The 140,194-nt window shown below is 62.2% G+C and overlaps 1 protein-coding gene and 1 long non-coding RNA gene across 8 annotated transcripts; both read right to left on the bottom strand.

The window, feature by feature from the left end:
• Nucleotides 1-19,598: 19,598 nt before the first annotated feature.
• Nucleotides 19,599-102,696, bottom strand: FBRSL1 (fibrosin like 1). 7 transcript variants are annotated; one of them, XM_057305961.1, is made up of 19 exons: nucleotides 102,302-102,696; nucleotides 85,394-85,594; nucleotides 71,351-71,455; nucleotides 69,271-69,306; nucleotides 51,179-51,208; nucleotides 33,732-33,777; nucleotides 30,929-31,247; nucleotides 30,620-30,840; nucleotides 29,718-29,878; nucleotides 28,565-28,615; nucleotides 28,277-28,372; nucleotides 27,692-27,760; nucleotides 27,523-27,552; nucleotides 27,256-27,327; nucleotides 25,947-26,079; nucleotides 23,611-23,688; nucleotides 23,295-23,378; nucleotides 22,879-23,077; nucleotides 19,599-21,874 (listed from the first exon to the last, which is right to left on the bottom strand). In XM_057305961.1, exons 1-19 carry the CDS (start codon nucleotides 102,578-102,580, stop codon nucleotides 20,905-20,907), a joined length of 3,180 nt encoding a protein of 1,059 aa, XP_057161944.1. In that variant the 5' UTR covers nucleotides 102,581-102,696; the 3' UTR covers nucleotides 19,599-20,904. The 7 variants fall into 7 exon arrangements, with proteins under 7 accessions (XP_057161944.1, XP_057161942.1, XP_057161943.1 ...); XM_057305959.1 differs by lacking the exon at nucleotides 29,718-29,878 and adding an exon at nucleotides 29,428-29,642; XM_057305960.1 differs by lacking the exon at nucleotides 29,718-29,878 and adding an exon at nucleotides 29,428-29,642 and having other exon boundaries at nucleotides 25,947-26,076.
• A 29,788-nt stretch (nucleotides 102,697-132,484) lies between these two features.
• LOC130542454 (uncharacterized) lies at nucleotides 132,485-136,374 on the bottom strand. Its single transcript, XR_008957016.1, has 3 exons — nucleotides 135,726-136,374; nucleotides 135,078-135,188; nucleotides 132,485-132,727 (listed from the first exon to the last, which is right to left on the bottom strand). It is a non-coding gene; the product is annotated as an uncharacterized LOC130542454 (long non-coding RNA).
• Nucleotides 136,375-140,194: the final 3,820 nt, after the last annotated feature.

Here is a 140,194-nt window from a genome sequence, read left to right as displayed (position 1 = left end):
AAAACCAGGGATGTACTGTATGGTGACTAACATAAGAAAAAATTATTATAAAAAATTATGAAAAAATAAAAAAATAAAGTAACACAATGTTATTTGTCAATTATATCTCAATAAAAACAAGAACCAAAAAAGAAAAAAAAAAGGAAAACATTCTTGGAATGCATAAAATAGGACATATTCAAATTAGGGAAAATATTTAAAAACCCCTAAAGGAACAAATTACTGTGTACACTATTTCACATCATAGACCAATCTGGTGGGTTAAAAGTCACACAAGTCCTATAGATTTATAATAGTTTATAGGAATTTAAAACTACAGAAATTGAGCGAATACTCCCAGACACAAGCACTATCATAAACCAGATCATCAGGGAATCTGAACCTCCGACACGCTGGTCGACTTGTCTGACGTGTTCCTTGAGCTTCTCACGGATACGGAGAGCCAACCCGTGACCACGTTCACACGGGAAGGCAGACGTTATCAGCTCACTAGGTAACCACGGAGATACCTCAGCAGCCCCGAGAGCCACAACCTTCTAGCTCAAGACATCCAGGCCTTTCATAGACAGACAGACAGACACACACACACAGACCAGCATTTCCTACACTGGTGACACCCCTATTTCTGGTGACAACCTGGAGAATTAACTAACGTCCACATAGAGTTGACGGAAATCCTTACATTCAGGGAAGGGACAACCCACCCAAGTAAGGGCCACGCATCTCACACTACAGTAAAATTTCGGGGCAGGACGTGGTCTTCTGAAGGCAGGAAAATGCCACGCGGCCCCCGGACAACACAGCTTGCATACCGAGCCCTTCCACAAAGGAGGCACGTCGGACACAGAGAGGACTGGCAGGACACAGCACCAACCACGAATGAGAATCATATAAAACACATCCGTGAAGTAACTAGGACGAGCGGGGACCATAGGAGGACAGAGACTCACGACGCAGCCTTGACGTAGCGGGAAAACGCCGTCAGAGCCCGTGATACGCTGGCACCAGCCAGTGAGGACTCAGAACACACACAAGAGTGTCCTCACTCACAAGGGTGTGCACCATGGTCACCGGGGACTGAAAACACTGCAGGGCCCAAGTTTCACCAGAGTGGGTTTCGGACCGAGACGTTCCCGTGTTGTGAGAACAGATCCCGCTGCCTGAAAGGCTCACTGGGCTCTGAGGCTCTACAAACAGCAGACCCGCTAACAGAAAGCAAACCAGTGACCCGTCACCTCCAGGGGCTATTCTGGAACGGGCCAAGCAGACCCCTGACAGACTGAGGGCACTAGCTCAGAGCAGAGTCCTCCCAGGGAGAGGGCGCGTTTCTGAGCGGGACCCGGAGATGGGAGGGGGGCCTCTGCACGAGCTGAGGGGATCCCAGCTGGGCCACTAGTGGGGCAGTGGCAACTCGCCAGCAGCGCGTGACGGGGACCGGGGCACGGAACACAACACACGCTGTCCAGACGGGTGCGCCTCCGCGACACCATCCACGGTGCGTGTCAGGCTGCTGCCCAGCACCGGTGACGGTCTGACCCCGACAGCCTCAGACCAGGAGGAACAGCCCAATATGCTGACCTAAGAGCCATAAAGTGGCGAGGAGAGATCTGGCAGGGACATCGGAACGGGTCCGTCTCCTCTCAGACTCGCGGGCGAGAGCTGGTGACTCGGCTCTTTGGTACCGAACGTGGCGGGGAGGTGACCGCACAACGGGACATAAAGCACGGGGTAAGGCTTCACGGCAGAAAAGGGCGCGGGCTGACAGCCCCAGCTCCATCACACAGGTCCCTGCAGGTCAGGAGGAGGGCTGGGGGCTCGCACGGGCGCCTCACCCACGGGGCGGGCGGGACGCGCAGCAGGAGGACGTGGTGGGACAACGGGAACGCGGGTCTGCCCACCAAACACCTCCACTCTCCAGTATCACGCGACAACAGGCAGCGGTGGAGCTCAGAGCTCACTAACGAGCGCCCCAGACAAGGTCGCAGCCGACGCTCTCCCCAGTGACACACAGGGGTGTAAGGGACCCCTGCCTATGCGAGCGTATAAACCACATGCAGGGACCACTGCGGACATGTGGTCAGGAACAGGCTTGCCCTGACCGTGCCACAGACGGTTCTACACACTCCGCCACCAGCGCACTAGAAATCGGGGTTTGCTACGGTACCCCACCCACCGTCGAATCAGATCAGGGCACCCACTTCCCAGGAAAGCACACACAAGAACGGGCAAGGGAACAAGCCAGAACGCGCGTCTTCCCTTCCCTACGACCCGGCTGCCTCTGGTTGAACTGAAAGGCACGGGGGCTCTCGAGCCGAATTCTAGGTTGCTTAGTAACCGTCTAGACAGCAAAGATGGGCTTACCCCACCTGGGGGGCGGCAAGGTCTCTAACCCACAGACACAGGAAGGACGGACAAACTTCCACTGAAGGATTACCTCAGGCCCCCCCAGAGGGAAGAATTAGCAGAACAGCGGCCCAGAACTCAAATCACACGCACACACAGGGTTACACTCGACTTAGACGTGTCTGTCACTGCAGACAATGCGGGCTGGCCACGTGGCAGACACAGGACACACACAGAGTCCCCTGCACCTTGGGCTCAGGTCTGGAAGGATCGAAAGCCGCCATCCTTCCGCAGATCACCAGCTCCTCCACGCACAGCCTCTCCCAAGGAGCGGCGCCTGTGTCCGACGTCCCTGCCCGGCAGCGCGTGGGGCCAGGCTGCGCTCCATCGACCCCCTCCGCCACGGCTGAACCCCCTGTGAGGACGGGCCACGCCCACTTGCCGCAGAAGAGACCCTGTCCACCAGCCCACGTCTCTAGAAACGTGGGCGCTACTGGGCCTGTGGGGTGTGTACACCCTCCAGAGACCCGGGCCCCTCTCCCTGGGACGTCCCTGTAGCCTGGGAGAGGGAGCCACGAAATCCGGGCTGATGCCTGTGAAATGGGCCTGACCGTGGAATCCAGCCCCTGGACGGGAGGCACCACTCAGCCAGCAACGGCGCCGTCCGGACGGAAACGGGAACAAGCCACGCAGCCTGCTCAGCCAGGCCTAGACCCAGGGCTGCTGGTCAGAGCCCCGGCCGGTCCCCCACTGCGCTAGAGGGGTGAAGCCTGCGGCTGGGACAATGGGAAGCCGACGGGTGAACGAGCACGGATAAGCCCGTGCGGGGCCAGGATACGTGGAAGGACGTGTAGGTCCGTCTGCAAGAGCCTGACGTGGTCCTCAGTTTTCATGCCCCGCTCAGCAGGCTCTGACGGCTCCTGGCAGGCAGACGGCACGTGCCCCAGCCGAGGCTCGGCCCTGGTGTGGACCCTTCAGGACAGACAGCAGACTGGGGGCACAGACAGCGGCCACCTCAGGGGCTGGACGAGGTGGCCTCGAGCCACAGATGCAGACCGCCGTGCGTACAAGACCCGTGACCGGGTCAATGCACCATCCCCATGTCCTGTGTGTTCTCGACGACGCCCAAGCCAAGTGCCAGGGGATTCCGGCACCATCCATGAAGTTCCCACCCAGGACGGAATCTGCAAACGGATCTCCTGGCCCCCCCTCTGACGGAGGGTTCTCGGTGTGCCTTGGTTCGCGTGGACACTGCATCTGGCCTAACCCGAGCCTTCCCTGTCACTGAGCAAACCAGGCTGCCACCACTAGGGAAGCTGGTGCCACGGACGGGACCTCGCTGAACAGAGAGGGATTGGGGTTCACACGCCAAAGATCACACTGTGCGGGGGCGGGGGAAGGACGTGGAGGGCCTGGAGCATCATCTCCCCTAGAACCACAGCAGCAGGCCTGGGGGGAACAGTGGAGTATCAGGCAGCAGAGTACATCCCTCGCAGGGAAAACCACCTTGGCCACGTGGACCACAGTACCGTCCAGACTTGGTACATCTGACTGGTCAGCCAGTAGGGCCTGCTGCCCCGTATGCCACACGGGGATCCCCACTGAGGCACCCGGGTCTGTGACCTATGGAAGCTGCAGGACACAGTCGAGGCCCCGACTCCCACTGGGGACCCACGTGCCCCGCTGCTGAGGACAGCAGCCCCATCGCACCCGGGACAGGACTGAGGGGCTGGAATGTGCACTGGGAAGTCCCACCGGGGTAGACGCGTCATTGCCACCCCCGGGGGACGGGAAACTACTCCGTGTGCGCTGGGAACCCCGTGTCCTGCTGCCGTCGGACCCGCTGAAACACACTATACCTGGCATGGAACACACACCATCGAAGGAGGGGAGAGGGTGGGGCCCTGGTCCTCCATATCCCACCAGTCCCCCTCCTCACGCCTGACAGGGCTGCCTCCCGGGGCCAGCATGGTTGGGACGTACGCCCTGGACAAACTCCTGAGGATGCAGCCACGTTTACATCTGAAGTGCGGGGCTCGAGGGTCATTCTTGTAGAAGGGGAGGCCTCCCCATCAAGTTCCTGCTCCTACCGTCTTCCCGAGACTCTGCTGCTCCTGCGGGGTCCGGTCACGGGCCGGGCACCTGGGCTGTACCTTCCCACCGTGGCCCCAGCGTATGCCCAGCAAGGAAATCAGTCCAACTGCTGGGTATGCGGGCAGCCGCCCTCTCTAGCTGGCCAGGATGGTAATGGTGGGTATCGCCCCTCCAGGGAGAGATTGGCAGGCACTGAGCAAGGACAGGCGAGGACCAGCACTCTGTCCACCTGACGTTACCAACAGCGTGTCCGTAACACTGGCAAGGGTAGTGTGTTCCTGTCAAACCGTAAAGGCAGCCCATCAAACCGCTCCCTGGAAGGTTCTAGAAAGACCTCCATCAGAGGCATGGCTGGCTATGCTCAGAATTGGAAAGGATCTATGGGGCTTACTCTGTGTTAAGGACGTTTGCACACCCAGCCACCCCTACGTTGGGAACAGAAAAGTCACTCGAACGAAACCCAGTTGTACCAGCAACGTGGGATGGACACCACGGGGACGGCAGCCATCCTGTCACATGAGGAGAGAGTCACTGGTTGGCAGGCACTGGTCCCACCACCCGGGTATTTAGTGGGCAGACCCGATGGGCCTCCGTGGTTTTGTGGCACAAAGCTTTGGGGCTGGCTCCCAGCTGGGTGGTTGGGCCGCTGTACCCGGGGTTCCCCTGGGCCCAGAGGAGAACCTGTCCCGTGGAAACAGCAGATGACAAGCTCCCTCTCCTGAAGGCCAGATGGACACACTCTGTGTTTGACGGACGGTCGTCTGGCTGCTGTCATCGTTCGCTCCATCGGTTTGCAGACCTGGCCGCCCTGACTGGATCCGCTCAGTGAGCCTTGAGGGTCGGCCAAAAAGTCTGCCCTACTGAACACCAAGTGTCTTCAATGAGAACAGCTGTCCTCCAGAATATGATGGCCTTGGCCACCTGCTGCCTCCCATGGTGACACCTGTGTCATTGTCCCAGCACAGTGCTGTGTGTTCGTGCCTGACGAGCCTGCTACAGCACCACGTTTCTCGGGTCTCACGAGGACACGGGGAGCGCCCTGAGTGATCCGACCTCCAGCCTCGGGGATTTCATCAGTCAGCGGTTGGGATCATGGGCCTCTTGCTGGAGAACGTTGCTGGTCATGTGGGGAACCGCTGTCTTAATCTGTGCTTTCTCTTGAATGCCCCTGTGTCATTGCTGTGACCTCTGCCTCCAGCACAGTGGGACAGCTGCCACAGGAGCCATCTCCGGGCTAGCAAAACCCCTTCCTGACCCCTCAGGGCACACGCAGAACTGAGGTTCACGTGAGGCTGTAAGAGCCGGGCAGGAGGGGCAGGGTGCTGGAGATGGTGGACGACAGGCCATGACCACCACTTGCCGTGACCTGGACCCAGGGAATCAGAGGCTCCGACCCCTCCCCTGCCCTTGGAATGTGGGTTTCCCTCGCCTTCCCTGCCCCCAGAGGCTGCTCCAAGGACGTGGCCTAGAGACAGTGACGTGGTGTTGAGACCATCTGGATGGTCCCCGTGACGGAGCCCAGTTACGGCCTCGGTATAGACCTGTAAGAGGCGGCAGGTGGTGTGGAGATCTACTCCTCTTGCTGCTGCCAAGACAAGACACGGACGTGAGTTCCCGTGCTGCTCCAAACGGCCGCCTACCAATCTGGAGTGGCCGTTCCTTTCTTTGGTCTCTCCCTGTCCTCAGAGCAGCGGCCAGGTTCACACTCCATCTGGGAAGGTCCCAAGGAGCTTGCAGACCAATGGCCACTGATTAGATCATGAACCCTCGATCCATGGACACTATGTCCAGACTTTGACAGGAAAGGGACACCTTAGACTCCACCGAAAATCTACCAGAACTGAGACATGAATTCACTAAGTTCGCAAGATACAAATTCAATATAGAGAAACCTGCTGTTTTCCTATACGCCATTAATGAAGCAGCAGAAAATGAAATTAAGAAAACAATACCATTTACAGTTGCACAAAAATAAACCAATAAAACATCTCGGAATAAATTTTACCAAAGAGGCAAAAGACCTGTACTCTGAAAACCATAAAACGCTGAAGAAAGAAATTCAAGGCAGCACAAGTGGAAAGACCTTCCACGCTCATGAGCTGGAAGAGCAAATATCGTGGAAATGTCTCTGTCCCAAGGCCATCTACACATTCAATGCAATCCCTGCCAAAATACCAACAACAGTTCTCCCAGAGCTAGACGATCAAGCCTAAAATTTGTATGGAACCAAGAAACACCTTGAAGAGGCAAAACCATCTTGAGAAAGAAAACCAAAGCTGGGGACATCAGAATTCCAGACTTCCAGCTCTATTGCAAAGCTGTGATCATCAAGACAGCATGGTACTGGCACAAATACGACACACAGATCAACGGAACAGAACAGAGAACCCAGAAATGGACCCACGACTATATTGTCAATCTCGGATGAAGCAGGAATGAACACCCAATGGGAAAAAGCCTCTTCAACAAATGGTGTTGGGAAAACTGCACAGCAACATGCAAAGAATGAGACTGAACCACTTCCTTATACCATATAAAGAATAATTCGTAATGGATTAAAAACCTAAATGTGAGAAGGAAACCGTGAAAATCCCAGTGTGGAACACAGGCAGTGAACTCCACCATATTGGCTGCAGCAGCTTCTCTCTAGGCTCGTGTCCGAGGCAAGCGAAACAAAGTAGAAAATGAACTCCTGGGACTCCCTCAAAATAAAAAGCTTCTAAACGGCAAAGGAAACAATCACCCAAACTAAAAGGCAACCTACAGAATGGGAGAAGATATTTGCAGACGACGCATCCAAGCCACAGAGCTATCACCTCACGCCAGTCAGAACGGCTAAAACTAACACGTCGGGAAACAACAGCTGTTGGAGAGAATGTGCGGTAAAGGGATCCCTTGCGCACTGTCGTGGGAATGACGCTGGCGCAGCCGCTCTCAAGAGTAGGGAGGGTCCTCAATCGTTAGACATGAACTACCCTACAATCCAGTGAGTGCGCTACGGGGTATTTGCCCCCAAAATATGCAAACGCTAATTCACAGGGACACATGCACCCCTACGTTTACAGCCGCGACGTCCACAAGAGCCAGATTATGGAAAGAGCTCAAACGCCCATCGACTGATGGGTGGAGAAGCAGCTGTGGCTCATATCTACAACGGAGTATCCCGCGGCCATAAAGAGGAATACGATCTCGCCACTCGCCAGGACGCCGATGGAGGGAGAGCGTATAACGCAGAGAGAAGTCAGTCGGTGAGAGAAAGACAAGTGCCGTGTAAGTTCACTCATACGTGGAAGTTAACAAACACCACAAACGAGCAAAGGGAGAGAGAGAGAAACCAAGAGACAGACTCTACAGAGAACACGCTGCTGGTCCCCAGTGGGGAGGGGGCGGGGGCGGGGAAACCGGCCACGAGGATTAACGCGCACACCTGTATCACGATGGAAAGAAATTAAACGGACAGTTCGCGTCCCGTCCGCGTGAGCGGGTGGGGAAATAGAGCCTTTCAGAGATTCGCCAGTAGGAGGAAGAACCGTTTCTACTTTTTGCGTAGTAATTTCACAGTAGAGTCTATTAAAATGAAAAAAACAGGTTTGTGGGGGTTTTTTGTTGTTGTTGTTTTGTTTTTCTTCATATTCGGTTTTGGGGGATTTCTTCCCCAGAAATAGAAGTCCTGCTTCGAGAGGATGTCGGTGTTTATTGTTGCCTTACTTGAGTGCCTGGGACCTGAGAACCTCTTTCTAGATACGGTTTAGCTACACTGTGAGGTACTATGCACTTGTCAACATACAAATGTGATGGTTTTTATTGACTTCAAGGGATGGCCACATGGGAGATAAAGAGAAACCCCAAAATCCACATGTACGACCTTGTACACGCAAGCCTCGAAACGAAGCCATTTTACCGCAAAGCAGGAGCGGTAGGCGATGGGGGAGGGGAGGACAGGATCACTTTATTAGTCTTGATAGCCTTGCACTTGTTATAGTTTGTAACAGTTGTGTATCGAAATCAAGAGAGAAAAAAAGCTAAAAAAGATGAAGGGGACCCGTGGTTCCGTGTCACAGCACACGTAGGAAGCCGGCATGGAACGCAGGTTCTGCTTGGTGGTGTATGGCGACCTTCAATCTCACAGCACAAAGGGAGTTCCCTCTTAAGAAACCCTCCCTCCATCATACCGGGAGCGACCCGCGTAGCCTGGGACTTGAAACTTAATAGGCAGGACTTTCTAGACAGATATACGTCCCCCAAGTGTGCCGAGTTCTCTCCAACCTCATTTACGCCCACCTTACACCCTGTGCCAAACACAGATTCTCTGAAAGACAGGAAACCCTGACAGCTCCTTGTGGGACCGGTGGAAGGTATCGCTGGAGGAACCATGGCAACCACTGTTCTCTACTCCAAACTGATCGAATCACACTGGGTTTTAAATACTGAGAAACCAGACAGCCTCAGTCGGACACACAGGCCGTGCAGGTTGGTCGGCAGTGGGCACAGACGGGCACAGTCAGCAGAATACAGAATTGTGTTACAGAATTTCCCACGGAAGTAAACAGCGCAACGGAAATGTGCCAGGAAGCATTGGAGAAGGCACTAGAAAGAACAACAGACTCAAAACACGACATGAAAGGCATGTCTCTGAGTCCAGACTGACAGCTGTTGCAGGACGCTGGGCTAACACCGGGAGTACTCTTAGAACCAGTCCTGGTTGTGCGGACGCCAGACAGCCCAGCCAGGAGGGAAGGAGACAGCACACAGCCTCGTGTCCTGATTCCTCGGGAAGCTGTGAAATTAGACTACTGGTGCTTCCAGGAGGAAGGAGGACATTGGCTCACCGCACTTCCGTGGTTCCCCGATATGACAAGAGAGAGTGGAGGGAGCCTACGGGCCGCAGGAGCCTCCTTATGACAGAAGGGAAACCGGTTCCCAAGGCGATGTTGGTGGAACGGAACGGATCCCCTACAACTTAGACCTTTGGAGCCGTCTGCAGTACGAGTACCTGGGAACACCCTCGGCCGGGTCCACACAATTCGGGACCTGGGCCCGGGAGCACAAGCACGGAGCCAAGGCTCCGCCTGACCCACTCGAGTCCAAACAGAACAAAGGGCACACTGTGACGGGCCGTCGACGTCCAGAGCACCGCGCGTCCGACGAGGGGAGGAAATGATATTCCCTGAGGTTACAGAGGACGAAGGAGCTACGAGAAGAGCCTACCTCACTGTGGACTCGCAGAAACCATCCTCATAAAGGAAGTCGCGCGCTGGAAACACAGAGACAGTAAGGGAGCACGTGACGTCGAGACTTCGCAGGAACCACACAGGGAACAGACGCGCGCCCCGAACCAGAGTCCGGATTCCGGCGTCGCGGCGAGCGGAGGCCTGCCTGCCGGAGCTGTGCGCGCTGGTGCCCCGGCGCCTTCCGTCCGCGACCTCTCCTCGCAAACACGGCCTCGAGGAAGCCACACGTGGTGTAAGAGGCCGACCTGCGGATCGACTGGATATGGCACCACGTTCGGGTTTCGTTGCTGGGCTCATAGCCTCGCAGCAGGGATCTAGTTCCGTGCGCGGTCATGACGTGCGGTTGAACGAATGTGCATCAAGGGGAAACCGCTGGCGAAGTCGGATTGTTTGTGGTCTAGGCGATGTAGGAGCGCGGGGCGGACGGATACTTCTGTGCACCTGCGTGTGCGGGACACTGGGTCCCGGGGTGAATTCGTGCGGGCCTGGGAGCCATGGGGGGGATGGCCGTGTGTGGGTTTGACGGATTTCACATCCACTCCTTCGTGGCCAAGAGGCAGATTGCTCTTAACAGCGACCTTGTTTGATACAAGAGTGCGGGCGGTGGCCTAGGGCAGCTTCCTCTGCTCTCTTCTCCCCCAGAAGAGCTCAGCAGCTCGGCGGCCGCGGGGCCCCACTGGGGGCTCATCAGTGCAGACACAGGGGCACGGGGACCATGAATACCCAGAGCTGGGGGACTAGCCCAGACTGCCCGGTCTGCGCAAGGCTACAGCTTGCCGAGCCAGGACTCCTGCTGTGGAGGAGCCCCTTCACGGGCGGGGTGAAAGGCAGGCAAAGACCCCAGGGAAGGACATGCGGCCCTTCAGCACCAGCGCCCTCCTTCTCTGGAAACGAGCTCTGGCAACACTGAACCCTGACTCTGACTCTGGCAGCTAGAGGTCAGACCGCCGCTGGCGAGGGTGCCTCTGACTCCAACAGAAGTACACCCACTACATTTGAGGTTTGCTGCTCTCACCCCCCTCACCTGGACACTAGTGTGATGAGTCTGGCACGAGCCTGAGTGTGCTATTTACTGGTAAATTAAAAACCAGTCATTGGCGGGAGATACTCGCTCAGTGAGCCAACATGAAAGACACGGACGGCAAAGACAACCAGTGTGAGCGTTGCTGGCCCCCAAACCCGACACGCCGGGGGGGGGGGGCACGAGTGTGTGGGTGCAGCTTTGGGCTTGGACTTGGGCAGACGCAGGTCCCCACACGTCTGCTCTGCGCCCCGACCTCCCCTGTTCCAGGCCCCGGCTCCCCTGACCTGGGAGCTCACACGTGCACAGGACTCACCCCTTCCCTGCCCTGGCAGCCAGGGCGCACGTCCAGCCACCTATGCCTTGTGTCCCCACGGAGGGAGCCCACCCCTGAAATCCTCTGGACGCAGCCCCGCAAATGGGGCGAGTGCGGCCCCAGGTGTGCTCACTGTTGTGAAGGCCCGGGTTCTGCAGCGCACAAGGCTCCCAGGTGCGGCTCCTTGAGGACACCGCGGTCAGCGCGCCGAGTCCGTCCTCGCGAGGCTTCCAGACCCCTCCGCTCTGCCTCCAGGGGGAACACCGGCGGTTGTGTGGGTCTGCGCGTGGAAACAGGCAGATGCCATGTACCCCACGGCCCTCCCGTGAAGCGGCCTCTCCAGACCCTCGCCCGGATCCTTGGCTCCACGCACCTGGGCGGCCGCAGCATGCTCAGTAAACACGCGTCCGCCCACGCAGGGTAGCTGGGGTCGTCGGAGCCTGCCGAGCGGGGTCGGTCTGCAACCCCTGCATGGCCTCCAGGCCGGAGGGAGCCCACCCCCCAAATCTTTCTTAGAGGCCCCTTTCCAGGGGCCAAGCTCCGTCCCCATTTGCACCGGCTGCCTGAGGAGGGGCCCGCCTTCTCCCGAACTCAAGGCCCTGAGGGGTCTCGCACCCAAGGACCACGCGGCCAGTGGACCCAGGCCCACCTGGCAGCGCAGTCCGGCTCCTGCAGCTCGGGCGCAAAGGGAAACGCGCCCCCACGCGCGCAGGTGCCGGCCTGCAAGTCGGTGGAGCGCGTGGGCCCCGCCAGCTGAGCCCGGGGACGCCGCCACACACACACCCCCCACACTGGCCACGCCGCGCCCTGGGCTCCCCTGACCCGGGCAGCTCGTCAATGTGCGACACCCACCTGTCCGCCCGCGGAGACCCTGGAAACCGGTGCAGATTCAGGACAGCGGGAGCACCCCAACAGCCTCCGGAACACAGAAGGCACCCCAAGCCCTGCGTCAGGGGACGGCTTGCCACGGTGCCGTCAGCCCCCCTGCAACTGGCCGCCTGCCTGGAGGGGTCCCGGGCTGACCCGGCATCGAGGCTCCAGGTGTCTGTGGCTGGAAAACACCCCGCCAGCCACCCCGGCCCCTGCGACCGAGGCCGACCCCGCTCCTCCAGCTTTACCTCTGGGGGCGAGATAGGCGCAGGTGTGCAGCCTCGGGCTGGGAATTAGGCAACGGATTGGACGCCAGGGGCCCGCCCCCTCCCAGCCGCTCTGCGCGCTCGCCCTCTTCTGGGTCCCTGGCTCCCCGCCCCTGCGCGGTTCACGCATGCGCGCTAGGCAGGCCTTCACCTGCGCGGTGGGAGCCGGGTCCACATCAGAACCAGAACCCTCCCCCGACCACGTTTGTGAGGCGACTTGAGTCCGCACCGCGACTGGCTGCCTGCTGTGGGGCCCGGGGCTATACGCACAGTCCCCGGTTTCGGGCCCGGCCTCCCCTCCCCTCCCCGCAGCCTGAGCAGGCGCCCCGGACCCTCGCACGGGGCCCCGGCTGAGCGTGCGCCGCGCCCCCTTTCTCACCCCACCCGTGTCCGCCGGCCCCCTCGTGGCCTGTGGGGCTCAGGTTGTTCCCGAAAACGAACACCCCCGAATTCTGGGGCAGCCGCTTGAAGCTGGCGCCAGGCACTGCCTTTTGCATCCGGAGGCCCGGTGGCCCGCGGTCTGGAGTAACCAGGGCTCTGTGAGGTCTGTGTGGGGTCGGCGGGGGTCTCCCTCCCATCCCCCGTCCCCTCCTCAGCCCCCTCCCCAGGCTCTGGGCTGCCTGTGGGTCCTCCGCGGCCCATCGTCACTCCGCCTCTTTTCAACAGTCTCTCCTGGCGCTGGGGCTCTCGCTCCCCCCATGTGCACCCCAGGGTGGAGACCCTTCCCTCCCGAAGTTCTTTCGGGGGTCGCACGTGAACCGGCTCTCCGGCAGCCGTCTCTGAACTGGGGGCCTGAGGGTCCGCGGCTGCCCGGCTGCAGGGCTGCCTGTGGTCTGTGCCCCGACAGGCCGCTGGGTCCGCTGCTCGAGGTCCTGGCTCTCCCCCACCTGCCCTGTTTGGGTTCCCCGCCTGCGCCCGTGCCTGGCTGCCCCGGGGTCACTCGCCTCTGCAGGCCAGCTTCCTCCCGGCCTCTCAGTCTCAGGCTGGTCCGCACCCGCCTGCACGGAGCTCAGGGTGGAGGGAGTCCTCCCCCCACAGTCCCTCTGAGGAGGTAGCCTTCACATGCTGAGGGTCACTCAGCATTCCCGCAGGCGGCCCCAGGCCAGGCGTCCGTGCTCCCTGCTCCCCACACCAGTGTGGGCCCCGACCTGGCAGGGCGATCCCAGTCCTGCTGCCCTGGGCGGAACGGACCCGATGTGCGGGTTAAGAAGGACACCAGGAACCCCTAAAACCCCCTCCTGTCGCCCAGCCTCGTCGGCCGACCCTGCCCTGTGCCAGGTCCCCGGATCCCCTGACCTGTACCTGCACTTGTGCAGTCCACACCCTGGGAGCCGGTCCCCGGCTGCAGGGGGCACTGCAGTCCGCGGAGACGGGGCCTTTCCTCAACCACCAACAAGGCCTTCAGGGGGAACGGTGCCCACCCCAAGGCCTGACCACAAGCACACCCAGTATAGAACTCTGAAGCTCCCACAGCCAGATCCCCTCCTGACCCCAGAATCCATCAGTTTCTGGGCACACGAGCCCCACAACACAGCCAAGCATGCCACCCAGAGTCGGCAAAAGTCTGGGACAGCGGTCCCAAATGTTAGCAACGCTGCCCCTGGTGCCCGGCCCTGTCCTCAGGCCCAACCACCCACACCAGCTGCAGGGACTTGGGGCACTGATGAGGTGACAGCCTGCCCCTTCCAGCAGCACCAACAAACACAGACGAGCCTCGTCAGAGGGGTGAGGCCCCAGGTCCCAGGAAGATGGCAGAACATGGCGATGGAGACTGTGGGGCACCAGGCCCTGCCCATCCCCATGTCTGGGCCCCGGGGGAGGAGGAGCGCAGCCCCCATTCCTGCAAGCCAGGAGGAGGTACTCGGTCCCCAGGCCTGGCAATCCAGGGACAAAGGACATGGTCCCCACACCTGGACCCTGAGAAGGAGGAACGTGTCCCCCCCCACGAGAGCGGGTGCCAAGTGAGAGGGTGCTCTGTGAGCCGAGGCCACGTGCACGGGCGCCACTTGGACCAAGGCCACATGGACCAAGGCCGCATATGTGGATGCCACGTGGGTGAGGCTGTGTGAACTGAGGCCACGTGAGCAGCTGCCACATGGTCCATTTCTCTGGAGGACCCTGACTGACAGAGCAGTCCACAGGAACACCACGTAGCAGGACACACCAGGGCCGCCCAGGCTTCATGGGGCGGCCTGAACCACAGATATCTACTCCTCATGGTCTGAAGTCCTTCCCCTGGGTGTGTAGACGCTGTCTTCCCGCTGGTCCCCACGAGTTGTCCCCTGTGCATGTCCGTGTCCTGCTCTCCCCTTCTTAGAAGGACACCCGTCCTATTGGGTTAGATTCATCCTAGTGGCCTCATTTTACCTCCGGCACCTGCTTGGAGACCCTATGTCCATACAGAGCAACGTCCTGGGTCTGGGGGTTGGGGCTTCAACTTGTGGATTGAGCCTGGTTGTTCTAGAAACACCCGAGACAGGCATGAAGAGCCGCTGGACCCAGGCCCACAGGGAAGCAGAGGGGCCGCTCACGGGGGAGCCCGGCATGTGGCTCTCATCCATCCCCTTGAAGGCCAGCTCGAGGCCGCCTCCTCTGCCCCCACAGCCCACGCCGACCTTTTGACCGGCCTGGTTGCCCTACTTGGTTACAGACTGAGAGCCCCTCGGAGCAGGGGACCTGCCAGGATCCACCTCCATTTGGGCCCTGCGAGGGGGAACAGGTGACGCTGGATGGGAAGTGTGAGTGTGAGCGTGAGTGAGGGGCTTCGCTGGAATGTGAGGTCTGGCTCCCAGCCCCTTGAACGGGAGGCTTGGCGGTCCACCTGACCTAGGTGTGTGGCACTGACAAGTGGCTGAACCCCTCTCCTGTGTGTCACACGCCGGCGTGGCTCTGTTCCACTGTATGTCACTGAGGCCCCGGCTGGCAGGGGGTCCCACGGGGACAGCGCCGTGGTTCCAACAGGGACGTGGGGAAGGCTGCCCGATGCCGGCCTCGGACACGTCTGCTCAGAATGGCCTCGGTCGGTGCTGCCCCCATTTCTGTGTCTGGAACAATTCCCACAGCAGCCCTGGTGTCACGGGACAGGGGGCCTCCCCCTCCACTGGGGATAATCAGTGTGTGCTGATGTGGCCCCGAGTGCCCAGGGACCCCCAAGACCCCAGCAAGGCGGGCGCGTGCCTCCGTGCCTTCTGGGGGAGTGATCTATCCTTTCCCTGGACTTCTTCCCCGGCTAAACCGTATTATATTCTGTAGTCACAGCAAGCAATTAAAACACTGTGATAAGTAGAACGTGAGAAGCACCCCCTCGTGGGGGCAGCTCAGGGGCATTAAGTGACTCACACCGCGTGGGGCTGTCACCATCTTCCGGAGCGTCCTTCACCTTCCCAAACGGACGCCGCGTCCCCATCAAGCTCCTGACACCGTGGACCCAGAGAGGCCAACGGCCATGGTCCCGAGTGCAGGCCCCCAGCCCGGGCCCGTCTCCTGTCCTCCCGTGACGAAGTCACACTGGCGTGAGGGTCAAGCCACTGCCCGCCGCACACAATATTCCCATCAGAGGTCGCACGCGGCACGTTCTGTGCTAATCAGCTCCTGCTGAAGCCAGGTGGACCCTAAAACTCACAGAATTCTCCCAGACGTGAGGTCAAGATGGAGGGGTTGTTGGGGGAGGGGCAGGAAGGGGGTGCTCCGCTGCGACCCGGGGCCCCTGGTTTGGGGAGATGTCCTGCACGGGGACCTGGTGCTCGGGGCCCACGGCTGTCCCTTCCCCTCCGAGAGCGTGGGACAAGTGGCGTGGGGTCGGGTGCAGGCGCTTCTAGGAATCTATTGCCCGTGGTCTCTTCCCCCAGAGTAAACCAGGGGGAAATAACAAGAGCGCAGACGCAGCCACCCCACCGCGCGGCCCCTCCTGGGGGTGCCGTCAGCTCAGGGCAGCCGCACCCGGGAAAGAGTTTACGGCTTTAATACCGTGGTGCCGGCGGGGTGCGGGCGGGCCACGCATGTATTACTCTCGCTGGGAAAGATGGGCGTTTGCAGTCGGGGAGGGACCAGAGCTCCCGCTGAACCTCCTGGATGGCGGCTGGCCCTGCGGGACCCCGTCGGGAGCCCCTCAGCAGGAGAGGCGGGGGAGGGGGGCTGCTGGACATGCGCGTCGCCAGAGCAGGAGGGATGCTTGGTGGGGCGCTGGGCACACCCCTCTGGCTCCTCCCTGGGGCGCGGAGAGCGAGAAGGAAACCCCAGACGTGCGGTTCCTGCAACACGGAATGACGTGGAACAGCCTGTGAGAGTCTGGCCGACGACAGAGCGTGCCAGCGAGGGTCACAAGGGTGTCGGCGACAACACACCTGGAAACGCGTTACAAGACGGTGCCTCGCAGCGTGCTCCCTGAGGTGACGTGGTTGCGTTTTCCAGAAAGATCTAAATTGCCCGCATCGTCTCTAGAACTGGGGAGCAATGCAGCCAAGACGCTGGTTGCCTGTGGAACCCAGAGCCCGTGCCCAGTCCTGTGCTTGCCCTGTGCTGGGGCTCGCGGGCTTCCTGGGCTCCCGCCAGAGCGCCCCGCAGCCCCCCTACCCCGGGAGGCTGGAGCCCCCACGTGTCGAGGCCAGACCGGAGCAGAACAGCCCAGAAGCGCTGGCCCCCAATTCCGGGGGCAAACACACAAAATCTTCAGAAAGATCAGCAAAGTCGGGTATGGTGTTGAGTAACCACGTGGACACCGGAGAACGGAGTCCCCTTCGAGATTCGCGGACGTGGAGTGAAGTTTGCTTGCTTACAGTGGGCACAACTTTTAAAATCGTTTCTCCAGTAAGTGTCTGAATCAAGGCAGGAGATGCAGGGCACTGTGACCAAAGCGGGCAACGACACGACACGCGGACGAGTGGGCCACCGCGGCCAGCACCAGAGCGCCTGTGGACCTGCGCTAGCCACGCCAGCGGGACAAAGGTGCACATCAGACACCTGTGTCCGATTTCACAGTTTAAAAGGAAGCGGAAATTAAAGAAGACCCAGCACCTGGAAATCAAAGTCCCCATCCTGCAGACTGTGGGACCTTAGACGAGCCCCCAGCACAGGCAGGAACAAGGGCAGGGTCACCGCCCGGGGCCAGTCCCGTGGTCCCTGCACCAGCACAAGTGAGCACCGTGAAAGAGGGACAGCCAGACTGTCCGAACATGACGTCCTTCCGGGAAGTAAGGAAACCACCTGAAAACAGTGGAGCAGGAAGGGGTTAAGCAACCCGTGTCAGGGTGGGTGAGGTTGTGCTGCCGTGATGAGAAGCCCCATCCCGGGGCTCCTAACCTCCAAGGCTACTTCCGGCCACACTGCACGCCCCGCGCGGCTCGGCCAACAGCGTGCGGTGTTCTCCGCAAGAGCCAGACCGACAGAGCGGCGGCCCGTGGGAACAGTTCTGGCTGCTGGAGGGTCGCAGGGGGGGGGGTGTCCACACTGGCGGCTAAATGCACCCCAGCTGGGAAGCAACACAGCGAATTGAGCAGAGCGAGTCCCACCCCCGACCACAAAGGGCCAGGAGAGCCGTCCTTCTGTGCCCGCGGAAGGCCGAGGTGCTGCAGGAGCGCGGTAGCCAGCGCTCACGTCGGCCGGGCTGTGCTGCGCGATCGCCCACCCGTGCGAACACACACGTTAGTACAAGCGTGAAACGCCCAGGACTATGGCTCGCAAGAAGCTGCAAGCCTCGCGTGCGGAGTTCAGACTTTCACGGGACCACGGGAAGGGCTCCCACAGGAGCGAGCGTGCCGCGTGGGGTCCGGAATCAGTGCTGTAAAGAAGTCAGTTCTTCCCCGGATCAGCCTGTGACTCCAGGGCTCTCCCAACGCAAAGCTCCCAGAGGAAGAGGGACAAAAACCCGGCGCACTAACCCCGGAGTTCACATGCAGAGAGCAGCGGGGCTCACGGCACATCCCGGGCGCGGGGAGGGCTCGCTGCCCTGCGGCACGGGCGCCATCCTGGGCCTTCCCTCCGCAGCGCTGCCCGTGTGGGTTCTTCCTGCTGGTTTACAAGCTCAGTTCACCGGAGTTTTTCCTCTAGTAGCTTCCAAAGAGAGGACGTGGGGAAGAAACGCATGTCTGAGCACGTCCGTTCTTGACGGGCACCGGGCTGGCTGTTTGTCACATCACTTCCCCTAAATGCCCCCCCAACCCCACCTCGGGTTCCGTCTGTTTTCCTGAAAGTCCTGGGAGTCAGATGACGGCATCCAGGAAAGGCCGTCCGTATTTTACTTTTCCCCAATTCCTCAACTCATTGTCTTTTTGTCTCACCTTCTAGGAGACTTTACACATTTTGTAAACTTTTGTCTTTCAGCCCTTTTATAGAAAATCTTTATTTCATAACCATTTATTCTGATTTTACAGACGTTTCCTAGGGAGTGATGTTCCAGTGCAGACGCTGGGTCCCTGGACTCTGCTGCTATACCACAGAGGACCGTCCCTTACAGGCCACTCTTGTAGACCAGGGCCCTTAGTGGGGAGGGCCTGGCGGCGTGCTCCCGGGCGCCCGATTTTCACTATGGATTTTGCTCCATCGTGAGTCATCCTCCTCAAGGATAACATTCCACCAGAGAACGTGAGTTCTTGAGAATGGTGCCCCTCAGGGATGGGACAGCCCGCCCCAGCGCGGGTACCAACACTGTCTCCCATGGGTGACTTTCCGCCTGGGGCCTCGCCTGACCTACTCCCCTCCATCCTGAGGTTCCATGCAGACTGTTTCCTTTCCTTCTAGCTCAAATATTTTATTCCTTTCCATGATATCCCTGGACTCGCAGGTGGTCAGTCCAGGGGAGAGCCTGACTGGCTCCATGGGCCCACGACACCTACGCGTAGGTCCCCAGAGCCCTGGGGACTGGTGGGCCGTCCGGGCCTGCCCTGGCAGCTGTGCGGGGTTTAGCGTGGGCACAGTGGGCTCCGTGTGGGGTACCCCAACCTTCCATGGGGGGCCCTTCTCAGGCTCAGGGCAGTTCTGGGTCTGGCTACTCACCCTACAAGGCAAATCCATTCGGGGCCCCCATTTCCACACCATGGACGGGGTAGGGTAACAGCCCCTTGCCCTTCTCCGGAGAGTAGAGGTGGCCAGTTCTGCCTCTGCCCCCTCCCTCTCTGAGCCCTCATTTCTCCACAAAAGGCTCACCTGGCCTTGTGTGGGGCCCGGGCAGTGGGGGTGGGGGGCAGGCCAGCCCTGCGCGCACATGAGCCTCTAGCCAGAAGACAAGGCCGAGCAGGCAGACGGGGTGGGGGTGGGCCCAGGTGGAGGCGGCCAGCAAAGGGCGGGAGGTTATCCCAGCAGCGGAACAGCCCTGGGGGTGCCGGCCCAGGCGGGGCTGGAGACGTGAGGACGAGACCCGTGAAGACGCTGAGCTTCTGGGCAAGGGTGACCGGCGGCCCAGCTCCACCCTGGAGGGGGCCGCGGACCCCCACCTTCCATAACGCCACACAGAACACCCGACCACCTTGTGATCCAAAATCAAGGCTGTATTTATCTTCATTGATTGACACGAGAACTCAGTGTTCAGAACAACCAGAGCCCACAGTGGGAACACGGCTTGGAAATACAGAACAGAGCAGACGGCTGCAGACGGTCGAACCAACAAGGCTCAAAAGTGCAGTGGACACAGGCGTGGACATCAGGGAACAGAGAAGGACGCCGAGGACAGGACAAGGGGACGTTCGGGTGGTTATGAGAGCAAAACCGAAACCAAAAGGAGATCATGCCAGAGCCCCCGCAGGTGGAAGGCATTGCTGACGGCCTGCCAAGGACGAGAAAGTGGCCACAAGCCGCTATTTCTGTTTGCAGTGGACCCTTAGACTGTTCACTCCTAAAAACCTACTTGTCTGGTCTGGGTTCTGAGAACACTGCACGAAGAGCACTAGGGTCCACAGCCGGCCAGGCCCGGGGAGGGCGGCCCTGCTGGCTGCGGGGCTGGGGGCGTCCTGCCCGGGCCGCGGCCACACCCACCTCGGAGTGCTTGCATAGTTGAGGGTCCGCGGCAGTTAAGCTTCTGAGCCCGTCCAACTGACAGCGAGTGGGTTTTTGTGACCATGTTAAACAAAGAAGCAGAGAGGTTTCTAGAAACTTTTTATAAAGTCTACCTAGGTTAAGAATTTAATAACGTCATATGTTTATATTAACAGACTATTTACATATTTCATTTGTTTTTTTTTTTAAAAACAAACCAAAAAAGAAATCCTCTTATGCTTCTGCATAAGGCAAAAAAAGTTTTGTACATGATTATTAATTATTATTTTAATATATATCTGTAACTTCGGTTCCAAGTACCAAGGGAGGGCCAGGCCGGCCCTGAGGGGGGGCCTCACAGTGCGCTGGACAAAATGACCGTTTTTTTCTCCATAAATAAGACAAAAGATCCTGGGGCTCTAGAAAGGGATCTGAGGCCTTTACATTGCAAATCTGAACTGAAGATAAAAAAGCAAAAGTTCCTTTTTTGTTTGTTTTTAAAGATCTAAAGAGCACAAAATTGAAAAAAATACAAATCTATTAAAAACGCTTCTCACCTGTGGGAAAAGATGTACAAACTTGAATTCTCCTCCAGTAGCCTAATTTCAAGCTGGGAAAACAAAAGATCACCCCCAGCAAAGCTGTGGATGGAACTCCCCGACTGTGCAGACTTCGGGCGGTAAGCAAGTGTCACCCCAGGACTGACGGCGCTGTGCTTAGGTTCTAGAAACGTCCACGTACAAAAGTTTACAGCAGTGCATTTGTGGAAAGGTCTCTGTACACGCGGTCCCGCGGGCACTACCGCGCCTCCACCTCCTGGGGTTTGCGGGATGGAGAGTAGTCGCGCGCCTCGGGCCCATGGCCCCCGAGCGGCGTAGTCCTGCTCCGCGGCGGCGGCCCGGGGGGCGTGGGGGGCCCACCCGCGGCCACCAGCGGGGGCGGCGCGCCGAGCGCGGCAGCGGCGGGCGGGGTCCGCGCCAGGAGCCCGTTGTGCAGCGCGCCGGCGGCGGGCCCGAGGCGCGGGTAGTGCAGGGCGCCCAGCGCGGGCAGGAGCGCGGCGCCGTCCAGGTGCGCGGCGGCGGCCGGGGTCAGGTGCGCGGCGGCGCCCAGGTGCGCGGCCCGGGCGCGCTCCAGCTCCTCGCGGCGCGCCTCCCGCAGGCGCTCTGGGCTGTAGTCGTGCGGCTCGCGGTCGCGGTAGGGGCGCTCCGGGGGCTCGAAGAGGGCGGCGGGGCCCGGGGCGGGGGCGGCGGTCGGCAGGGCGCGCCGGGGCAGCTCCAGGCCGCGGTAGGCGTCGCGCAGGGGCTCCCACGGGAAGCCCAGGCGCTCGCGGGCCGCCGGGCTGGGCCCGAGCTGCAGGGGCGCAGGGGGCGCGCGCGGACGCTCGGGCGCTGGGTGCAGGCCGGCCCCTGGGGGCTCGGGCGCGTCGCTGTCTTCCCTGCGCTCCTCCTTGACCTTGATGTCGCCCTGGGGCCGCTCGGCCGGCGCCTCGGGCGGCTTTCCCGGCTCTCGGCCCAGGAGGCCCGCCAGGCGCAGGCTGTCGCCCAGGGCCGCCTTGCTGTAGGGAGACGGCGGGCGCGCGGCCATCTTGGCGCCGTCCTCCTTGGCCGGGGAGCGGCTCTCCTTGACGCGGGGCTCGGCCTCGCGCTCAGCAGGGACCCCGGGCCGGCACGGCTCGCTCTGGCCGCGGAGCAGGAGGCTGCTGACTGGGTGGCCCACGGGGGCTGCAGGTGAGGCCCGGCTCAGCAGGCGCGTCTTCTCCAGGAGGTCCCTGGGAGCGACAAGACAGACACCTTCACTCAGCTAGGGACAGGAGGGGCTTCGTCTAACACGGTGCCCGGAAGCATGCTGTTTGCTACCAAGTTCCCAGCTCTAGGACCTCAAGGTCCTTGGTGTGTGTGCGGGGGTCTCTTTAGCACCCCGTCAACACAGGGTGACAAGCCCACACCCTCCCAAGACCCCACGGTGCCCGTGTCTTCCCTCCCCTGGATGAACGTGGAAACCAGCTCTGCAGCAGGACCCCAGAGCTCTCCCCACAGACCCAAGCCGCTCAGCCCCTGAGGCAGCACAGAGCCTCAGGGAGGAACTTGGGCCCCAAGTTCACTCTGGGGATGGGACCCTGGAGTCCTGCCTTGGCCATGGCTGACCATAGCTCCCATTCATGGGGCTCCACTGCCCTGTGCCTCTGAGCCCTTTGCCCTGAGTCCGGGGGCAGGGAGGAGGGCACGGCCCCCACGGCCTTGGCTGGGGATCCCCAACAGGAGGGATGAGGCTGGGAGCCCTCCTGCTCCTGTCCACTCCACCAGCCAGCCACAACTCAGCCGCCTCAGATCCCAGACTCCGCTGCTGACTCGAATAGTCCCCCCACCCCACCCCACCCCTGCCAGCCTAGTCCTGCGGCCCAGGGCAGCCCACTCAGCCCCATCCTCCCAGCCAGGGGACTCTCCCACAGGTCCCCTCCCAGACCTGGCCCCCACCTAGAAGATGCCGGTGGCCCCACTGCCCTGCCCTGCCCTTGCGCGGTCCCCGCAGAGGCCCTGCTGGGGCCAATGAGCCCACCTTCCCTGCCACTGCTTCCAGGAGTGGACCCACCCTCTCCGTGGGTCCTGCCCAAATCCCGCCCACCAGGAGTTCTCCATGGGGGCCTCTACTAGCCTTTCCCAGCCCTGAGGGTACAGCAAGTGGGATCTCCACACAGAGCGTGGGTGCTTGGCCCACACCCGGAGTTCTGCAAAGCTGGCTGGAGGCCACAAGAGCAGAGCGGGCGCCACTCACCGCTCCTCCCTGCCCTTGTCCGGCTCTCGGTCGTGGTTGGTCAGGGCTGAGACCCGATCGGGGTCCACAGGCTTAGGCCATGGGGGTGGTGTGGGAAAGGAGGGTGGCGCCCGGTGCAGTCGGTTCCAGGCCTCGTGGGAGCTGGGCAGGCCATGCAGTGCGGAGCTCTCCTTGGGGGCAAAGATGCCGCTGCCCTGAGCTGGAGAAGGGCGGGAATGTGAGGCCAGGACAGCGTCCCTGCCCCCACTGAGGGTGCCCTGTAGAACTGCAGGGCTGCTGGGGAGAAGCACACCATTCCTGCATCCCAGGGAGGTGGCCAGAGGGTAACAGTCAGCCAGGGGTCAGGGTGCAGCCCAAACCCACACCGGGAGCCCATGCGTGCGTGTGAGCAGGAAGCAAGCTTGGTGGTCACTCACTCAGTGCGTGGCTCCCCAGGCCTCCAAAGGCGCTGCTGCCCAGGCTCCCCAGGCCCCCGAAGGTGCCTGGCCTGCTGAAAGGGTCTGTGGGGACAACCAGGGCTCAGGCTCTGTGGCTCATGCCAGGGCTCCCACCTGCCTCCATGTGACCACCAGGCCCTCTCCTGGGACACCAGAGCATGGCAGGTGCCCCTGTACAGTCTGAGGGGTGTCCTATTTCCTGGGGTCCCCTCCCCACCCACCCGCATCCTCCCCCAGCCCTGAGGGCTGCAGAGAGCTGGCCAGCCAGCCTCCAGTGACCGGAGAGCACACGTACCTGTCAGGTGACCCGTGGTCAGAAAGCTGCTGGGATGGGCTGAGGGTCCGAACGGGTTGGTGGTGGGATAAGCAGCACCTGTGGGGGCAGGTTGGCGGGGGCCTGACAGACCTGGGGCTCCTACTCGTGGGTCATTCCCGGGGCGGAGACACCCGTTTCCTCTGGTGACCTGTCTCTACCTCCCACTGGAAGCTCACGAGGGGGAAGGGAGGGAGGAGATGGCAGTGGGGCCCCCAGAGGAGAGGGCGCCAACACAGCCCTCAAGGTGGCCCTGGAGACACTGAGCCCGGGACTTCCAACTAGAAGCTAAGAAGGGGTCCTGGCCACGGAACAGTGTCCTGGTGGACGAGGCTGCTGAAGATGGCACCTGCTCCCACAGCATCCCCCAGCTCCAGCCACTGGGGGTCGCCACACTGTCAGCTCCGCCACTCGCCCGCGGTCCTGCCCTGCCCCTGCCGGAGCCCAGGCCTGACACCACCTTCAGGGCAGCCCAGTGGGGCACAGGCCCCGAGAAGGGGCTGCTGGCCCGGGGGCTGGCCCCGCTGCGACACACGGCCTCCGTCTGGAGGGCGGATTTCTGGCAAAGACCGGTGCCGTGGCCGGCCCCCGGCTCTCCAGCGTCCCCCAGCTTGGAGGACACCCGCACTGGAGGGTTTGCGGTTTTGCCGGGCTGCCGCGGGGAGACACGCAGTTTCTCACCTCCAGGAGCTGCCCCCCAGAAAGCTAGCCGCGCTCCCGAGTGACTCAAAGGTCAAAGACGTCAAGCCGGAAATTAGGAAATAAGCAAGCTCCCTGTGGCGCTCCTGAGGACGCGCACCCGTGCGTGGGTGACGTGCCGCTTTACGAGCACATGCGGCGAGAAACAGCCAACAAGCCGACAGGCAGGCTTCCAGCTCAAGGAGCCGGGAAAGGCAGCAGCAGGACACGGGGGGCGGGGGGCAGACACACCCATGCCAGATGGGGGCAGAGCCCCCCCGCGGGACGAGACACCCCACAGGCAGGGCCGGCCACCGGCGTCGTGACCGGGGGCCCTGGGGGGCATGCTCTGGGCGTGTGGATGGCACAGCAGGGCTGGGCTGTGTGTGGACAGGAGTCCAGGCTCCACACAGCAGAGGAAGCCAAGGCCCACCGCCTGGCCCCAGGACGAACGCACATCCTAGAGCCTCCACGGACTGCAGCCCAGATGGGAGGACCTCTGCTTTCCGAGGGACGCCCCTCTGTCCAGAGGCCAGGAACGTGTGGGAGCCAGGGGCTGGAGAAGCCCCCATGCTCGAGGCCAGTCTGGGTGACCCTGTCCACACCCGGCACCCCAGCCTGCTGACGGGGCCCACCCACAACGACCACACGTCCAGGCGGAGGTGGCCGCCAGCATGCACGAGGACAGAGCAGGGGCGTCGGGGAGAGCGAGCGGGTGACGCCCGCAGGGCCTCTACAGCTGGGAAGGGGCGTAGCAGACCCTTCTGAGGTGGGCTGTGAACAGCCAGCAGTGGGAGCGCTCACACCGCGGGCCCGGCCGGCCTCGGAAGCGTGTGAGGCTGGGAACTCGGGGCCCAGGTTCTCACTCTTCTTGGACAGCAGCGCCTCGTGAACCTCGCTCACTTGTGCAAACACCGGTTCACGCGGAGCACCTGCTCTCCTCCTGAGAGTCTGAGGTGTGGGTGTGTGAGGGCAGAGGAGCTACGTGACCAACGCCCAGTCGGAATCCTGGCTGCTGGGTCTGCGGGCGCCATGGCGCTTGGCCGCGACACTCGACGCGTGTTGCCTTGGTTCCTTGCCAAGGAAATGGGGTGCGTCCTGAGCCTCCACAGGCCAGCCCTCAGCAGTCCTGCACCTAGCGTCCCGCAGATCTCACCCCACGCGCCTTTCCCCTTTGCCCATTCTGCCGCGTCCCTTCCCTGGGATGCATCTTGGCTGGGGGGTGACCTATGCTGAGTCCTGGAAGGGCTCCCCGTGATCCTTGAACCTGGGGGGGACCGGGGGCCCCAGCACAAGACTGTGCCAGGGCTGCTGGTGCAGGGCAGGCACAGGGATTCTCGGGGAGCCGTGCCAGAACCGTTCCTGGGAGGGGGCAGGCCGGGCGTGGGGGAGGACTCCTGCCCCTCCCCAACTCAGGTAGGGGCGGGGGAGACAGCAGAAGCAGAAGCTCCAGGGAGGAGGGGGAGCCCGGGGAGGGTACCACACACGGTGGCACGGAGGCGGCAGGACGCCAGGGGGTGACCCAGGGGCAGCGTGGAGGGAACAAACATGCGGACGCGTCTGGAGTTGTCCTGCTGGAGCGCCAGCCCAGGGAACGGGCGGGGCCTCCCCTTCCTTATGTTCCGGATGGGGTGCCTTACCCGAGCCAGAGAAGAGGGGCCGGGCCAGGTCCTGCGGGTAGTGGAATCCGGCAAACACGCCCGGGGCAGGGGGTCTACTGGACAAGTCCAGCTTGGCGCCCACCTCCAGCTTGTGGGGGTCCAGCTGCATCTGCTGACAGGGACAGAGCACATGCGGGGCCCGCCCGTCTCGCCAGGCACTTCGCCTGCGGCCCAGCCAGCCAGCAGCCGCTCACCCTGACCCAGGAGAGCCAGGGGCTGTCAGGACAACGTGTGATCGATGGGGGGCAGGGGGGGTCGTGCCTTCTGTGTGGCCTCTGAGAGCTGTGCGTTTACACCAAAGCACCTCACTTTGGACGTTACATTTTCATCGGTAATACTTCACCGTGGTAAGAGTTTGTAAAACGGAGTTGAAAAAGTAGATTCACATACTTGTTTTAAATATGCTTGACAGTTTCCGGTATCTGAACTTGGCATAACTATTATGAAATTTATTAAATAAAAGAAGCCCGTGGCTCCGCTGTGACCGCCACACGAGGCTAAGGGGCCGGGCGAGCGCTCGCCGGTGCTGCCCGCGGTGGCCATGCAGACCTGCTGGGGTGTGGCCCGCCTCTGCCGTCCTGTCCCGGCCGTCGGGGTGCCCGGGCCTACGTGGGGGCAGCCCCCAGGGCTATGCCCCAACATTTGCAGAGTGAAACACCCAGCGTTTTGTCCTAAGACCCTGTGGACTTCTCGTGGCACGTGTTGGCGTGATGATTTCTGACAGCCGTGCATGGAGGTGGTGTGTGACCAGAGTGGCAGCAAAGGGGTCAGGACCCTTCTGGGACGGGGGGCTGGTGGGGCCCCTGGCTGCCCCTGTTCTGGTCTGAGTGAGGGCCTCTCTCGCTTCTGCCTGCCCTTCCCTGGCGTCCCCAGAGCGCCCGTGGCTGCCTCTTCCTCGTGTCGTCTGGGTAACGGCCAAGGTGCCCATCTGGCACCACCCTGCCCCCCCCAGGCACACAGCAGCTCCTGGGGCACTTTCAGTGTCCCCCGTTCACTGCTGAGCACCCAGGCATACACAGCAGGTGCTCAATAAATGCTAGGGTGAAAGGACGGGGACAGAATCGGTCAGGTGGATGGCTCGAATGATGTTGGTGGGACCAGCACAGGGTCCCCTGCCTGGGGGCATCCTGGGTGACCACCCCCATCTGGCCTCCTCCCCAGCCCTGCCCCGCGTGCCCACACGAGGGGCACACAGTGACCATCTGAGGACCTCAGACGGCCCCCAAGGGGTGCATGAAGGCACCGTCTGACACACCGGCCCGGCCGGCGGGACAAGCGAGCGGCTCACCTTTATCTTCTGCTGATGGCGGTATATCTGCCAGGCGATCTGCACGTGTGCGGCACACCACTTCCCAGGGTTCTGTGACGGGGTGGGCCACGCACTCAGCCGCACAGCCGGGCCTCGTCCTTCTGCCCCTCCCTTCAGCACCCCCAGGTTCCTGTCGTCGTGGGCACCCCTGGGGCCATCCCAGAGGCACCCAGAGTCCTCCCCAGCCACAACCCTCCCTCCCAAGGACACACGCGCACACGCGCAGACGTGAGCCCGCACACTCACCCTGACTGCGGTCCGGTACGGGTCGGACACCTGTCAGCAACGGAGAAGGAAGCGTTAGGTCTGGGGGCTGGGGGTGGCCATGCCCTGCCGCTGCCACCATTATCCACAAGGGGGGTTGGGCCGGCTGGGGTGACCCCAGGAGGGAAGGATGGGCGGTGCGGCCACCTACCCCAGGGGCTTTCTGGAGGAGGGTGTGAACAGCACTGGCCCGGCCTGTTACCTCGATTGGGTTTGAAGTCTGAAGGGAGAGAACAGGATGTGACAGAGCTGCAGAGCCCGGGCCCAGGCAGAGAACCCCGGGGGGCCCTGCACACTGCCACCCGGGGGAGGCCTGGCTCCCCACATCCTCAGTCCAAGGGATTCTGCAAAGGTGGGAAGGGGCTCTTGATGAGGACGTGCCTGGGTTAGGGGGCTGAGGCAGCCCTGCTCCGGGGAAGGCCCTCTCCGGGGCCTCCTGAGACATGGACGGCCCCTGCTGGCCACCCCACACAGACCTCCCCTCTGCCCTGATGCTTCCCACGCCAACCTCAAGCACTCCCAGCCGAGGAATGAGGGTGCACAAAGCCTGACTCTCGCTGTCCCCAGTGCCCCACCCTGCCGCTGCCTGGGCTGGGGTCCTGCTGAGGCCCCTCTGGCCGTGGGGCTGCACAGCCACGTCCCACCCGGTATGGCTGGCTCACAGCAACACACAAAACTGCACGCCAGGGGCTCCCGTGTGCCCTGAACCCCGTCCCACCCCAGGAGCAGCTGGTACCTTGGGCTGAAAAGCACCCTGTAGGGACCCAAAGGGGCCTGGGTGTGGGAGCAGGGTGGGCAGTCCGGGGATGGCAGAAGAGAAGGACGGGAAAAACTGCAAGAGAAAGAGGGGGAGTGTTCCAGGGCCCTGGCTGGGAGCATGGACATCCTGGGTGGGGATGCTGGGCCCGGGTCCCTACGCTATGTGGAAGGGAATCTGACAAGGCCTCTGGGCAGGTGCAGCCCCACCCTTTACCCGCGACCTCTAGCCCACCGGCCAGCCGGGTGACCACAGAGAGACACTCACGTTGGAATGTCGGAAGTAGGGGCTGTCCAGCTTGGGTGCGTACTTATCAAACTGGAAGGGAAGAAAGCGGAGAGTGAGGCCTCCCCGAGCCTGCCCACGCCCTCCACTGGGCCCAGCACCGACACCCCCGTTGGACCAAGTGAGGCCCAGATGGCTGTCCTGCTTCCTCCGGCTGGTGGTCTGCAGCCAGCCGTCCCCTGGGCTCCCTGAGGACACTGGCCAATGCCCTGACTGGCTCCTTGGGGCCCAGCTCTCAGACTGGGTGGCCCCCCCATTCTAATGGTCCCACCGCGGGAGGTGCAAAGTGGCCCATCTGTGCCCTCTGATTGTACTGGCTGAGACCCAGGAGGAGATGCTGCTGCCACGATGGGGGCATGGAGTCCAGGACTGGCAGTCAAGCAGTGACATGCACCCAGGCCCCCAGCGACCTGGCCCTTCACAGAGCAAAGCCGGGGGGCAATGAACTCTGCCCCGCACAGCAGCTGGCTCAAGAAAAGAGGGTCCAGGACCTGGGGCCCATGGGAGGGAGGCCTGGTCCCTCCCGCCCCCCTCAGTCCTGTCTCAGTCTCCGGACCTGCTGTCCTGCTGCGGACTGAGACGACTGAGACGCTGAAAACCCTGTGTGGGTACAACTAGCCCCAAGGCCGTGTCGCCCATGTGTGGACGTAGGGCACCCACCCAAGCCCAGGACAGAGAACCTCACGACAGGACCCAGAGAAGGACCAGAGGGAGGGGCCAGATGGACAGACGGACAGAAAGGGGCGGTGTCTGCCGGTGTGCGTGCGGAGAGCGTCTGCGTGTGCCTGCTGCGTGTCCGGCCGCCCGGGCCGCCCCCCGCCCGCCCGCACGGGGGGCCTACGCACCGGCGGGGGTGCGGCGGGCGGCAGGAGCGGCGTCGGGGGCAGCCCCGCGGGGAAGGGGGCAAATGTGTGTTGGTGCTGGTGTGTGTGCTGGTGTGTGTGTTGGTGCTGGTGGAACTCCGCCCGCAGCAGAGCCCCCGGGCCCAGGGGGGCGCCGGGCCGCTCAGCGCTCTGGACCAGAAAACGCGCGTTCAGCTCTTGCCTGAGCAGCTCGTGATCTACAAGAGAAAAAGAGAGAGAGACGGAGAGGCACGTCGGCCGCGGGCTCCCGGCGGGGCGAGGCGGATAGTCACCTGGCACTGGTTTCGGCAGGCCAAGCCGTGGTGGCCGCTCGCTAGGTGCGGGCCCCAGGGTGGAGGTAAGAGAGGTGCCTGTGACCAAGTACCAATCACAATCCCCGAATGAGGCTGGCAATACATGATTGGCTGGCTGAATGAGATCAACAGGCTGGTATCTAAAGGCAAGAGAGAACACCGTGAGCCCCCGGTGCCCCCGGAGCCGGCCGCAGGGGAGCCCTGCCCCCCAGCCCAGCGTCCTGGTCCCATCCCAGGGCGCCGAGCTGCCCGGACCTGCGTTGGGCTGCTCAGGACTTTACAAAGAACTTGGAGACAAGACCCCGGGAGAAATCTTCGACGCCCTGATACTTGGCCTTGAAGGGGGCACCTGCCAGAACCAAGCAGGGAGGGAGAAGCCAGGCTGCCGCCGTTCACCGGGAAACCCTGTTCTCCAGGACTGAGCTCTGCACACCCCCACGAAGGGCCCGAGGCCCTCGTCCCAGACACACTGGGGATGAGGGACTGCAAGGGTCACAGCAGGCCCCAGAAGCCTTTGCTGGCACAGCAGCGGAGCCGCCCCAGGTCCCCCTTCCCTGCCGGGCCTGGCAAGGGCTCAGGATGGAGCAGGGGCCGCGTCTGTTTCTGTGTGCACACAGGGGGCACTCGTGCGCCTGCATGCACGTGCACAACCCAGGCCGAGGCAGGAAGCTTCCTCTGCACCAGGCAGTGGGACCCCCTTGGGAAAGGCAGCCTGCGGGGCCAGGGCCCTGCCATCAGCCCCTGGGGTCGGGAGCAGGTGGGGCGGGCTTTGCCTCAGGAGCCCGCACCCCTTCGCTGGGGAGACCAAGTCCCTCCCACCGACCCAGACGGAGGATCCCAGAGTGGAGGGGGACAGTGGCCCGGCCCCAGCCAGCACCTACCGGCAGGGTGTCCTGGGACGACCAGGCTGTTGGCCGGCAGCGCCGGGGGCGGGGGCAGTGTCGGGGGGGCGGCGAACATGGCCGCCGCGTGGTGCTGGTGCTGGGCCTGCGAGCGGAGCGCCAAGTGTGAGGTAGACAGGTGGGGGCCCGGCCCGAGAGGCGACAGGGACGCGTGCTTCGCGAGCCCGAGGCTGGCGCTGCTGCTGGCGCTGCTGCTCCTGCTGCGGGGAGCGGGGCTCAGTGCCGGGGGGGCGGGCCTCCCCGCAGCCCCGCCCCCGCGGCGGTGCAGCCCCGCCCCTCCCCTCCCACCTGAGGCTGTGCAGGCCGTTGGGCGCAGCCTGGCCGTGGCCCGCGAAGGCGCCCAGGGGCAGAGGCACGTGCGTCGGGAGCGGGGCGCGGGGCTGCGGGGGCGCGTGCGGCGGCTGCGGGGTGAGGCGGGGCAGGGCGGGGGCTTCCTTCTTGACCGGCTGGCTGGCCGGGGCGCCTGGCGCAGGGCCGGCGGGGGGCGCGGGGCTGCGCACCGTGGGCAGGAAGGGCGGCTCGGCGCTCAGCTCGCGGCTGCGCTCCAGGCCCGAGACTTTGGGCGGCGCCCCGGCCTTGGCCTCGGCCTCCTCGCCCAGCGTGGGGCCTGCGGAGAGAGGGCCGGAGTGAGCGGGGCCGGACTCAGGGCTGAGCCCCCACCCAGGCCACACGGGCCAGGGCTGGGGAGGGCTGCCGGCCCAGAGAGCCCGCAGCGACCCCACTTCACGCAAGGGCGGCAAAGTGCAGCGCAGACTCGGCTCACGCAGGGTGCTGGCTCCGAACCTGTCGCCCGCGTGGACAGGCGCTTCCTGCCACTGCCTCCCCCTCGGCCACACCTTCACTGTCGCCCTTGTCGCTGAGCAACGCGCTAGTGGCCTGCTTTCTTTCTGAAACCACCCAGGGGACCCGCGGCCTGGGGGAGCCTCTCCACAGGGCTGGCCCGGCTGGAACCTGGTGGGACGACGTTGCTGCTCGCCACACTGCCAGAATGCAGGTCGTCCCCCACCCTCGCCACACGCACTGTCCCTCATCAGCTGAGACTGTCCCCCCTTGGAGCCGTGCCTGTGTGCTCAGGACTTGACCTTCTGCTTACTCATCCCAAACCCTCCTTTCCAGGCAGTGTCTCAGGTCACATGCCCAGAGGTCAGGTGGGTAAGGAGTACCCAGAGCAGGCTAGGCAGAGGGCACGTGTCCAGGCCAGAGGAGGCTCTGTCTCCAGCGGACAATGGCCGGGTTCCCAGGAGTGGGGATTCAGGTTCCTGATTGCGGTCTCCCTGTTTGGCCTGCTGGCAGATTTCACTTCCTCCTGGGGCCCACGCAGGCACCTGCCATGCTGAGTGCAGCAAGAAGCCTGCAGCTGCAGGGCCATGAGACCCAGGCCAGCAGTGAGACCCAGAGGACTCTGCTGACCCTCTGGGAAGTCTCCTCCCCTGGCAGCAGGAAATGGCTCCTTCTGTCTCCTCTAGGGTGACACGGCCCCCTGTGGCCACCAGCCTGCATCTGTTGGCTCAGGGACAGAACCAGGGAGGAGGCCACGACCACCACCACTGCCATGAGACTGGGGACTGAGGCCTGATGGCTCATGGCACCATCTCTACCCACTCACTCACAGCTGCCAAGGGGTGCTGGCCTGGCGTCTGACCTCTCTTCTGCCTCTCCTCTATCTCCTCCAGCCCCTTGCAAAGTAAGAGCAGCCACAAGGATGGAAAGAGGCGGGTGTGGGCTGGGCAGAGCTGGTGTGCCGCCAGGGCCCCAGCCCTCCTGCAGCCTCTCCCCTCACTGGGGAAGCATGGGCACTACCAGTGATTACCCCTGCTATGAACCTCCCTGGGCACTGCAGAGCCCTGACTCGTTTCCCAAGCTCTGCCTTCGCACGTGAGTGGACCTGGTAGTGGGCTGAACTGTGCCAAAAAGCCATGTCCAAACTGCAATCCTTAGCACCTGTGAATGTGGCCTAATTTGGAAAAAGGGTGTTTGCAGATGTCATCAAGCTAAGAATTTTGAGATGACACCAGTCTGGAACAGGGTGGACCCCAAACCCAGTGATGGATGTCCTTCTAAGACAAAAGGAGGCAGCCATGGGAGGTGGGAGGGACATGGCTACAAGTCCAGGGACACCCAGGAGTGGAAGAGGAAGGAAGGAACATCCCTTAGAGTTTTTGGAGTGTGGCCTTGCCAACACCTTCATTTCAGATTTCTGGTCTCCAGACTGTTGAGAGGGTAAGTGCCATCCATTTTGAGCCATACGGTTTGTGATTATTTGTTGAAAAGACAATGGTTCTGTGTCACACTCTGTGGGATGCCAGCAGAGTATGCCTCTCTCCCGAGACCTGTCTGGCCTCCCCTACCCTGACTCTGTCCAGCATGTGTACGCTTTGCTGAAATGCTTTGATCTGAGGACGAGACTTCTCCACCTGAAGCAGGGGGAGACCATGCCCTGCTCCCAGGCCACTGGGACTGGTCACTGCAGGCCCCCACCTGTGCTGCAAGGCCTGTTGCGTCCAGTTCTATCTAGACAGAGCCTTCCAAGCCAAAGGGCCCCTCCTCTGTGCTGGGGGACTCACTCTCTAGAGCAGTGCTGGCCAGGAGAGCTTTCTGGCAGCATGTGCCTGTGGTACTCGTGTGGGGGCCGCCAGCCAGGTGGTGGGGCTGCTGCAGGGATCTAGTCCCTTCATGGCAATGCTAGCCACGTACGCAGTGCTGGCTCTGGCAGCCAGCCCACACAGCCGCAGGATGCCTCAGCAGGTGCTAGACCACAAGCTGCCAGTTGTCCTCAGAGCAGCCGACCCCATGAGCCTGGGGAGGGTCTGGGAACATGTCTTGCGAACAGTCCCTGGGAAGGGGCAGGAACCCCACTTTGGGAACCATTGCTCCTGACTTCTGCTTTCCTTGTAGCTTTTGCTGGGGGGCTGTAAATCACAGCACATAACCCCTGCCTCAGGCTCTGCATCCAGAACCCGACCCATGATAGAGCATAACCTGGAGCCCACTCTCTTGCCCAAAAGGCCCGCCATCCCTTCCCATGATGACTTCTGGAATGTGTCCTGTCCTTTCCTAGAGGCTAGGAGGTGAGGCCAAGGGACACGCTTACCTTTATCGGCTGCCGGGGCAAAGAGCTTCTCAGAGCCCACAGATGCCTGGAAGACAGAGAGGACGGTCAGAAACCAGAGGGGATGAAGGGCCTGGGGGTGAACTTGGCTTCTACCCCTGCCCCTAGGACACAGGTCTGGACAGGTTTTGTGCATGTGAGGGCTGCCTGGCCTGGTGTTCTCCTGTGTTCATAGCCGCCACCCGGGAGGGTGACCATGCCCAGGCCTGCTGCAAGCAAGTGGGCACACAGGTCACACAGCCCACGATCAGGGAATCGAGGATGCTCAGCAGAGATGTGGGGCTTCAGTGTGGCCCTGCCAGGGCGGGGGGGCGGGGGGGGAGACGGACTGGGACTTGGGAACTCAGGTGCATCTTGGCAGAGCCTGCCCCAGGAAGCCGAGGACTCCGCTGGGCCTGGTGCTGGAGGGTGGAGAAGCGCTTGGGACTGAACAGGCTGCAGGACGGCACCTGCCATGCTTTGGTCCGAGTCACAGACCTGGGACCACGGCTGTGACGAGGTGCCGAGTGTCCACGTGATTTCTGATGGACCCCATCTCTCAGCCTCTCTCCTGTGTAGACGCCCACATGCACGCAAGGTGGCGGGACGTCAGGGTGAGGACGTGGCCCTGCGTGGAGGACTCTGCCACAGCTCACGGAAGGAGCTCCATTAGACTTTCCTGAGTAGACCTTTCTTTTGATGGGTTGTTTTTTTTAAGTTTTATTTTTAAGTAAACTCTACACCCAACATGGGGCTCGAACTCACAGCCCTGAGATCAAGAGTCGTGTGCTCCACCAACCGAGCCAGCCAGGCGCCCCACTAGTTGACTTTTTAAAAACAGCTTCACTGAGCTGTAATTCACAGGCCATACAATTTACCTGTCAAAGGCGTACAATTCAGTGGTTTTAGTGTATTCGCAGCTGGGAGCAACTGTCACCTCAGTCAGGGTTGGGACATTTTCATCACCCCAAAATGCAACCGTGAGTTCTTCAGCCATCGCCCCAGCCCTCATGTCCCCTGGCCCCAGGACCACTGCCTCTCATGTGTGTAGAGGTCCTGTGCTGGGCTTCCCGGTGGAGAGAGCGGCCAGGAGTTGCCATGGGGGGGGTGGCGGGGGACCAGCACCAAAGAGCATGAGGACTCTGCCGTGAGGACAGCCACCGTCAAAGCCAGGCAGCAGCAGGTGCCAGCGAGGGTGCAGAGAAGCTGGCGACCTCGAGCACTGCTGGCGAGAAGGTGTGGACAACGGTCCACAGGGTCCTCACAAGGTTGGACATGGAAAGACCACGTGATAGCAGCAATCCCACTCCTGGATACGTGCTCCCCAAAACTGAGAGCAGAGTGTCCAACAAATGTTTGTGCGCTCACAGGCATGGCAGCATGACTCACAGGAGCCGAGAAGCGGGCATGGCCCCAAGTCCATCGGCGGGCGTATGGAGGAACAAAATGGTCCATACGCACAAGGGACACTACTCAGCCTTAAAAAGGAAAGAAATCCTGACACCTGACACTCCCTGGATGGACCTTGAGGACCCGGTGGCGAGAGAGGCCAGAACGGGACAGACACTGGAGGATCCCACGTATCTGAGAAGTCAGATTCCGAGTAGACGGGGCGCCGGGGCGGGGTGCTAGGGGTGTGCCAGGTGGAGTCTGGAGGTGGACGGAGGCGCCGGCCGCACAGCACTGTGAATGTGCCTAATGCCTCTTCACTGTGTGCTTAGAAATGGTTAAGATTACTCAAGCTTTGTTGGGTGCATCTTACCACATTTACACAAATTAAAAGAAAACACGAGGGAGCTTTCCGGGGTGATGAAAGCGTTCTCTGACGGTGCTGGTGGAAACACAGTCATAGGCATCTGTCAAAGTGCATCACGCTGCATACTCGAAAGGGCAGCACCTTACTGCACGTAAGTGACAGCGGGGGGGAGCCAGTGATGCGCTCCTGACCCAGGTCTGTGCATGACCCAGGCTGCACGCCACTCATCTGTGGGGAAACGGTGTGTGATGGGAGCTGGCCGCTCGGCAAAGGGGAAGCTGCTCCCTCTATCAGAATAATTCCAGACTGACCGGTGGTGTAAATGTGAAAGACAGACCATGAACGCAGGACAGAGCCTGTCACTGCACGACTTTGCAATCACACTGGAATGGGGTTAGCTTTTTCTGATCATGTCCCCAAACCCAGGACCAGGAATGAAAGAGGTGGTAACACAGCCCCCAGAACACAGCCCGGTGCCCCAGGAGCCGGGCCCCGGCAGGCAGGCTGTGGGTCCTCATGCCACGTGATCTCAGGGTGCTCACGGAGGCCTGGGGGAAGGACCCCTGACAGGTGAACACGATCCAAGGTGGGCCTCAGACGCAGGAGGCTCCAGGCGGGGAAGGTGGGTGCACAGACTGCACTCTCCCCCGTGTCTGAGTGAGCGTGGACAGCCGTGCATGGAGGGGTCCTTCCTGCCGGATCTGCCAGACCGTGGAGGCTGTGTGTGACCTTCTCACCCACTACCAGCCGGGTGGGACACGCTGCACCCCCACACGGGGGCACCACGGCCATGACCTCTTCTCTCCTGAGTTTGTTTCCTTGCCAGTTTGTTTTTTCGGGCACATTCTACATGGTGAGTAGTGGCTGTTAGAGTCTCTGGATTACCACCTCACCCCCAGGAGACCCCATGGGGATGAGGGGTCCACCTGAGCTGGGGGGTCTGCAGGGGCAGGGTGGGGCAGGCTGTCAGCCCTGGTGGGGGAGGGGGCACTGCAGCCCAGACTCTGGTTCCAGACACGGCCAGCACCATCTGCCCCTCGGGGCCAGGCCCCCAGTCTGTCTGTCTGCAAAGTGACGATGCCCAGGACCAGGAGGAGGACAGCTCACTCCAGCAGGCTCGGCCCCAAATCTGCCAGGAGCGATGACCGCTGCACCCCCACACTATACCCTGCCTGATGGCGCACGCGTCACCACCCTCCCAGGGCCTGCCCTGTGACCCCAATTCTCCCTGGACTGGACCCTCACCATGACCCCAGGACCACCCTGCAGTGCCTGCGTGACAGCCCTATTGTCATCATTATGACCTGGGCTCGTTAACACGCCCACAGGTGAATTCTCCACGAAGCCAAGAGTCTGTTTTAAATCCAAATCAGAACATGTCGCCCCCGACTCAAGCACTCCAGCGTCCTCCCAGCGACCCTACTGCAATCTGACCTTCCCTCCGATCCTGGAAGGCTATGAGAGGCCCGTGTGGGTCCTGACCCTGACCCAGCTGCCCCCCCCACCCGCTCCCAGCCACCAGGTGCCAGCACAGGTCTGAAGGTCTCTTCTTGCTTGGCTGCCTCTCGGCTGCTCTGGACGCGTGTGGGCACGGCCACAGGAGAGGAGCCGCTGTGTGCCAGCTGCTTCCTCTAACGAGCGCCCCGTAAGGTCTTCATCATCTCCTGCGCTGACAGGCCCTGTGGGCCGCGGGGACGGTGCCAACTGCGCAAGCAGCCTCGAGGGTCCCAGCTCAGCGCCACTGCCAGAGGGCGCCTTACCTCTCGGCAGCGCAAATGAACCCGGCTGCTTCAGCGGCCACAACCATCGGGGGGAGTCCAGGCGGGGAAAGGGCAGCTGCGGGGGTGGGGAGCCAAGCCCCAACACGGTGGGAGCCCCCTGTTCTGACACGGCATTCCCATCTGAAAAAGGCGGTATCAGAAAGGAACGCGGAGAAGCGGCAATGAGAAAGCGCCTGTGTTCTGTGGGGCATGACTCCTCCTGGTCCCAGCCTGGGGGGAGGGGGAGCAGGCTCACCTAAGGCCCCACCGTTCAGTTCAAGGCCTGGGGCTTGAGCAGGAGCCAGGAGGTGGCGCCCCAGGCACTTGGAAATTCTAGGGGAACAGTGGAGGGGGTGAGGGGGGAGTGTCTTCCCCACCACTCCCCACCCTGGATGCCAGCCTGGCAAAGGCAGGAAGGAAGGCACTTTCCCAGGTCCATCTGGTCCCCCCACCCCCACGGCCACAGAGGGCCCAAGTTCAAGTTTGCTTGGGGAAGTGGAAGGATCCGAATCCTTGCAGGGGTCCGGGGAGGTTCCTGGACCACAGTGAGGGGCCGGGACATCTGGCCAGGCGCAGCCATGCCCACCTAGGAATGCCCACGGGGCAGGCATCCTCAGTCCGCTGCGGGGACGCGCCCGCGGGCCAGCCCCTTTCCCAGGGCACGCAAAGAGACTGCTCCTGCTGGAGCTCGCCTAGCACAGTCCCTTGGCTCCTTCCCTTCCAGGGGCAGGGGTCGGGAGCTGGCCAGCTGACCCGGGGGGGAGGGGGGCAGCCCCAGTGCAGCCACCAGACCTGTGCAAACAACTTCCCGAAGACCATCTACTGGGATGTGACCCAAGCAGCCACATCGTCTCTAAACCTGGCACTGAGCCAGCGTGGGGGCGGAAGAAAGGGGTCACTCCCGGGCGAAAACACAGGTGGGAGGTGCCCAGGCTGCAGGTTCACGGTCTTGATGGAGGGGGCACGCCCGGGAGGGAGAGTGTCATGACCGGCACTAACTCCCCTGGGGTGCCCAATCCTGGCCGCGGGCGGAGGTCACCGCGCGCTTTGTCTTCGAGGACCCGACCCGCGGGGCAGCCTCCGCTCGGATACGCGGCACAGCCTCCGCCGGCCGCGCCCCGCCCCAGACAAAGAACTCCAACTCTGGGCAGGTGAGCGCGGAGTGCGCCGGGAAGCGGGGTGGCCGAGCCCCCGCCGGGGCGCAGACAAAAGCGCGCGTCCCCCAAGACGCCCGGCCCCGCCTCCGCCGCGGGCCCCTCAGTACCCTGGCCAAGGCCCGGGCCCCTGTGCAGGGATGCACCCCCGCCCGCCGGCCGCCACGTGGGCCGCGGGGACGCAGCTGGAGACACACGGGGTCTCCGCGCGCCTGGCTCCCGGGAGGGACGCGGTGGGCAGAGCGCCGGGGGCCTCTCCTGAGCCCCGCTCCTCTGGAGGGGGCGGCTGCTCTCTTGTACCCGGCCCCCGAAGTCCCGAATCCCTCCCCGGAGCCACCAGCGCGCACTCACCGCGCGGGCGCCCCGGGTCTGACGCGCTCTGCAGGCAATTGCCGCTAGTCCTCGGGCTGGGGCCGGGGCCGGAGCCGGAGCCGGAGCCGGAACCGGAGCCGGGCGGCATGGACGCGGGCGGCGGAGCGCGGACCCCGCCACCTCTGCCCGTCGAGGTGGCCCCTCTCCCGGCGCGCCCTGCCTAGCCGGAGCCCGGGCCGGGGACGCGCATGCCGGCCGCGCCGCCTCGGCGCGCTCTGGGTGGCTCTCGGGGCGCGCGGGGCCCCTGGCGCCGTCGGGCGCGGCGAGGGCCGGACAAGGCGGCGGCGGCGGCGGGCGTACTGCTGGCGGGCGCGCAGGCGGCGGCGAGAGCGCGGGCGGGCGGGGCGGGGGCGGGGCGCGGACAGGCCCGACTAATCCAGCCCCGAGGCGCGGATCTGCCCGCGCGGGGCAGCAGGCCGGTCGGAACCTGGTTATTCCCTCTCCACCACGAGGTCAGCTCTCGCAGCGCCCGCTGTGCTGAGCGCTTTATGGGCCCGACCCCCTCCGACTCGCAACAAGTTATGCATGGCTCCTAAGCCCAGTTTACAGAGGGGGAAACTGAGTCACCGAGCGGCGAGGAAAGATGACAGTGCTTGTACATACGTACGATGTAAGCCCCGCCCTCCCTGAGGCTCGGTTTCACCATCTGCGAAACGGGGATGCACGGCGGGGAAGGGTCCAATCAGTTACTGCAAGCGCAAACGGCTACTGCGGGCACGCGCGCCAGAGCCTCCTGGCTGCTGGGCGGGAGGAAGCCCACTGCAGATCCAGGCGAACCACTGCCCCTTGCGAATGCCCGCACATGCGGACACTGAGCCAGGCACCCAGGCAGCCCTTAGGTGCACCCGCAGCAACAGGCCTCTCCATTCCAGAGCGCACAGGCGGGGCCCCAGGACGCCAGCGGCACAGCTTCTCGTCAGGAAACGCGCTGTGAGGCAATCCACGCACAACACACGCTCGGGGGCCCCAGGAGGTCAGCCGTGGTGGGCAGTCCAGGGACCCCTGGCTTAGAAGGCCAGGTTCAGAACCTGCAACCACCTGCTCCAGGCTGCGAGAATCAGTGGCCGGGTCTACACTGGGGAGTGTGCTGCGTAGCCAGAGAGACTCTTGGTTACCAGCTCCAGGATCCCACGCGCTGGCTAAATATACACGAATGAACACATTTGCAAAGGACACAGGTAATCTGCAAGGCTCCGGAAGAAACGGCTAACAGCGCCACTCGTGGTGGGGACCTTAAGTCCTTTTGTTCTGCTTGAATTATTTACCAAATACATGTATTCCCTTCTCCTGGCAAATTAACACCGTTCCCCCAAGTCCTGCTGTTTCCTGCCATCAAGACAGCCAGCACCTGCTGCGTGTCAGATGTCATGCTATATGCCCTAATACTGGGAAATCATGGGGCCCTCGTGCTTACATCCTTTGGGGACACCCCGTCACCCCTATTGTATTGATGAGAAAATGGAGGTAGAGACTTGAGAGGTGATCCATCCGGGATGGTGCAGCTGTTTTGCGGCAGAGCTGGGATTTGAACCCCAGCAGTATGACTGCGGTTTCTATGGGCTTAGCCAAGACATGCTCTTCCTCTGGGAAGGCAGCAGAGGCCAGACGTACTGGGAAAATCGGGGGCTGGGGAGGAGGCTCTGCCTCACAGGTGACTGTCTTGGGCTCCTCACCTGCCACATGCACCGTGTAGGGTTATGAGCTCCTGCACACAGCCCTGGCCCCAAGGCCTCTGGCAGCAACGGGGAACGAGGGTCATGCAGGTGACCTAATCCCAGGAGTCTGAGTACTTACCTACATGGCAGAATGGAATTAAGGTTGCTAGTAACCAGCCGACCTTGAGATAGGCAGATGATGGGGACGGGGGGCAGTGTAATCACAGGTCCTCACCAGGGGAAGGAGATGGGAAGACGCCAGTCTGCTGGCTGTGGAGACAGGAAGGGCCGGGAGCTAGGAGTGTGGGCGTCTACTGGAGCTGGAAGAGGCAGGGAACAGATTCTCCCCTGCAGCCCCAGCGGGACAAGCCCGGCCCCGCCCTGACCGAAGCCGGCGGAAACAGGACAGTGAGACGAGTCTGGTGGCCTGCAGCCACCAGGTTTGTGGTGGTTGGTCGCCGCAGCCACAGGAAGCCCCCACGTCTGTATCCAGGACTCCGATGAGGGGATGGAGTGCAGAAAGACCAGCCCTTGGGGGGCTGTCAGCGCACAAATGGCCCTCAGCAGGCCTGGGTCCTGCTTACAGCCTTGTGGGAGCCGCCAGCAAACACATGGGGAAACAGGCAAGACAAGTGCAAATGGGGTGGGAGGAACGGCAGTGGGGATGGGCAAAGTGATGGTGTGCTGCTCGGAGCGACAGTCAGGGAAGCCCTTCCAGCCGGGGCCTCTGAGCAGGACCAAGCTGAGGGGAACTCTGGGGAAGATGGCTAACACCCCGTGCAAAGGTCCTGAGGTGGGAGCAACCTGGCAGGGCCTCGAGGGAGCTTGGGTGTTTGTGTTGAGCAAGAGGAAGTGGCTCCAGGTTTAAGCAGGAGAGAGAGAAAGTCTTTAAGACCCTCTCTGTAGGACCCACCATAAGGCTGGGGTGGGGGGTGGGGAGCAATGGGCCTAGCTGGGAGCGGCTGGGACAAGCCAGGCAGCACGGTGGTGGGGCCTCTCCTGTGAAGGAGATGGGACTGTTCCAGTACAGTGGCGGGTGGCCGTGGTTACAGGAGCTGGGAGCTCTGCAGGGGGAGGTCAGCCAGGGGCCTGCACGGAGCCCTGCTGTCCCTCTTGTCCACCATGGGCTTGATGCTGAGGCCTAGAAGGGCCCGTATGGAAGGAGCAGGGGGAGGGGCCAACAGCGTACACAGGCCCGGGGGGAGTCCCAGCTCTGTCCTTTCTTCGTACCCTGGGCAGGTCCCACCCTCCCGGGGGGCAATGTACACCAAGTCGGGTATTCCTCACTAACTGAGCTCTGAATTCTCACGGCCCCCCCAAGCGCGTTCTATTGTTGTGCCTTTTACAGAGGACAGACCCAGGCTGGTGGCCAGGCTGCACCCACGCTCCAGCTGGCTGGAGACCCTACCCCTGGCAGAGCCGATGGGGGTGGGGACAGCAGGTGGGGGCCGAATGGTTCTGCTGGGCCAGTCCAAGCACCGGCAGGAGACGCCTGGAGATGCGCCGTCCAAAGGGGGAGCAGCCCCAGCCCAGGGGAAGCCTGTCTTCATGTCCAACATGGTTCCCAAGGCCACCGTCAGGCACTGATAGTCCTCGAGACAGTCTTCTGTGCACGGCATCCCCCCAGCTGGGGGAACCCAGGGCAGGTCTGTCTCTGTGTGTAGAAAGGCAGGCAGCATGACATGAAAGATCTGACAAGGTATGAAATCTGGAAGGAAGCAGAGGGGCAGACTAAGAGGAGGGGGAAGGCAGCGGCCAGGGAGCACAGGGCTTCCAGAGGAACCCACGCTCATCAGACCAGGATGTAACTGTCTGTCACCCGGGCAGCACCCCAGGGGAGGTGCCTGCCCCCCTGCCCGGGCTGCCTCTCTGGGGTAAGTGGACGCAGAGTGTGCAGATGAGGAAGGCCTGTGGGAGACCAAGGACAGGGCCCTGTGGGAGGACACCAGTGTGGCTGGGGGGCTCAGGGAGGTGCCAGGGTGCCCTCCCGTGCCTCACTGCCCAGCACGGGCCCTGCTCCTGGCCTTGGTTCTCCCGGCCGTGTTGGGAGCGTGGCCTCCCATGGAAGGTCCCCACGGGGGTGGACTGGCGGGCTCAGCTGAGGCCAGGGTGTGGGGCAGGGTCCAGGGTGGGTCCTTGCTAATCGGCACCCAGCGTTGGGTGGGAAGCGAGACCAGAAAGACCCACAAACCCCACTAATGGGCTGACAGAGGGTGAAATCAGACCCTGCTCTTCCAGCCAGCGCTGCCTCCTCCCTGACCAGGAAATGCAAATTCAGCGCGAACAGCTACGAGAGGAAGTAGAGACCTGCCAAAGACGCGGGAAAGGCTGCGGAAAGCCCGGGAGGGAGGGTCCGACAGCACCGGGCACCGGGCACCGGGAGAGCTGAGCTACAGGGCTCTGAAGGCTGCAGGCCCCAGAGGAGGCGGGGCCATCCTCAATGCCATGGCCGTGGCTGCCATGTGGCCCTTGCCGTCCAGGAGGCGGACACGAGCAGGACGGGGCAGCCTGCCGCACTGGCTGAGTGGTGGCCCCAAAAGACACGTCCACCCGGAACCTCAGAACGTGACCGTATGTGGGATTAGGGTCTCTGCAGGGGTGACGAAGAGAAGGATCTCGGGTCGCCTGGGTGGCGACTCCTGATTTTGGCTCATGTCATGATCTCAGGGTCGTGAGATCAAGCCCTGCATCCAGCCCTGTGCTGGGTGTGGAGCCCGTCTGGGATTCTCTGCCCCCCTCCCTTCCCCTCCTTTCTCTCTCAAAAGAGAGAGACAAGGATCTTGAAGTGAAATCATCCTAGATCAGGGTGCCCTAAATCCAAGGACTCTGTCCCCCCAGGAGGAGTCACAGAGAAGCCACATGACAACGTAGGCAGAGATGGGCAGGATGCAGCCACGAGCCAGGGACATCTGGACGAGGTGGACGAGGCAGGAAGAACCCTCCCCTCGAGGCTCGAGGGAAAGCACACCCTGCCCACAGCTCGGTTCTGGACTCCTGGCCCCAGAACCACGGGAGAATACGTTCCTGTTGGGTCAGCGGCCTGACCTGGACTCAGGTCCAGTGAGGCAGGGCAGGCGCCCTGAGCAGCCCGTCCCGGGGGGAGGGGTCCTCAGCTGGCGTCCGGAGCAGAAGCCATGAGCCCCACCGGGCTTTCTGAGGAGAGGGCTGAGGGGTGCCCGTGAGTGTGCACACAGAGCGTAGGTACGTGTAACGGCACTGTGTGGTGTGAACACACGTGTGCGGGCGGGAAGGCACGTCTGTCTCTAAGGCTCCCGTGGTGGCCCAGCACTCTTACGGAGGTGGCAGGCAGGCCTCGCCTGGAAGGGCAGGTAGCCCTTCCCCTCTGGGGGTGGGGGGCTGCAGGCCCCCAGGGGTGGGGTGGGGCTAGGTGGGACAGTCACCCCAGGTCCTGCCGGGGGACCTCCGAAGGGCAGAGGCCTGTGGTGGGGCCAGGGTGGGTGTGGGTGCTTGGACCACCTGGGGCTCTGGTACTGAGCTGGTGGAGCAGGGAGAGAGGCTCGGCACCTGGGGGTCAGGGTGGGGCGTCTCGACCCCCCTTGGACCCCTGCCCCACCCACCCCACTTGTCCTCAGGCTCTCACTGCATCTCAGAGCATCTGGCTTGCTTATGTGTGCGTAGCCTATGCCTGGCCCTGAAAGACCCTGGGGTTCCCACCCTGCCCCCACCTGCCCTGGAGGTAAGGACCCCCACCCAAAAGCCTTCACTAGGCCTGGGAGCCCCCAGCCCTGCGAGGCCCGTGAGGTTAGCAGGGCAGGTGGGGTCTGAGGGGCTGTGAGCCCTCTGGGCACAGAGGGGAGCAGGCCCGCAGGGGAGCAGCCTGACAGACCGCCTCTCTGTAAGCCCCCCACCCCAGTCAGGCCTGGTACGACCTGCAGGGGGTGGACACGGGGGCTGCCCCAGGCCCACAACCCCTGTCCTGCTCGGCTAGTTCTGGAAGGGCCAGAGGGTGGTGGGCAGGAAGGACAGACAGCCCCCGCATCTTCTGGGGTGTCACGTCTACTGAGCTGGAAAGGGGCAGCCAGTCCTGCCCCGCGTGCAGGCGGTGTGACCCCAGCACCTCTGCTTTCTGAACACAGCAGCCCCTCCCACCAACATCTGCCCCCACCAGCTCCAGCTGGGCTCTGTGAGCACCCACAGAGGCAAGGCCATGCGAACGCGCTCTCGAGCGGTGGGGGAAGGCCGGGCAAGATCAGCGGGGCCCCGAGGCGCCCTGCAGCTGCAGGATCCCAGCACAGGGGAAACCCATCGTCCCCTCCGGTCTGCCGTCCCCAGGCTCCAATTCACTCGGGCTCTTGCAGCCCAAAGCATCCTGGCCTCCCTCCCCTCCCTCCCCTGACCTGCATCTTCTGGGCCCCTGGTCCTAGAAAGCACTGTCTGCCGTGTGCCGTGGCCTGAGACCGGGGCATTACTGCCCCACTACGGCAGGAGAACAATGGTCCCCATGACACCCGTGCCCTAATCCATCACCCTACGGGGCCCAGGGATTTACAGACACAGTGAAGGAGCTCTCGAGGAGGCAATGAGCCCGGAGGGCCCCAGTGGACCCCGTGTGACCACAAGGGTCCTTACAAGAGGGAGGAGGAGGGTCAGGGTCAGAGAAGCTGTGAGGAGAGGCCCCAGAGCCCAGGAAGCTGAAAGGTAGCAAGTGTTCTCCCTGGAGCCTCCCGAAGGGACCAGCGAGGCTGACACCTTGATCTGGGCCCCGTGACACCCATTCCAGACTCGTGACCTCCAGAACTGTAAAACTTGAGCTGTTTTAAGCCACCGAGTTTGTGACAATTTATCACAGCAGGTGCTAATCCCACCCCCACCCTTGCACTGGGGGCCCAGGCTGCACCCCCTCTGCTGGGATGCCATAGCCTGACCCTCCCCGGGGCTTCCAATCCTGGGGAGCGTATCACTGGAGGCCTGTAGGGTTATCTGGGGCCAGGTGAGCTGATGGTCCTCGCTAGGACCTACCTGCCACACCCAGTGTCTGTCTGGACCCGAGGCCCTGCCTTGGACAGACCCATGGGAAGACACACTCTGGGCTCAGCATCCCTAGGCCAAAGCGCATGGCTCAGAGGGGTGGCTGGCGTCATTTCCACACACGCCCGCGAGGCACTCCCTGCACCTGGGCTGTGCTTCTCTAAGGCCGTGCCTGGCAGGACGTCGGACGAGGGGACAGGAGAGCCTCCCACAGACTTCTGGGCAGCTGTTCCCAGGAGTGGGTCCAGGAGAGACACGCGGGGGAAGCCCACTGTGAGCAGGGGGCTCCAGGGGCCAGCAGGACTTCCTGCACGTCCTCAGAAGGCCCCAGCCCCCCAGGACACACGCTGGGCGCTGCCACGGCATCAGCCGTCCTTGACCCAGGGTCCTACAGGGTCCAGCAACTGAAGGGTTACTGCTGCAGGGCAGGGAGCTCCAACTCTGGGCTGCTGTGTGGTCTGCTAGCCCTCTCCTCACAGTTCACAGGGATCTAGCAGGGGGACCTCAGGAGCCTCATTTCAGAGAGCAAACAGAGGTGCAGGAGGACCCCAATCAGGCATCAAGGAGCCTGGGCCAGAGTGTGTGTTCACTGCAGACACAGGGCACAGAGGGGGCAAGGGGAGCGACCGCCCACTCGCCTCATTTCAGGCAGCCCCCAACCTGCTTCCTGGGAGCCAGATGCTCCCCCCAGCCCCTGGAGTTCTCGCCTGCACCCCAGACCACAGGCACCTCTAGGACTCCCATTTAGGGAGAGGAAAATGAAGCCCAGAGGGTATGGGCCGGCCGTGGAAGTGCCGATGCCCACAGGGGACCCCGGGCCCTCCCGGCTGGCCAGCTGCCTGCGGCCCCATTCCTGGTCCTGCTGCTCGAGCTGGCAGAGGCCAGGGCTGGGGGTACGTCCTCACAGGGGATCCCACAGATGGGCCAGACAGACAGACCTCCCTCGAGGGAGCGCTGCGGCCACCGGGGGGAGCGCTAGCCAACCAGCCACCTGGTCGGGCCACTGGGACAGACTGCAGCCAGTCCAGGCCCAGGAGGCTGCCTAATGAGCCCCACACAATTTTTCACCCCATATTTTTCCAATAAAAAAGCAGTTAGACACCAACCGCAGCCTTGTGGAGGGGCCATCTGGTTGCCTGGCTCCCGAGCCTTCTGGCAGCACAGGCTCCCTTCCCCGCCAGCAGCCAGCGCCCAGAGCAGCATGGGGGGGGCGGGGAGGGCCAGGTTGGGGGCTTGCAGAGCCCGGCATGGGGCGCCCACGGGGTGAGGCCTGCTCTTCCAGGAGAGGCAGCGACAGAGAGGTCTTCCTAGCTGGCTGTCTGTGCCCCAGCCTCCAGGGCTGCTGCAGGGTAGACAGAGGCCTGCTGGTCTCTGTGCGTCTGTGTCTTGGACGTGGATCATCCCCAGTGTGTCTGCGCCCGGAGCCAGGGGCAGAGCCCGAGGCCAGTGGGTGAAGGGTGGGTGGGCTGGCAGGAGCCCGGCGGCGGAGCAGTGAGGGAGCCATAGAAGCTGCAGGTGCATCTGACCTCAGACCGGGGCAGGTGTGGGAGGAGCGCCCTGGCTGGAAGAGAGGGAGCCTGAGCCTCCGTCCGGGAGGAGAGCTCCCAGGGGACGACCAGCCAGCCACACTTGCCGCAGCACCCAGCACACGCGTTCAGTCAGTGCGGACGGACCCAGGGCCCCGAGCTGCCCAAGCTGCGTGTCCAGCTGCCTCACCAAAGGTCTAGAGTAGCCTTGCCATCTCCAGCCCACTGTGCAGCAAGGGACGGGACAAGGGGAGCTCCTTCCAACTCTGTGTAGCGCACGAGTGCCCCAGGGCTGAGCGAGGGTCTGGGAAGCATCCCGCGGCCAGGTCCCAGGGGAGGGCGTGCTGCAGGGAGACGCCTCTTTCTCTCGCTCCCATGTTCTTACAGCTCTGTAAAACCAGCGCTTTGCCATCCTGCAAATACTGTGGAGACACGTGGCCTTCCTCCCCTGACCAGCTCCTCCTGGAAGGGGCGAAAAAGCTCACCCGGCTGTGCCCCTGGAGGAAGGTGGTGGGGAGCCGCAGAGCGCAGAGGCTCCTGGGAGGAGGCCCTGTCCCATGGCGGGTCAGCTGGACTGGGGTGGGGAGGACAGGAGGGATGGCAGCTCTGGGTGAGCGGGCACTGCAACCCTCTGGGCTGCACCTGCTTCTCGATGGGCTGGGAGGAAGTTACCCGCCGCCCGGGAACCCAGCCTGGCTAGAGGGAGGCAGAAGGAACTTGGGTCTCTCTTGCTGTCCAACCTCACACGGTGCGTAATTAGTGTCCCCACGTAGCCCAGAGGGACAGGGACCTCTTGGGACAGCGGTTCCCCACTGCACTTGGAACAAATCTGAGCTTCCTACTATGATTTATATAATGTAGCCCTCTGAACTCATGCTCTTTCCCTCCCTCTTTGACTCTGCTCTGGCCCCCACTGGACATTTTGCACCAACATTATCCCTGGCTCACCATGCAGGTGATCAGTCATTCTGCATGATCAGTGGTGTGGGGAGGTGAGATGCAGATGAGATGGCTGGTGCTACAGCTGCCTTCATGGGCCAAGGGGGTGTGGAAGGAAGCCATATACCAAGGATGGCCACAGACAGGCCATGCCAGCCTGGAGGGCCCACACCTGGGCTTCTAGGTGACAAATACAAACCCCTCTATTAAGGCAGTTAATTCCACTTTCCATCACAGCAGCCAAATGCAGGTCCTAACCACCGTGGGGCCGTGTGGGAGAGAGTTGGCATCTGCACCTTGGAAGCCAGGGCTGAGGGTTGGAAGTTGACTGTGCAGGCACTATGGGTCTCTGCATCTGATGGGGGCAGATCTGTGAGCAGATGAGCAGAGGGGCTATGTGTGACCAGATGAGAAGCAGAGGGCGGGGGCGGGGGGCCGCTACAGCAACCAGACCCGCAGTGCAGGTGGCCACGCAGAGCCTGGTGAGGCACCATGACCCAGCCAGTGCTGACCAGGCATGACCCACCCGTGGTGCCTGGCAAATTCTCCTGCAGGGAGCCATTGATTGCTCCAGGCAGCCCGCCCCACAATCAAACAGCTCTGGGGCGCAGCCCGAGCGCGCACCGACCCAGCCCATGCTGCCCCACGGTCAGTTGCATGGGCTCTCGGCCTGGCCTCTGGCCTCCATCCCAAGCTGCCCAGGGACACACGCCAGTGTCACAGAAGACCCAGGTGACCAGGGAGGAGGCCTATGCCCTTTTCCTGGCTCTCCAGCCCAGGGGCTTTCTGAAGCACAGTCCGGCTCTCTCCGACCTCAAGGCAATGTCCACCCACAAACAGGAGCTCACAGTGGCTTCACCCTGCGCTAACTGACTCAGAGCTCACGGTGGCCCAAAGGGGGGGGTCTCCATCGCCCATGAACAGGTGGGGACACTGGGGCCCCTGGCTCTGGCCTCACTGAAGCTGGGGATGGGGGTGGCATGGCCTCCCACCTGCCCTGCCGTGGAGCCAGGGGCTGTCCTAGGCCGGCGGGGCCACCACATCACCCGTGCAGATGGCTCACCGTGGCCATGGCTGGGGCCCAGCACACAGGTGGGAGAAGGCTAACTCTGGCCACAGCCTTCCTTCCCAGGACCCGCAGCTACGAGCCCCAGTGGCAGTCTGAAGGGGGGTCTGGGCCGTGTGGCTGCACCTGGCACAGTGGAAAAGTGTGCCCCAAAAGAGACCCCAGCCAGGCACTCCGGGCAGGGGGCTCAGGGACACAGGCTTCTGCCCTCCTAAAACTCTCCAGGGCAGGGGTTCTTCCCTCGGGCTGCACATGGGAATTGCCAGAAAAACAAGAATCATGAGTTCCAGACCCTGGCCTGCACCCGTCCAGAGTGGGCTCTCAGCCCACACCCTCCCGACCGCACCTGCCCCCGTCCCTCGGCCAGGCTGGGCCGGTCCTCAAGCGTTGCTCAGGACTGGCCTGCGGGCTCCCCGCTAGGTGTGAGTGCCGAGGAGGCCGCAGCTACAGCCTCTTGCTAGCCCCTGGCAGTGGCCTGCCGCCTGGTCCAGGGGCATCAATGGCCACTTCAGCAGCGGGGCAGTCAGAGCTGCGCCCTGGGGCCTGCCCTTTCCTGCTGCCCAGTCTCCACCACCCAGAGTCCCCACTCTTGTAGCAGGCATGGGCTCAGAGATAGAGGGAGAAATAGGTCAGGGCCTGCAAGGACCCTGGAGGGCTGGGGCCAACCCTCTGGCTGCCCAAGAGGAGGGGGCAGTGATTCTAGGCGTGGTGCGACCTGGAGGCAGAGTCAGGACTCCGACACCCGGAAGGAACCAGCTTGGCTTCTTCTGTGGAAGAAGGCCAGGGGCCCTAGGCGGGGGCAGCCAGCAGTCTCAGGGCCTCAGAAACCCCTTCCTCTGAGCCCCTCCGAGCCGCCACTGGCTTCAGAGAATGCTCCCTGCAAGGTGGTTTCAGATAAAGGAGGTGCGGGAGGCGAGGCGCCAGCCCAGCCCCGTCCCCAGGCCCTTCACTAGGGAGACTGAGGAGCACCGCTCTGCAGAGGTGCCCGGGCCGCTGGCTGAGCTCCTCTGCCCCAGGACCCAGACAGTGGCGTTCATTCCCCAAATGGTCCGGAGACCAGCAAAGACCCCACGCAGGATTTTTGGGCCAGGTGGCCTTGGATACCCAGGGGCTCAGGCCTCAACCGTCCATGCCGCTCCCGCCCACACGGATGACCCCTGGCCCTTCCTGTCCCACCTCCCCCAGGCTCCGAGGCTGGTCACCTGGACCCCCGCATCCTCCACAGGCCTGTCCTGCCAGGCAGCTTACCAGCCCTCTCCACGCTTGCTCACGTACGTCTGCGGAGAGGGGCTGTCCGGCTGTCCACACCTTGGACAGCGCCTGTCCAACACAGGCCAGGACACAGCAGGTGAGCGAGAACCATGGTCACGCACTGCACAGACCTCCCGATGGGACTTCACTCCGGGACTAGAAGCCAGTGTGCAGCTGACCCTTTGGCCTGCCTCCTGACAAGCCTGGGGCACATCCTGTCCCCCGGCCTGGAAAGCCGTGCCCTCACCCACTCGGCACCTCCCCTCGGCGCGGCCACCACCCACAGCCTTATCACCAGCTACCAGTCTTCCCAGTGGCACGGTTCACGTAGTCCAGAGGACTGTGGGGGCCAGCTGTGTGGCCTCGGGCAGGCTCCTTACCCTCTCTAGGCCTTGGGGTGCCAGGATATGTCGCGGAGTCACAGCTCCTGCCCCCCGGGGCCTCGGGACGAGCAGAGAGCGAGCCGGTATCCAAGCCCGGCCGTCTCACTCCTGCCGCTTCTCAGGGTCTCCGCCCCCCGCTGCCTTAGCCTACACAGAGCTCAGCGGACAGTAGGTGCTCCACAGATAGCCGCTGTGCCGAGAGCTCGGGGCGGCCTCTTCCCTGCTCCCCACAGGACACAGGGGCCAGCAGAGGACCAGGACCGAGGGCCCCGAGGAGGCCTGTGCTGTGGTTTTTCCTGAGCTAGACCCTCCAAGTGCATAAATCCTGAGTTAATGGGAACCTCATTGTTCCTGGAAAGGAGGGTAATCAGGAGGTGCGAACGTGCGGCTGCTATTAGCGCAAGTCTGTTTTCTGGGGATGTTTATGGCTCCCAGCCTGGAAAGCGGGGGCGGCACTTACCCAGAGCATGGCCCCCGCTCGGCCCACAGTGCCCCCCATCCCCGGGAGCCCTGGCAGAGACGGGGCCTGGACGTGTGGGGAGGCCACCTGTCCTGCGCCCCCGTGGGTGGAGGTCTCGGGAGGAGGTGTGGGGGCTTACCTTGTCGTCCCCTTCGCTCTCGCTGTCACACTGCGGGGGGAGAGAGACAGGACAGTCAGCACCCGTAGCACCCTGTGGCACGGCAGGGGTTCGTGGGGGGGCCCGGGGGGGATGTGGAGGCCGGAGCACCAGGGAGGCCCTCGGTGAAGGGCTGTGTGGGGCGGGCCAGGCCGAGGGGAGGCGAAGGAGCAGCTAAGCCAGGCAGGTGCACCTGCCCCAGGGCAGGCCCTGGGGCCCGGCGGGAGCCACAAAGCCCCCTCCTCACCCCAGGCTACATGTAGAGCAGCTTCACCCCCCGTCCTGGGACAGAGCCGCTACCCTGGGACCCCCTCGGGCCTTCTCCCGCATTCTGGACTCTCCAGGTGGGAGGTCAGAGGTGACAGCTGAGGGGCTTGTACTCCTGGGTGGTGGGCCAGATGGGGACCTGGGGGCGGGATCAAGGGTGCCCTCCGGGCAGGGACACGGAAGCCCAGCCCTAACAGCCCCAGCTCTACTGAAGGGGCAGAGCGGGGCTTGGATCCCTCGGACAAACAAGGGGTCAGGCCAGGCTATGGCCACGGGCACCCGGGCCTCGCGTGCCACCTGGGTATAAGCCTCCCAACGTGTTAGCTGAGCAGGTTAAAGAAAGGTTGGTCATCGTGCAAACAAATCTTTGTTTTCCATTTCCAGTAGGCAGAGCTTTAAAAAGAACGACTGCTCTTCTAGAAACCACGGCAATTTTCCCCCTAAAAGAATATAAAGAAAAATAATCCCTTCCTAGCAACCGCAATTACAACACGTCGTGTCAGATGAACTCTACCGCTGAAAGTAAACCTCCCGGGCCACACCTGAGGGCGACGGGCCCCGTGCTTTACCAGCCACCCACTGCAGCTGGGAGCGAGCCTGGGGGATGGGCATCTTCAGAGGCTAACAAGCTTCCCACCCCCACAGCCCCGTGGACCCCCTGCTGGGCCTGGACAGAGCCCTCCAGGGGGTGTCCTTGCACAGATGGCAGAAGGGATGCGTCCCAGCCCCACAATGATAAGAGGCCAGGTCAGTCCTTCACGACCGGCTTGCAGGGGGGCAGGGAGAAGGCAGAGTGGCTGAAATGCAGGAGGAGGCGGACCCCAAGGCAAGGAGGGGAGTGTGCCCAATGATACTGGAGAGGTGAGGGGCTGGGACACAGCACAACATGGGGGGTGTCCTGTCCTGTCCCGCGGAGCTGGGACCAAACTTGGCCGTGGGAGTCCTGCGTGCCAGAGGCTCTTTGCTGGCAGAGAAGGAGTGGGGGCCAGGGGGTCATGCCCACGGGAGGGGTCCTGTGGGGGCCAGGAGCCCCTATATGCAGCTGGTATGAGCAGCCAAGCTGCTGGCAGAGCCGCCAGAGGCCCCCAGCAGGGCCTCTTCCTGCCTGACTAGCACTGGGAGCCCTCGTGGAGCCCTTGCGTGGGAAACCACAGTCCCATCAAACGGCTGGGAAGGTTGGGCCTTGCCTCGGGCGCCAGAACCCCCCAGGCCGGGCTGCTTCACACCTCTCCCCACAGCTTTTGGTGTCACAGTGAGAGCTTAATGACCCGACAATCAAGGAGGGGTGAGGGTGCTTTCCAGCGAGCGCATGGATCCTATAATTAACCAAACAGCACACCCTTGTCAGCCAGCACAGGCCACGTCGTAAATGAATTCACGTTATTAAGTCCTACTGAATTAATGTTTAACTGCAATAGAGTCGGAACTGAATGAGGCAATTAATCAGGGCAAGGAGGGAAAAAGAGCCACGTCTGTCTTGCAGGAGCCGCTTGAGCGAGGTGACCTTCACGGGCTGAGCGTGGCCCTGGTGGGTGTAACCCTGGTGTGTGGGTGGAGGGGGGTCCAAGCAGGGAGCCCGCAGAGCCAAGGACAGGCTCTAGGCCCCAGGGGGATGTGGGGACGTGCTGGCTACAGTGGGGAGGCCAAAATGAGGGCACTGGAGCAGACGTCCACTGGGATGCCGTGCTGCCACCCACGCCATGCAGCCCTGGGCAAGCCCCTTGACCTCTCCTGCCTCAGTTTATGCTTCTGTAACACAGACAACAGGCTTTTGTGCAGCTTTAATGAGTTAATATATGCAAAGCACTGGGACAGTGCTGGGTATGTAGTCAGCATGACATACGGCATGAGGGTCACTTCATCACAATCGCTGCTACCATCATCATCCCCACCAACTCCACCATCACCACCGTCGTCTCCACCATCATCACCAACTCCATCATCACCACCATCCTCACCAACTCCATCATCACCACCATCCTCACCGTCATCACCACCATCATCATCACCACCATCACCACCGTCATCTCCACCATCATCACCATCATCACCAACTCCATCATCACCACCATCCTCACCGTCATCACCACCATCATCATCACCACCATCACCACCGTCATCTCCACCATCATCACCAACTCCATCATCACCACCATCCTCACCAACTCCATCATCACCACCATCCTCACCGTCATCACCACCATCATCATCACCACCATCACCACCGTCATCTCCACCATCATCACTGTCATCACCACCATCATCATCCTCACCATCATCATCCTCACCATCACCACCGTCATCTCCACCATCATCACCATCACCAGCATCATCATCACCATCATCATCCTCACCAACTCCATCATCACCACCATCCTCACTGTCATCATCACCCTCACTATCACCATCATCACCCCCATCACCACCGTCATCTCCACCATCATCACCAACTCCATCATCACCACCATCCTCACCAACTCCATCATCACCACCATCCTCACCGTCATCACCACCATCATCATCACCACCATCACCACCGTCATCTCCACCATCATCACCGTCATCACCACCATCATCATCCTCACCATCACCACCGTCATCTCCACCATCATCACCATCACCAGCATCATCATCACCATCATCATCCTCACCAACTCCATCATCACCACCATCCTCACTGTCATCATCACCCTCACTATCACCATCATCACCCCCATCACCACCATCATCTCCACCATCACCACCATCCTCACCATCATCATCCTCACTATCATCATCATCACCACCATCACTTCATCTGCCTCAGCCTCTTCCCTCCTGTCACCTGAACAGCTCTTGGAGGCATCTGGCCCCCCCACATGATCTGGACACAGACACTTCTCACTGACAGTGCCCTGCTCCCCCAGGAGCACCTGCACAGGAGGTCTGGGGAACTTGGCCTCCACCCCCGGCCTCTTCCAGAAACCTGGGCAGCCATTTGCTTGGGTGGGGGCTGCTTTTCACCCTCCAGAATTGGGAGACACAAATCGACACGGTCACGGAGCAGCAACAGAAATGTACCTTTAACCTCTCTCAGTGTGAACGTTAACTCCTGCCTCACAGTGGAGCTTAGTGGAGGTTGCCTGTCTCCCATTTCTCAAACAAAGGCATGAAAAATTCACGGGCAGGGAGACCTGGACGCTGAGCCCACTTCTCCCATCAGATGCTCTAGCACCTGGGCCTGCACCTGGCCCAGCGGTGCCCACGGGGAGTGGGGAGGAGAGAGGCAGGGAGCAGGGTCAGGGTCCCTCCTACTCACTGTGGAGCCTCCTCCTGCCATGGAGACAGAGAGGGCCTAGAGGCTACCCTGGGCCCTGCCATGGAGAAAGGCACTGAAAGCCCCCCAGCTCTGCTTCTGCCTCCCCCCAGCTTCCCACTCAGGTGCCCCTGCTCGATCCAGGGGTCAGAGAGGGTTGAGAGGTGGCACATGGCCTGGTGCTCTGGGCCTGGGCCGGGTTTCTGCTCTCGTTGCAGCGCATGGTCTGGGATGCTACCGACGGAGGCCCTGCTTACAAAGCTGCCTGGGGACCACGGAGGACCTGGCTTCTCACCAGCCTGAGACTCGCTCTTGAAGGGCACTGCTACCTGCAAAAGCCAGAGCAGCGACAACCCAGAGAATCAGCAGGGTCCGTGGTCTGTGTGTGGGGGGGAAGGCCACGGGACACTCTATGCAGCGCACTTGAGTGTGGGGGCAGAAAGGTCTGAGGTGCTGGACAGTCAGTGCTGAGGCCACACTCTGGGCTGTGTGCCCTGGGGACACCCAGGGACTCTCAGGGGGCACGAATCCTTGATGTGGGCTGTTTTCACTGGGCCTGTTCTTGTGGCTCATGCCTGCGTGTGCAGGCCCAGCTGGCCTGCCATGTGTGTGCACGTTCCCAGACATGCCAAGGCTCGCTCGGAGGCCTGTCTCACGCGAGCGCCTGGGCGTCCTTCCCAATGGACGCTCTACCCCAGGGTGTCCTCCAAGTGTCCCAGTGGGTGCGTGGCACGTGTGCACCCAGATGACCTAACACGGGGCCACCTGTCCTTATGCATGTGGCCCAGGAGCACTGGCCACACTCACGGGACACGTCTGTGCTTCCTGTGGCCCCTTGTGGGTCCCATCAGCTCCAGCTTAGTAAACATTCTGCTCATTGGTGCTGCCTTGGAAGGCCTTCGGGGACGAGAGTGGCTGCCTTGCCTGCCCGCGTGGGTATCCGTCCCCCTCCAGAGAAGGGCACAAGGCGCTCACCTTCTATCCTGCTGCAAAAGCTGCACCGGGGTGTACAACACGTGCCCCGTTAGGCGATTCAGCTAAAAAAGGAGCTGTGAACAGACTGCAGGAGGCCCAGGGCTGGGAGCTGCCTCACATCACTTACTGTCTGGAGTTGGGTCGAAAAGGCCATTTTTCATCCTTGTTGGCGCACCCCAGCCACAGATGCTGGGCAGTGATGTGGGACCTCATGGGCAGGGGTGCCAAGAGCGGGGTGGGGGCTGTGGTCTGGTCTGTGCCTGGGGTGGCCATGGGATCAGCTGGGTGACTGTGTCTGAAACGCTGGGCCATGGCTGCAAGGGTTGGGCGCACCGCACAAGGGGGAGCCATGCCCGCCAGCGCCCACCAGGGTATTAGCCTACTTCACAGACAAGAAAGTAGAGGCCCAGAAGGCAAAGGGATTTGCTGGCAGCAACACGGCGCACAGGCAGGAGCCAAGCACTAGAACCTGGGGTTTGGTTGTGCCCCGCGGCAGCCCTGGCACTGTAGGGCAGGCAGGAGAGGGAAGGCCCACATCCCACTGACGGGAGGCCTGGGATGCTCTGTGTGTGGGGGGGAGGGGGGCTGATGGTGCGTTTGCTCACGGGAGCCGCTGCTATACAACTCCGGCCCCACCACAGACCCACCTGCTTATGGACGGGGAAACTAAGGCACAGCAGTTGGGAGCCCACCTAGGTGAATGGGTGCATGGGGTCTGGAACCCACAGTCTCAATCTGGCCCTTCTGCTCACGACCCCATGCCAGGAACTCCCTCGGGGCAGCTGGGACGGGGCTGGGGCTCCAGTATCGCCCTACAAAGGGCCCCAGGCCACGCCGGCCCAGAAAGTCACAGTGAGTCTGATTAATTATGCACAATAGCTGGATGGGGACCCTGCAAATCCCATTCTTGTTTACTCAGCTAATTCACTTTTTATGAGTGTTTAGGCTTTAAAGCAAAACAAAGCACTAATTACCCAATTAACGAGCAATTAAGTTACTGCAGCCTAATAGCCCAAGTGCGGACGGCCTCCACGGGCTGATGATGAGTGAGACCCACTTAGCAGAGACGCACAGCTGGAGCTGCACAGGAGCACTTGGGAGGAGGGAGGCAGTCATGTCACCTGTCCCAGGTGGGGCAAGCAGTACCTGCCCTCACCACGTGCCTCCCCCAGAGCAGCCCAGAGAGGCTGTACCACTTGCCTGCCCAGCCCCACAGCCCCTCATGTTCCCACCCTGAGTGTCTGCTTCTCGGATACAATGGGGAGCTCGGGGTGGCCGCCCACATGGAGACCTTCTTGTGGGCAGTACTGGGCAGTGGTTTGGAGCTTTGAGAAAGCCCCACAGAGGCCACCTTACAGAGACAAGGACAGTCCTGCAGCTGGGCAGTGGGCTTTTTGGGGCCCTGAGAGATGAGTGGGTTGGCATCCCTGCCTCCTGCTCCCAGGCCTCCTCCTGCATTTTGAGACTTGGCTGAGAGCAGCCTCTGAGGGAAGCCCATGGTGACACAGTGTGGGGCCTGTTGGCCCTGAGCCCCAAGTCTGCACTGGGGCTGGAAACTGCAGCTTGTGAGTGGCCAGTGGCATGATGCCACATCAGAGGGGAGAGTCTGGGGCACAGAGTGCTGGGCAGAGCCAGTGACTGAGTCACTGAGTCAGAGGGGAAGCCAGCTGGAAAGGAGCCACCCCTCTAACTCTCCAAATCTCAAGACGACTGGAACAGAATTCTGATCCTTCCACTGCTTGGCCCACGTGACCTGCCTTGCTGCCTCCAGACAGAATGCATGGATTGATGGAAGGATGCACGAAAGACTTAGCATGGTGCACACAGTACCCAGACGGAGCTGGCAGGGAATGAACACGTGGATGGACAAATGGACGGATGGATGGATGGATGGATGGAGGAAAGACTTGGCATGGTGCACACAGACCCAGATGGAGCTGGCAGGGATTGAACGCATGGACAGACGGATGGATGGATGGATGGATGGATGGAGGGAGGGAAGACTTGGCATGGTGCACACAGTACCCAGATGGAGCTGGCAGGGATTGAACGCATGGACAGACGGATGGATGGATGGATGGATGGACGGATGGAGGAAAGACTTGGCATGGTGCACACAGACCCAGATGGAGCTGGCAGGGAATGGACACGTGGATGGACAAATGGATGGATGGATGGATGGATGGATGGATGGATGAAAGACTTAGCATGGTGCACATAGTACCCAGACGGAGCTGGCAGGGATTGAACGCATGGACAGACGGATGGATGGATGGATGGATGGATGGATGGATGGAGGAAAGACTTGGCATGGTGCACACAGACCCAGATGGAGCTGGCAGGGATTGAACGCATGGACAGACGGATGGATGGATGGATGGATGGATGGATGGAGGAAAGACTTAGCATGGTGCACACAGTACCCAGATGGAGCTGGCAGGGATTGAACGCATGGACAGACGGATGGATGGATGGAGGGAGGGAGGGAGGGAGGGAGGGAGGGAGGGAAGACTTGGCATGGTGCACACAGTACCCAGATGGAGCTGGCAGGGATTGAACAGACGGATGGATGGATGGATGGATGGATGAAAGACTTGGCATGGTGCACACAGTACCCAGATGGAGCTGGCAGGGATTGAATGCATGGACGGATGGATGAATGGATGGATGGAGGGAAGACTTAGCATGGTGCACACAGTACCCAGACGGAGCTGGCAGGGATTGAATGCATGGACAGATGGATGGATGGATGGACGGATGGAGGGAAGACTTGGCATGGTGCACACAGTACCCAGATGGAGCTGGCAGGGATTGAACGCATGGACAGATGGATGGATGGATGGATGGATGGATGGAGGAAAGACTTGGCATGGTGCACACAGTACCCAGATGGAGCTGGCAGGGATTGAACGCATGGACAGACGGATGGATGGATGGATGGATGGATGGAGGAAAGACTTGGCATGGTGCACACAGTACCCAGATGGAGCTGGCAGGGATTGGACGCATGGACGGATGGATGGATGGACGGATGGAGGGAAGACTTGGCATGGTGCACACAGTACCCAGACAGAGCTGGCAGGGAATGAACACATGGATGGACGGACAGATAGAGGAACAACTTGGGCTCTGACCACTGATGTCTGAACTGCCCTATCCTCCTGCTCCCAATGCTGGTCTCAAGGTGGTAGCACTTCCGAGGGTGTTCTGGGTTTCACAGTGAGGGCCATCCCACAGCACCAGTGTGAAAAACGCAAATGACTTTTAATATTCTCTGGTTGCAGTAACCAAAGACATCAAGGAGAACCGGGCACTGCTTTGTGGGATACCCTGTCCGATACCCTCGCCTATCAGGGAGGAGGAACTTGGGGAGTGCCCCATGGCAAGAGCAGGCGTGGAGGACACCCCTGCCTGGACGGATGGAGGCCTGGTGCCCAGGCTGCTGGCTGTGCTTGGACACCAACTCTTACCGCAGCTGGGGCAGCCCTGCCCTTCCTGGGAGTCTGAGCCCCAACAGGGCTGCCCCTGCACCCCTCCACACCCTGCTCTGTGCCCCTCTATTCCCAGCAGCAGCTCCTGGCCACACAGCTGGCCTCCCCCTGCCCGCATGATGCCCTCGCGGGCACACACCTGCACACCCACGCGGATGCACGCATGGGCTCCTGCCCCCACACACGTGGTCAAGCTCCTGGGCCTGTATGAATGCCATCCCCCCAGGGGCGCTCAGTGGCACCCCGGGACCCTAGCCTGATGGCCCCTCCACGTTCTCTCCCCTTCCTGCTCCATCCACTCTGTGCACTTTTGCTCTGACAGGCCACACATTTACTCATCCCTCCTGTTTCCCACCCGCCCTTCCTTCCACGGCCCCCATGAGAGTGGGGATTTCTGGGTTTTCTTCAATCCTCTGACCTCAGGGCCTGGAGCACCCCTCACGTGCAGCAGGTGCTCAATAAACACGCGGAAACCACCAACGGCCACGGCGTTACACTCCTGAGCTGGGGGGCCCTGACAGCTTCTTCCGACCCTTCCCGGCTCCCCAAGCCTCAAGGGGACCCTCAGCTCCCACCTCAGGGGCCTTACCGGGCCCTTGGTCCATTCCTCCTGCACACCCACGGACGGCACGTCAGACATCAAGCCCACGCTTCCTTCTTCTCGTTAGCGGCTCTCCCACCAGCCCTTGCTGGGCCGGAAGAATTAACGAGCCCGTGTCAGAGAATGAATAAAAGATGGCCCGCAGCCCCGCCGCACGCGGCTGACCTTTCGTGGAGTCGACTGTACTAATATATTCTCCTGTTGTCAGACTCAAAGCGCTAACTGCCTTATGAATTATTTATCAACACAAAAAGTCTTAACCAGAACAGTGTTAACATTAATTCCTAACCTTCTGTGCCCCAGCTACTCTGCGTGTTCCACGTAATTGAATTTCAGCTTCCGCCTGGCACCCAGGCTCCCAGCAGCCCCGCCCGTGCCCACCCTCGCACCCAGGCCTGCCCTCCCTCCAGCAGTGGCTCCTGGCACGTGTGGCCCCTGCCGTGAGGGCTCCTGTGTCCAGCCTCTGCGGACAGGGCTGGGCCTGGTCACCTGGTGGGACGGGAGTCCTTGGCTCAGAACGAAATTGCCCTGGGCTGTTCCCAGTGCCCGGGCCGGCGGGTCAACACAGGCACCGGGCAAGAAGGCAGAGCCCGCTAGGGACCTCCAGCGGAGGGCTCATTCGGAATGGGGAAGGAAGGCCGGGGGCTGGCAGAGGCGGGAAGCCCTAGTGACCCCCCACACCTCAGGCCAGGAGCAGAGGGAGGGCGTGGCTGCTCTGCCCCTCTGAGACGTCCCCCAGGCTGGGGGCGGGCAGGGCTGCAGGCAGGTTCCTGTCTGGGGGTGTCAGGGGAGGACCCAGCAAGGCGAGGGGGCTATGGTGGCCCCCACAGCCCCTCCTGGAGTCCACGCTGAGTGCAGGCCCAGCCAAGAGAACACCGCGGGGTGACCGTGCTGTCCAAGGCTCAGCCTCACGCTGCCCCAGCCAGATGTCCCCAGGTGATTCCAGGGGATGCCATGGAGACACAATTCCCTACAGCTGAGTCCACAAAGCAGTGAGACAGGACAAGACAACTAGGACGCAGCCCTTAGCGGGCAGCGGCTTCTAAAGTGTGGCACGGTCTTCCCTGTGGAATGCGTGAGAGGAGGGGCCCTGCGCGCAGGCTGGAGTCTTCAGGGACAGGGATGCAGGGGGCATCCGGGTGGCTTCTCCTGGCAGTCCCTGTGAAGTGACGGAGGCAGGCCCAAACCCGTGGCCCACCCGCGTGCCTGACCCCCCGCCAGCCCACTTGGGGGCGTTCTCCTGCCAGCTGCTCCGAACCAGCAGGTGGGCTGGTGCCTGCCCCTCCGCGGCTTTGGCTGAACTCTCTTTATGGGCCTGTGGCCAGTTTGAAATAAAATAACGAGGGGAGGGGGATTTTAAAGATGGCTGGACAATGCCACAGGGACGAGCTGGTTTCTCAGGAACGTATGCTCTCCTGCCACTAAACCCAAGCCGTGCTCGGATGGCAGCACAAGAAATGGGACACAGCTGCGTGACCCCCAAGTCATGGGTAACTGCAGTCCAGGGCTCCAGGCCCCCAGCTGGAGGAGATTGCCCTGCCACACTGGACGCCTCCCAGAACCCAGGCCCCCTCTTGCTGACAGCGCCCCAAAACTCCCACGGAGTGACCTGCCCAGACAAGGCCCAATGGGCTGGCTGTGTTTGGGTTGCTGGGACCAGCCTTACCTGAAGCCTGCCTCCCCTTGTCAGCCCTGGGAGCTGGCTGGGCCCCTTAACCTCCATGTGGCCCCTTCCTTCTTCCACTCGGTCCTGACCTCAAAATGGCGCTTAGCCTGATGTCGCCTGCCAGCTCCTCTCTGACCACAGGGCACACTCACTCCCAGCAACCTCCATCTGAAAGCACCTGCCGCTGATGGGTTTTCTCCCACTGTCTGCCCACTAGGGCAGGGACCCAGAGGTTGGCTCTGCTTGCACCCCCAGGGGATGGGCCCTCCTGGGCCAGGTGGTGCTGAGGCCACGGCATCGTCACAGACACGTAGCGCTCCACAGTGATGTGCGCTCTGTGGGTACCACGACGTGGGCAATGCAGGAACAGCAAGCACGTGGGATGCTCCCCCCTCTGTGCTCCAGCCTCTTGCAGAGAAAATGGAGGCCCCAGCCCCATGGCTGCCTCACACTCCTCCCCTACACCTGAGATCCCTGCCTGACTTTGCCCAGCTGTCCCTCCCCAAAGGGAGGGCTATGGGTGGGGGAGGGGGCAGATGGCATCTGGCTCCCCATCCCTGTCCCCAATCCCGGTGCCCGGGAGCCATACATGACTTTTGCAGGCAGCTCTGACACCTGTTCTGATAGCAACAGAGTGTGGTCCCAGCCATCCTGCTGGGCCAGGTACGGTCCCTTCCTTGCCCAAGGCCCTGGGTCCCAGGGCTGGGAGGGGCCAGGGGCTGACCTGGTCTGTGCTGCTGTGACCTGACTGTGACCTCTGGGGGCTCCTGGATGCCTGCGGCCCCAGCACATCTGCAGCACCGCTCTGTGAGTGGGGATGGGGGGGGCGGAACACCAGCAGGGTGGGTCAAGATGCCAGTGGCGCCTCCTTCCAGAGGGACCGCTCCTGTCCACCTCCAGCACCTGGCAGGACAAAGGGGTGGGCGTGGGAAGTTTCTCTGACCAGCAGGGTAAGTCCCCAGCACCCTGGGATGGGAAGGGCATGCGACCCTGGTGCACCTGGTGCACACCCGCCCTGGCCAGGCTGACCTCTATCTGGGACAGCAGAGCGAGGGGACAAGGACCAGGCTACCTGCAGAGAACAGCCACAGAAAGACGAGGTTCAGAAATGTTCCCATGTGATTGCCCCAAACCTGCAGACACACACAGCTGCCTGCAGAGCCTGCTGACAAGGACATAACCGGAGACGGAGCAGCCCTCCCCCTCGACATTAGCACCCCTCCCCCTCGACACCAGTACCCTCCCCCTCGACACCAGTACTCCCACTCAACACCAGCACCCCTCCCCCCAGACACCAGCACCCCTCCCCCTCGACACCAGCACCCCTCCCCCTCGACACCAGCACCCTCCCCCTCGACACCAGCACCTCTCTAAGCACCCCCCACACAACAGCACCTCCTCTGCCTGGTGCATCTTTCTCCTCAGCACTTGCCACCAGCTAAAGCACTGGGCAGGGCAGGTCACCTGCTTATCTTTTCATCCTCTGTTCTGTCCTGCTCTGTCTGGGGGTACACAGCAACTCACTGTTGCCCCCTTTCTGGAAGAACCTGCAATCTAGTTGGTGGGAGTGGGGGCTGCAGGACCGCCACAGGAAGGGGGCTCAGGAACGGGGCCCCCCCTCCGGCCACTTCTGCTGAGCACGCACGAAAGGGCCCGCCCGGCTGTGCTGGGCCACACCCTCGTCTGTCTCGGCAGCAGGCCGGCTTCCCTGCAAATACACTCTTGGATGCACCCAAAGGCCATGTTCACAACATTACCACCAGCCTGATGAGGCAGTGCAGGCAGGCAGGGCTGGGCCCCCTGACTCCAGCCACGGCGTAAGTGCTGGGGGACAGGGACACAGGGCTCCTTACCAACCCACAGGGAAGGACTTCCGTGCCCTATCAGCTGGACAGTTGTGGGCCACGGCTGCATCCCAGGGCCTTAGGACGTGGGCTGAGTGAAGGGTGGGTGCAGGGGCAGTGGACGGGAGATCTGACAAGAGCCAGGCCAGGCCGGGGCTGCATCACAGGTAAGGACACCGTGCTCGAACACACCTGGCCGTCCCTGCCAGCCCGAACGGCGGCACCAGCAGCCAGCTAAGGACTGCCCCCGTGCTCAGAGGTCGTGAGCAGAATGCAGCTCCCCGACTCCAGGGAGAGGCTGACTGGTTTTTATTGCTTTTGTACAAATGACGGCCGCTCAGAAGTGGCCCAAGGAGCAGGGTAATGGACATCATAAACCTGCCTTGTATAGACAGAGCCTGCTTCGGGGCCTGCCAGCGCAGCGGGGGTCAGCGGAGGCCTATGCCGTTCAGGGGGGCGGCTGGGGACCGTGAGTGCTGGGCCACTCCTGGGGAGCCGACAGGTCTCAGGACGGCGAGGGGCACCCCAGGCACCTCCCTGCCAGCCCCCCGAGGAGTACAGCTGGCTAAGGGCTTCACTGCACACACCCACCCACCCTCCTGCAGTCTGACACCTCAGTGGGACCTGGGTCCACCCCATCTCATGCTGCACCCCCCCCCATTATAACCACAGAGGTCCCTGGCTCGAGAGGCAAACCCGACAAGTGGCCTGTATACCCATCCGGTGACCTCGGGCAGAGCAGGCTGCACCCCTCCTGCCAGGGCTTGGGTGACCCAGGGTGGGAAAGCAGGTGCAGAGCCAGGAGCTTCCACCCCTGGGAGGAAGGGGTGGCCCGAGGCCCCCCCGCTGCACATGTGCACACGTGTACAAGCCCCCTGTGCCCCTTCTCCCCCGGGTATAGGGCTCCGTGTGGTGGAGTGTACCCCACATCAGCCTGTACCCGTCTCACAAAGTGTGGGCACCCTCCTGCTGAGAAAAGGGGCCTCGGCCCTGTCCCGTAAGTCCAGGCAGGTCTGGTGATGAGAGAGTGCGGGAGCCACACCACCCATGCTCCCTCCCCTGGGGACCCTGGTTCCAGCGCCAGGCCAGGCCGTGAGGAGGCCTCACCAGCCCGTGCAGGGACCACACACGGAAGCCCACATGGGGGGGAGGGGGACGGAGGCCCGGGCACGGGTGTGAAGGAACAGGGCTGTGGGTCCCCCTAGACGGGGCTGTACCAGCACAGCGCCAGCTCTGCCCTGCTGCCCAGGCGCTGAGGTGCGGGGGGAGGGGGGCAGCCAGGGACACACCGCCGGCCACGGCAGCCTCCTCCATGGCCCTGTGGCCAGCACCAGCTGGGCTCCAGGCGGGAGGCTGGTGCTGCGGCTGGAGCTGCTAGGAAATTAGTGGTCTGCAGCCCAACCGAAACCTGGAAATGAATTTCCAAAAATCCCCCAAAGGCAATCAAGCCAATTGGCTCATTATCCCCTGTGCAGGGGTGCTGCCGGGGCAGGTGTAGAGGGGGGCCGGCCCACCGCAGAGGAGCCGGTGGGCATCCTGTGCCCTTCTGCGCCTGGCCTGAGGCCGGCTCTCCCGCACACACCCGCTTGGCCTCCCGGCTGCCTGGCCTGGGGAGGAGGCGGACGCCCCTTCCTCCCCAACCTGCCCTGCTCTGCTGGGAACTCCTCCTGCGTCAAAGTGAGAGCTTCACCTGAGGCCCACCCTCAGCCCCGCCCGGCCCTCACCTCTCATGGCAGCCCCCTGCCCCTTGCTGCGCTTCGCATGGGAAGGTGGACCCCTCCCACCGCACGGCCTTCACACTGGCTGCTCCAGGGTCACTAGCAGGGTTGAGAGGCCTCCCCCTGCCCCCCCCCCATGTACACTTGTGGCCACCTGCAGCCTGGCCTCGCCCTTCCCTACCACCTGGTCGCCGCTGCCCTCACCGCCTCCAACTAGGAGCAGTTCTTATCGGCTTGATGCACCATCTTCTCCACGGCACGGTGAGGCCCGCGGGGCAGGGACACTGGCCATTCAGTTCAGTAAACACTGGTGGAAGGGAGGAGGGCGCACGGGAGAGGAGGTTTGAGAGCCCCAGGATGGTCCTGGGAAGGGAGGGGACCTGCGGACTGGCCCGCCTGCTCCGGGTCTCAGCTCGGGCCCTCGGGGGCACGTGGGGTGGGTTCTCTGACCCCTGCACCTCAGCATCCTTACCTAGCGGTTCGGGGGTCATTGCCTTGGTGACAACGTCCTCGTGGAGGGCCTGAGGCCTCCCGGGCTCATTGCAGGTGGCGGCCAGTGGCATCACTGCTATTCTGCCCCTGCTCCTGTCCGCAGCCCCACAGCCTCTGTGGGCACAGGCCCCTTCCAGAACACACCATGCACCACACTCGGCTGGCCTCCCAGCCCCGGCAGGCATCCAGCTCCGCATCTCCCTTTCATAAAGGAGCCCCCACACCCTGCTTCAGAGGGGGGTGGGTCGTCACGTCCGCAGCTGCCAGCAGCCGAATGGAGAAAATCACTTTCCAACTGATCTCCTGGCACTAAGGAGCATCTGAGGTGTGCTGGGGAGGCTGCACCAGGCTTTCGGGACAAGCTGTCAAGGATGAGCAATAACTGGGGATTTGCTGGGGATAAACCTCACAGAATTAAATCCCTTTAAGTACGGTCTATAAAGCAGGTCAGATGACAACTGCCCTGGGTCACTAGTGCAGGGACACTGCTGGGGACAGACATGAGCCCTGCCGAGCCTGAAGCCCCACTTAGACACCCACAAGCAAGGCCCCTGGGGCACACTTGCATACCGGCATGCGAAGCCACAGGCCACACAGGCACCTGTGCCATGCCCGTCACTTATGCACAGATACACTCGTGGCACACACACCCCCTTCCAGATGGACATGCAGACGGCCCAAAAAGAAACACGGGACACTGGTATGTGCAGGTGTGCACAGCCGTGACACGGAGACACAGGGGACATGGCACACAGTCTCCTCTCACAGAGCCACCCACGAGCTGCACACAGGGCAGGTGCAGGCAGAAGCCACACGACCTACCCACTGGAACATGCATGCACACGCCCGCACGCGCACGCAAGCACAGGCCTCGACCTCAGTGTGCACGCTCAAGTGTCCGAGGGTCCCATGGTGGGACTGGATTTAGAGGCAGGGTCGCAGCCCCTTCTGCCCAGTCCAGCTGGCCCAGCCCTCACGCCCCTGGTGGGTAGCGCCAGCAGCCACAGACAGCTCTGGGAGACTAGTGCACATAGAGATCTGGGTGCTGAGCTCACAGTGCTTGCCAGGCCTGGGCCTGGCCACCCACCTGCCCCCATCCTGCCTACTCCTACTGGATAAGGGTCACCTGGGTTGCTTCTGGCTGCTCCAGTGCCAGACGCACCTCTGCTTCTGGGAGGGCCAGGCCAACCACCCACACCCTGCAGGGCCTACCAGCACACACCAGGGACAGGCACACACACCTGCTCACACCAGGGCCTAATGCACACACACCTGCTCACGCCAGGGACCAGCATGCACACCTGCTCACGCCAGGGCCTAATGCACACACACCTGCTCATGTCAGGGACCAGCACGCACACCTGCTCACACCAGGGACCAGCAGCACACCTGCTCACGCCAGGGACCAGCACGCACACCTGCTCACGCCAGGGCCTAATACACACACACACAGGGACCAGCACGCACACCTGTTCATCCCAGGGCCTGATGCACACACACCTGCTCACGCCAGGGACCAGCATGCACACCTGCTCATGCCAGGGCCTAATGCACACACACAGGGACCAGCATGCACACCTGTTCATCCCAGGGCCTAATGCACACACACCTGCTCATGCCAGGGACCAGCACGCACACCTGCTCACACCAGGGACCAGCACGCACACCTGCTCACGCCAGGGCCTAATGCACACACACAGGGACCAGCATGCACACCTGTTCATCCCAGGGCCTAATGCACACACACCTGCTCACGCCAGGGACCAGCACGCACACCTGCTCATGCCAGGGCCTAATGCACACACACCTGCTCACGCCAGGGACCAGCAGGCACACCTGCTCACGCCAGGGCCTGATACACACACACAGGGACCAGCAGGCACACCTGCTCACACCAGGGCCTAATGCACGCACACCTGCTCACACCAGGGCCTAATGCACACACGCCTGCTCACGCCAGGGACCAGCACGCACACCTGCTCACGCCAGGGACCAGCATGTACACCTGCTCACACCAGGGACCAGCACGCACACCTGTTCATCCCAGGGCCTAATGCACACACACCTGCACATGCCAGGGACCAGCATGCACACCTGCACATGCCAGTGCCTGGTGTGCACACATAGGAACCCCCACGGCCCCAGCAGCAGGCTGGGCCTGTCCCTGCTACCACCTCTCACTCCCGTGCAGTGGCCATGGGAGGTTAAGCTACAAGCAGCTGGCACATTAATTATGGATTCTTCTCCAGGAAATACTCAAAGGAGCTCTCTGGGGAAAAGACCATGAGTAACACAGGCAATTTGGAAGCAGAAGGACTGCCCAGTGGCTCTGGCAAGGAGGCTCGGGGCAGGGAGACCCCAGCTGCCCAGGGGCTCTCAGACCTGGAAGGAGGCTCCAAATGGGGCGTCCCTGGGCCTGGCCCCTCTGGGACCCTCTGTGGCTAGCACACACCCCTTACCTCACCCACAGCTGGGGGTCCTGGCCCCTCACTCTCCCCAATCCCGACCTGCATCACACAGTGTGTTATCGCCAGCCACTTCCCACACTGGCAGGTCTGCCTTTTCTGTCCCCAGCGGGAGCCCAGTGCTGGCACAGCCCAGAGTGCCACTCTGTCCAGGAGCAGTTGATACGCTGAGACAGCCCGACCAGTGGGAGGAAGGGGCAGGGCAGGGCTGCCACCCATGGCTGTGACCAGGGACCCAAGGAGGGCAGGGCTCCCCTGGGGAGACACCCCTCCTGCATCAGGATGTGACCACCACCCAGAAGCGTACAGTCCACCAGGTGCAATGCTAGAAAACACTGCACCTGACCCACCTGACCCTGAGGTCAGGGCGGCTGGGGGTCAGGGGAGGCCCAGGGGCGCACGGTGTCCCTGCCACACAGAAAATCAGTGGGTTAATTACATATCCTATAAAAAGCTGATGTGATTTAGAGAAGCAGCCCAGCCTGACTGGAACTGTGGAGCTCGCAGTAAATCAGGGGCTGCGGGGGGGGGGGGCGGGGGGGGGATGAGGCAGGCGGAGCCCAGGCCCCGCCCCCCAATGAGCCCAAACAGCTGTAAATCCGCACAAATAGCTTTTATGGAGCTCTGGGTTTTATGGCGTCATTAACGTTCCTCCTGATACTTAAGGCGCAAGGAAATGAAGTCCTGAGGAAAGGGTAGGGGCTGCTCCCCTGGGGCTGGGGCAGGGGCAAAGGGAGGGGCAGGGGCAGGAAGTAGGGAAGTAGGGAAGTAGGGAAGTAGGGGAGGGGCAGGGGCAGGGGAGGGGCAGGGGGCGGGTGTAGGGAGGTGGCCCCCACAGAGCTGGAACCGGCAGGCGCCGGCCAGCCACCTCCTGCCCCCGGGCCCAGGGGCCTCATGCCCAAGTCCAGGGCGAGCATGGAGCACACACGGGGATGTCAGGTCCCTGGGGGGCGGCTGCTCGGTGTCCCTCACTCTGAGTGCCTCCTGGCAGGACCCGAAGGCAGAGCCCTCAAGGAAGTCAGGGAATGAGGGTCAGCTGGTCTATCCCAGGGCAGGACCCAGAGGTGTGGGATGCCCCCTCCCTATCTCTGCCGGCGTGCCCCCCCCCGCCCCGCAGGGCCAGGACCACCCTGAGGTGTGTGGCTCCAGGGGCAGCGTGTGGGACGGCTGCGGGCTGCAGAGGCACAGGGCACGCAGGGGTCCAGCCAGCGGCGGGGGGGGGGGGGGGGGGGGGGGGGGCAGGGAGGTCGGCACACTTACCGAGTAGCCTCTGCCTGAGACGGCCTGCGTCGAGCTCTGCGGGGAAGGAAGCACAGTCAGCAGGAGGGTCACGGCCCCCAACCGCGGCCGCTCTTCTGAGGACACCCCCCCTTGGCCCAGGACCTGAGCCTTCTTCAGAGCCCCGGTCCCGGGGTGCTGACAGCCCTAGGGCCACTCCCGGGGGGCGGGGGGCAGGGGGCGTGAGGCCAGGGCCCAGAGCCCCAGCGGCCTTGTGCCTGTGCCTGAGGACCCGTGTTCAGAACCTTCCTCCAGACACTCAGGAGACGTGGCTCAGCCCAGTGCAGTGAACCCAACAGAGGGGCAGGCAAAGTCACCATGTCCCCCCAGAGATGGGCTCAGCCCTTGGGCACATCTTGGCCCCTCCCAGAGGGTCAGGTTCCATCTTGAACCACAGGGTTCTACCAGTCACGGGAATGCAGGGAGGCAGACCCGTCCCATGGCTCCAGTCTGCAGCCCACCCCTCTGTGCCCAGGTGGGCCTAACCCTGACCGCCCAGCAGACTCCAGCCTCCCAGGGTCACAGGGTTGCTGGGGGGGGGGGGGCTGGGGGCAGGCTTCCCGGAAGGGAAGCTGGACAGGTAACCTCGGGGCCACAGAAGTGAGATTACAGGGCACACCCGTGGCCACCCAGGGAGGTCCCTTGAGGGAGACCCAACAGGCTTGGGTGGGCATTTCAGATGCGCAGGGGAGAAACCGGCGAGGAGCCGGGCCCTGCAGGCAGCTGCGTGGGGAGGGGCATTCCTCTGCAGGGCGGGGAGAGGGCGCAGGAGAGGGCCACAGGGCCGGTGGATGTGGGGGTGGTTCAGGGCGTGACTAAGGAGCAGGTGCTCAGCAGGCCAGTGCAGGCTCCTCCCGGACCGCAGACCAGGGTCCAGAGCGTGCTAGGAGGGATGGAGGCCTGGCTGCAGATTCCTCCAGGACAGTGGGTGACCACGGGGTGGGGGGAGGGGTCCCCCCACCGCAGCCTGGACTGCTCCGCTCTGCACGCAGCACCCCATCCAGCCTCGGCCGGGGCTCTGGGACCCTTCCTTCCCCAGACAGACCCTGGCCATGTCCTGGGAGGGCTCACCCTGGCAGGGGGGCCCCCACTCCTAAGCCCTGCTGGCGGGGGTGGGTGGGGTGCTGTGACTGCTCTCCAGTGTGCGCCCTTAGGGCCATCCCTAATGTGCTCAGAATCCGTCCTCACGTGTCCCACTGGCAATTAGAGTCCGAAGTAGGGCAGCCCCACGGCCCCAGACAATTACCAGCCTATTTTCCCATCTTGTGGCAACAAGCTCGGAGCCGGAGCCTGGCAATTCGGCCCTCCTCCTGGCCTCCCCCCACTGGCCGCGCCCCCAGGCCCCTATTGAGATGATAATGAGAGACGCTCACTGCACTCAGTCAGCCAGAAACCCAGCCCCACGCCTCTGCGCTTCTGCAGCTGGGGGTCTAGGAAGACAAAGGCCTCTTGGGGGGGCGGCGCCCCCTCCTGGGACCCCTCTCCCCCAGCTCCATCCTAGTCCTCGCTGTGCCCACCTACTCCCTCCTCCAAGTGGCTGTGGCCAGGGAGACCCAGGGGCCCTGGAGGGTACACAGCACTCCCACTTCTGGCCACGTCCCAAGTGCACTGCCCAGGTCATCAAGGCTCAGGGACCTGTCCTCTAGGGCACTCTCTGTCCCCAGACCGGGACCTCCTCGCTCCCAGGGGCGGAGCAGGCCCGCCCAGCAGGCCAGAAACACTTCCCTCCGCTGTTCCCAGCACGGCCCTGCCTCCCTGCCCACTGCCCAGCCAGCAGCACCTGTGGGCCAGGGCAGGCCCCCAGCTGGACAAGAGCCTCCCCGTGGCTCTTGCTGGGGCCTCATCAGGGTTCCTCATCTAAACCTCTCCTAGCGGGGAAGTCCTAATTAGTGAAAAATCGTGTTTTAATAAAGGCAAAATGCTAATTGCAAAGGCAAAACCCTGAGTGAGACTCTCAGGTGCTAAGCATGCCGGCTGCAGTGTTTGCTGGAGGTGGGGGGCCAGCTGGGGGCACCCGAGGGACACAGGAGCGTTTGGCTGAGCAAGTGGCTGGGGCACTCACGTCACTGAGCTGGTCCCGAGAACTGCTCGTCCGGGAGCTGGTGGCTTCGTGGAGGCTGTCATCCCCACTGTGGCGGTCGCCCCCTCTGGACGCAGTGACCTTCATCTGGGGACAGGGAGAAGCAGGCTCAGCAAACACAGACCCAAGCCCTCTGCCTATGGGGGCAGGGTAAGGGCACAGCCAGGGTCAGGCTCCTCACCCCTGCCCTGACCTGCTCACCCACACTGAGCCCCGGGCCACGGCCCAGGGAGAGGGCAGCAGGGGCAAGACTCTGCAGAGCTAACCATTTACCACTTGGAGCGGAAAGAAACAGCCAGAAAAGCAGACGGCACATGATGACATAATGCCGCTGCGAGCTCTGCCCTGGTTTCCTGGAGGCGGTGGGCCGCCCCGCCCCATCTCGCCCGCCGCGGAGTTGGACACTGGGCCTCCGCGCAGGCCGGCGGCAGCTCACGCACCCTCGTGGCACCCAGCACCGCACAGTCCCAGGTCTGCACAGCTGGGTGTGCACGAGCCACTCCCCACTGTGTGACCGAGGGCCACTGCTAGACCTCTCTGTGCCCCCGCGCTGTGTCCAGGAGGACGGCTGCTGCTCTGGCGTATGTTGGCCGGCATCTCCCGCTCCGCACGCAGAAGCCCTGATCAGACGCTTGTGCCCACCTTTACAGACGGCCACACCAAGCCCAGAAGGTTAAGTGGACCCAGCATCACTGTCCCTCTTTTCCTTTTCACTGGGAAGTAACTTCAGCCCGCTGCAGCTCAGCCCCAACGCTGACCTCCCGCAGCCAGGGAGTCACCACCCCCCAACCACGTGGCCCAGGTGTCCTGGGCTCCCCCATTCACTGTCTGGGGTCCCATCACCTGCCGACCCCCCAGCCTCCCTATTCTGGAGCGTTCCCACAGCTCCGTCCTCTATGTCGGCGGTCTATGGCAACCACAGACCATCCGCGCCCCGTCTGTGTGCCTGGCGTCTTCCTTGGAGTAGACCCAGGTGGCTGCTGACCCCTCTCCCTGGTGCTGCCCAGCACCCTGTGGGCCAGCGTGCAGACACCTCGGGGCCTGTGAGTGTCCTGCCCTCCTCTTCGCCCCCAAGCCTCCTCGCTCAGTCCAGTGCCCATGAGCACAAGAACGCACAGAATCCGCCCCGTGACCAGGGTCCCCAAGGCCTGGCCAGGTCCGGAGCTGACGGCCAGTCCTCCACATCCAGCCATTCTGTCTCAAGCACCCTCCAGCCTGGAGACCCTGACTGGGCCAAAGGTCAGGATGGGTCTGCAAGGCACACTGGCTATGATCTAGAACATTCATGAGTCCCGTGGAAACACCCTCAGGACCTAGGCCCCTCCTCCTGTAGACCCCACAGCGGCTCAGCCAGAGCCTCTCTTGAGGCAGCCCCTCAGAGCCCCTGCTCCCAGGGCCACCCCAGGTCCCCAGATGGGGATATAGCCCCCAAAGCCATGACCCACCAGAGCATAAATGACAAGACAGAACCAGTGTCCGCAATCCACAGCCCAAGACCTCAGGTGGAGGGCCCAAGGGAGGCCCAGGCCTCAGCACCACCCTCCTTCCCTGAGGCAGGCCAAGGGCGGGGTCCTGGCCCCACTCCAGGCAGAAGCCCCCACATCACAGGCCTGTGGGACCCCTGCCTCCCTTGCTCCATCCTGCTCAGCTAAGTGCTGCACATCCAGACCCTGCCAGCGTGGCCTCTTCTGACTGCCCCCGTGGCTCAGCTTCCTCACCTGTGAAATGGGGGTGCCCATCGAGCCCCTCACATGTGATGGGGCGTGTGTGTGCGCGATGCAGTGTGTCTGATACAGTGAGCGTGTGATGCAGTGCGTGCGATGCCGTGTGCGTGCGATGCCGTGTGTGTGGTGCAGTGTGTGCGTGTGCGTGCGGGCGTGTGGGAGATGCAGGTCTAGCTGCCTGAGCCCTGGGCCGGCACCAAGAAGCCACCAGGTGTCACTGTTGTCACCCGCAGGCTCGCGCACTGCTCCGGAACCCACAGCAGCCCTCCCCCAAAGTGGGCCCTTCCTTGCTGCCTTGCTGGGGGGAGCCTCCTAAGAAACCAAGAGCTATTGTCCAGTGCTTCTCAGAGTGGGGTCCCTGAGCCAGCAGCATCAGCGGCACCCGGGAACTTGTTAGGAGCACAAATCTGCATTTTCAGGACCCACATCAGGCTTACTGAATTTGAAACTCAAACCATGTCACCAGGCCCTCTGGGAGACTCTGCGTGGCTCCAGCTGAGATCCGGGGCTTTGATCATTAGTAATCACCCCCATGAGCCCCACACTCACTGCTGGGGGACAGCAGCTCAGGTTGAGCCCAGGGCAGGGTCCCTGCCCCAGGAGAGAAAAGCTAGACCTAAAGAAGTGCAGGGACAGGAAAGGACCAGTGCAGGACTGCCACATACGGTTGTGAACATTGTTCACTGCACAAGTTTACCCGGTAAGGGGAGAGGAGATGGAGAGGCTAAGCTACAACCCCCACACAGCTGAAATTGGAAGAGGGATGATGCCACATTCCACTTCACACACACAAACAGCCTGTCTGCTCTCTGAGCCGGGCCCCAGAAAGGATGCCTCAGACTGACTCCTCAGTGGTACCCTGCAGGAGGGGCAGGCTGGGGTCTGTCACCCTTCCTCAGGGGGCCAGTTTTGGCTCTGAAAGCCTTATTTCCCAGAAAGTCCTGTAAAACTGAGTCCTGCGTCTTGGGAACCACCCCAATCCCAGACACAATGGGATGGCCGGTTACCTGCTTCTGTCCCCAGGCCAGGACCCCAAACAGCGCGAGCTGGGGTTTGGCTGTTCTGTAGACACGCCTGCTTCCCTAACTGCTTAGAAATGTTGCTGGCCAGCTATGCTGAGGGTGGGGTCAGGGATGGCACACCTCTGCTTCCAGCTGGAGCTGGAGAGGTATCAGAGTCCCTGGGCCTTCAAGTCCACGTCCAGGGCCAGAGGGTGCCCTGATTGCTCTGGGAGGCTAGGGGGAGCCCCTGTGCCCCCCACTGAGCCTCGTGGTCCGTCCACTCATCCATCCAACCATTCATCCACCCACCCATCCATTCATCCATCTGCCCATCCATCCACCCACCCACCCACCCAACTATTCAGCCACTGACCTATCCATCTATACATCCATCCGCCCACCCACTCATCCATCCACCCACCCACCCATCAGTCCACCCCCGACCTATTCATCAATGGGCCCAACCATCTACCCACCCACCTGTCCACCTACCTACCCCTCCATCCATCCACACATCATTCCATCCATCCATCCACCTGTCTACCTATCCATTCACCACTCATCCACCTGTCTGCCCAGCCACCCAGTGCTTACAGGGTGCCTATGAACTGGCTCTGTTCTGGGCAGCGAACACAACACACACATTCCCATCCTCCTGAAGCCTATGGAGAAAGACTGGCACGTGGTTAGCAGGCAGTCACAAGTACCAAGACAACAGCAGAGGAAAAAAGATGGGGCTGCCAGAGAGGGCTTTACTGAGAAAGTGACTTCTGAAAGGTGTGGAGGCAAGTCAAAAGGCTAACAGGAGGGGCACCCGGGTGGCTCAGTCGGTAAAGCATCTGTCTTCAGCTCAGGTCATGATCCCAGGGTCCTGGGATCGAGCCCCGCGTCGGGCTCCCTGTTCAGCGGGGAAGTCTGCCTCTCCCTCTCCCTCTGCCCTGCTCCCTTGCTCCTGCTGTCTCTCTCTCTTAAATAAATAAAATCTCTAAAAAGAAGGAGGAGGAGGAGAAGGAGGAGGAGACTAACAGGAAGAGTGGAGAACAGAGAAAGATAGGCTCCCTGAGGGGAGGGGAGCCCGAACATGGAGCATCCGTAGCTTCTGCGGTGTAAACACACCATAGTCTGAAAACCGGCTTGTAAATTCTTGTAGCCGTCGACTCCCGCAAGGTGGCATGCCACCAGAGCGCGCCCTCAGACTGGTGCTGACTGAGGGCCATGTAGAGGTATGGCGTTGCCCTCCCTCTGGCAGGACCAGGTCATGGCTCCCAGAAAGGTGGGGAGAGAACAATCCCCACAGACCGGTGTCACAGGGCACTGCCAGCAGACTGTGGGGTTAGGGACACCACTCTCAGGCTGGGGCACACCAGGAGCAACCTGGGCTTCTGAGCTCTCTGGCAGCAAGAGCAAGGCCACAGCAATTCACCCGCGAAGAACCCCTCCCAAGACACCTCCTCAGATACCCATCCTTCCCTGACTTCCCCCCACAGCGCCCTCGGACCAGGCTCCCCCGCACATTCCAGGAGGAAGAGTCTACCTCCTGGGCCGGCAGCCGAGCAAACCAGGCCAGACAAGCAGCATGTGGCGGCACTTGGCGATCAGGCCACAGGGGTGGGGGCTGTTGGGGGTGAGGGGAGTGGGTGGCCAGTCCACAGGACGCTGCTAAGAAAGGGCCCAGGAGGTGGGACCCAGCAGTGCCCCTGGGCAGACAGGACTGCCCATGGCTGGTAAGCCCCTTGCTCCCTGGACGTCAGCATCCCAGGCCAGGGCTGTAAACTTATAGCTCTGCCCAGGAAGCCCCCTCGTGTGTCTCCAGGCCTGGTTGTCCCCCGGGATCCCCTACTACGTGCTCTTCCCACCGGCAACAGGCACCCAGGTCCCTGGGGCTCAGTGGGGCCTCCTGACCCCGCAGAACCTGCCCCCCATCCCACCTGGCACATGCGACCACGGCCCTCCCCACGGCACATCACAGTGCAGAACGCGTCATATGACTGCTGTGTTCTGTTCCGCGCGTGCCCCTCTCAGCTCCAGCGCCTGAACCCATGCCCGGCAGAGGCCTGGACTCTAGGTCCGGTTCTACGGTGAACGTGGGTGGAGGCTGCCTCAGGGAGCCCCAGCGCTTGGGGCAAGGCCGCAGAGCAAGCCAGCCCAGGGAGGGGCCCTTCATGCGGACAGTGCAAACACACTCGGGAGGCAGGGCGGGCCTGGCAGGCAGGAGCAGGCGAGTGCTGGAGTACAAAGGCCCCCAGCCACATACAGGACTGCATACACAGCCCTGGGCTCTGCTGTGTGCGCTCAACACCCCTCTTAGAAAGTGAAAAACGGGTCATGGCTAAGCTTGGGTGTTTTCAGGCTGGCGTCCCCTGACTGATGGCAGAGTCCACTGGTGAAGCGTGGTCCTGCAGCCCGCTGAGACTCATGGGGGGAGTTCTTAGGGCTGCACGTGGGGTCAAATGCAACCAATGTGAGGAGATCCCAGTGCTCCCACTCCTCTGGGAGGGCCAACACCTACTCAGGTGATAAGCTTGGGCCCTGCTTCTTCCAGAAATCCTTCCCGATACCCTGGCCACTGCATCGACAAGGCTGGGCAAGGGACCGTCCAGGATCCCGTGGCCCCACGTGTCACTCTGCAAGTGAAGCAGGGTCACTGGTTGGCGTGTCTGTCTCCTGCATTAGGCTGTGAGTCTGTCCCGGACGACCTGACACAGGGCCTGGCGCAGGGAAGGGGGCTCAGGCAGTGGGAGTGTTCCCATGGACAGCCAGGTCCCGAGACGCAAACTGCTCTCTCCAAGGCTGGCCACGCCTTCCACGCTCCCTGCTTTTCCATGGAGACTTGGACGGGTCGATGGGTGGATGATGGACAGGCCGAACATGGACAGATGGGTAAGACGGACCACAGATCATGAGGGATGCTGCTGAGGCCACCACCCAAGACGACGCAGGGACAGCAGGCTCTGGGGGACACGAGCTGTGGGTAAGCCCTGTGTGTGTCCGGGTGTGGCCCCCCCTTGGCAGAGGGACAAGACGAGCCGCCGTGTCCGGCCCCCACAACTGTATGAGTGGGCTGACGCAGGGCCCCCTGGGCTCCAGCCAGCCTCCATCACCTGCTTGGTCCCCGTCTTTCTGAAAAACTAACCTGATTCAAGCCACCCAGAGCCCCCTTGTGCCCACAGAAGCCTCCCACTCGGCGGCTGCCCACAGTGGGGGGCTGGCCCGTCCACTGCCAGCACGTGATCCTAGGAACACCATCGGCTCACGCCCTGCTTACCAGCCCCAGCGGCGCCTGTGCAGGATGGCGCCCTCCCGAGTGCCAGGCACTCGGCCGCTCCCCGGGCGTGCTGGGAGAGGCTCCCTGATCCCTCCTCCACGGTAGGCCCTTCTCCCTTCATGGGCAGGCCTGTGGGCACCTCAAAATCCCTCCACCTGTTTCACACCTGTCCTCCCCACTGGACTTCAAGCTTCGTGAAGGTAGGGACTGTCTTCTGTCTTGCTCCCTGCGGCATCCTGGGGCCCAGACAGGGAAGGCCAGGAAGCTCGTGCTGAATGGTGAGCCCTTCCCTCTGAGGCAGCGCTGTGATGACCTGGCAGGCCAGGTGGGGCCAGGGGGGCCGGTGCCTGCCACCCTGCATCCCATCTCGCCCCACCCTCTCAAGCCCCCCCAGGCCGCGCAGGGCCCGACTCTCGGCTCCCGTGAGCACCCCGTCTGGGGTGGGAGTTCAGCGCTTGCACCTGAGCCCCAGCCTGCTGAGCGGTCTGGCTCGGAGGTGAGTGAGAGAACGAGGGCAGTCCCACCATGACAGCTGAGAGACGCCCCCGCCTGCACCGGGCACAGGCGTGTGTGAGGCATTGAGGATGCTCCCCCCGACGGATGGACGGGGAAACGGGCCTGAAGGGAGGAGAGGTGGGGTCTGAGCCCCTGGCCGTTCAGTGGCAACCCTGGTGCGGGAAGGAGTCGGGGACAGGGCAACTGTCTCCGCAAGTAGGAGCCAGCCGCTGCTCTGAGACTTCACTTAATTATTGCTCTAACCCACAGCCCTGAGCGAGGAGTGACATCACCCCGCGGCACAGAAGGGAAGAGCAGGCCCTGAGGGGTGGAGTCGGCTGCCCAAGGCCGCCCAGCGCCAGAGCCAGAGGCGGCTCCCGCCAGGATGCGAGTCCCCTGGTGCCCAGTACTAACGGGACACGGACGGCCACTGTGGGCCTCCAGAGCTCTGCCACGACCCCCACCCGCCTCCCCCAGCATCTGCCTCTGCCAGGCCCAGGTCCTGCAGCTGGGCCGTGAGCGAACACAGCGGCACAGGGCACGAGGGGCCTGGAGGAGAGGGAAGCGGAACGTCGGGGTTCATCAGTCAGCCAAAAGGAAGGCACGCTGGGGCAGGAGGGGGCCTCAGGTCCCCAGGAATCGGGACTTTACTGAGGGCAGAGGGGGAGGACATGCTCCAATGGGCTCCGTAGAAGAACCTCGCTTCCTACAGACGGCAGGGAGCCAGAGCCCGGGAGGCCAGTGGCGGCCACAGTCGCGGGAAGGGGCACAGGCACGGGCTGCAGGAACGGAGCTGCCTGGGTGTGAACACCGGCCCACCCAGCACCCTGCAGTCTCAGGCGACCAGGCTGCGTCCCTGCGGTTCGGCCTGCCATCCTCCACCTCGTCGGAAACAGGCAGGTAACCACGCCACTACGTCCTGAGTGTGGCCAGCGATGCGAGAGGCGATGCCGGCGCCCACCCCGGCCTGCAGGGCGGGAGGTCCGCCTTCTCCCGCGCACACATCCGCGCTGCAGAGCTGATTTCCTCCACAGATACAGGCCCACGCAGTCGTCCGCCTCGTCTCGTCCGCAGGGTCAGGCCACATCTCCCCCGCAGCCTCCCCTCGGCTGGCGACTCCCGGTGCCTGTCTAGGCAGCTGCGGCGCGGCCCCCTCTCTCGGGCCAACCCCGGGCCCTGGGGACCTCTGTTCTTCCCCTGTCCAGCCGCGGCTCAGAATAACTTGGGGCCTTGCCCGTGTTCTCCACTGTTTCCTGGTTCATGAATGCCCACTCTTGTCTGTGTCATTCCTTTCTTCGGGTCCACCCTCTCCAGTTCCTGGCGCCCACCAGCCTCACACCTGTCTCCTCCTCCAGCACGGGCACCAGGGGTGACTGAGCACGGACGATGAATTCTGATGGCCACTTCCACTGAGTTATTTTCCAATGAAGTCTCATTCGGAGAGACATTTAGAAGGTGGAAGCCAAGGACTGGCCTTGCGTGGGGGCGGGGAGCAGGGAAAGGCGGCTGCCTGTTTCCGGCCCATCACGTAGGCAGACGCCAGCTCACCCCTGAGGTCGGAGGCGGCTTACGTCCTGACGTCTTCTGGCCCATTCGTGCTCGGCGACAGGGGCTGTGGTATCCGAGGGCAGCTTCTGGGCTGACCACGCTGTTCTGCGGGCCAGTGGCAGGGATTCAAACCACAGGCTGGCTGCGCGCGAGCTATGAGCCATGAGCGCGAGAAGAGACTCAGGGAGACAGGTCACTGTGGACCCTCCACATCCCACAGGCTCGAAGCCACGTGGTTCCGGAGCACGTGAATGGGCGGGTCGGAACGGAGAAGAGCGACACACACACCACCTTCCTAAGACTTGCTATCAAGAGAGGGAAAAACGTCCCACTGACCCTACTTTGAACACAGAAAATTACATATTAATTCTGTCACCTGTTCTTTAATTTCAACGCGGCCACAAGATGTTCACAACTGTGTGGCTCTCGCCACGACCCCATCACACGGCACTGCTGTTACGCTCTATCTGCAGGCTCCGAGGTGTCTTCAACAAGGTCCCGTGGCCCCTCGAGGAGGCTGGTGGTGCCCCTCAGTCTCGGCACCCCAACCCTGGGCCTGGGGCAGGGTTCTTGACAAATCCCCCAGGCAAAGTGGGGGGTGAGACATGACCACTGCCTTCCTTAAAGCCCCCTGGTTTTGGCAAGCTGTGTGGACGTGTGGGGGTCACTGCAGCCTCTGGCCAGGCCAGGAGGGCGGGCCCGTTTCTCTGCCCAGCTAAGCAGTGCTGTAGCCTGGATGCAGGCCGGCCCCTCTAACACATTAAGGGACTGAGACACTTTCTGTGGCTACTAGAACCGAGCTCCATGGGGCAGGGCTGGTCCGCACGGGCCCGGATGCCTCTTCTGTGTCTGGAGCAGCCCCTGGTAACGGAGGTGCGGGTGGAATCCTTGGTCAGTGAGCGGTGGGGCAGTCCAGGGGCTCCTTCTCCCTGGGGCTTCCGAGTGAGAGGGCGGGACTTGTCAGGACCGCCCTGACATTTATCTGAGCTCAAAGCCTGCTCACGGAGCACGTCCACACTCGGCAGAAGCATACATGTACACGCACACACACGGATGTGTGCACGGTGCAGACAAGCTCCTCCCGGAAATCCTGGACTGGGTGTCCCAGGCGAGCGCTGGGTGAGGCCCGCCAGGGCTGTCCCCATGCCCGGGCCCCGCCCCTCCCAGGGCTCTCCCACCTTCCACCAGGTCTGCCGAGGGGTCTCCTTCCTCCCAGCGAACAACCACACCCGCCACCACTGCCCTTGCTCGTCACCGGCCTAGCAGGGACCAGGCATGGTCTCCTCCTCAGGGCCCCATTTGCAGACGGGGGTGGGGGTGGGGGGTTTATGAGAGGTGAGCTATAGGGCTTGGAGGGAGACCCCAGCAGAGCTGCACCCAGGCTCCTGTCTCCATTCAAGGGGCCCCCTGGAGCAACCCTGGATCTCCCTCAGACCCACATCACCCCCAAGGACTCAACCTACCCCCAATCTTCAGGCCAAGCTGCCCCCATTCTCCCCAGGACGTGGCAGGCCACACCCCACACCTCTGGCCTTGGGGCCATGTAAGCTGCCAGGGCCCAAACCTCTACCCCCAGGCCACGCAGGGCCCACACAGCTGTGTCCTTTGTCCAGCACGGTGGTTCAAACGTTGGAATGAGCCACGAACATTTCAAAATCTCCAAATCCACAGAAAAACCCGCATCACCGGCTGCTCTCAGAAACCTCCAAAATCTGGCCACCCAGGACCCTCGTCTCCTCATGGCAATGCGGCTGGCAGCGGCACCCCCAGGACGTGGCATATGTGGTCTAGTCCCCCAACAGCAAGGAGGTGCCTCCCCAAAGGGCCCTCCCCTCAGGGTCCTATCACTTTGAACCCAGTTGTGGCCCCAGGGGACCCCTCTGGGTTCGGATGGTTCAGAAATAAGCAGGCAAGGAACAGGGGGGCCCAAGGGCACCATAGGGCTCACTCACAGTGGGGCCGTTCTGGATGGGGAAGGGGTGGGCCCGGCCCAGGAGGCTGCAGTCTCCCACCCTCTCCTGCTGACGAGCCTTGTCAATTCTGTATCCCCCCCGCACGTAGGCACTCAAGTGCCAGGGCCACACTCCCAGAGCAGAGGGCCTAGAAGGGCAGCAGCTGCGTCCCCTCACACCTGCCTGGCCTGCCCACGGGCCTGCACAAGACCAGAGAGCAGAGATCCCAGCACCGCCACTCTCAGGTCAGGAGGAGGGAGGAGAACGTGGGAACCCCAGGAGTGTCCCGAGCAGCTGCTCTGTGGGACACGGCAGGACGCGGGGGCTTGCTGAGATGGTCTGCTGGGTGACGATGGCGAGCGCAGCCCCCCCCCACGCACGCCGCACAGCATGGTGAGCCGTGTCCAGGCTATGCACCCCTCCCTGGGCGCCGCCTCCCCAGGCTGCTTTCCTGCTGCTCGACAGGAATGCAGTGAACAGGAGGCAAGTCCAGATGCGCAGAAAACCACTTGTCGGAATAAATCACTTCACGTATGACACACACTCACTGATGCTGTCATAAAAATAATGGCACGGCACTTTTTATTTTCTTTAATCAGAAAAATAAGCCCCGCGTTTCTGGAAGACCCCGGGTGAGGACCAGATGCCCGTAAGCCCTGCTCTGGGCGTTGGGCGGCCCCCACACCCAGCCAGTGGGGACCCCGGAGGGTCAGTGTCCTCATGAGCAAATGGGGTGGGTGGGGGGCACCTCCAAGCCTCCATGAACAGGGTCAGCACTGGAGCGGCCGTCGTGGCCCAGTGAGACTAGGCATACAAAGGGCTGCTGGGAGCCCAGCCAGGGCACCCCAGGGAGCTGACGCTGCTCTCCAGAAAGGGCTGCAACCCCTCCTCCAGAGACCCTCAAATTCTGGAGAGTCACAGCTCAGCTTTTGCCTCATGCCCAGGACTCCAGGAGCACCAGTGTGGGACTGCCCTGAGCCAAGGGTCTGGGGTGAGGAACGGGCGACCCCTGAGCACAGGTGTGGGATGGGCGGAGGGCAGAAAACGCCCTGTAGTGTGAGGTCTGTCCCGACAGGGAACATCCTGGGGGGCCAACATCTGGAAAGCTGCACGGGCTGAGTACGAGGCCAGGAGGAGTCATTCCAAGAATAGCCCCCGCCCTCCTGGTCCAGAGCTGGGGGGCACGGGAGACTCTGCCTCCACTTCAGGGCCTCGCCACTGGGGCGGATGCAGAGTTGAGGGGGTGGGGGAGGACACCCTCCTATTACCAGCAGCTCCTACTTGGCCACAGACAGCCCTGAGTGCCCCCCGTGTCCCCTCCCTGCATTCACAGAACCCTGGAGATGGACACACATCATGGCCCTTTGCCAGAGGGGAGGTGAGCGGGACCTGTGGCCTGGCTCCAGCTGGGCCCACATTCTGCCCAGGAGCATGGAATGCACACTGGCCAAATGAGTTAGGGCCCAAGGAGCGCAAGGCCTGCAGCTGGCACACCCCGACACGTGTGTACACACACCACATACATGCACGCACACGCTCACACACACACACTTGCAGGGCAGCACACCCAGCGTGGGTGTGCACAGACTCTGACATACGAGGACACGTGGGCACTTCCGAGGCACAGAGAGACACTGAGGAACCCCTCCAATAAGCCCGAGCCCTCGGGGCAGCCGTGTCCACGCTCCCAGGAGTGTGCGCGTCCCAAAGTAGCGGGCACGACAGGGGCAGGCATGGCAGGGAGGTGGGAGGGTGCTGGGGTCCTCTCTCTCTTCCTGGTGCAGGTGGGCCTCAGCCTGGTGGCGGCCCTGCAGGGGGCTGCCTCTGCGGAGCCTCAGTTTCCAACCGCAAACAGCCTGGCCTGTCTGGAGAAGGCCTCTGGCCCGTCAGGCAGCACATCTGCCCGGCACGGCCACACCCAGGGTGGTCTAGAACGCGGGCATCAGGCTCCAGGACTCACAGACGGGGCCTGGCGGGCCACCGCAGGGGTGGAGGATCGAGTCCGTCGTGACCTCAGGGGCCTGCAGGGACGGCCCAGTGCCAGGAGGGAGAGCTGCGGCTGATGGGCCCGAACCAGGTCCAGCAGTGACCGCCGCGGCTGGCTCGGGGGCCCCAGGAGGGGCCGACGGGGCGGGGCTGGCCGGCCCAGGAGTGACGGGCGCTCCGGGATGGGGAGTAATGGCTGGGGTTTGCAGGGCTGGCTGGGGCCCAGAAGGGACTGCAAGGGCTGGCAGGGTTGCTTTGGGCCCAGGAGTGGCCGCTTGGGTGGGTGAGGCTGTTCTGGGCCCATGAGGGGCCGCTTTTGTTGGCACGGCTGTCCAGGGCCCAGCAGTGAAGGTTTTGGGGGGCCAGGGTGCTCTGGGGCTTCAACTAATTGCTGGGGCTGACTGAGGCCCAGCAGTGACCCCTGGGGGCGGCTGGGCTGGCCCAGGAGGGACCTCCGGGGCTGGCAAGGGGCTAAGAGAGCCCGCCGGGGGCAGCAGCACTGGCCTGAAAGTGAGCTGGCGGGCCGGCGGCGGGGACGCAGCAGGAGGAGTGACTGGGGGGGCCGGCACCGCTGTCCTGAGGATGCCCTGCTAGGCTGGCCACGGAGACAGGGGGCCACCCATGACCGCACAGGCCAGCAGCGGTGCCAGAGGGCCAGCAGGGACCGCAGGGGCCGGCAGAGGTGGCATGGGGCCAGGAGGGAGCGCAGGGGCCGGCAGCGGTGCCAAGGGGCCAGCAGGGAGCGCAGGGGTCGGCAGCGCTGCCATGGGGCCAGGAGGGAGCGCAGGCGCCGGCAGCGCTGCCTAGGGCCTAGGATCGCCCAACGTGGCCGACAAGGCTGAGCCAGGAGTGACTGCTGGGGCCGGCAGTGCTGATCTGGGGCTGGAAGCAGCCGCTGGGGCCGGCAGGGCTGACCTGGGCCCAGAAGTGACCGCCGGGGTTGGCAGGGCTGTCTTGGGCCCAGAAGTGACCGCTGGGGCCAGCTGCGCTGACCCGGGAGTGGCCGCTGGGGCTGGCAGGGCTGCCCAGGGTCCGGGAGAGCCCGACGGGGCTGACAGCGCTGACACGGGGCTGGGAGTGACCCCTGGGGCTGGCTGGGCTGGAGCTGCTGCTGGCGCTGGGCCGGGCCGTTCTGGTCCCAGTGGTTGGCTGGGAGCGGCCCCCCTTCTGGGGAGCACACCTGCATGGAAGAAAGAGCACGTGTCCACCTGGGCAGGTGTGCCTGCAGACCCCCCAACCAGCCCGGGCCCCTGAGACATGCGGCCCCCTCACCAGCAGCCCAATCCCCAAGGGAGCTGAAAGTGGAGTGTGAAACACCAAGAAGAACTCCTCTCTGAAAAGAAGGCGCAAACCAGCGAGTCCCTGAGGAGGAAAGCAGCTGCAGGGCTGAGCCGGCACATGGGATAGAGCCCCACGTTCTGGGGGAGAGCCCCCACCCCGGTCCCAGTCTCCCCACCCTATCCCAACTGGGCTCTGGTGACAGCAAGGACGGCCCCTCCCACAAGGGCCAGGCTCCCAGCCACTGTGGAGGGAGGCCCCTGGGTGGGGCTACTCTCTGCACCGGGACCCCTGCCTACGAGTCACATGACACCCCCCCTCACAGATATGCTGCATTCTACAGAAGATTAGCAGATGGAAAACACCCAGTGCTGAACCTGGCCCCCACGCATTACAGACACCCTGGACACCCCGTGGTCGGCGGAGCCTGACAGACGCAATGGGGAAACGGGGCCAGCCTATCAGCGGGTGCACCCTTCTGCCCCAAGTACACACTCCCCCACCCCCAATCCCTGGGCTCCCAGCTCGCCCCCTCTGGCTGTGCGACCCACCAGGGGAAGGTCTCCTGTCTGCTCAGGACCTGGGCTCACGGCGAGCGGCCGCCTCGGGCCCCAGTCCACATGTGCCCCATACCCCACGCCCAACAACGATGGAGCACGTTGCCAGGCAGGCCCAGATGCCGACGGTGGTGTCCAGGTGCTGGTGTGGCCCCGAAGGCACCCAAGGGAGAGGGCGCAGCACCCGCGGTTCTGAGTGGGGCGGGGCCCAGTGCTCACCTGCCTGCTGGGCTGCAGCGGCACCTTCTTCTTCCCCCGGTCGCAGGCAGGCTCCAGGTCCTGCGCGGGGCTGCCCATCTCCGGGGGACGCCCATTCTCACTTGGTTCTGCGGACGGGCCATTTTCTGACTCGCGGGGCTTCTTGGCAAGGCGACGTTCCCATTTCTCCTTCCGCTCATGCGGCTTCAGGGCCATGTCCTTCTGTGAGTGAGGAATGACAAAGCTGGTTAATTGGCAGTGACGTCAGTGACACCATGCAAGACCGCACTGCGCTCTGCGGGGAGGTCTCTAGGCATGTGACAGCACCTACCTGGAGGCGTCAAGCACCGCACACACCCCCCCCAACCAAGTGGGCTGTCAGGCTGGACTCACACCTCAGGAAGATGGGCAGATGGGTCAGACGAATGTGGGTGGGCCTGTCGGGACTGGGGGGCTCAGAGGGTGATGTGGAAACAAAGCTAGACTAGAGGCTAAGTTTCCCAAGGGGCCCTAGCCGGTCACAGGGACCCCTGATCTATGGTCCGAAATGGAGCAGGTGCTGCACCGGCCTCCCGAGGGGTGCCCCTTGGATTTCTGAGCTGAGGGCCATCACCATAGCTGACCACTGCCCTCTGGTCTGGAGCCACTCATGGGTTTATGTGCCCAACCCCACGCAGCCTGCCATCCTGATGCTATGGAGGCCCGTCTTGGGAAACCAGTCCCTGACTCAGCCAGGTATGCAGAATTTCAGGGCTCTGGACCCCTTCCCCGGAACAGGGACCTGTGCCCATTCTGCTGACAGCTGCACCTGGTCCCAAAGCAGGGACCGACACCCAGCAGGTATTTACGGAGCATGCGCTGCTGTGCCGATGCCGACCACAGCAGCAGGGTCCCCACAGCACCGTGCACAGCTCCTACTATGTCGAGCTGGTCCTGCCAGTGAGCCCAGGGCCCAGGAAAGCCTGCATTTACCTCTGGTGAGCAGGTTGGTGTCACCCACCAGCCTCATGCTTGGGTCCATGGGGTGGGGGGAAGGTACCACCTCCACGGGGCTGCTGAGAGGGAAGGAACCCACTGGAAGGGACTCCGAAGATTCTGAAAGCATTCACCCAAGGGGGAGGGGAGGAGGGCCTGAATGAAGATGATGCCCATGGCTGAGGTGCTCCCCCACATCCCAGGTGATACCCTCATGGCCCCACAGGAAGTGCTTCCTGAGAACCTGAGGGGTGACAGTGGCAGCCTCTCCAAGGGCTGGCCTCTATGCTCAGGTGGGCACCTGGCCCCAGCCAGCCCTCAGTGCACCTGGGCAGGTGGCAGAGAGAACCAACATCCCAGTCTGTTGTGGTCCCCTGGCCTGGCAACGGAGACAGCGACATGCTGTGCTTGGCAGGTAAGGTCCTCTAACCTCGCACCACACGCACACATCCTGTCTGATGAGAGGGGCCCGCTATCCCCAGAACGAGTGAGGGGCACCAACATGGCTGGCCAGACTAGAGCTGCCCTTCCAGGCACGGAAGCCCCCACGACCGTCCTGCTCTGCGTGACCCCACAGCCTGGGCTGGGAGCAACCGTGCCCGGCTGTAGGCTGCACGTGGGGGTGGCGGCAGACCCCTCCTCTCTCAGGGCAGGACACGCTGCACTCCCAGGAGGCTCCTGAGGGGCCCACACCCACAGCCACAAAGACGGAGGACAGCCCCATCAAAGCCTCTCACCTCTGATACGACACTAAGGGCCGGAGTGTGCATCCTCCTGCATGAGGAGGGGTTCACCCTGCAGCCCCGCCCCCTCCCCAGGGCTCACTGAGGGGCAACGGGATGGGAGAGGGGAGGCTGGGCTGGCAGGGGTGCCTGTCCTGGGACATCCGCAAGGTTGGGAACTCTCCCTGCTGAAGCTGTTCCCTAAGTCTGATGACCAGCTTGGCCCACGCCACGTGGCTCTGCCCTAAGCTCCACAGGCTTCCGCGAGGGCGGCACGTGGATCCTGACTTCTCAGACCTGGGACAGACCCTTCCCCACGCTCACCTTCCAGAATATCAGACCCTAGGGGCACCCACAGGCTGCTGGCATTTCTGCGGCCCCTCCCGGAGTCCAGGACGGATGCCCTCATGCCCCTCTGACCCTTCAGAGCCTCAGCTCATCTCAGCCCAAAGGGGCCGCTCCCCCCGGCCACGACAGTGGAAGCCCTGCTCACTGCAAGACCTCCCAGCTCCTGCCCTGCCTATGGGTCTCAGGTCGATTCCAGACTCTGGGGCCCCCCCACCTTCGCATACACAGAGCTGGCAGGAAACACTGACTATGACAGCTCGGCTCCAGGCACCAGTGAGCAGCTCAGGAGGCCGCTGGCTCAAATGGACAGTAGGGCAGCCCCAGCTGGGAAGCCAAGGGGAAGGGGCCACGTCAGAGCTGCTTAGGGAAGACTCCTGGGCAGGGCCTGAGGCGGTGAGGAGCTCCGCGCTCCCTCCCTCTCTTGTGCCTGCCTCCACTGTATAGGTCCGCAGGCTTCCCCGGGCAAGAAAACCGACGCAGTCCCTGCAGTGACGGGAAAGTCTCAAAGACAGCGGCTCACTCTCCACCCGTGGGCACTTAATACTCACTGACTCCCGGTGTCCCCACGACACACGAGTGCCACACCCCCTTCGACAGTCAGTCCCTCTTAGCACATCGCTTTCAGGCCTCCTGCCCTGGGCCAATCTCGTGGCTCACAGGCTGTTCCCTCCCACACAGGCCCCCACAGTCCCCACGTCCCCGCCCTGGATGCTGCCGCGTAACAGCAAGGTGTCAGAACCTCAGCACCTCACCGCCCACCCCCAGGGCCCCTGCCCGGCCCCAGCCCCGCATCGTGGTGCAGAGGGCAGGCCCAGCGGACTGTGGGCAGAGGACTGCGGGGAAAAACCGCAGCAACGTGCTGGAAAGGGTGGACCAGCCAGGGCCTTCCAGAGCAACAGACCAGCACGATGCGTATACACAGACAGCCTTCCTGTGAGGAGCTGGCTGTGCAAGTGTAGGGGCTCAGATGCCCCAAGATTTGTGGGCAGCCCAGAGGCCCAGGAGGGCCAGGGGTACGGTTCCTCCCAGGGCTGGACAAAACCTCGGTCCCAGCTCAAGGGGCCAGGCAGGAGGAGCGCTCCCTTCCGTGGAGGAGGGTCTGGCTTTTTGTTCTATTCAGGCCTTCAGGGGATTGGATAAGGCCCACCCACACGCGGGAGGGCCGCCGCCTCATCCACTTTAGATTTAAATGCTAACGTCATCCAGAAGCACCCGCACAGGTACCCAGAACAATGTCTGACCAAACGTTTGGGCCCCTGGGGACACTGGCCCCACCAGGGGCAGGGACAGACACTACCTGGAGGGCTTGTGGGTGTGGTGAGGAGGTGGGAGTTTGGGGCGCCCCACCACACACGTGCACACACGTGTGCAATGCTCACACTCCCACGTGTGCACCCACCCCTGGCCTCCACAGCCTGGGCAGCAGGCGGGGCTGGAGCCCAGAGCAGGACGGCTGCCTCTGCCAGGCCGTCTGTGCCGTGGCTGCACTGTGTTGGCTCCTGGGTCCCACTCCACCCTAATGTCAGCTTCTCAGCTCCCAGGTGTGTACACACGGCCACCTCGACCTTCACACTGCCACAGAGAGCAGCCAGTCCTCTCTCCCCAGACGCCTGCGGGCCACCTCCTTCTGCAAGAAGCGAGCATCCTGCCACTCTGTGACTCCACAACACGGACCTCCTGAGCCGCTGTGGGGTGAATCCCACTTTCACAGAGAGAGCCACCGGTTCCTAGGACCTTCCAATCAGGTAAAATCACAGAAACAATTTCTAGCCTGGGGGACAGCCTCTGAAGTCCCACGAATGAGCCCTGGAATGAGAACAGGGCTGGCCTGCGGTGCATATGATCAGAAGCACGAGCACATACTAACTAGGAAACCTGTGGGAACAGCCTGCCCCTCGGGACAACTGGCTGGGCTGGGATCAGTCTTTCTAATGAGCACTTGTAGTCAAAACAGACAAAACAGGGGGACAGGGGAAGGGCAGGCACACAGCACAGCAAGCGCAGTGAACCGCCAGCCACAGACCAGGCAGTGGGCTCCACAAAGGCCTCCCTCTAGGCCCCGCCCCGGCCTCTCTGCGGGTTCTGGAAGGGCCTCAGGGCAGCTCCAGGCCACTTCTCCAGACACATCCAATCACCACACCTTTCACCCAACGAAAGCCTGCATCAACCACAAAACGTTCAATGCAATACATTCTCTGTAAACCTGTTATGTTTGTTTTTTTGGTTTTTTTTGGTTTTTTTGAAACAAAAAACCTAGGTTGTTAGAACAGTTGAAATATCAGTGACCGGGCCTCTCCCCTGGCTTGGACTCAGTCCAGCGGCATCCCGGCCCCAGGGCAAGAGCTCCCGCACCTGAGGAGTGGGGGAGCTGGGAAGCCACTTGCCCCCGGCCCAGCAGAGGAAGAGCCAGTAGGCGAAAGGCCTGGGGCCTGTGCACACGGAGGGACAGTGACACCATGGGCCCTCTCGTGGCTCAAGGGGGCAAGAGGCCTTGTGCGCTGGGATCCAGAGGCGGCCGCCCCACCCAGCCACTGCCCTGAGGATGACCCCAGGCATCCCTGGGCTTCCTGGAGCAGACCCTATGCTGCGCACCCAAGAGGCTCTTGGTCACAGACTCAACAATTCCTGCCATGGGGCACTGCTGGGACATGCCTGGCTGGCCCTTTCCTGGCACGCCAAGGCTGGCGCTGGCCTTCACTTGTCTTACGCTGAGCTTGTGTGAGCCCGGGCCAGTTTTGGAGGCTCACACCACCGCAGCTCTGCCCCCACTGAGCCTGCAGTGGGAGTGCTGGCCCTGGGTTCCGATGGCGGCTCTGTCTGGACCACAAGGCCTCTGGGTAGGTGCAGTTTCCTCATCTGTAGACTGGGGCAGCAGCTGTGCCCAGGCTGTGGTGAAGGCTCTGGGCGAGACAGAGCCGCAACAGCAGTGACTGTCCCACCAAGGGCCAGGGCAGGTCTGCCGGCAGAGAGATCCTCGGGGCAGACCCCGGGGGAGGGAGACCGAGGTGAGCGGTGGGCTGACGTCTCACAGGACGCTCAGTGTGCTGCAGCTGGGTCCACGCTAGGAGCCTAGAAAACTGGAGTGTGCCCATGGGGAAGCAGGCCAGGCCCGGGCTGCAGCAATGCCCTGGGGTGGGCCGGGACAAGCTCCAGCAGTCCAGGGCCAGGCTGTATCCTTGAGCTGCCGTCTGCCCACAGACCCATCTGTGAGCCCACACAGGCAGGGCGGCAGATGTGGCCAGGCGCGCCCCAGCACCTGTGCCTGCACACAGAGGGGCCCTACAGAGGGGGCACGGCCAAGCGCGGCGGCCCACAACCCTTGAGGCCTGAGACAACAATTCCACAGTGAAGCCCCCAGCACCCTCAGGAATAGCCGGGCCTCTGGACCCTCCCCGGACCACTGGATCTGCACGTTGTCGTGAAATCAATGATTACATTTTCCTGTAGCAATTTTATGGGGCTATTTTTAGCTCTCCTAAACGTTACTACTATGCAGTACCAATAAGATCTCTAACTGCACTTCAGTAAACCAACTGTGCAGAGATAAAAGTAATTAGAACTGGCAAACCCAGACCCACATTCTCTCTCACTGAGGGCTGAGGCTGCTAGGTTCGATGTGGACTGGGCCTCTCCAGGCTCCCAGATCCTGCAGGCAACGGCATGGCCGCACCCCTCCAGCCAGGTGGGTGCCCCCTCTGCTCCTGAAACTGCATAGGGGCCTCTTCCCCAGCACCTGGGCCTGAGCCCCCAAGGTCGCACAGAACCCACCCCTCACTGACAAGCATCGGCACTCCTGGTGTAGTGGAAGGCCTGGCCCAGCTGACACCCCCGCCCCCCCGCATGATTGAGGCTGCCTGTCTCCCAGAACCTCTGGGACTCGGGGCCCTCCAGCAAACCTTGCTGACTCGCGGTTCATTGCTCCAGAAGCTCAGGCCAGATCCCACCTGCTGCTCACCTAGCAGACAGTCCTCCCCAACCGGGAAGGCTTCAGCACACACCTGCCCCAGGGGCTTGGTACAGCTGTCCCCTCCACCCTGCTATCTATGTGGCTCACTCTCCTTCACCTGCAAGTTTGGGCTCACACTTCACACCACCCCCCACCAAGTATAACCCCAGCCCCATGCCCTTTCTACCTTCTGTGCTATGACCCACCCCCCTCCAACCCCAGGGGCAGAGGCCACGTGTACCGGCATCTCCTTCTGCATGGTCAAGGGCCCTCTCCCCAGGAGGGACCACCCTCCTCCCCCACACCAATTAGAAAGGAGGCAGCCTGCGCGTCCACCGCCCACCAGCAACTGGGTACACCCCCCAACCGAGTATCCTTGTTTGTCTGGGACTGAGAGGGCTCCCTGGATGTGGGGAAGGCACAGAGAAACAGGAGGTCCTGTGAACCGTAACAGCAGCACTGCCCTATCACACACCACCTTCACCAGTCACACAGCGCTGGACGACAGGATGGCAGCAGGGTGGGGGTGAGAGGGTCCCTCTGCCAGGCCTAACTTCCCACCCCGGGCCCCTGCACCTCCAGGTGCAGCGAGGACTGGGGCACCTCTGACACCTGCTGCTGACCACGTCCGGAGTCAAAGACGGACTCAGAGCTGGCCCGGACAGTCCCTGCCAGGGCAGGGACCCTGGCATGAGGACCACGTCCAGTCGCCCCCTCCAGCGATGATGCTGGGACAGCAGTCCTCCCTGACCTGTCCCCCCCTTAGATCACAACCACACCAGATAGGTACTGCTGGGGAGCGTCTTCCCACCCCCACAGCCCACCCGCTGTCCCTCCATGTAAGCCATCCTGCCTCACAGGTCCCTAAATCCACCAGGACTGTGGCTACCTGAGGGTAATACTGCTCTCGAGGACCATCCCCTGAAGGGCTCGCTGACACCTTAGCTACTCCAGGACCTTCTGGAACCCACCTCATGCACTTGGTTCCTCTGAGTCAGTCTCCTGCCAGCTCACAGCACTCCCCCTCAGCACCCCTGCTCCTGGGTGCCCACCCACACTGTGCTCTATGCACTGGAACACCTGGCAGGACCAGTATGGCTTGAGGGCAGACGGTCAAAGACCCAGGAGTTGGGGGAATCGGTCCAGCAGCAGGACAGCCTCAGCAGAAGCACCACAGCCTCTATCACACCCAGTGCTCAGCACACTAGTGGGGACCCCCCTTCCCAGGCTCTGTGAAGACACTCGTTCCTTCCCATGTCCATGCAGCCCCCACCATGTGCTGAGTGGTTGCTGGGGCAGAGGAGCCACCTGGAAACAGAAGAGACCCACCCACCCTACAGCCTGGGACGAGTCAGACAGATGATGACGGCGACAGGTGCTCTGGACAAAGGCACGAAGGTGGAGGAGGACGGTGGGCACGCAGCCTGAGGCAAAGAAGCAGCCAGAGTGAGGGGCAGGCCAGCCCCGTTCTGGGCCCCCTGCCCAGGTCTGCACACCACAGACACATCCTCCCATGTCCGCGCATGCACGCCCCACTGCGACCCCACACTGTGACCCCACACTGTGACCCTGTGCTGACCACCCTCTAATCCACACTCCACTAGGACTTCATGTTCACAACCGCTGAAGTGGCAACTGGGTTTGGAGGTCAGTCTCTACCCAAGCCCCTCCCCGCCGCTCCACATACAGACCCTGCTGTGTGCTCGCCCATGACTGCCAGAGCTGGCCTCAGGCTCGCTGCCTGACACGCTCCCCCTCGGTCTCTGGGACCGGCACAGCTGCGGCTCAGCTGTCACACACGGGGGGGCCGTTCGGGGAGGCCAGGAGCCAGGGCCACTGCTGCTGAAATGTCCCCTGCCTGTGTGTCCTGGGGCGGGGGACGAAGAACCAACCTCAGGATTAGCTCCCAGAAGAACGCTGGAGAGGGGATGGGGAGGGGCAGGACCATGTGGCAGGCACGTTCAGCTCATCGCCTCCACTTCCCAGATGAGGACATTGAGGCCCAGAGCAGGCGGAGGGCTACCTGGGGCCACGTGGGGAGGAAAAGTGAATTTAAACCAGGTGTTTGGACTGGGCTCACACACTTCACTGTCCTCCCCAGCTGGCTGGGAGCAGGGGGAGACTCAGATGAAGCATCCTAAACTTGCTCCTGAAAGATGGGACCAGCATAGCAGGTGCAAAGGCCCTGAGACAGGAGTGCCTGGGGCCCCAGGTGAGGGGGTGGGCAGGGCCAGGGTTCATTCGATGGGTGACAAACAGGGACCCCTGACTGTACCCAGGAGCAGGTCTATGTGAATTCCTGACAAATCCCCACTGGGCTACAGGTGGAGCCGGTTACTGAGCGTGTGCCGTGCAGCGTGTGGAACAGCACGGGCCGAGGATGGGCCGGAGGCCTGGGGGGTCTGAGCACCAGCATGTGGGGCTGGGGCGAGGCGTCAGAACACAGCTGCAATGGGTAAGGTCAGAGAGCTGATGGGGGTCATGGCACATCCTGATGGTCCCTGTGGGGGCTCTATGTCTGACTCTTATCATCGCTGCACAGACTGGGCTGTGGCCTCCCGCTCCTCCTTGGCAAAGGGGTACAAGTGGTGGCCCTCCAACAGAGCCACTCACATGCCCTGCATGGACATGGACATGCTCTGCCCCCCACACCTACCTGCTGACGCTACTCTCACCAGAGAACCCTCCCTTGTCTGGGGCCCTCAGGCGCCTGCAGTTGGGTTGGTACGTGGCTCCATGCCTGCCACCTGTGTGGAGTCCAGGGAGCAGCGCCCACCCCAAACAGCGGCTCCAAGGAAGAGGCAGAGCTGGGGTCACTGAGACGCCTCACTAGGCGGAGTCTAAGCCGGACAGACGGGTGTGTGTGTTTGGGGAGGGGAACACGTGGATGTGCCCCGCCAGTCCAGCGTGGCCTTTCTGCCAGCAGATCCCTCCCCTACACAGACACACATCCCCCCACACGCCTCACACGTGTGCACACACACTGACTGCAACTGGGAAGACAGGCAGGGGTGGTCTACACGCTGGGCTGGGTACCAGGGTTCCGGAATCAGCTCTCCCCCACATGCAGCTTCAAACAGAAGCCTGGTACACACAGTCCTGGGGAGCTGAATAAGGCTGGTAACTTGTTGGCAAGTTTTCTTTCTTCAGCTACTCGGGTAAACCAGGGCACCAGAACAATCTCACATGGAACGGGAACCAGATACCACATTTGCCCGGAGTCCCCAAAGCACTCACTTCCATGTGGGTTTCAGATTCTGGCTCCCAAGGCAGAAAGTCCCTCGGGTGCCCTTGGGGCCCAGCTCAACTGCCTCATAGCCTCATTGACCTTCTCCAGGTGTCCCAACCTGCCAGCCCCCTCCTAGCACCTGCCTGGCCTAGACAGCCTCCTCCCGAGCCTGCGATCTCCTTTCAGGCACTGACCAGTCTAGTTACCTAGCTGCATCCTGTCTGGAGCCAACCTGGGGGCTGCCACAGAGACTGGCACACAGCTGGTGCTCAATAAATGTTCAGTGAATCAGGATAGGAAGAATAGGTCTGTGCACTCCCTGCTGGCCAGCAGTCACTTCTAGAGGCCTACAGCCCCACATGGGAGCCTGGCCTGCCCTGCGGCAACCACTGCCCAGGCCCCAATAAACAAGAGGCAATTAGAAGCCATCCGGAGCCACGGTCCCAGTGAGCGGCGGCTGCCACGGTTGAACGAAGGAAGCCACGGCTCGGTTTATCTAGCGGCGTTGGAGAGCTCTGACTGGGACAGGGTCTGGCTGCCCAGGCTTCTGGGAGGCCTCATGGAGGCTGCAGCTAGGGGCTTTCAGCAGAGAGCACAGGCAGGTGACCGTGGCCTGCGTGGTGTGACCGTGGCTGCACCAACCAGCTCCTCTTCCACCCTGGGCAGTTAGCGAAAGCCTGGTGCCTTGGCTTCCCCCTCAGCTTTCCCTAACAGGGTTGCCCACGGCCCCCACCGCTGGGAGCTCCATGCAGAGCATGTGAACCACAGGAGTCAAGGCCAGGACGATGGTGGCTCCCAGGAGGCGCCCCGCCCAGTGCAGTTGCTGCCACTCTGGCCACCCTAGAATATGACACGGCCAAGCCCACGGCGGGGGTGGTGTCCAGACTCCAGTGTCCTCCCTCCAGAAGGCAGCCACTGCCCACCTGAACAGAATGCAGGGGGACAGGGCCTGAGGCCTCAGCACCTGCCAGCTCACAGGCAGTTCTGCTCAGCAGCAAGTGTCCCAGGCCAGCCTGCTCTGGGGTGGGGGTGGGGGGTGAAAGGTGCCCTGCTGACCCTATTTCCAGCAAGCTTGTCCCATGTATCCTTTACTCGATACCTGCCTCCCCACCACAAACGGAGCTGACTCGGGTCTCTAACCGGCCACCAGCAAATGAGGCTGAACACTGGGACTCCAAATGTGGAGAGGCGCTGACGATTCCTATGCCATTCGGACTATTTGGAGCACAAGAGAAGACGCAGCAGACACAAGACCATCTCAGACTAATTTCGTGTAAGAATATAGTGCTAAAAACCCAACTAAAACATCAGCAAAGCAACCTGACACAAGACTGCCGACATGGCCTGGAATCCAGGGACGGCCTGACATGACCGGGTCCAGAGAAGGACGACAATCATCACAAGGGGCACAAGTCAGGCCCACTGCTCACTTCTGGTGCCAGTCCAGACACTTCTCGGCGGGACACCATGTCCACGTGAAAGGTCGCACACAGCCGTGCTGAGTCAGGGGAAGCAGGAGAGGTCCACCGGAAAGGATGGGGTGGAGGTGCTGACAGAGGCCAAGAGATGGGAAAAGAGATGAGCAGTGACAACGCTGTGTCCCCCACAGATGCCGCAGTGGCCAATGGGAACCTTGGAGACTCCACTGGACAGATGTCAGAGCTGACAAGGGAACCTGCTTGTGCCCAGGCATGAGCGCTACGGCAGCCAATCAGAAAGCAGAGCGACCCAGGCACGAGGCAGACCCTCAGCCTGGTGCCGCAGCTCAATGACAACCGCCCCCCAGTATCAAAGTGAACAGCACACCACCGCAGACCCCCACCCCAGCCCCAGACCTGGGAGCTTCTCCCGGGAACAAGCACATGTGCAAGGGGTTCTGGGTGGGGAGTTGTCCACGAGACCGACACCACCTAAGTCCTCGTGGGAGGGACAAGGAGCAGAGGATAAGGCGGAACGGGCCAGGGGTGGTCCAGACACAGGGCTGAAGGCTCCCTGCTGGGGAAGGGGGTGTGTGACTAGACACTGAGTCACCCTGACACTTGGGGAAAGAATCTTCCGGGCAGGGGACAGAGCAGTTAACAAGGGCCAGAAGTGTGCCCACGTGTACGTCTAAGGATTCTCTGGCAGGGGGGTGGAGAGGTGGGCTAGATATGGCTGGAGCTACAGGAATGAGGGGCTGCAGTGGGGCATGAGGGGGGCCACAGCAGAGCAAGGGTACCAAACTGGAGGTGGTGGGGCCAGTTCTATGAACTCATGAGCGTTTGCTGACTGCTCTGGTGTGTGTTTGGGGGCGGAGCGGGGGGGGGGGTGACTGTCCTGCAGCAGGACCAGGATAACGGATAGAGGACGTGCAGTCCAGGATGGGGTTTCACCATGTGTGACTAAGGGGTCACAGGTAGGCAGGTCCTCTGCTCTGTCCAGCCACAGAGCTGCTGCCTGAGAGGGAGTCTGGAGCACAGACATACACAGCTTTACACATGTACCCCGGCAAGGACACAGCACACGCACGTGTGTACCGTGTGTACCGTGTGCACACACACCTGGGACACGGACCTACCACACCCACGCACCTAGGGTGGATCTGAGACCCTGTCTAGAAACTCAGAGCGGGGGAAGAGGGAAGGAGGGCTGCGGCCTGCCGCAGGGGTGCCCCCGGAGCCCATGCTGCCCGTTAAGGGCAGAGCCAACCCGCGGGAAGTTGAGGCTCCACCTCCCGGGCAGCAAGGGGCAGGGCAGCCTCCAGGCACCCAGCAGACGGGGAAGCGGGAGACGCCGCAAGTACCGGGTACGTGACCCCCAGCCGAAGAGGAGCAGGGGAGCAGGCTGGGGTGATGGAGGCCAGGAAACGGCCCGTCCACCGGCCTGGGGCTCCAGACCCTCACCTGTGCTTGGGCGGGAGGCAGGGACAAGCTGGCCGGCAGACACATAGGGCCACCAGCATCAGGAGGACCACGGCCACCCGCACTGCGCTATGCCACAGCGTGTGAGCGGTCACCCTGTGGCCTTGCTGCCTGTGATAGGCGTGCAGTGACAGAGCAGACCCCGCCCAGCCCGTGTGTAGCCGCAGGTTCTGCAGACCGGCTTTGACGGCTGCGATGCCCAGAGGGCAGTGCAGGCACTACTGTTGTTCCTGCAGCCCAGGCAAGGCCATCCCTTTACACGTCACGGAGACCACTGTCCCCTCTGCTCAAGCTCAGAGTCCTCCCAAGTGCACCCAGAAGATGCCACGCAAGTTTGGGTGAAGACTCACGAGACGTCTGTTGTCTGGTGCTGTGGTGGGCAGATCCCAGATGAGAACCTCCCCCCTCCGCCCCCGGGGCTTCAGCTTCCTCATCTACCAAGTGGGTGTGTGAGGACAGGGCCCTCAGCCGCCGTCAACATCAGCATTGCTCCCACCACATGCCTTCTCACAGCTGAACACTGACCCACACGACAGGCTCCCGCGCCCCAGCAGCAGACTGCAGCTGCCCAGGCAAGGTAGCGGACATCCACACGGGCGGAGAAGGCTAAGCAATGGCTTCGTGTTCGTCAGCGTGGGTGGGGTCCCCCTGGGAGGGAGCAGCCCCTCCCCCATAGCAGCCCTAGGGGAATGCGGGAGCAGACCGATGCCAGCCTAGGCAGGTTCCAGGCTTGGTGCCGTACCCCCCTTCCATGACTGCAGGCCAAATGTTCCTGCTCTCTGGGCCTCAGTTTCCCCATCTGGAGGAGGTGCTCTGGCTGATGGTCATGGACACTCCCAGCTGAGAGCTCCTCTCAGCACCGACTCTCCTCTGTCCCCCTCCTTGGAGGGCTGGACTGGGCACACATACAGCCCCCCAGATCAAGGCCCCCACAGGCAGGACCAACAGTGTAGGCTTTTACCCATGGACAACCGGGCCATATCCTGTCACCCCCCACTCCTGACCCTTAGCAACCAGACCCAGCATGATCGTGTGCCCCTTGCCCGGGGCGGGGGGGGGGGGACACTGAATACCAGCTTGCAGAGAAATCACTACCACTGAGTCCCCTGCATGGGCCCGAAGGAGTTCTGCCCCCCTACAGGGCCACCACCCATCAGGACTCGAGTCGTCTCCACGGCCTGCCTGGAGGCCCCCGGCCCTAGCCCCAGCGTCCTAAGGCTGGGGGGAACTCGGTTATTTCCAGCAGAAACGCATGGCACACCCCTGCCATCACCTGAAGCTGGGAACCGGGCAGCCAGGCCAGGGTTTGTCAAGCACAACTGTGTGCAGCAGGTCGTGTCTGGGCTTAGGTGTCCGCTTTACGGATTATCAAGATGAACGCGTAGTGATCGGTGTGGGAAACAGAATTACCTACAGGAAGTCACCGGTTATCACAGCTAAAACTTTGGGTGTTTTCCTTTTCATTTTTGTTTCTGGATACATGCCTCCTAGATACACGTACAGAGGTGGTGAGAAACGCTTTCTTCCTAGCAAAAAAAAGGAGGGATACAGGACCATACACCTCTGTGGTTCTATCTGCACAACAAACTCTGGGAAGGCCAGAAGCTGCCGAAGTATTACTGCAGGATATCAAGGCTGGAATTTTCCCAGAATATACCTTTTTACTGACACTGATCTTTGAACCAGCTGAAAGTGTCTAGCTGTTTTGAAGCAAATTAGCAAAGAATCAGACAGATGCCAAACCAGAAGGATGGTTTCCACTGGGTACTCATGGCACACGTGCTCTCAAGAGATAGGCAGTGTACAGACAGAGCACAGAGAGGAAGCGCTGGTGCACAGGCGTGCAGGCACCCCTGACCCTGATGGGAAGTGCTGAGAGGCACACTGTAGGTCTGCTGGGCTCACCCAGGATCTGCCTGCAAAGTGGATCTCCCAGAAGACCTCCCAGAAGGTTGGCACTCTGGCCTACTGGTTCCCTTTGTCATTAGGGAGGAAGGGTCAGGAGAACCTCAGTTTTGCCCTGGCCTGTCCCCAAGGGCCTTCCCATCACCTCTGGAGACAGAGATGTCACAGAATCAGGACAGCAAGAAATATCCACCTGTCCCCAATGTTCCTGGTCAGTGAGAGCAGAGGAAAGACAGCCCCTGTACCCCCACCAAACCACAAGACCCCTGTCCCACTGCTACCTGCTCACCTTTTCCACCCTGTTCAACAGAGTCAGAAAGCTGACGGAGGACCCGGGCTCAGATGTGCAACCCTGCCCAGCCCATGGCCTCTGCACACCCTCAGCTCAGCTGGAGAGCTCTAGCTGTCCAACTCCATGCCCAGAGCCCTGGACACACTGCGAGCCCACCCAGACCTGGGAGCCCTCTCCTCAGCCAACACCACCACTGTCACATGCGTGTGTCCACAGCATTTCACAGAAGTGGCCTGTGATCCTCTCAGCCACCCAAGGCAAGCACTCATCCTCCCTTCGGGACAAACACAGGTGCACAAGGAGGTGCTGGAAGGATGGCGTTAGGGACCTGCCTAGGGCATGGGGGGCAGGGGAAGCTGCATCCTCAGGACAAAGGTAAGGAGGATTCTTGGACACTGGCACTCTCAAACCTCATGAGCAAGTCTACACCTGACATTTGGGTGTTTATGCCCCCGGGGTGACAGCAGCTCGCACCCCTGTGCCACAGCAGCCCTGACAGAGCCCTGACACTAGGTGGGAGAGGGGTTTTCACATTCACGGTGCTGCGCCTCAGTGTCCCCATCTGTACAGTGGAGTTTGAGGACGAGCAGACTCAGAACTGTGCCTGCTCAGGTACGTGTTCACTGTGTGCTGTCACTCAGTGTCCTGATGAATTATCTGGACTCTGGGGAAAACCACTACACTTTAGCAAGAAATGAGTCCAAACAAGAGAACCAATCTAGAAGTTATGACTTGTGCAGAAACCCCGTACTTTCCAAGGCAGGCGGGTCCTTCCCTGGCTCAGTAGGGCAGAAAAAGGTACATGGTGACGTGGCTGGGTGAACACCAAGCAGACAGCAGACCCAGTCTCACTATGGCCTGACCGAGGCCTCCTGGAGCCTGCAGAAGTCCCCACACCCAAGGCTGCACTCTGAGTGCCCCCGATGCCGGAGGGGGGTAGCCGAGGCTGCTGTGGGCTCATTTCGGCAGGGGTGCAAAGTGACTTCTGGCAAAACCTTCCTCAACAGCAGTTTCTCCTCCCACCTGTTCACTCCACAAACATGTATGGGGCATGAGGACCTCACAGAGGACACACAAGACAGACGGGGTGCCTGCTCTCTTTCAGCTTACAAGTTCTGGTGGGGAGAGAGCCAAAAAAGAGTCAATACCTAGATGGCTTCAGAGAAGAGGGGTCACTGACAGGAAGGAAAGTGGGGGATGGGTGGGGTGCGGCCGGGGAGAAGGGGTGCTGCTTTAGAAGGTCACTGGGGAGGGCCCGAGTAATGTCTGCGCTGAGACACGAAGGCTCCAAACAACCTCGGCAGAGGGGACAGCAGGTCCCGAGGCCCCAAGGCAGCAGAAGCTCAGAGGGGCTAACATGCTGGCGTGAGAGGCCAACATGCAGGGCCTTGGAGACCACAGTTAGGGTTCTGTTTTGTGCCCATCTGGCAGGGCAGGTACACATCTGGAAGTGGCTGGAGTAACCACTCTCCCAAGCTGTGGCACAGAACTCGGCCACCCCTTCCCAGTTCATGCTGTGCCATGTGCCACCCCCCAAAGTGTCTTAGCTGCGGACCCCTTGATCCGGGAGCCATCTAGGGCCCCCCAAGTGTACACAGAGAGGATCAGGGTGGGGGGCTGTGTGGTTGGCATAAGTGCCCCACCTCTATGCATCCACCTGCCCAGACAGAAAGCAGCACACCTGTCCCTGGGCCACGTCCTCCTGGCTGCCAGCCCCTGACACTGAGGTTCTCCAGAGACCTGACCCACCTTAGGGAGAGGGTTCACTGCAGGGACCTGCAATGAAGGCACTTCCCCTCCCCCCAAAGCTCAGCCTCTGACTGGGGATCCCAGGCTACTGGCTCCCAAGCCCATGAAAAGGAAGGGGGGTTGTGAACCGAGCAATCTCTGGGACCCCTAAACCCAACAGATGCCTGTGGCCCCTGGTAAGTGCTGTACGGGGCGCCTGGAGGGTGCGGGGGGCTGGCTGGCTGAGGCTGGCAGGACCGTGGGGTCTGGCCAGCACTTCTACACAATTCTAGGAGACCGTGGCTCCCCACCCACCCCATTTGCCAAATCTCTGACAGTCAGTACTCATTTCCTTCTCAACTCACCTGGGTTCACGCAAGAAGGGCAGTTATTTGCTCAGCAAATATTGCCCAGGATAACTCAGCCAGACAAGCGATATTTTTTGCCATCCTATTAACCAGCCTATGAAGCAGCCGTCAGGAGAGGGGTCTCAGAAATCCCCCTCCCTCTCCCTCGTCTGAACAGAAACCTCCAGGAGGAGGAGAGGAACAGGAAGAATCTCAAAGTATCCATTCCACCACCGCCTTCACCACGACCAGCAGCGCTCACCCCGCTGGCACGTCCTGAGCCGAATAAAGTGGTATTTTGAAAAGGAAAACAGCTGAAAAAGGCGTGTGTGCAACCAGACAGCTTTTGGCTGGGACAGTGCAATTCAGAGACTTCTCTCCCTAGCCGCTCAAGACTCGCACCCGCCGGCACCCCCCGCAGGCTGCCGGGCCCTCCAGCAGCGATCTGCGCGGCGCGCGGGGCCCACGCGGCCCGGGCAGCCCTAAGGGGTGGGTGTGCCGCCGCCCCAGAGGCGCCCCGCCCGCCGCCCCACCTACCTCCAAGGCCTCGAGCGTGCTGAAGCTGGCAATGGCGAAGCCGTCGATGACCTCCTCCTCCTGCGAGCTGGACTCGCGGCGGCGGCGGCGCGGGGGGCGCACGGCGGCGGCGCGGGGCGGGGGCGCACGGGGCAGGCCCGCGTTCTCCTTGCCAGGCCCGGGCTCGGTCTCGTCGCCCGACGACGCGCTCTGGTCGCGGGCGTCGCGGGCCGCCTCCCGGCGCCGGCCGCGGTCCCGCTGCGCGCGCGAGCGCCGGCTCTGGCGGACCTTGGCCTCCATGGTGCGCGGTGACCTTGCGGCCGCGCCGTCGGGTTCCCGCGCTCCCGCTGCCGCTGCCGCTGCGCTACAGGGCGCCGCCGGGCTCGGTGCGGGCCGCGCGGGCTCGGGCCCTGGGCGGCGGCGGGCGGCAGGCCGGGCCGGGCATGCCGCGCGGGGTCCCTCAGCCCCGGGCCCGGCGCGGCCTGGGAGCCCCGGCGCGGGCGGCCGCGCGCATCGGCGGGGCGGCCGGCGCTCAGCGGCCCCTGGCCGCGGCCCCGGGGGCGCCCCTCATGCGCGGTGGGCGGCGGCGACGGCGGGCGGAGCGCGGGCGGGGCGGGTCCCGGGCTGAGGCGCCGTGGCTCGTGAGGCTGAGGCTCAGGCGGAGGCTGAAGCTGAAGCTGAGGCTGAGGCGGCGACGGCGACGGCGGCGCCCGGAGCAGATAACAACTGACGTACTTCCGCCCGGCAGCCAGCGCCAGAGGAAGTGGGCGCTGCAGCGGAGCCCGGCGCAAGCCCCGCCCAGGCCCCGCCCCGACCGCGCCCTGGCCCCGCCTCTCCAGCGCGCCGACTACAGGGCCCGCCAAGGCTCCGCCCCAGGCGCCCGTCGCCCTGTCCAGGTCGGCCCCGCCCCGCCTCCGGCGGACGAGACTCCGCTCCTCAGGCCCCGCCCCGTGCGCGCTGCGCGTGCCGAGCTCCGCCCCCAACCCTGCAGGCTCCGCCCCTCGGGGGGGGGGAGCTGGAAGGCCGCGCCCCTTCCCGCCCCTCTGCCAGCCACTGGATGGGAGGTGCAGGGTCCAGGGGTCTCTGCCGTTCTCCAGCCTCGGTCTCACCCCGGAAAAGTGGGGGGGGGGCTCTCCAGCTAAACCCGACACGTGGGCCGAGCGGCAAGCTCACCGTCACACCCGAGCTGGGGGCTGGGGTGGGGGTGGGGTCTTCACTGGGGGAGTTCTCCCAGGCAGTAGAAGTCCTGCCCGCGTGGGATGTGTGTAGAAGGGGGACGGACTGCCTCTGCCCGGGGCCAGTTCTTGGCCTCCCACTACCCTGCACCCCAGTCCAAGCTGTCTCCATGTGGCCCCCTGCCCCTCTCCTGCTGGGGATCTCCCGCAGGCTCTGAGCTCCCAGGGCTCTTCACAGCCGCCTGCCGGGGCGGAGCCCTGACCTCGCTGCTGCAGTTCCAGGCGCAGTGCCCCCCCCACCCCCGTCAGGTTGCTCAGATTTTAGAGTGGGGCAGCCCTCCCTAGACCAGAGCTCCAGACCCCAGAATACACCCTCACTGAGGCCCCGGGACTGCCCGTTTGCACTGAGACAGCAGTTTGGGCTGCAGGGGTTACTCCCCATCGAGCGCTACCGCTACCGGAGAGCAGGAACGGAAGGGAAGGGGCGCTGGAGAGTCGAAAGCGAGATATAATGGTGCACTTCCTCTTTCACCAACAGGGGACCTCCTGGGGGAGGGAGGGTCATGCAGGTGGGGAGAGGCTGTTTTCTTCCATCCCAAGATCATTAATTCACTCAACACATACTTAACAAATGCACGAGGTCCAGACACTGCTAGTGAGGCTATAGTGGATGAGACAGACAGCCCTTTTGAAAGTGGCAGAGAACATGAACACAGAGCCAAATAACATGATATCTAATGATAACGCAAACCTAACTGAGTAGGGAGGTGTCATAGAAAGTGAGTACTGGGTAGTCCCAGAATGCCTAAGTGCAGATCTGAGCTGAGACCTGCAGGGTGAGAAGGAGCTGGCGGTGCACAGGCCTGGAGAACCATGTTTCCCTGCAGTGAGCATAGCCCGTGCAAAGGCACTGAGGCAGGGTAACATTTGCTGGACTGTGTGGAGACTGAAGGGAACACAGTAGATAAGCTCTGGAAGGCGCCCCCTTGCTCAGTGAGGAAGTGCTGCCCTGGGCAATGCTGGGGGGATGGTCCACTGTCCCCTATATAGGGACTTGGGCTTTCAGTTTGTATCACCCTGTCCCTTGGAGGGCCTAGGGTCCCAGTGTGTGGGGGGCAGGGAGGCAGGTGGTCTGGGTGCCCCGTTGGCTAGGCTGTCCCTGGTGGTCGTTGGAAAGGCAGCTCTACAAGCTTCTAGACACAGGGTTGGGGCTCTCAGCCCCCAGAACTGCCAGCCTCCAGGCCACCCCGGCCCCTCTTTGGGGCTGTTTCTGCTCTGGGCCCTCAGCAACCCTCTCCTAGCCTTGCCAGGGTGGGGGCAGGGTTCCCCTCCACCTCTTCCCATTCCAGGTTTTGTCGTGAAAACTGACTCCTCCAATATCATGCCTTGTGAGTTGTAAGAACCTCATTAGGAAGACAGAAATGGACCCAGATCGGTCCCTCTATATTCCCGCTACCCTAATTCCCCTCTGAGGACCAGACAGAAGGCCAGAAAATGTGGATGTTGGAGGGTGTCCCAGGATAATATTTCAGGATTTCATTTGGATACAGGCCCTTGGGTCCAAGGTCTGCTCAGAGGGCAGCTTCCAGGCTCCACACCTGCTCTGTAGGGGGCAGAGACCAGCCCTATGCTGAGCCTGGGGCTTCCTATGGGCCCTTTCCTGTCACCCCGTCCCCCCCAGAACAATCCCCGCGCTGGGCAGGGCAGTCATAGAGCCAGACTGTCTGTCCCCACCTTCCTCCCACAGGCGAGGGGAATGATCCCGCTTTTCTGCCCTGGGGTCCCTGCTCCAAAACACGGCTGGAGGTGATGACTGCAGCCCGCAGTGGGTGGCCTGAGGGTTCAGCGAGTTCTCCAGCTCTGAAACTGTCAGTCACGTGGGACTGGGAGGCTCGTTGGCACGCATCTCTGGGCCTGCCCCAGAGTTTCCGATTCATCTGGTCCCACGTGGGGCTTGAACATTTGCATGTCCAACAAACAGGCTGCACGTCTGGGGACCACACTTTGGGGACCACGGGGTTCGGAGCCACAACAGCACCTGGCATAGAGTAGGGCTTGCAGAGGCATGCCACCTCTGCGGCCAGCAGTGTTCCTGAGAATGGGATCCTGCCCCTCCCCCACGCAATCCCCACCCTCAGGGCCTGGCTCTTGACGACCATGATATCCTCCCTCTTCTTGTTGCCCCAATTCTGGCCGCCTCACCAGCTCCCTCCCAGGCCACGGGGGCTTGGCTCTTTGGCCTGCTGCCAGCTCAGGTCTCTCCTGCCACTTCATCCCATCCCTGAGGTCCTCCCCCGTGCAGTAAGAGCAGAGGGTCCCTGCCCACAGCCCGGAGCTCGGCCAGAGAGAAGCCTCTCTCCACCCCCAGCCTGCCGTGGAAGGGCTGGCCCATCACCATCACCGTCCCCGAGGCCCGAAGCCCAGTCCTCACCTGGTCACCGCACAGAGCGCAGAGCCCTCCCCAGCAGAGCTCGGGGAGGCTGGGCTGCTAATTAGTTGCTTCCAGGACGGCTGTCAGCCCCATCCGTCTTCCCTGTTTGGTTCTGTTTTAGAGAGTCACCGGGCTTCTGTAAGGCTCTGAGCAAAGTTAATTGACATGAAATTCTATTCAAAATTCAATTTGCTCTCACAGATCCGATTCAGGCCCTATAAATCAGCAGAGCCCGCTGCTCCTTTGGGGTTCAAACATGCTTTTTGCTTGCAGGGTGACAGCCAGAAGATGAGTTCTGGCTAGCGGGCCGGCCCCTGGGGCCGCATCTATGAACCAGAGGTCAGCTCCACCATGCGCCCCAGTATGCATTCCCCCTCCTTCAGGTAAGAGCCCTTCAGTGCATTTGGGATACTTAGATGGCTTCCGTGGACGCAGGCTTGGTCGGTTCACTGAGATGCCCATCCCTCCCCTAGCCAAGGACCGGGCAGGTGTGGCAGCTCCCGCTGGGACAACGTGGCGTAACAAACAGCCCACAGGACCCCTGTGACTTACAACACCAGTGTTTTGTTTTCTTTCTCCCAGGGCTGTTAGGTTGACCTGAGGGGCTCTGCTCCAGACTGTGGGCCAGGTTTAAGTCTCTCTCTGGGACGCAGGTAGCAAGAGGTGGACTACCTGGGGCCTTCTCTGTACAAAACTCAGAGGGCCAAGCCAAACCACACAGGCACGCTGAAAATCTACGCTGTAGGCCTTGCATCTTGCTGTTCACATCCTGTGCAAGGCAAGTCAGGTGGCCAAGACCATCCTACGTGGGGTAGGAAGCTGACGCCTGCCCCGGGGGGGGTGGGGGCTGGCACGGCAGAATCCCCCGGGCAGGGGATGGGTGTGTGTGGTTCTGCAACAGAGAGGAAGTGAACATTTCGGGACTACATTCCCATTTGTCACAGCCTGTTCCTGGAACTACAATCTGTCTTCAGGACGGTATCCAAGAGATTGATATTCGGGGGTACCCATCCCAGATGTGCCCCTTCCCCTGATTCCTGCTCCTCAGGATCTATTCTGTGGTCAGTTTCTGAGCCTGCTCCTGCTCTGGGGTCTACTCACATCCTGCCCCGGTCTGTCCACACCTTCCCTCTTCATCAGCCCTGACGCCGATGTCATTTCTTCCCAGAGGCCGGCTGGTGGCTTCATGCCGAGCAGGGTGCCCACGTGGGAAGCTGGTGTGTGCTCGGGCAGGAGAAGTGAACGCAGGACCAGTTTTCTCCAGAGGGCCAGCAAGGCACCCAGGTCTGCCTCAGTCACATACGGAGTCAGGATCCGCGGTCCCCTGCCCCCACACCGGCGTGGGCACCTCCAGGCCTGCAGCCCGAGGGCTCCCGCCATCTCCTTCCACCCCTTGGTCCCGATGAAGCAGTAGGTCTGCAGGATAGCTGTGTCGCGTGGGTGGAGGTGGCAAGAGGTTGGCTCGGGAGTTTGGGTTTGTCTAGACTATCTTCACAGCTGCTGCCATCCTCCCCAGAGACGTGCCCACACCCAGCGTGCTGTCCCCACCGCCCCGTCCCTCTGTGCCGGAAGGCCAGGCTCCAGGGCCCAACCCCACAGATGGTGCCCCTGAGACCGGAGGCCTCCCCCACACGGGCGTCCTCTTCTGCCGTCTCGGTGCGCTCTCCGGTTCGTGAGCACCCGTCAGCTCCAGAAGAGCGGCCTTGGGCCTGACTCAGCATCAGCACAGCGCGGGGGCTGTAAGCGACGTGTGCTTTGAGCGTTCCTTGCCTGGAGGACCGCGGGCATCCCAGCCTCCTGGTAGTCCTTGGAGGGCGCTTTCCAGCCAGCCTAGCCCTGGGGGAGTTGGGGAGGCTCCTGGAGAAGCCAGTGTCTGCAGGGTGTTTTCAAGGCAGGGAGGCCCCCAAGACGAACCTGGTGTGAGCTGTGCGGACAGTGGGGCAGGCCTCTGGGAGGGAGGAGAGGCCTCGGGACAAAGCGCCGGGAACTCACGGGGCTCTTCCCCTTGCAGGTGACAGAAACCCAGACCTGAACTCGCCTACTCCACAGTGGGAATTCAGAGGTGTACCTGGGCCTCCGGCAGCGGGGAGGTGAAGGCTGCAGCAGCGTGAGCCTGCTGAGTTCAAGGGCAACAGGAAGAACACAGTCAGAGCCTCCAGAGGGAGCTCGGCCTGGCTGACACCTTGATCGAGGACTTCTGGCCTCCAGGACCGTGGGAGAATAGGTGCGTGTTGTTTCAAACAACACGGGAGATGACCTCCAGGACCATGCCCTGCCCGGCACCCCCACCTGGGCCTGGCCATGGTCTGTGGCAGGGATGACGGCCGCCACGTGCCCATTCTGAGCCCAGACTCAAGAGACGCTGTGTGTTTCTGCCTGCTGTCCCGTACCTCAGCTGTGGCCTTGGGGAGGGCATGACCAGGCCGGCCCTGCTGGCCCCAGACGCCAGGGACCACTGCTGCGGCTACGGCACCTGGCACGCCCACCCCAGCACGAGTCCAGCTGACAGGAACGGGCACCGCCGGCCTTCGGACGTAGGACCCGTATGCACGCATTGTCCGAAGCTGCTGGGATCCCGGGGTTTGTTACTCAGCGGGTTTGTGCACCAGCTGACGGGCGCAGACGGGGATGATGGGTGACGGGACCGTGCAGCCGCGCTCGGGAAGGACCTCGCCTTGCTGCTCCGAGGTGGCTGGCTGCCGTCAGGCGTGGACTGTGAGGAGCCCACCACGTGGGGACTGAGACATTTCCGCTCTGCCAGGCCAGGCCTCAGGAGCCAGCCGCGGGTGACTTTCGGAACATCTGTGGCGTGCAGCGAGGGCGTGGTGATCTCCAGGGGTGCAGACCTGGCCCCCCAGGGCCTGCGGTCGGCCAGTGGAGGTGGGTACTTCGCAGATCATCACACCCCACGTTCCCAGTTCCTTGTATTTGTCAGTGTCTGCAGCATAGAGGGGGTGGAAGCCACCGCTGAGTGGCTGTGGGCGTGAGGTCAGTGAGTGTGTCTGCGGAGGGGAACATGATGTGGACAGTAGCTGGGGAGGAATACGGGGCCAAGAGCAGTTTCCTGCGGAGGAAGCACGGTGTGCTGGTGTGACAGTGATGACACTAAGAGTTGTCACCACATAGGGTTCCAGACACTTCCCCAAAACTCATTTAATCTCTACAACTCTTATCGGGTAGGTGGTGGTGTTACCAATTTTTTTTTTTTTAAAGATTTTATTTATTTATTCGACAGAGAGAGACAGCCAGCGAGAGAGGGAACACAAGCAGGGGGAGTGGGAGAGGAAGAAGCAGGCTCATAGTGGAAGAGCCTGATGTGGGACTCGATCCCGTAACGCCGGGATCACGCCCTGAGCCGAAGGCAGACGATTAACCGCTGTGCCACCCAGGCGCCCGGTGTTACCAATTTTTAAGAGCAACTCTTTGTTGTCCCCTACAGGGAAAGTTTGTTACCCATGTGACAGTCGAGAAACAGAACGTGGCTCACGGCACTGGCCTTTGCTCTTCTTACTTGGTACTTCATAGGCACAACAGAGCTGCTGCGGCTCCAGTCATCACGTGCTCACTCCGAAGGCCCATGCGGAGAAGGACAGCAGACTGGGTGCCAGTCCCAGGAGTTCTCATTGACCAGAACAGAGTCTCAGGGCTATTAATTGTTGTAAACGTCTCTGGGAAAATGAAAATCTGGCAAAGAGAGGGGTGGGATTTACTATGACTGCCTTAAACCAGATGGGATTCATCGTAAGGCCGGGGGAAGGGGGCCCGTCTTTCCAGGGTCAAGGGCTTCCTGCCCCTTATGGAACAGCATGGGGTTGTGGGCAGGGGGGCAGGGCTGTTTGGTGGACAGTGAGCACTGTGCCGTCATGCCGACTTTGGTAATGGGACCCTGATTTTCTCCCTCTCCTTATTCATTCATCGAAATTAGGGAGGTGTTAACACCACCTCTGCTCCAGGTGTGAGCTCAACACCCAAGTTTTGCCAATTGAAATATCCCATTTCCCTGTCCTGAGTGATTGGTCCAGGGACGGGTGGTCACGCTTGGAAGGGAAGGTCACTCTTTCCCTTGGGTTTTGGGGGCAGGCAGGTGTCGGGGGGGGCTTTAGCTGCCATCCCGCCATCATAAGGGGAGGGAGTACCTACCGGGGAATGGATCCACGTGTAGGGCGGCTGAGCGAGGAGACAGAGGGAACTATGTCCTGAAGACATTTTTAACTCCTGGATCCCACTGTACCCGAAGTCATCTTCCCATGGACTTTATGGACACATGATTCAGTACATTCCGTTTTGGCTTAAGCCAGTTCGTGCTGAGTTTTCTGCCACAAGCACATCTTCCTGAAAGAGTGCTGTCTGAGATGACCCTGCTACCTGTGAAAAGCCCATGCAGGACACAGAGCCAAGCCTTGAAGCCTGATACTCCTCCCTAGGCTCCTGGCTGCCCTCGGTCAGGGCTGACGCCACCAACCGTCTGCTCAGTGCAGGCAGTGGCCGCCATTAGTCACGTCCTTCGTCTCTTGGTTTACCCAGCAAACACTTTCTGAGCTCTGTGGGGCTTCGGGGTGGACCTAAGGTTATGGGAAACCTGGAGAGAAGCCGGACAGCATCTGCATTTGTCGGCGCTTTCCCAGATGCCCAGCCTCGACGTGGATGAAGGCAGAGGAGGGCGTCCTGGGAGGGTGCAGGGTGAGCACTGGATGAAGGGAGCAGGTGTGAGCTCCCCGCGGGGCTGGGCTCCGTGGCCAGGTACTGTTGCCACGTGGTCGCTGTTCCCGCTCCACTGCTCACTCACATCCCGGCCGTGATGGAGCAGGTGACGCTGCGGCGACTGCTCTGACCGCCAGCCCCTCAGTACCGGTCTATTTCTCGCCCATCCGCTGGGGATGAGGGTGGGGGCTCTGCTTCACGCAGTCATTTAGTGGTCCAGGCGCGTGGGGGGGTGTCTGTCGTCGCCCCAGCTGTGAAATGGAGCCCAAAAGGGGACACCCCGACTTGTAACACCTGCTCCCCGAGCTGACACGTGGTAGAGCGGCGTCAGGGGCCCCCAGGTACCGGGGAGGCCAGGAAGGGAGGGCGCACCGGTATTTGTCAGCAGTGGATATCTCCGCAGTGGTGGACGGGACCCAGGGCACACGGGCTGCGGCTCCTCGTTGTGTGACCCTCCGGACTCCCACGCAGGAACCCTGTTTGCTGGCCCCTCGGGGAACACACAGGGCTGAGTGCCAGGTCAACTCAGGTCAGCGTCCCTCCCGAGCACCCACTCTGTGCTGAGCCCTCCGTGGGAGACATCGGACACCGTCCCTGCCTAAGCCCCAGAGTCTCTGTTTCAAAGATTCCGAACCCGATCTGAGTTCTGCTGCAGGTCCTCTGTTTGGCGGGAGGAGGTCAACGGCCCAGTCGCTGCAACACCTGCTGGCAGATAGGACCTTTCCTCTGCTGCAGTCCCCACGCTCCCTCTTCTTTTCCAGCCACGAGCTTAGCCCTCTGTCTCCTGCCTATCTGCACAGGTATCCACGGCACGGGATGTCCTCGTCTCTCTGTTCAGGTGACTCTTCAGGCCTTGTTCCAGGTACTTCCAGAGAATTCCCTAAACAATGACTTAGCCTGATCCGAGATGACCTTTAGAGATTCAGGCTGAAAATTGTCACTCCAAACACAGGCTGGAAAGCCTGAGTGCTCCGCGCGGCTGCACTCATGCAAGGGACCACCAGTGTGGATGTATGTGGTGGCCCTGGGTGGGAGGGGCACAAGAGGTGACCAGCTGTGCAGTCTGGCCACCGTGCTTGAGGAAGGTCAAGCTGCCACCCACTGCCAGGTCGTCCTCTCCCTCCTCACCCCACTCTTCAGAGCTTACCTCGCTCATCTTTCATATATGACCTGCCCCCAGAGCTCTGTAGAGCTCAGGGCCATTCAGCAGGGCCCTTCTTGTTGGGAAGAACGCACACCCAACTCAACTAGCTTGAGAAACAGGACAAGACGTTGGTTGTGTAGCTGAGGAAGGTAAACGCACCAGGGATTCAGGTGCCCCCTGGACCCTGCCTCCCTCCATCAGTCCTGCTGTCCTCTGTGTTGGCCCTGTTCTTAGCCAGGCTCACACCTGCTGTGGCAACATTTCCCTGAACTGAGTCTCCAAGATCACACTCTCCCAGGGTAGTGACCCCAGCAAGACAGTCCCGCTGAAATCCCAGGGTTCACTCTCATTGGACTGATGTGAGCTATTTGCACATGCTCGATCAAACACTGACCCAGGGGAGGATGACAATGACAATAATAGTTAGCTCTTACTAGTGCTTCTCAACTGCAAAGGTACTATCTTTCTATCTAGACATTTGTCATAACAACCCAACGACATCAATTCTTTTTTAAAGATTTGATTTATTTATTAGAGAGAGAGCAAGCATGAGTGGGGAGAGGAGTGGAAGAGAGGGAGAAGCAGATTCCCTGGTGAGCAGGGATCCCAACACGGGGCTTGATCCCAGGACTCCGGGATCATGTCCTGAGCCAAAGGCAGACGCTTAACCAGCTGAGCCACCCAGGCACCCCGATCAATTCTTTTTTAATCCTCATTTCATAAATGAGGAAACTGAAGTACATGAGGTTGAATAACTTGGACCAGTCACATAACTTATTCATGAACCAGAATTTGAACCTACGCATTATGACTCCCACATCTCCACCATCACCATCACTATCAACTCCATCACCATCATCACCACCATCATCATCATCACCACCATCATCACCATCATCACCACCATCACCACTGTGACCATCATCACCACCATCATCACCATCACCACCATCACCATTTTCACCACCATCACCATCATCACCATCATCATCACCATCATCACCATCATCATCATCACCATCATCACCATCATCATCGCCATCACCACCATCATCACCATCATCACCGCCATCACCATCATCATCATCATCACCACTGTCACCATCATCACCACTGTGACCATCATCGCCGTCACCACCACCATCATCACCATCATCAACATCACCATCATCACCATCATAATCATCATCATCGCCATCACCATCACCATCATCATCATCATCATCATCACCATCTCACCATCATCACCATCATCACCATCATCATCACCATCACCATCATCATCGCCATCACCATCATCACCATCATCACCATCATCACCACTATCACCATCATCACCACCATCACCATCATCACCATCATCATCACCATCACCACCATCACCATCACCATCATCACCATCATCATCATCATCACCATCATCACCATCATCATCACCATCATCATCATCATCACCATCATCACCATCATCATCACCATCATCATCATCACCACCATCACCATCATCACCACCATCATCACCATCACCACCATCACCATTTTCACCACCATCACCATCATCACCATCATCACCATCATCACCATCATCACCATCACCATTTTAACCACCATCACCATCATCATCGCCATCACCACTGTCACCATCATCACCACTGTGACCATCATCACCGTCACCATCACCACCATCACCACCATCATCACCATCCTAAGGGTGAGAGTGGAATTAGAGGTGATGAAGTGTGAGGGTTCAGGGGAGATTTCTCTGGCCTCAGGGGTCTCCAGCCCAGATGTCAGGCGAGAGTGAGTTACTGCATGGAGAGTCAGAGGAGCACATTGGAAACATTGAAGCCAGGACAAGCCTTTTCTGAAGGATCAGTATGTTGGCTCCAGTCTCACCTTCTCTAGAGTTTCACTTCTCTTAGTGTGATGTAGAGACATGAGGACTTGGCTCACATAAAGCAGTTGGGGGTAAGTTGTGGAATTTTCCTCCAGGAAGGCAGGATTGGCTGTGGGGTACCCCCTTCCCAGTCTCTTGAGCCCCACTTTGGATGCCCACATGAGGGTAGGAAGTGCTGAGGTGTCGGAGAGTTCCTCTCTGGGCTGACCGATGCAATCTCCTGCCTGGGGCTTCTCGGCTGGCAAAAGCCAGCACTGCAGGGTCAGGATGAGGCAAGGAGTGAGTTCCAGGGCACACAGCTGGACACAAGGTGGAGCACCTGGATGGACCCCACAGACCCCTTCTTGGCCAGCTATGCACACTGACAGCACCCCACCCCCGCCCCAGTGGAGCAGAGGCTCAGACTTCTGTTAGAGAGGCCAGTGTCAGCCTTCCTTGATCTCCTGTGTGTTCCGACGCTTTTCTAAAGATGGAGAAAGGCTGATGTCACCAGGAAAGACTTTTGGGGTTCTGACGGCACAGAAGTGGAGGGCACTCAGAGTAGGGGCGTCTTGGGCATCCGTCTCTGTGGCACATAGAGACCGAGGCCCCCAGGGTGCTGACTTGCTCAAAGTCACACCGGGTGGGTTGGGGTGGACCCAGGGACATTAGGAGCCAAAGGAGGTTAAGGAGGACCCTCAGTGAAAAACCCAGGCCAATCAAGCATGAATAAACATGGCGCCGTGTTAGTTAGCACAGCAGGTGGAGATGCCTTCAGGTGTGTATCTAGAGCTCAGCCCAGGCCGACGCGTCCGGACCTCCCTGGCTCTGTGCTCAGCTGTTCACCTTTCCTGATAGTTTGCATGGACCCAGGAGCACCACTGGTTGGTGGTTACCTGCCCCGGTCACGGACCGGGTTGGGGTGTTAGGGAAGGGCGCACACTGACTGGCCAGGCCTGGGTTTGGCCAAGGGGTGAGTGGGGCCCCTGGGACTGTGGTCACGGGGGGGTTGCTTCCTCCAAGCAGGCTGAGGTGCCATTAGCAGAAAGGGGGTGGGAGGCGGCAGGCAGAGAGAGCCCCTGTATCCGCACAGAGGCTACAGTGGCCCCAACAAACGCGGGGGCAGGGGAGCAGCGCTGTCTGCCCCTCCCAGGGGAGGCTCCCGCCGCGAGCAGCTCCCTGCCACGCGCACACTCTGGGTGCTGGGCCAGCAGCCTGGCGGGGTCCTGGGGGAGTGGATGGTCAGGCTGCCAGGCAGCCCGTGTGCTGCGAGCTTTTCCATGGCAACAGCTGGGCCAGCTGACTGCTCATCTCAGCGGCCACTCAGGAGCCTCCCCGAGGACCGTGAGGCCACGCCCCACATCCTGATGAGGATGGGCCCCAGGTGTGGGGGGGCGCAACCCACCACGACTCCCGGGAGCGCCAGGCAGGCCCTGGACGGGCTGGAGCTCAGGTTCTCCTGCCTGCAGGTGCAGTGGCTCGGAGCACAGTGTTGAGGTCACACCTGACATTTTCTGGGTGAATGACCTCAAACACTAGCAATCTGGGTTTTAGTTTCCTCATCTGTAGGACGCATGTCCTAGGGTTGGAGACAGTCACCGGTTAGTGGGGGCACTTGGACGAAGGCGAGAAAGATGGTGGCCGGGAGACGGGCGTCACGGGAAGCGCTGGGGATGTCCTTCAGACAGAGGGGAGGGAACAGGCGCTGGAACAGAGACACAGGGGCCGGGAGGGCAGGAGGGAATGGCCTGGCAGGAGCTGCGGCCGGACGAGGGCTCCAGGTGCCAGGGAACAAACACCTTGCTCTCTCTCTGCTGCTGGTGGGGCCACAGGTGCAGGGAGCCCCTGACTCTTGGCACCTCCAGGGCCAGAGCAGGATGGTGAGGCCGGGGCTCTGACGTCCGGACAGAAGTTCCAGGAGAAGTGCAGATGGGGACCTGCGCCCTGTTGTCTGCCCTTCGCCCTTCGCCCTTCGCCCTTTGGCCTTCGTCCTGGACGGCTGGAACCTACAGCCCGCGGGCCTCCGCGGGGCTGGGACCTGGGCTTAGTCCTTGGAGGCTGTTCTTGGGCTGGCTGGGTCTAGCCCCTGGGGTGTTTCAATTACCATCTTCCTAAGCACCTCAGACAGATTCTCCGCCCACTGGGGAGAGACCGGCGGTGGCGGCAAACAGCCAGCCTAGCGAATTTAATAACCAATGTTACTCACCTGAAAAATCCAATCGTTCTTCACCCGTGACGGCCTTGGGGCGACCGGAACACAGGCGGGGTGCTCTGGGCCCTGCTGGGGGCTGCAGTGGCCCCGGGGCTGGCTCCTGGCACCTCCAGCTCTGGGGGTAACCCTGGGGGGCTCTGTCAGAGGGTGAACTTGGGGGACGGCCTGTGTGTTGTTGTTCAAGCAACAATGGTTCTGGCAGAGCCGTCCCGGTTTACCCTGGCTGCGTGGGCTGCTTGGCGGCTTGGCGGGGTGTGTCCTTCGGGGCGCTCCATGGGGGCTGCTGAGGCCAGAGCGGGATGGGGCTGAGCTGGGGACTCTGGGGCGTCCACCCCAGTCAGCTGGCCCTCGAGGGGCTTGTGGAGCTCTGCATGGCCCCACGTGGCATCAGACAGAAAAGAGTCAGAGGTGTGACAGTCAGGGCTCAGGGCCCAGGGCCCCCCACAGGCGTCAAGAACACGGGCCGAGGCAGAGAGGAGCCGGCGGGCGGGCAGGACCACGTATGTGCAGGGTGGCCGCTGGGTGATGGGCATGGCGGCGGGATCAGCCTGGGCAGGAGGAGGCGGAGTTCTCAAGTGCAGGGCACAGCGTCAGGAGGTGAGGGAAGGGACCATGTGAGGTGAGGAGTGTCCGTGGGGACGGTGTGGCGTGGGAGCTGCTGGACCACACGTGGGAGGTATGCGTGGACAGTCCAGCAGCCCGTGTGATCTGGGCCCCAGTCAAGGTCAGACCTACGGGCTGCAGCGGCCCTGACAGGTCCCGGGATCCCGACGGAGCAGGAGCAGGGGGCCCCCGCAGCCTGGGGAAGACCCGCTGTCCGTTCAGACCTGACAGGAGGTGATATGCGGCTCAAGCCCACCACAAAAGCTTCTCCAGGGGCATCATGGGGGCCGGGCATGGGCAGAGGGGGCTCAGCCCAGCCCCAGCCCTGCTGTCTGTCTCTGTGGCCTGACGGGGTTCCTGGAATCTGGAAGGCACCCCAGGCTTCTCCCCTACCCTCACATCCATCCAGGTCTTTCATTCAAGCGCGTGCTCTGGGCTGGGTGCCATTCTCCCTACTGGGATGCAGAGACCGAGCAGAGAGGGTGCCCAAGAGTTTGGGGGGCAGTTCGTGTCGGTTGTTCTGTGAGAGGCTGCCAACTGTGATGTTGGGGGGGCCCAGTGCACACAGGACCCCTGCTTCTGACACCCACAGCAAGCCCGGGGTCCCTGAGACCCCCTCATGTCTGACATCCACGGCCAGTCTGGGGTCCCCAAGACCCCCACGTCTGACATCCACGGCCAGTCTGGGGTCCCCGAGACCCCCCCGCCACGTCTGACCCCTAGGGCCAGTCCAGGGTCCCTGAGACCCCCTCAGGTTGGACAACCCCATGGGAGGACCCCCGAACTCCCTGAGAACTATTGTTCTTACTGTCAGAGTTTACTGCGGGGAAGGGACACGGGTTAACATCACCCAGGGGAAGGGCACAGGGGAGGCCCAGGGGGTCCCCAAACAGCCACCTCTGGGGTCGTCCCCATGGGGCCACAGAATCGGCTCCCTAGCCCCAATGTGTGACAGCACGCACTGGGCCCTGCCAACCGGGGGGCTCCCGCCTTGGTGTCCAGTCTTTACGGGGCCGTGGGGGCTGCTGGCGTCCAGCCCCTCCCAAGGTGGAGGGGATGCCGTGTGGCCCAAAGCCCCAGTGTGAGCTGCACGTGGACTCCGAATGGCCGGGTCCAGGCAGCCAGCACTCCTACTGGACAGGGCGCTCCGGGCCTGCGTCCCTCCCGGGGGCCGGGCAGAGTCCAGCCCTCAGTTTGGGTGAGGTGACCCTTTGCGACACCCTCTGCAGTGCTGGCCTGCTTTCCTGGGCATCTCTCTCGGTCTGAGTGGAGAGCAAACCGAAGGGTCACTGTGGCCGTGGCCAGCATCGCTCTGCCTCAGCAACATCGTTCCACGAGGCGGAGACCAGCGGCTACAACTGCTGGCAGTGGCCACTGGGTCCTCCCACCATGCTCCGGGCCAGGGTGGGGCTGGGGACACACGCGGTGACCACACGGTGTGGGCCTCCCATGCCCAAGGCCTGTGCTGCACGCGCCCTCTTTCCAGGCCCGGCTGGGGCACCCGCTGCTGCCGCTGTTCTGGGCCCTGGGATGCGGCCGCTCGCAGCTGGCCTGCTCTGTGTTCTGCCAGGTGCCACGGAGAGACACAGGTGCACCTGCAGCAGGCCAGGGCGTGAGGTGCAGGAAAGGTCAGCGCACAGCTGGGACGCCTCACCCCACCTTCTCTGCACTGGGACTGGGAGTTACGCTGGCTCCCAGGGACTGCATCACGCTGTGGGCTTTCCCAGGCCCCAGCTTGCAGACGGCGGGTCCGGGACTGCTCAGTCTCCCTAAGGAGCAGGAGGCTGGCTGGGAAGGTTGCAAGCCCAGGTGGGGGGGTGGGAGACTTGGGGGCGGTGGGTGGGCGCTTCTCATCCTCCCCATGTCAGGCGTGCTCCCTCGGTGACCCTGTCCTTGACCCACGGGTCGGCACCCATCCACAGGTGAAGCACGAGGTGTCCCTACGGGGAGGGGCGAGGGACAGAGGAACAAAGGAGGGCGTTGAGGGGGTCCTACTGGCCTCAGCAACCAGGAAGGAGTGGCCGTTTCTCGAGTGGGGGATGCTGGGGGGAGGCAGGTTGGGGTGCCGTGTTTGTTTCCTGGGGCCGCTGCAAACTGGCGGCGTCACACAACGGAAATGACTTCTCTCTCGGATCCGGAGGCCACAGGTCTGAGATCACGTGTCTGCGGGGCCTGGCTCCCTCTGGAGGGTCCAGGGGAGGGTCCTTCCTGCCTCGTCCAGCTTCTGGCTCGCGGAGTCACCCTGATCTCTGACCTGCGCTCTGCTGGGCTTCCTCTGACACCCAGCCCCCCCCCACCTCCCTGGGGGTGCGGGAGACGTGGAGGGTGTCGGCGGGTGTGGCCCAGGCGGACTTTGTTCCGGAGGAAATGTCTAACACCAGGTGGTCACCCGAATGACAATAACCCCGGGGGATGGGGGAGGCGTGCGGACTCCTTGCAGGCACTCCGCCAGAGAGTGCGCTGCCTCCCTCCTGCCGGGACCACCCAGGCGAGTGTTGCTGTGGAAGTGCAGGGGCGAGGGCAAGCTCGCTCAGCGGGAAGCCGTGCGCCTGGCGCTGAGGCTTCTGCGCCTGCTTCCAGGCCATCCTGCGAGAAAACTGAACAGGGCAGAGTGGCACTCGGCAGAGGCCTGCGGGCTCGGAGGGGCCCTGGGAGGGAGGCCAGCCTCCAGCTGGGGCTCAGTCTCGCCCCTTCGCCTGGATAGCACCAGCTGGGGCATGAGGGGCGGTATTTGTGCTGCCCGCGATGGGGACTCGCCGGGAAGGCTGGGAGGGACCCCGGGCACCACAGCCTCGCTGGGCCACGGGTGACCGGCTGGGCCACGGCCGGAGTCGCCCCTCACTCACCCCCCTGCTCAGTAGCAGGGGGACGGTGGGACGGCGGGCGTGCTGAGGGTCTGGCCTGTTCGGGCCGCAGTGGAGACCAGGACGCGAGGGGCCCTGCCCTGCGTGGGGGCTTTCGTAGGGGCACCGCTGGGGCAGAAGGAGGCCGCCCTGACATCTGTCTCCAAGAACGTCCATCGGACACACCGCAGGGAGACAAAGGTCCTTCTGGGAAGGCCTCAAAAAGCCAGGGACGCTGGAGCCTCTGCGGGTGACACAGTGGGGGTCAGGCAGGCCGGGGAGGCACCCCGGGCTCTGGGAGCAAGCGAGGAAGGCGTCGCTGAGGGTGGACGGTGGGCAGGGGACCCCAGCCCCCGCCTGGGGAGGAGCGAGACGCCCTCCGCCCAGGCAGCAGGGGACTTTAAACATTCAGAGTTCAGTGAGTGGGGGTGGGGAGAGAGATTTTCATTGCTTTAACATTTCAGGGTTTTCCCAACATTTTTAATTTTTACTTTTAATTTTTTTTAAAGATTTATTTATTTATCTGGGAGACAGAGAGAGAGAGAGAGAGTACAAGCAGGGGGGGTGGCAGCGGCAGAGGGAGAAGCCGACTTCCCGCTGAGCAGGGAGCCTAACGTGGGACTCGATCCTGAGATCATGGCCGAGCGGAAGGCAGACGCTTCACAGCCTGAGCCACCCAGGCGCCCCCCCCCACCCCAGCGCTTTCTAATCAAAACTTTCAAGAACAGTAGAGAAGTTGCAGGAACGTCCAGGGCAGACCTGTGTACGGGCGGGTCACACAGACTCTGCCAGTGCCCCTCACCCACCTCCCCCTCTCCCCCTCTCTCCGGGAGGCTGGGGCGGGCAGTTGAAACAAGTCTCGGGGACCCCGGGACTGAAGACCTCAGGAGCCTATCCTCCCTGTTCTGGGGCTGGAAGTCTGAGATCTGGGGGCTGCAGGCTGTTGCTGCCTCTGGTGCCCCTGGTGTCCTCGGCCCGTGGCCAGGGCCCATCTCTGCCTGGCCAGCACGTGCCGTCCCCTCTGCGTGTCTCTTGTAAGGACATTTGTCCCTGGATTTGGGGCCCACCCTAGTCTAGGGTCATAACAGAATTACATCACAGTGGCCCTTTTTCCAGATAAAGTCCATGTCCCTGATGGACACGTTTTTGGGGGGCCACCGAATAGTAGGAAAGGGAGCCGCATTCAGGGGAGGGGCCCCTGCCGGGCCGTGCTGGTCATCTCTGCCAACCCCGAGGCGGGTCTTAGGAACGCCGAGGGGTAGGCTGAGGGACGGGGGTGCTGGGGCGACCCCACTGTTCATCTCGTTCCTCGGTACTGCTTACACTTCGTTTCTGAGGGCACGCACACACACGTGGATAATGACGGTAATTAAATGCAGATTAAAATTTAAATTGGGGGGCACCTGGGTGGCTCAGTCGTTTAGCATCTGCCTTCGGCTCAGGTCATGATCCCAGCGTTCTGGGATAGAGTCCCACATCAGGCTCCCTGCTCGGTGGGAAGCCTGCTTCTCCCTCTCTCACTCCCCCGGCTTGTGTTCCCTCTCTCTGGCTGTCTCTCTGTCAAATAAATAAATAAAATCTTAAAAAAAAAATTAAATTTAAATTTAATTTTAATTAACTCTCAAACAAGAGAGTCCCTGCCGTCCCGAAGGTCAGCGGGTCGTGGGTGGGGCTGGGGGGCAGGTGGACTGCAGGTGGCCTGGCAGGGGAGGGGGGTGGATGCAGGAGGCTCGGGGGAGGGGTGATGGAAGGAGGGCAGGCCCCTGTCCTGCTGCAGAGGGCACAAGGAGGGCAGGGTTGGATGGCTGGCTCCGTCTTCGCCCCGGTTCCTTCCCATCCCAGCTGCTCCCCTCAGACCCGGGGTACAAGCCTGGCTCCCCACCCCTCTGAACAGACAGATCCTAGTACCCAGAAGCAGTGAGAACGAACCTCGGGCCTGGGGGTGTCCTCATGCCCCCTGCCCCCGCAGCGCCGGCTGGGAGACAAGGCTGGGGGACCCAGGGAAAAAGGGAGGACCATGGCGGGTTTCTGTTTCCACAAGGGCACAGGGCATGGAGCCCACAGACCACAGGACATGGAGCCCACAGGGCATGGAGCCCACAGACCACAGGACATGGAGCCCACAGACCACAGGACATGGAGCCCACAGACCACAGGGCATGGAGCCCACAGGGCATGGAGCCCACAGACCACAGGACATGGAGCCCACAGGGCATGGAGCCCACAGACCACAGGACATGGAGCCCACAGGGCATGGAGCCCATAGACCACAGGACATGGAGCCCACAGGGCATGGAGCCCACAGACCACAGGACATGGAGCCCACAGGGCATGGAGCCCACAGACCACAGGACATGGAGCCCACAGGACATGGAGCCCACAGACCACAGGACATGGAGCCCACAGACCACAGGACATGGAGCCCACAGACCACAGGACATGGAGCCCACAGGGCATGGAGCCCACAGGACATGGAGCCCACAGACCACAGGACATGGAGCCCACAGGGCATGGAGCCCACAGACCACAGGACATGGAGCCCACAGACCACAGGACATGGAGCCCACAGGGCATGGAGCCCACAGGACATGGAGCCCACAGGACATGGAGCCCACAGACCACAGGACATGGAGCCCACAGGGCATGGAGCCCACAGGACATGGAGCCCACAGGACATGGAGCCCACAGACCACAGGACATGGAGCCCACAGGGCATGGAGCCCACAGACCACTGGGACGCGCGGGCCTTGGGCAACGTTCTCGGGCACCTAAAACGATGCCCGAGGGTGTCCAGAGAGGAAGCAGTCCCTGCAGTCGGGTTCCCTGCTGCCCAACTAATCAGCAGGGACTTTGTGGCTCAGAGCAGCCCCCCTCGCTTCTCCCGGTTCTGGGTCCACGTGTGGGCTGGTTCCTTCTGGAGGCTCTGGGGAGAATCCACCCCCCACCCCGCTGTGGTTTCTGGCCTCTGCCCTGATCCTTGGCTCCGCTCCCTCCCCAGCTTCTGCGGCCTCTTCCCCTTCCCGGACTGACCCCTCCCACCTCCTTGTGATGGGACAGTCCCCACCCTGTCATCCAGGACAGTCTCCCACGGAAGAGCCTTCGTTTAACAATCTCTTGCAAGTCCCTTTTGCCTTACGGTGTGACGTACTCACAAGTCTTGGAGAGCAGGACCTAGTGTCCTCGGGGCTGTCCTGCCACCACACCCGTGTGACCCTGAAATGTCTGGATTTTAGCGGGGTGTTTGGCAGATTTTTGGCGTGTCCTGGGGTGAGCTACAGCAGGTGAGACTGGATGCCAAGGGAGGCAGTGGCTGCCGGAACACAGGTCCCAGTCTGCTGCTGGACGATGGCCGTCCCCTGAACGCCGGCCCGGGCCCCACCCTTGGCTAAATCATGCAGGTCGATGAGGGTCCCCAGAGAGAGATCCAAGGGCAGTGCCAACCGTGTCCTATCCCACCTCTGGGGACAGGTGGTCTGTGTGCCGCTCCAGGCTCCACGTCACATGTGGCCTCTCGGACGAGTGACTGACCTCGCCGCGTCCCCGTTTCCTCTCCAGGATCACTGTCTGCGTCAGGGGGGCGTGAGGGTCACAGCAGGATGACCTGGCGTGGGTAGGGTGTGTCTCTGAGGATGCTGGCAGAGACCCCCACCCGTGTGCACTCCTCCTGTTGTGTGGGGCCTGCCCCTTCCCTGGAACCTGGCAGGCTTTTCCCTTGGCCAGCGCGGCAGTGACGCTGGGGCCAACCACCACGCGGCCCACGTGGTGCGAGGCCACGGGGAGGTGGGGGAGGAACCAAGGCCCTTGGAAGCGGGTCCTCAGCCTAGCCGAGCTGTCCCGGGGACGGCGTCTGGAGCAGAGATGCGCGTGGTCGCTGAGCCCCGCCCAAATGGCAGGTTCGTAAGCCAAAGTCATGCGTGGAGTGGATTAAGCCACTGAGTTTGGGGGTGGCTTTTCAAGCGGCGACAGAAAACCCACGTGCCTTGCAGAGCACTGAGCACAGTGTGAGCACACGGTACGCGCTCGAAACGTCAGCTCCCCTTGTCATGAGGATGGGTGTCGTCATCACTGCCGTAGGGTCGTGCGCACCCGAAAACACAGCAGGTGCGTCGGTGATGCTGAGTTCCTGCATTTGGCCAGGAGCCACGTGACACCAGACAGCTCTTCGTGGAGGCTGGAGCGAGCCCCTGCCTGCACCCGCATCCTGGGGGTCCTGGAACCTGGGCTCTGGAAGCCGAGCCCCCCTTCTGGTCTGAGAACTGCTAGGAGGTTTTGCAGGGACGCTGTTTCCCGGCGTCCGGCTTTTCCTAAGAGTATCTTGGGGCTCGGTGGGGTGTCGTGTCCCCCTTCTGCGGCAGTCTGCTCTCCCAGGCCCCTTGCCCTCCAGGGCCCTCAGAGGGAGGCCAGGAGGGCTTCCTGCAGCCCTGGACCCCCAGGATGCCTCACCGTGCACCCCTCTGTGTTCCTGCCCCCCCCCGCCCCCCGCAGCAGAGCCCCACGTGGCACTGGGCTTGTGGACAGCGTGGGCTCCTGCCAACGTGTCAGACCAGGGCAGGGGTCTCTCTGGGGGTGATTTTGCCCTCGGGGGACATCTGGCAACATCTGGAGACACTTTGCTTTTCCCACCGGGCGTCTTTCTCCATGTCTCTGGGCTCCTCTGCCTCCCCCAAGAAAGGACTCTTGTGGAGACACTGGGCCCACACGATCATCCAGGATAATCCTGTTTTAAGGTCAGCTGATTAGCGGCTTTAATTCCTTCTGCAGCTTAATCCCCTGTCATGTAACCTAATATATTCACAGGTTCTGGGGATTAATGTGGCAATAAGGCCTCACTTTAACTTGATTACATCAGCAAAGACTTTTTTCCAAATAAGGTGCCATTCACAGGTACTGAGGGTTAGGGCTGGGCACATTGTTTCGGGGGTAATTCAACCCCCGACAAGCCCTCAGATGAGTGTGTGACACACCGTGAGGCGAGCACGTGCTGGTCGGCCAGGCGGGGCACCGGCAGGGGCCCGGGCTGGCCTCCTCGCCCCCAGAGAGCCACGTCCCCTGCCACTGGTGTCTCTGCGGGGACCAGGAAGGAAGCCGCCCCAGCACTGTGGCTGTAACGCTTCCACCACGTGCCTGCTCACGGTCTGCGGCCAGGGTGGCCGGGGTGGTTGTCGAGGGGCCCCTCCTGTGGTCTTTTGCCCTCCAGCTGGCTAATCCGATGGCTTGTGGGGCAGCCGCCCTCGGGGCTCCCAAGGGCAAGGGGGTTGCTGTGGCCTCCGAGGTCTGGAGCTCATAAGGCAACCCTTCCCGCATCCTAACGGTCAAGGCTGGACACGAGGCTGGCCCTGGTTTGGAGTGGGGCAAGTAGACCTGCTTGATGGGAGGACAGCAAAGCTGCATCGGGAGGGGCCTGAGTGCGGTGGGGACCGCGGGACGGCTGTCTTTGCAGCCGGCTACCAGCACGGGCGTGCTCTGCCCCACACCCAGCAAGGCATTGGTTTGGACTGTATTCTGAACTTCAGGAAGGTGTGCTGCTGGCTGACCTCACCCTCACCACCCACCCCAGTCTGGTGGGCGCACACACACGCTCATGCTCACGCCTGCTCACGCACGCACACAGAGACCCAGGATTTTCTTTATAAAGCCGTAACCTATAAACCCCGACACCCATATCTGTTCTCGATAAACAGCTCTTCTGCCTGGGGCCGCCCACCCCTGTGCTCGTGTAGGGCTGAGCGTGGCGAGCCCTCAGGCTGCTGCCTGGCCTCTGCCCTGCGCTTGGAGCAGAGAGAAGCCGGGGACCCCTCACCGGTCCACCATGTTCCTCTCCGAGCAGCCCCTGGAGACCCCTGCACCACCTGCCCCCCACCCCCGCAGTCCTGCCCAGACCCTGGCCTCCCACCACCAGCTACTGCTCTCAGCGCCTCTGACTTGCCCCAGGACCTCCCCCCCCCCCCCCGGCCCACCAGGATGCTGGCCACTCTGGCTCCCGCCCTTGTCTGCAGCCGCACAGACACCTAGATTTGGGGAGGGGAGTCCTGGGTGTCCTCAGCCTTCTCCCCTGGTCCCTGTGGAGCTGGGCTTTGCAGAGCCGCCTCTGCCTCAGGCCCCTCACCCCCATACCTCAGAGAAGAGCAGATGCCTTCAGGGGCAGGCGGGGGGAGGAAGGGGTTCCCAGACAATGAGGAAGAAGAAGCGATTGGAGGGGGGTCCTGGGTCCTGTGTGGGTCTGCCTGCCTGGCAAAGTGGGGGGCCAGAGAGGCCGGCAGCTCTGGGGACCCCAATCACACCCCACACCACCTCCCAGAACAAACGTCAGAGTCCTCAGGATGGTTTTGGAGGCCGGCCCGTGGCCCCTGCCCCCCCCCCCCCCACTGCAGGTCAGATGTTCCCTTAACCCTTCTCATGCAGGCCAAGGACGGGGACCCCAATGGCCCGGGCTGGCCAGACGCTTGCCCTTACCTGGGCCTGTGGCCTGAGTGCTGGGGGCAGGGCCGGGCCGGGAGGGCACCCCTCAGCCCAGCAGCCCGGGGCCTGTGGTTAACTGGCCCCAGGTCTTCCTGGCTTCCACAAATCCTCTCCCTTGATGAGTAACAAGGTCCGAGGCGTCCGCCTGCTAGACCCAGCCCCACAGACTACAGGTGCACATTTCCTGGCTCGTCACAGGGATTCTGGAATCAGCGAAGTCAGCGGTCCTGCTGCTGGGTGCGTGGAGAGGTCGGTCAGTCAGGAGCCTGGCTGCTGGGGCTGGCTCTCGCAAGAGCCCCCACCCCTGCACGCAGGGCCCCCCAAGCTGTCGCTTGGGCGCACAGTCAGCCCTGCTGTGCCGGGAGCCAGCACAGGGACAAGCCCGTCCGTCAGGGGTTATGACCCAGTCAGCAGAGAAGGTCAGTGAGATGGGGCCTCATGGCCTCGGGGAGCCACACTGTATGTCATGTGGTGGCTGGTGCCTCGTTGCGGGGCTTGACGAGAGCCAGGACGGCTGGCCTGCAGTGCTCCAGGACTGACCAGGGAAGGTGTTCCCGGGAGGCCCCCGTGTTGGGACTGGGGGCTGTGGGACAGATGGGGGACAGCCGGGGGCGGGGGGGCAGCCTCCAAGACCCCTCCTGAGGACTCCGGCTTTCATTCTGGGAGACAGCGTGCTGCGTGGAGTAGCGTCCCCCCAAGATTCACGTCCACAGGGACCTCGGAATGTGGCCTTATTTGGACATGGGTCTTTGCAGACGTGCCTAGTTGAGGTCATATGGGATTAGGGTGGGCCCCGAGTCTGGGGAGGAGACACGGAGGAGGCCGCATGAAGGTGGAGGCCGGGGTCCCGGAGCGCCCGGGGGTTCACAAGCCCACGGATGAGTATGTCAGTGAGGAAGGGGCGCCTTTCACGTGGAGAACACGCAGGCGTCCGTGACTTCGAGAAGAGGCTGCTTTGGTGGACGGCTGCCTGGGTCCCCGCATGAGACATGGTCCCCGTTGGACCATGCCAGCCGCTTCTGACGGCGTGCTTTCGCTTTTAGAGATTATCTTCAGGAAATAGCCTTCCTTGTGGGCATACGTGTCCACGCGGCAGAACTCGTTAGGAGAGGGAGAGCCCGTGTCCTGAAGGAAGCCATGTGAGGGGCTCTGCGGCCGAGGAGCGGGGCCCGTCACCCCGACAGACCCCAGCACACGCCCAGCCCGACCCGAGACACCCAGACATGCAGGCAAGGGGTGTGTCCCACAGCTGTGCAGCCCCTCGTGGAGGGAGCAGCATGGGGTGACCCCTCAGGGGCAGAGCTGGGGACTCTGAGCCGGGCCTCCACCCCTGCTCCCCGAGACCCCCAGCTCTGCAGCCCTGGAAGCCTCTTCCAGGGACCCGAGCGTCCCAGGGAGGGGCTGGAGGGACCGGCAGGAGACCACAGCCCCACTCTGTGGGGGCTGAAGTTGCCTCCTGTGAGGCCCAGCAGCTGCAGACATCTTGTCCTGTGACCCCTGGGCTTGACCTCAGAAGCCATCCATCTGGCCTCTGTGCGCCTCAGGCCGCCCCTGGGGCCTGCCACTGTGCTCAGTGGTCCAGCACCTTGTGCACGAGCCCACCCTGCTCCCTGCCTTCCCCAGCCCATGGATGCCAGCCGGGCACTGCAGGGGAGGGGCGGCTGTGCCACCCCTAAGCGCCCCCTCTCCCTGCACCCTTCCCACCACCGACCGCTGTCCAGTTTCTCCCATTTAAGAGAATTTTCAGGCTGCAGGTGTGAAAGAAAAGCAATGAGCTCCTTGGAAAAGCCCCCAGGGATCGCGCCCTGGAAATGCTCTTTTTTCACATACTTCTTGACCAGTAGGCAGGAGGGGCCAGAGTGCGTGTGGTCCTGGGGCGCAGAATGGGTGGGGGCAGGCCCTGGAGGCTGCCAGTAGGGGTGCCCACGGCCCAGCACGTGTGCAGGATGCCCCGCTGCCCCCTGGCCGCCACGCCAGGCTCACCCTCCTCCCCATTGGCTGGGGACACAGGGCTTGGTGGGGACGGGCTCGCCCTGTCTGGTCCCTTGGAGAGCCTCTGTTGGGTGGAGGGAGGACCACACAGCAGGCCGGGCCAGGCGGGAGCATCGTCTTTGCAGGAGCTCATGGGGCTCTTCCCACTGGGCTCGGGGGCGGGGGCCCCAGGGGCAGTGAGGCCTGGCCCAGCTCCCGGGGGCCTCCCACGGGGTGGTCTGCGATTATCCCTGCCAGACGGTGTCTGTGCAGTGGGGCCGGGGGTCTGAGCCCCTCACACAGCCCAGGGGCTCCCCGTTCAGGTGGCCCTGGTTTGGAAGTCCTTCCGCGGCAGCCCCGGCTGCTCCTCGCTGCGAGGAAGCAGCTGTGTTTTAATTTTGGAAGTCATGCCCGGTGTCAGCAGCTGACTGCGAGGGAGCCCGTGGCCTCTGAGGCCAGACTCCGCTGCTCCCAGACAGCCTCGTCTGGCTTCTCGGTCAGCCCCGTCTGGCTTCTCGGTCAGCCCTGCCCTCTGGGGCCAGCAGAGCACGGTGGATGCCAGGCCACAGCTGGAACATTGCCGGGGCAGACGGGGGATCCCACCTCCAGCAGCGGCGCCGGGCAGCTGGGCCAGCAGGTGAATGATCGATTCTTCTGGCAGGTCTGGTGGGGCGACGCTTCTCCCGGGGGGTTAGGTCACGAGGAGCATGTACTGGCCGTTTCTAGGGCCAGAGGCCGGTGGCCTGAGTGGAGGGTGGGCTGGCTGGGGCTGCGCCTGCCGGGAGACCAGGTCTGGGTCCTTCTGGGCTCTTGGCTGTGCGACAGGCGTGCAGGGACCTCGGGGCTCAGGGCAAGCGTTAGAGGAGCTGCAGCTAGAATCCCGCGTCCGCCCGGAGCCTCAGAGGGGTTCAGAGGGAACCTGGCGCCAGGAGGGCTGGGGGAGCCAAGGGAAAGGTGTCTGGGGATTGGTAGCCACGGCCTGCCCGGGGCCGGGGAAGGGAGAGGGGCGGGCACGGGCCGCGGGGCGCTGGCGGGGCTGTGCAGGGAGCAGGGCCTCACTGACAGGAAGCAGCGCCCCTTGCTGTGCCTCCCGTGGGCAGAGCTGGCGAGAAGGCAGCAGGCTACCAGGTCTCCTGGGGATGACAGCAGCTCAGTGGCTCTGCTGCAGGTCCCCACCGGGCCGCTGGGCCGACGCTCGCCAGCTCCTCCCACAGGGGCGCTGCTACAGCCTCGGATCCTGAGCCACGATCCCACCAGACACGGGACAGGCTCCTGCGAGCGCCTGAAGTCCTGTGGTTCCTCCATGGGCGCCCATTCCGCGGGGGTCACGTGGCCACAGGGGAGCCCAGACCAGAACACTGAGCGGGGATGCCAGGCGGGACTTTAGCAAGCCCCCAGGAGACGGGGTGTGGGCCTGTCACCTGGGGAGTCCTCCACCGCCTTCTCTGCCCCCCCCAATCCTTAGCACCCCCCCCAGAGCAAACAGAGCGGCCCTCTGCAGACACGGGACACCCCTGCCCACCGTGGCAGTGGCTGCTTCCGTGCGGGACACAGGCAACAAAGAGAAGGCATATTACACAGGATTGTCAGAAATGGGGGTGGTCCTGGTGCCCCCCAAACTTTGCAGGTGACGGGGAAGGAATTACAGTCATCCGCGTGTGCCCCAGGATCTGGTTGATGGAGGCCTCAAGCTCGCTGGCCTGCAGGCATGGGGTCTGCCCTCACCCAGTTCTGACCCTGGGAGGGCCTGAGGAGGGTCCAGGGGACGCCCCTACTCCCCACCGTTTCTCCGCCACCAGCGGGGGCAGCCACCACCTCTCCCGCGCTCCTCAGACTCTTCCTGGCCGGGGGACCGGACCTCGTGGGCGGCTGGCGCCCTGGCAGTCTCCCCGGTGGTGTGGGCAGGAGCAGGGCAGCGCGTGTGTCCCCAACAACACGGTTAGTGTCGTGAGGTGCGGCCACAACGGGGCTGAAACAGCCTTCCCCGAGTCTGGGCTCGTCCTCGCCCAAACACATTCCCCGGAGGCGCAGCTCCCCGTCCTCACTCACCCGGGGGCATGAGCCGCCTGTTGGCCATTTCAGGGCCGGTTCGGGGTCTAAGGCGGTGATCCTCGCAGTTTCTACTGGGTCCCTCAGCACCTGTCTCGAGCACCCACCTGGGTGCCTGTCCCACCGCCGCCAACGACCCTCCTCTCCTGCCCCCAGGCCGCGCCCCCTCGGCCTAGTCTCCGGCTTGGGCTCCCGAGGCTCTTCATTTGCTCTACTGAAAATCTGACTCTGGTGAAATGCAGCACTTTTCCCGCTCTTGGCATCTTTCAGCTGAGTCACTGCAGAGAAAATAAGTGAGGTGCATGATGTAGGAAAATGTCGGGGTTCAGAGCCGAAGGCCGAGAAAGAATTCTGGAGACGTCTTCAGTGCAAAAACGTGGTTTTATTCAAGCACGGGGACAGGACCCGCGAGCGGGGATAGGACCTGCGGGCGGAAGAGCAGGCCTGGGGTCGGGAGGAGCGGTCGGAATATACTTTCAAGTGGGAGGGGCTCAGGGGTAGCGCAGGCTCCAGGTATTTCCAGGACCCTGGGGGGCTGCTGGGAAAGGTCATTCATTACTGGCTAAGAAAAGCTGAGTCCTGAGACCCTTCGGATGTAGATGGGTGGGCCATATGCTTGGGGGCGATGGCCATATGCTTGGGGGCGATGGCCAACACGTATCTGGGGAGGGGGGTTTAGAGATAAAGGACGTTTCCAAAGGGATTTTTATGTGTTAAAGTCGACTTACGGGATCGTGGGGGTCGGGCTAAGGTTAAGCTAAGCTCGCCTTTGCCCTTAGCAGAGTATCCGCATGGAGGTCGTTGAGTCCCTAAAGGAAGTTCTCTCTGTCCGTTTCCGGGGCTTGTCGAGGGGCTGTACGCAGTAAGGAAATTCAGTTTTTTATTCTTCTTCTTTTTTTTTTTTTTTTAAGATTTTATTTATTTATTTGACAGAGAGACAGCCAGCGAGAGAGGGAACACAAGCAGGGGGAGTGGGAGAGGAAGAAGCAGGCTCCCAGGGGAGGAGCCTGACGTGGGGCTCGATCCCAGAACGCCGGGGTCATGCCCTGAGCCGAAGGCAGACGTCGTTGCCCAACGACGGAGCCACCCAGGCGCCCTCAGTTTTTTATTCTTCTTGCCTTTGTTTCGTACATCAGCGCTGCCGGGTCTCCCTCTGGGCTTAAGGCCACGGAGCTCCCGTGAGTTCTTTGGGCTGCGCCGTGGCCGCTGGACAGAGGGACTTCTCTCATCCAGTGGCCGCCGCCCCTGCCCCCGCCCCCACTCTCTCTTGAGACCTCGCTTCCTGTTTCAGTGAGAGAAGCGAAGCCCAAGCCGCGGAAAGAGGGCTCTCCCAGGCCTGCAGGGTGCAGCCTCCGCCTCTGACCTGTGACCAGCCCCCCTCACCCTCCCAGAGGGCGGGCCGCTGCTCCTAGGAAGGCGCTTCCTGTCCACACCCCAGCTCAGCCAGCAGGCCCCTCTCCTGCCTAGCTGCGGTCTCTTTCCAAGACCCTTCCCATTGCACTCGTAGGCGCCTTTCCCTGACTCCACTCCCTGCCAGCTGCCGTGCAATTTGCGTTTCGGGCACACCTGTTGCCTCCCCCTTGCTCACTCCCCCCTGCAACCACAGGGTCTTTGCACGGCTGTTCCGTGGCAGGGACGCACAGCTCTCCTGGGATCCCTGACCCAAACCATCTCTGCAAAGCCACCCCTTGGGAGCAGTGCAAGGCCCGTCTTGAAGAGACCTTGCTGTACTTTAATGCCCCCTGGTCCAAGTCTTGAGAACTGTTTGTTTTGTGATGAAGTCCAATGGGACAAAGGAGGGTCTGCCCAGGGCACGGCCCTCCCTGGGAACAGGTTCCTGACCACCATCTCCCCTGCCCCGGGTCCCAAACGCTGGCTGGCCTCCCCCGCAGGGGCCTGAGCGTGGGCAGAGGGGTCAGGGACAGCGACAGGGAGAGGGCTCCCCCCTCCCGCACTGTCTCCTCCTGCATTGCCCCTCCCCTGGCTGCCGGCAGGGCTGGCGGGGGTCACCAGAACACTGTGTCCTCATTCAGGAACCACATATGTCCCAATGGGGAGATTTAAATTCCTTCAGGGTCACCCATCTGTTGTGGATGGTGGTGTGGGCTTGTGGGGGGGGGAACGCCTTGTCCGACTCCCCCAGTCCTGCCCCGGCTGTCGGACCGGGAAGTGGGGGGTGGGCAGGCGATTGTCAGGTCCCAGGGCTGGCCCACGTGGGAGGGTCCACATGGGTCCCACAGAGATCCCCCTGCCTGGGGCTCTCCGTCCACTAGCTGCATCGTCTGTCCCTGCATTGTGGACATGGGGGGGGCGGCGCTCGCTTCCCCTGGAGGCGCTGCCCCTCCCGGGACTAGCCAATTCCTGGGCTGGGGGTAAGCAACCTGCCCGAGGGGCTCCATCTGTGTGCAAACCACCCAGCCCCCTCCACCCCCGCCTCCAACCCTGAGCAAGCCTCCCCTCTGGGCCCCTGAGGAGCGCGCTCTTCTCTGTGTCCCGACCTGCGGGCCTGCTGAGCCTCACGGTTCCTGTCAAACTCGCCATCTGTCAACAGCCCTCACACGGGCTCCGAGTTTGGGGTCCTCTCCCTGGACGGGTTTGCGTTTTCTCTCCGGCAGCTGGAGGCGCCGTCTGGGACGAGCCGGACAAGACGATCCACGGGGTTTTGGTGATGCGGGATGTGGACGCCACGCACCCAGATGGGCACTGAACGCGGGCGGTACCTAATACGAACACAGCAAAATTCATGCTAGTAATTTTAATTTTTATTTAGTGAGAAAGGCATCAAATGCCAGGTGGGAACCAGCAGACGAGTGGACAGGGACGGAGGCTCAAAGAGAGACTTCCCATTTGGGGCCCATAATGGCACCATTTCCCTGCGCGCTGGGCCCCGCGGATGATACGGCCAGTCCACAGACGCTGTACTTCGCACGCTGGGGACGTTGCCGTGGTGATGATGGAGGCTTCCGGGTTGGCATCTGGGGTGCTGTTGACAATGGCATGGGTGTTGGTGGTGGTGCAGAGTGGAGAGGACGTCCATGAGGTTTCCAGGGAGAGGACTCAGTGAGGACCTCTCCTGTCTGGCCCGTGCTCTGGGTTCACGGCTGTCCATGGAGGCAGGGCCAGGCTCCCCGCAGGAAAGAACTGAAGTAAAGAAATCTTATAAACAGAAGATTTACAGCCATGCGGGCAAGGCCAGGGGCTCTGGGATACCCAGATGGGCAAGTGTGCGAGGTCTCGCCTCTCCTTAAGCAGACTGCAGTGAGCACTCCTTCTTCGAGGCCGCTGCGGGCTGGGGACCCGGGAGGGGACGCCCCCAAGACTGGCTGGCCAATGCAGGAAACAGTGGACAGGGGTCTGGGAGAGGCAGCCCTAAAGTGTTTCCCCAACAGCAGGGTGGCCTAAGACAGAGAATGGATTGGGCAGTAGGGTGGATCCCATGTTGACCAGCCACGCGCCAGCCAACCCAGGAAGGACCCATCCCAGTGGCCCTGCAGAGCCTACAGCTTTGGGGGGGGGGGGTCCTGGAATAAATCTGGGGAAGATACCTCAGAAAAGGACCTTTAAATGCCCCAACCACTTGGGGCGCCTGGGTGGCTCAGACGTTAAGCGTCTGCCTTTGGCTCAGGGTGTGATCCTGGAGCCCTGGGATTGAGCCCCACATCCGGCTCCTCCACTGGGAGCCTGCTTCCTCCTCTCCCACTCCCCCTGCTTGTGTTCCCTCTCTCGCTGGCTGTCTCTCTTTCTGTCACATAAATAAATAAAATCTTTAAAAATAAAAATAAAAATAAATGCCCCAACCACAGGATTGGATCCCATCTGCCTTTGGGGGAGTTGGGGTTATTACCTGGAAGGAGGGCAGGCAGAGGGCCCCTTGATCTCAGATCCAGCTCCTGGGAGGCCCCCACCGGATGCCTTGCCAGTTGAGAGTGGGGCCCCCACCCTCGGACCTCAAGAAGGCCCACCCATCCCAGGCCTGGGGTCTCGTGACCACCCTGCTGAGGACCGTTAATCGCACGGTTAATGACTCAGCACTCCGCCGGGCTCCCCCGGCTCCCGCCAGCCCCTCCTCACGCCGTGACCACAGCTCGGCAATGGAACACACAAAATGGGGCAAATCACTGCTATTGACGATGGCAAACCCGTTCCTGCAGTGACCGCATAGGGTATCAAGTTAATCCCAAGGGAAGCACATAATGGGGAGTGTCTGCCAGTGAATAGGGCTGTTGTCACCACCATCCAGGGCTGGGGCAGGACGCTGGGCCTGCGGGGATCTGGAGGCTGCTGCCAGGGGAAGCTTGGAGGCTGTTTTCCCATGCACGTGCCCCGTTTCTCTGGAGGTTTTGTTTCCTCTCCCTTTCTGTTCTTGCCCGTCCTCCAGTGGGACCTTCCTTCTGTGGAGAGACAGATGCCTCCGGAGGCGGGGGAGGCCAGGGAGACCAGGGAGGTCTCTGCAGGCGGCGCGTGCGTGCCAGCAGGCCCCGTGGCTGGCCTCCCCACCCCAGCCTGCTGGAGAAGCTTCTGCCCTGGCCGGTCGGCGGGGTGAGCCATGCAGGGCTGTGCGGCACGGAGCCCGGGACTCTGGGAGCTGGCAGGACAGACATCCCCCGACCTTGGACCTTGGGTGACCTGGCCCGGGCAGGCCTTCCTGTGCAGGAGTAGGCCTGCGTGTACACAACATGCTGGAGCAGGCAGACCTGCACGCACGCGGGGACGGCCCCTGGCTTCTGCGGGCTTTGTCTGGGCACGGACCACCGAAGGACGGTGCTGTGCTCTGTGGAGGTGGGGGCAGGTCGGGAGGCGGGGCTGTGTTCAATGCCTTTGGCAAAACTCCCAACAGCAGGGAGGAAGTGAGACTCAGAGGCCTCGCTCTGGAAGAAAAGCCCCTGAAACAGCTGCAGCCCAGCCCCCCTGGGCCCCACTTGGCAAAGTCTCCCCAGCGAGTGGGTGGCCTCTGAGCTCGGTTCTGGAGATGCAGGTGGCGGCTGAGGGCCCTCCATGGTGCCCCAGGAAGGGATGGCCCGGGCGGGGGGGGGGGGCTGCCAGCCAGCCCGCGGTGGGGTCTCTGGGGCGGCGCCCACCCGAGAGGTCGAGCTGCGAGGCTGGGACACAGGCTCGGTGTGGGCGTCTGGGAAACTGGCCAGCGGCAGTGTGCGCCCCATGGGCTGGCCGAGGGCTTGGCATCCTCCCCGTGGGTCGCTGGGGTCAGGCGCTATGGAAACCCAGCAAGAGAACACTTCCATCTACCCCTGGGGAGGAAGGGGCCTTCTAGGTGCTTCCCTTTGGGAGCTGCTGGACCCTGATGCAGGTGGCATTTTATTGTAACTTCATCCCACCTGGAATCCAGAGTGGCAGAGTTCTCGTGGGCACAGGAGGAGTGGCAGCGAATGCTTCCGTGGCCCCTCATGCTCGTGTGGGCGTCCCTGCGGCCGTTCTGCAGCCAGAGCCTAAATCAAGGTGTAGGCAGGACCTCGCTCCATCTGGAGGCTCTGGTAGAGTCCTTCCTGCCCCTCCCGGCTCGAGGCGGCCTTGCTGTTCCCTGGCGTGTAGACGCATCCCTCCTACCTCTGCCCCCGGGTCACGTGGTGACTCTGCCTGCCTCCCTTGTGTCTGCTTCCTCCCCTTGTAAGACACGGCGCATCGGACCCAGGGCCACCCTCATCCAGGATGACCTCATCTGCACTGATGAGGTTACCTTATTCCAGGTAACGTCACATTCTGAGATTCTAGGGGACACGCGTGTTTGGGGGACACCATGCAAGCATGTATAGTTATTTAATCCTTACAACACAACACAGGGTCCCTGTGGGACGGGCACAGACATGGGAAGGGTGCATGGAGGGGCCCCGTGGGGAGCAGACACGTTTCAGTGGTACCTGTGGTCCTAGACTTAGTGGCATGTCCAACCACAGCAGCACTGACCTGGTTCGTGGATTTGGGCAGGGCGGGGTGGGGGGTGGCTTGCATCTTGGGGCCAAGCTCACCTCTGAGGGCCAGCTGGCTGTCAGCTGCAGCCGCAGCAGGACACTGGCCTCCCCCCGTGGCCTGGGCTTCCTCACAGCACTGTGGCGGTTGTAGCCGCAAGCGTCTGGGTGCAAAGAGAAAGCCAGGTGGAGCCTGGCCTTTGTCCCAGGTGCGCTCAGGTGCCCGGCCCAGGAACGCATGTACCGTGGCGTGTCCTACCCGAGTCCTGCTGCCCGAAGCCTGGTGTGGGAGGTCTGCCGGCCCACTGCCCACGGAGAGCAGGTCACCTTCCGTAATCCTCCTTGGCATCCCGCCCAGGGTCGGTCTGGCCCCACAGGCGCTCAGAGGCCATGCCTGGCGGGATGTCCCCACACTGCCACCTGGTGGTCGCCGCCCGAGCTCCGGAAAATTCCAGGTACCTGGTCCACCTGTGGCTTCTCCAGGCCCAGGTGTGGACTCAGCAGGGGTTTCTCACGAGCATGGGCTCCAGACCAGATGGTTCCTTCCCCGTCTGCTTCGTCCTGCGTGGGGCACTGTCACCCAGGAGCTGTTGGGAAGAATTCAGGAGACTGTGGAACACACGGGCTGGAAATGCCCAGACCCCCAACAGAGAAGCCCCACCGAGGAGAGGCCACGGCTCCCGAGGACTCCCTGCCTCTCCATGCAGCCGTTCCCTCCCCAGTGGACGGTGGATGGGCTTCTCTCCATCTGGGGTGAGGGGTCACAGCTGCCGGCCTACAGGACAAAGATCAGGGCTGGGCCGGGCGCTGGCGGGCAGAGCCGGTTAGGCGGCTGGGCTTGTGTCTATGAACAGACGCTGAGGGCCCCTGGCTGCTGCCCCCCTACGGCCTGATGCGGTTCAGCGACCGTACCCACCGAGAGTTTCCCGCCACGCTCAGCCCCCTCCTGTCGTGACCCCGCATGTCCCCCATCCACCCACCGGTTCACTCTCTCCCTAGGAGCCCGGGATGTGACTCACGCAAAGGCCTCTGGGACCTTCGTTGTGGGGAGAGAGGCTCATTACAAGTTAGTCCCGGGCAGTGGCAAGTGCCCTGACAGGGGCTGTGGAGTGACCGGTCCAGGAGGGAGGTGGCCAGTGAGTGAGAGCAGCCTGCAGAGTGGGGAGGGTGAAGGGGCCGGGGAGCACACAGGCTCAGAGGACAGAAAGCTTTCCTCCTGCGGGGATGGCCCCCTGGGACTGGCGTTCCAGTGGAGGCTTGTTTCTGGTCTTTCTGGCCTCCGGAGATCAGAGACGGTGCTGCTGTGCCTCGGTTTCCCTGAAATCTCATCTTTCAAGCCTCTCAACACTCAGTCTGGGGACTGCTTTGCATGGAAGGTACACCAGGCGGCCGCCGTCAGCCCCAGCCCCAGATCCCCTCTCAGTGGTGGGCAGAGCAGGCTAGCGGCCAGCGCCCAGCGTCTGGATGCACCGCGGGGCAGGGATCCAAGCTCCAGCGCCCCGCCCCCACCGTTGCCCTGGGCAAGCGCGGGAGTGGGGATGTTGTCCCTAACCTTAAAAACTGATTACCGACCCTGCAGTCTGAAAGCGGATTACATGGGAAGGTTAGCGGGAGGGCTAGCGGGTTTTACGGACCCAGGCAGCGTCTCCTCCAACGCGTCAGTGCTCCCCCTTCCCGCGGAGAGTAACTTAGTTGCAGGGACTGTGGCCCTGACTTCAGGGACTACTTGCAGGTAAGAGGCTTTGGGCGGGCGTCTGTCCTCGGGGGTTCTGGGGCTTGGGGTTTTCCACACCCCCTCCTCACCTCCCCCTTTTGCTGGGAGGGACACCAGACGCATAGGCCTGTTTGGTCCCGTCTCAGGTCTGCGCAGCCCCGTCATCAGGCAGAAATCCAAGACACCTCTGTCTGTCTCTCGGCCCAAAGACCCTGTTTTCAGCGCCTTCAAAAAGCGTGCAAGTCCCGGTTCTTCTCAGGACACACACTGAGCCCCTCACCGCGGCCCCTGTGCCTGGGCCGGCCGGTCCCCTGAGTGTGGGGCTGTGACTCGCCTCGGGTGACCAGCCCTGGTGCCCACTCCTGCGTTAGGTTGTAAAGACTCCGGCTTCCGCCTGTCTCTCCTTCCTGCTCTGCTTCCTCTGCCCGACGGAGCCCGCGGCCGCCACTTCGAGAGCTGCCCTGGGAGAGGCCCACAGACAGGGGACCGAGGCCAGCGGCCGGCGGCTGGCCAGCAAGAAGCTGAACCCCGCCGCAGAGCTCGGCAGGGTGTGCTTCCCCGGTGGAGCCTTCAGACGGACCTCAGCCTCGCCACACCGGCTGCCAGGTGTGGGGTCATTCGCCACATGGCAGTAACTACCATGCCCGGCACCCCGTTCTCGCCCGGCAGCCCCAGGGCCCTGTCACACCCCGAGCACAGCAGAGTCCCTCCTGCAGCTTGCCGGCCAGCTGAGCTCCCTCTCCGCCGCCCACAGGCGCGTTGTGCTGTCCTCCCACCTTCCCCGTGCTTCTGCCTCAGGGCCTGGGCGCTGGCTGTTCCCTCTGTCTGGGATGCTTTTCCCTGAGCTGTGAGTAGCTCACTCCCTCACCCCCTTCAGGTCACCCACCTAACCTTCCACTCCTGGTGCTTTCCTTTCCCCGCGTGCTGGACCCCGCAGCGTCCGTCAGCGTCCGCACTGTCCTCTGTCGCCCCTCACCCCTGCGCTCTGGGACTACGGAGATTTCTTTGTGCGCACCTGTCCCCCCCACCGCTGCCTCCCTCGTGCCTGGATCCGCACCGGCAGACCCTCGATCACGGTCTGTGGAGTGAGCGGTTAAGGGAGCACAGGGTGAACGCAGTGTGCCCAGCAGAAAGCGGTCTCTGGCGCTCGGCCGACGTCCGGCCGCACAAGTCTCTGTGTCCCACAGGATGCCGGCGAGGATTTGAAAGCGTGAGCATATTGGAGGAAACGTAATCCTCGGGCCTGTCCCGCATGTTCTGTTCCCGTGACACGCTGGTGAGGACAGGAAGGAAGGACAGGGCCGGAGACAGACGTGGGAGCCAGCTCGCAGAAATCATACCCGTGTCCCGCTGGCTGGGCCACCTCCCGGGGATTCCTCCTCCGTCTTCCTCCCGTGGCCTCGTTGTGCAGAAGGGAGCACCCGGCAACAACAATTGACTCCCGACCTTTCCTCCCTGTTTTCTCCTTAAAAAGTCATGACAAACATTTTTTAAGAGATTTTATTTATTTGAGAGATGGAGAGATAGTGAGAGACAGAACGAGCAGGGGGGGAGAGGCAGAGGGAGAAGCAGACTCCCCGAGGAGCAAGGAGCCCGATGTGGGGCTCGATTCCAGGATCTGGGATCATGACCTGAGCTGAAGGCAGATGCTTAACCCACTGAGCCACCCAGGTGTCCCGGGAAACATTTTTTAACTCCGCCAGTTAATGCCCGAATCTGTTCTTGTAAAAAATTCAAAGATAGCAGATAAAGCAACCTGCTCTGGGCCCTGCCTCCTGAGCACCCTCTCTGGCGTCTGCGAGAGCTGGGAAACCCACAGGGCCCAGGAGGCGGGGGCCTCGTGGCTTTTCCTGCCCCACACCCATGGCGGGTGTGCTGACGGAGCAGCAGCCAGCCTGGCCCCTGACTTCGAGTCCCCCCAGGACCCGCCGTGCAGCCCTGTCACTCCATGTCACTGAAGTCTGGACGTGGCTTGTCGCTGCTGTGGAGCGTAGCCTGCCCAGGCCGTTGCAGGAATGGGCACCGATCACGGCACTGCTGTAGCCCGAGCCCCGGGCCACGGCCCACCCACGTGGCCGATGGAGAGGAAGCTCTGTGCACACAGTGAGGGGCGGGGTGGAGCCCAACGAGCCCCGCGGACGCCAGCCACAGGCCCAGGGCAGCGGAGAAGGAGGAGAAGGAGGAGGAGGGCGCCAGCAGCCGCCGGCTGTGCTTGGCAAGACTATGAGACGGAGCCAGACTCACACGGGAGCTGCTGGCGCGGAGCAGGGAGGAGAGAGAAGGAGACTCCAAATATCGGGCCCCTCAATGCCGGGACGGCTGACACATCTCCAGACCCCCAGATCCAGCCAGGTGTGACGGCGTGTGCGTTGTACCCTGGATGCCGTGTCCGCACAGGGACACGCGCCTGGCCGCAAGCCGGGAGACTGGCTCACGTACATTCTGGGACGCTGAGCGGGTGGAGGAATCGGTTTTCAGCTGATGGGCCTTCAGATGACAGGTGCCCTTTGTGGGCCCGGGAAGAACCCTCCCAGGCAGGTATCAGCCCCAGGCCCTGGCTCCAAGGGCTGAAATACGGGGTCGTCTCACCAGGGGGACAGTGAGCAGAAGCCACTGGTCTAGGAGGCAGACCACGAGAGTCCATAGAGCTGTTTACAAATAACGTGGCCTCCTTTTCTAGACACGACGCGTCCCTGCTTCTTGAAGTGAGGCCTGGCTGCGTGTCCGGCTCTGAGCCTTTCAAGGTCAGCTCAGTGTTTCCTGCTTTGGTGGTGGTGGGAAGCTGTGTCAGCTGGGGCTCCTGGTCCCCCGGGGG

Source organism: Ursus arctos, unplaced genomic scaffold (assembly GCF_023065955.2).
Source record: "Ursus arctos isolate Adak ecotype North America unplaced genomic scaffold, UrsArc2.0 scaffold_34, whole genome shotgun sequence".
Lineage (NCBI taxonomy): Eukaryota > Metazoa > Chordata > Mammalia > Carnivora > Ursidae > Ursus > Ursus arctos.
The sequence above is the reverse complement of the archived record's forward strand: the minus strand, read 5'-3'. Positions and strand labels throughout refer to the sequence as shown.

Coding starts and splice junctions, on each gene's coding strand:
- FBRSL1 (XM_057305959.1), bottom strand. CDS start 102,580: ATGGAGGCCAAGGTCCGCCAGAGCCGGCGCTCGCGCGCGCAGCGGGAC. Junction 51,209..69,270: donor TCTCAGGCAGAGGCTACTCG/GTAAGTGTGCCG, acceptor CTCCCCCCGCAG/TGTGACAGCGAGAGCGAAGG. Junction 28,373..28,564: donor CCTACTTCCGACATTCCAAC/GTGAGTGTCTCT, acceptor TTTCTCTTGCAG/TTTTTCCCGTCCTTCTCTTC.